The following is a 144,179-nucleotide window of genomic DNA, read 5'->3' on the forward strand; positions in this document are numbered from 1 at the left end:
TGTGATTCTGCATTTAGTAATTGGTTTATTGATTAAATGTCTAATGGTAGAATGATCTGTATGAATGAAAGTTTCATAACCAGTGATATAATGTCAAAACTTGTTAATGGCATGCACAATAGCTAAAAACTCCTTTTCTGTTACAGTATAATTTAACTCTTCAAGAGTCAATTTTTTTCTTGTGTAATAAATAACATAAGGGTTTAGATCTTTTTGTCCCAACATGGCTCCTAGAGTTATATCTGAAGCATCTATTGAAATATGAAAACGAAAAGACTAATTAGGTCCCCTTAAAATTGGTGCTTTAGTGTTTTTATGTTCAATGACTTAAATATTTTCTGGCAGTCAGAATTCCAAACAATTCACGACCTTTTGTAAGAAGTTTAAAAGTGGAGACACTGTTTTTGTGAAGTTTTCTATGTATCTTCTATAATATCCATTAAAACCAAGAAAACTTCTAACATCTCTTTGAAAAGTAGGAATTGAAATCTTAGAAATTACTTCTACCTTAGATGTATCCACCTTAATTCCATCACTTGAAATATGGTGGCCTAAAATAATTCCCTCATTAAACATCATAAAATATTTCTCATGACTTAATATAGGATTTTCTTCTTTACACCTAATGAGAACTTTTTCTAATTTTTTAAGAGCTTCTTCAAAAGTATTTCCATAGACAGTAAAATCATCCATGTAAAATTCCACACAATCCTGAATTAGATCAAAAAAATATACCCAAACCTACTCTTTGAAATGTTACAGCTACATTACATAACTGAAAAGGTAATACCCTATAGGCATATGCACCCCATGGATACGTAAAGGTTGTTTTGTCTTGATCTTCTAGTGCCAATTGGATTTGGTTATATCCACTGAAACCATCAAGAAATGAAAAGTATTTCTTCCCTGCTAAGGTATCTAGTACTTGATCTATAAAAGGTAGTGGAAAATGATCTTTCAAAGTAGCTTTATTCAATTCCCTATAATCAATGCACACTCTCCATTTTCCATTCTTCTTTGGAACAATCACTAAAGGTGAAGCCAATTGACTATCTGATATCGAATAAATGAAATTCACATGAAGTAATTTTTGTAATTCCTCCTTAACAATTTCTCTCATATTAGGGTTCATTCTTCTTTGAGGTTCTCTAACTGGTTTGGAATTTTCTTGAATATAAATATGATGCATACATGTTTTAGGATCAATTCCCTTCATATCAATATATTCCCATGCATAGGTAGAGGGTGTTTTTGTAGCATCTTTATCAACTTTCTTTTTGAAACTCTTCCAAGTTACTATTAATGCTTAATGTTTTAACTGGAAATATTTCTACTAAATAATTGCTAAACTTTTCCATAGAATACAAAGCCATTAGATGAGATGATAGATATTCAATATTACATTGTTCTTGAAAACTTTGATATTGTTCACAATATGAAGAAGAATCATTATTGTTCATTAAATTTATTAATTGATCTTCCTCATCTATTTGTGAAAAAATAAATATTGGTTGAATATCATCACAGCCTTCATTATCATCATCTATCCAAACTTCACTTTCTACTTCAGTTATTGTTTTTTCCAAGTAGATAAAATGTCATTTTTTTAGTAAAGATACCATCAGAAATATACATATCACCATATCTACAACTTATGAATGCATCAGTTGTAGCTAGCCAAGGTCTACCAAGGATCAATGGATGGCCTCCTAGATTATTCTTGGGAGTTAAAATCATAAAATCAATAGGATACTTCCATGAATCCAAAGAGACAAACACATCTTCTAATATACCATCCGGTTTGATAACATATCTATCTGCTAATTGTAATAATGTTGGGGTATATTGAAGATTGGGAAGCTTCAATTGATCCATAGTTTTTTTGCTCATAATATTGATGGTTGCTCCTAAATCAATCAGGGTGTTTGGAATTTCAATACCATTAATGTGAATTTTTACAATAGGGCTACCTAGATCTAGATATTTTTGAACTATTGGTTTCCCCATCATAATATTTGCAACCTTTCCTACAATTGAATTTTCTTGACATCTTTTCTTTTCTTCCCTGGTTTTTTAATGCACAACTCCTTAATTGTTTTTGAAAATATTGGTATTTCCTTTATAGCTTGAAGTAAAGGAATTTTGATGCAAATATTTTTCAATTCATCTAGCATATCATATTCTGGTAAAACAATTTTCCTTTCTATTCCCTTATCAATTTTGAGCCTCTCAAGAAAAGGTGGATCTTGTAGGGAAACAGAAGGTTGTTCTACTAGAGGAATTGTAGAAGTTGGGTTTATTTGGTTATCATATAAATGTGTAGGAACATCTTCCTTTGGAGGAGTTTTCTCTTGATCAAGAAGTGTTTCTTTTTCAAGAACTTTATCCTCTTTATATTTTTGGATGACAACTGGTGGTGACTTATTTTGCAAAACCCTACCATATCTAAGTTGAACATCATTTAGACCTAATCGAGCTATCATACAAGCTTGAAATTTTTGACCTTCTGCATTGTAGGGAGGTTGTTGATTTCTACTATTTGGGTTTGGGAGTGGTTGAGTAGGTAGTTGGTTGGATTTTTGAGGAAATGGAGTGATGGTAATGAAAGTGTTTGTTTTAGTGGTTGAGCTTGAAATTGAGGTTGAGGAGGTTGGTTTGGTTGAGGAGGGTAGTATTGAGGTGGATAAGGGGAATAAGGTTGTTGGAATTGAGGATATTGAGGATTTTTTCCATAAGAATTATGCCAACCTTGTGCCCAATATGGATTTTAGGGTTGGGGTGGCCAAGGTTTCCAAGGCATAGGTGCAGTCCAATTATTATGTGGTTGTGTATATTATTGGTATTGAGTATTAAAACCTTGTGGCATACATGTTTGTTGGGATTACCATGATCTTTTAGCAATAAAGCAAAGTGATTCAATTTATCTTGTTCTAGCTTCATCCTGAAAGACAGCTTTAAGGTCAGGTATTGAAGGACATTCCCTTGTATCATGATTTTCAGCACATATGACATAAATTTCTACACTATCAAGAGGACATTCTCTTAGAGCATGTTTTTTTCTACACCTAGGACAGAAGATAGATAATGAAACATTCTCAATTTTTTGCTTGTTTTGTATTTTGAGAGTATCTAGTTGTTCACTAAGATTCCCAAGAATATTTTAACTGAAATTATCAAGCAAATTGCCTAATTCTTCTCTACTCATTATTCCAGTTACATATTTACTAACTCTTGACATGGTTGGATCTCTTGGATTCTTACCAAATCTAGCCTTACCTCTCAAAATATGTTTGCACAACTCACATATTTCATTGAATGAAAGTTGGGAAACATATCCTTTGCCCATTAAGTTAAGGAGGTCAATCCACTCATCTCTTATAGCTTTTAGCAAAATGGATTTCAATGTTTCCTCATCTAAATCATGCATCCTATCCCTTTTAACATTGTAGGCAAATATTTCCACTAAGTCTTCAAGGATTTCATCCTCCTTTTGCATCATCTTAAAGAATTCATCCTTAAGGTTATGGGGCATACAATAATATTTATATTTTTCTAGGAACACCCTTTTCATTTCTTCCCATGTTTTGATACTATGTCTTCCTAGACCCATAAACCATTTAAGAGCTCCATCTTTTAGAGTGACTGGAAATAGTTTCAATTTTTTAGTATCAAGTAAGTAGTCATAGGATCTACATAATACTTCAAACTCAAAAATAAATGTTTTTGGATCCTCAATTATTAAGCCATGAAAATTAGGAAGAATAGAAGGTGAGATATTTTTCATTGTGGTTGTGGTATCCTCATCCAAGATGGGAAATCCATAAGGATCGGGTTCTCCTCTACCTCCTCGACCACCTCCTCCTCCACCTCCTCCTCTATTTCCTCCTCTGCCTCTTCCACCTCCATTCCTAAGTTCAGCATTTACATTGTGTACTTCTCCTTCCCCTTCCCCCGTCATTGTAGATGTTAGCTCTGCTACAAGCTTCAGCTTTTGAAGGTCAAATTCGGGCCTAGTGGTGGGTTTATGCTGAAAAGGAGCTTGCAGCAGTCATTCCCCTTCTTCTCCTTCGGTTTCTTCATACCCCATAGCCCCGCCTTCTCTATTTCTTTTTCTCTTGAAACCTCTTTGTTCTCCGTTCAAACACTCCATTTCACCTCTACATCGCTATGAAATCCTATGTTATTTCGGCCCTGAGCGCTAATTCTGAATCGCCATATGACTCGGCGCTTTCATATAACCCTCCACCTTGATCCCCATCATCGATCGCATCACGATCCAACGATCTCCGTTATTTTTATCGCACGCTAAACCCTGATCGTATCCCTGCCATTGATTACATTCACCACGAGATCTGACGATAGTCACTCCTCCCCGATGCCGCAACCTGCGCACTTGTTAATCCACGAGGAAAGTGGTTTTCCTCTGCCACATGTCGCACAAATATTGGATCGCTGGCCATTGTACGTATACCATCGAACCCAAATAGGCGGTGCGGGGAATACCACTTACCGCCTACCCGTACGTCTCCCGCGCGTTATCGCCCACCACCTCTGCCTCCCGATGACCATCGGATCCGCCACATCCAGATCCAACGACCCTATTCTTTCCATCCACATTTCCTCCTGATAACTTCCGCTGATAGATCTCTACCATCCGTGCACTGGATCCGATGGCTCACACCTTTCTTCCGCCTCGCCTCCCGATAATCCTCATCAAACGATCTCCACCGTTGATTTGTGTGATATGATGGTTGGGCTTCGTTCCTCCATTCAGTCTGCCTCCACCATTTTGTCCACGGCCATAGCCTGTTCTATGCTCCCAAAAAATGAAGGTGGCCGACTACCAGTCCCGATACTATCTGTATTAACTCTTCAACCACTGCAATTAAGGAACAACATGGCCAAAAAAGAGAAGGATGGCCTCGAGCTGATCAAACCATTAACCAGTTATGGAGCTCCTCTCAAACAATATTCCACTTGCTCAAGAAGGACAGCAGAGTATCAGAAAAGATCAGATTTGTCCATTAAAGCCAGCAGATCGTAGCAGAGGCCCATTTCAGAGAGTTAATGTGGTTGGTGGTCAGCTATGACCCTCCACGCATAGCATAGCAGAATATCTTTGTAAACATACTATATATATACCCAGAACATAGATGTAATCAGGGTTGATGGTTAATGGATGTTATCTTGATGTAAGGTTCAACTTCTGGAGATTGTAACTACTATGATACCTGCAACGTTTGGTCTTCATTTTCAGCTAATGCAAGCTTCTTTTTCTTTTAATTGCTCACTTTCCACTTCTTCTTTGTTCCAGGTTGTGCCTATTATGCATTTTCATGTGCTCTTGATGTTTATCATTAGAGGGGTTGTCATCCCACCTCTGTGTTAGAATCTAGTATGTATCATTGAATGTGTATGCAGGTTTCTATTTTTTTAATGCCAGAGAGCTGTCATCCTGTTTGTGCATTAGGAAATAGATTTACAGACCTTTAAACTTGTTGCAGTTGGCCATCACAGGGTCCTGTGCATCTGCTGGTGTGGTCAGTATTCTCCATCTTCACCTATTCCTTAATCTCTGAGTAATTGGTGGTCTAAGCCTTGTAGTCTGGGGGTGTTCACCCATGTCTGGGGTTAAGCATAGTAGAAGTGGTTATCTGGCTTGAATATGCATCATTCCTTCCATTCTTCCACCATTTTCCAATAACTTTGTTGAGTTTGTAATGTTCCCGAGCATCTCTGATATACAACCTAGGAGAGTTTCTTGGCGTGATAATAGTAGATTCCTCAAAGCTAATATAAGGTTCAAACATAGGATTGTCTAGCTCTTCCTATCGTTCTTCTACTAATGGTATTTCAGAATATGCTTCTTCCTCTTCTTCACTAGGTACTTCCAATTCTTATCCTAAGAGTTGTTCTCTTGTTTAAGAGAGAAATATAACTCCTACAGTAGGGAATGTAGGCTCTTAAACTCCAACTTCATTAGAAGAAGTTGGTGAGTCCCTAGGTTTGATTTCAGATCTATGCACCTCAGGAAGTCTATGTCTACCTATTATAGATGGAATGTGAGTATCAGTGGATGGTGTGGCACTATGTGGTCTAGTGGAGGTGAGTGGTGATGTTGGTATTGAACTTTTTCCTCTACTTCTAATTACAAATATACCCCTAGAATCTCGTTCTCTATTCATGCATTCTAAATGGTTTTTAACATGCTTTAATTATGCATCTATAAGATTGAATGCATCTAAAATGATATGCAAACCAAAAATAAAGTCCTATATACACTTCCCTGGTAACAGCGCCAAAATGTTGGGTAATTTAATTGGTGGTTAAATTACTTCATTAATTGTCAACCAAGGTTTGTGTACTTCTGAAGTACATGTGCACAATATATGCCAAGATTTATATTTTTTATTTTTAAAAGATGAAATAGAACTTAAATGTGAATGAGGCTAGATTAACTCAAAATATTCCTATGCACATGTTCTTTCCATCAAAATTACTCTTTTCAAAGCAAATCAAACTTTCAATGCAAAATCAATCAAATTGACTTGAAATTTAATCTATTGCAACAAGAATTAAAAGTTACTCTATTTGAACTGAATCAAAATTTACTCTACTACAACAAGAATTTAAGAATTATTCTAATTGAACTAAATTGAAAAGTCTATTCTAATGGCAGAATTGAAATTCTAATTCTACTTGCAAGAAATTGAAATATTTTAAATGCTTTTGCAAATTGAAATTATATTCTACTTAACAAAAGAGTAAATCTAAATCAAACTTCTTCAACAAAATAACAAGCTAAGATGTAACTCAGAAGGATTACTAATGTGTGTAGTTATACTTTAGAGTTGCTTTGTCCACTACTCATGAAATCACTGAAAACACTGAATGAAATAAACTATGAAAAGTAAATGATTTTTGTCTTTTTATGAGCACTCGACCTGTTTGAGTCTTTTTATGATGTTTGAGCACAATTTAGGTGACCTTTCAACTTGGAAATGTGGCAAACTATCATGAAAATGATGAAAACGAAAGCAAAAAGGGTTGTCAAAAAGAAGACAATTTTGGATTTCAACACAAAGTTCCATCAAACTCACCAAAGATCCAATTTAACATTGGTGTAGCAAACACATTAAGCTACAAATGCACATCATCAAAAAGCTCATTCATGATTGTGTCCTTGAAGTGATCTTTTGCTCAATAGATGATCAAGTTACAAACATTTCACAATCTCTCTTATAGAAATTATTTTTTCCAAACTTTGATCTATGTTAAGAGTTCAAAAGGTTATCATTAAGGTGGGATAGTCTCTAATGCCTCCTTCTTTCTCCTATTGTCTCACCTTTTCAAATCCTTCAATACTATCCCAAGTTGTTCTTAAAGGAGATGTTAGGGTATTTAAATACTTAGGAGTTGGTTAAGACTAACTTGGTATAATGTATCTGTAGGTAAAAGTGTGTATGTTTAGTATTCGTTATTATGCATTTGTAGTTATGTTATCTGATGCACGATATGGTTTAGACGTAGAGTGATCTAGTGGATTGTATTATCTTTGATATCAATGGCTATTGATCTATTGCTTACCACCTATTTCTTCCATGATATCTATTTAAAGAGCACATATGGTTATTTGTTGATGATAAATTGTAAGAACTCTCATATGTTCAAATTTTCTTTCACATTCAAGTGGACACATTGGCAAGGGTTGTGGCCTATTTCCCTCTTAAAGGGTTTTAATAATGTAAAAACACTATTGTTGTGATCTTTGATTTGGTGTGAGTGGTTTCTTAAGGTGTTCATAATATGTGGAACACAATGTTTCATGAACAACAACCACAATACATGTGTATAGGCGGCACCTAAGGTGGATGCCTCAACTTTATTTATATAGAGAACATTGCAATGTATATAGAAGAGTGTGACCAATTTCCCACAATTCATTTACAGACTACAATTATGCAAGGCACAATTACCTATAATCATTATCAATCCAGCCATTGAAGTAATTATAGGCCCACCTCTTTGTAGGTTTTTCATCTTCTTCTTCTCACTAAGCAAGTGTAATTTTCTCTACTATGCTAATGCTAATCTTACCATAAACCACATAGCTCTTCTACACTAGAATGAATGACCAATGCCTCTTATTCTATCTTTATCACCTTTAAGGCCTCCTCCTTTTATATGAGACTTTCTTTGTGCTTGTAAACCCCTTCACTATAAGTTAGACTCAATTTCCATCATTCAACTTTGCTTCCTTCAGTGCCTTGGCTTCAAACCATCTACGTCTAACTTGTTTTCCTAGTAGTGTATTCGAATATAACTCCACTAGCTAAAGGATTTTTAGCTCCTTGGGTCTACAAATCTAAATAATGTGCCCATGGATTATTATCCCATACAAAAGAAACAGGACATGGTTCACCACTCCATCCATTGGTTAGGTGGACAATGCTTGGCATTGCAACTTCCTATGATAACCTTCACATCCACCTATGTAGTGCACTTATTTCTATCCATAGGTGGAGGCCTTACATCCCCATTAAACTTGTTCTCATCTTGGAAAAATATAACCAACAGTTGTCTATGTGCCTTGAGTTTCTAGTTCTTGAACCATTGGTTCCTATCTTCATCATGCCATTGTGCCTCTTTCCTTCCCCAATTTTTCTCCTCTTCAAGTCTTCATTTCCAACAAACAAATTATTCATGTCTTTCATTCTTACTAGAGTATCATATGCATAAGTATATCATCCACTTCTAGCTCTAACATGTTTTAAATTAATGCGAGGTCTCAAAATGTTGAAAATATTTTGGGATTGACTTCATTAATCATATAAGGCTTCAATTAGCCAGTGTCGAAAATTGGATGGTGAGCTCTCATGTGGTCTGGGAACTCTAACCTATAAGGCACATTACTTGTCTTCTCGGGTGTCTTGAATGGTTCTTCAAAATGTCATAACAAAGCGCTAGACATGCCACTTGATTGCTTGGATTACTCCCTATCTAATATAAGTAAGACCAAGTTGCCAATTTGAAACTCTACCTCCCTCTCATTATGATTTGTGAAATGACATGGATATTCCACTTAACAATTCATCACAACAAATCTACTAAAATATATTAGAAAAGCTGAAATCTAAACTATGATGGTTTGTCTATCCTTAGATTTTAGATCTATTAATTATTTTTTATTGCATATGCATGCAATTTATAATTATGCAGTGCCCATTAGTGGCAAGTCAATTGGCATTCATTGCATTATGAAGTCTTATGTAAAGCATGAGATTCAAGGTTAAAATATCTAATGGGTCAAGCCAACTAGACTAAAAGGGACAGCCCTACGATGGTTTATGGATCTAGGGGGAAGACTATCACCACATGGGATGAGATGAAAAACTCTTTCGTGGAGAAGTATTAGGATTACTGTAAATCTCGGGATATTAAGGAAGAACTTTTTAAGTTCATGTAGAAAGAAGACGAGAACATGGAGGATTGTGTGCAATGTTTTAAGTACATGTTACAAAGATCAGGTCATTCTACCCTAGATAAGGACATTTTGAAAAGTATCCTTCTTTGGGCCTTTAGAGAAGACTCTGGAGCTGTTAAACATAGTAGGAAAGGGAGGCATATCAAAAGAGGACTTCGATACCATTTGTGAGCTGTGCATTTAGTGCTCGAGGGGGGTTGCAAGGAATAAACAAGGAATTCGGTTAACAAAACTATCTGGTGGAGGTGTCACAAAGGCAGAAATTGGAAATTCGCTGGATAATTTAAGGACTGATATCCTGAGTACCCTATCTACATAGATGGACACATTGCAAGTAAAACAAAAACATATGGAATTGGAAAGGACTATGGCTATATTTTGCCCGAAGTGCAAAATAGAGCATCCACAGAGAGAATGTCCATTGAACTCCATAGAGGAATGTGCAATCTGCGAGCTGAGTCATGCAACAAGTTCATGCCCCTCCTTGCCAGGATTGAAAGTGGTTTTTCAAGGGACAGGCGAAGAGGTGGACCAACTGTATTTTATGGGATCCAAAAATCCATGGCAACCTCGGCCACCAACTGTAAATCAAGGTATGTTTCTGGATCCATCTCAGTATTTCAATAATTTTAATATGGGTCCTCAGTCCATGCCTTATCCACCTATGTGGCCCCAATATCAGTTTCCACCCTAGCAGCAGTGGGCTCCTCAAACTAGTTCGAATTCTTCATGGGCTTCGAACTGGCATGGACCCTCTCCTCCTGGGAAGTTTCCCCAGTCAATACCACAACAAAAACTTCAGTTTCCCTCTAATGTGCCTCCTGGTAATCAGCCCGTTCATCCTCAACTTCCTATCCAACCCAATCTGAATCCTAACAATAAAGGGGCTCAGCAAGCTGACACCCTCAACCTACCTTCATACAACATCTCCACCGCAGAACTTTATGAGATGAATTTGAGATCCGAGCGGGTAGTAGATGCTCAACCCTCACCTGTTATTATTGAACAAGTTGGCAGTGAGGCTAAAGAACCAGAAACAGTTGAAGAGGAATTGAACCAAGTTAGTAAAAATCAGACATCTCCTCAACCGCTAATTACTCAAGAACACCGAGCTGACCCACCTTATCCGAAAATATTGGCCTTGAGTAAACAGATCCCTCAAGCTGAGTTTGACTTGTTAGGGGAGTTACAAAATTTGTTTGTTAAGATCCCCCTGTTACAAGCTATGAGGGACGTACCTATATATGCAAAAACTCTCAGAGAATATTGTGCTAAAAAGCCTAGAAAGAAATCAAGGGACCCACTCACCATTCATGTGATGGGAAAGCTATCAGATTTTATGATGGGAAAAGCTATGCCTGTGAAATATGGGGATCCCGAGAACCCAATTCTAACTGTGCAAATTAATGGAGTAGAAATTCCAAATGTGCTGGTAGATTTGGGTGTTGCCATAAATGTCATTATTGTTGAAGCTATGCATGCATTGGGTCTTCGAAACTTGAAACATACACCTACTATGTTAGAGTTGGCAGATCGATCTATAGTCAAGTCGGTAGGGAAGTTGGAGGACATTACAATCTCATTTGATTCATGGCATTACCCTGTGGATTTCCTAGTGCTGCAAACGCAATCCCCAGCTGGTGGTCATCCCTTGATTCTAGGAAGACCATGGTTGGCAACTGCAGACACTTACATTGGGTGTCATTCTGGGCATATGGTTATCTCAAATGGGCATGTTACTAAAAACCTTGTGTTATACCCTCTTACAGAACCTAGCCCATCAATGAAGCCAACTGGCCACAAGAAACCTCTACCAAGGGAAGAGTCTAAACTTGAAGATGAGGAATTAAGACCAGTCCTTACTATTGGACAGGCCCTTCAGCTGAAAACAGAAACAGAAGATGACACAATTACCACTTTCATTAGTGATCCTTGTTCTGTTTCAGATTCGAATCAACGAATTCTAGAATCTATCTTGAGTTGTGAAACACAGGAAAATATTGAAACAACAGATGGATTTGAGGAACTGCCCACAACTGTGTCCCATGACAGTATTTCTGTAGAGATAGAGCCAGGGAAGACCCTAAATATTAATCTAGATCTATCAGAATCCCAGACAAAACAGCTCCTAGATGTTCTCTGAAAACACAAAGAAGCCTTCGCCTAGGACTACACAGACATGAAAGGGATTCCTGCCAATCTATGTACCCATCATATATACATCAAAGAGGATTGTCGTCCTGTGAGACAACCCTAGAGGAGAATGAACCTCGCTCTGAAAAACATTGTCAAGGAAGAACTTCAAAAGTTGTTGGATGTAGGATTTATTTACCCCATTTCGGACAGCCAATGGGTTTCCCTGTTGGTGATTGTTCCCAAGAAAAATGGTAAATGGTGGATATGTGTGGATTACAAAGAATTAAATAAGGCAACACAGAAAGACCATTTTCCATTACCATTCATTGATCAAGTCTTGGATACTTTGGCTGGGAAGAAGTTCTTCTCCTTCCTGGATGGATTTAGTGGGTACAACCAAATCCAGATAGCTCCTGAGGATCAGGATAAAACCATTTTCACGTGCCCTTGGGAACTTTGACATACCGAGTCCTTCCATTTGGTCCCTGTAATGCATATGAAACATTCCAAAGGGAAATTTTAGGGATTTTCTCTAATCTGGTATATGACAGTGTTGAGATTTATATGGACGATTTTACTCCATACGGGACTCATTCGAAGAAGGGCTGGAAAATCTGGAAAAAGTTCTTGAAATATGTAAACAGGCGCATGTCTCTTTGAGTACAGTAAAATGCCACATGATGATGGAGGAAGGAATAGTCTTGGGACATTTACTTTCAGTTGTTGGAATTCGAATGGATCTAGCTAAGATAAAGGTAATATTTCACTTCCCAATACCCAAAACACCCACATAGGTACGTATCTTTATCGATTTTGTTGGTTATTATAGGTGCTTTATAGAAAATTTTGCTAAGATAGCACATCCACTTTTTCAATTGCTGACAAAAGATGCAGATTTTGTGTGGACAGATGATTGTGATGTAGCCTTTGTGAAAATCAAGGAACTTGTCTTTAGAGCTCCTATCCTTCGAGGACCGTACTGGACATTATTGTTTCATATTCATGCTGATGCCTTTCAGACAGCAGTTGGGGCAGTTTTGGGACAATAAATGAACAAGGTTCCATATGCAATTTACTATGTTAGTAAGAACTTGGCTCCTACCGAGTTAAACTACACAGTGACTAAAAAAGAATTCCTTATTGTCATCTACACCATCAACAAGTTCCGACATTATATTACCGGGTATCCCACCTTTGTACACACTAATCACGTAGAAATCAGGTATCTGATGAATAAACCCATTACTCCTGGTCGTATTACAAGATGGTTGTTGTTACTTCAAGAATTTGACATCACCATAGTAGATAAACTAGGAAAGGACAATGTGGTTGTTGATTTTTTGTCTAGACTAGATAATAATGTTGAAGGTACACCCATAGAAGATAGTTTTCCAGATGAGCATATTTTTGCAATTTTTGCTAACACTCCGTGGTATGCAGATATTGCTAACTATCTTGCTACAGGGAAAGTACCTCGTCATTTATCATATAGGGAACAGCGGAAAATTATTCATCATAGTACCTGATATTCATGGATGGTGGGGTACCTTTTTCACACAGGGGTTGATCAGAAAATTCGGCGTTGTGTGTCTGAGGGTGGAATTTATGAGATATTGAAGGTTGCCCATGATGGCCCTTGTGGGGGACATTTTGTAGATAAAAGAACAGGCCACAAGGTGTTGCAAATGGGATATTATTGGCCTTTTATCTTTCGGGATGCTTGAGATTATGTCTGAAGGTGTGACAGTTGTCAACATATGGGGCAGCCTAGAAAAATGGATGAGATGCCATTGCAACCCCTGGTAGTCCTAGAACCTTTTGAGAAGTGGGCAATTGATTTCGTTGTACCTTTTAACCCACCTTCTCATCAAAAGGTTCACATTCTGGTCCACATTGATTATGTGACTAAGTGGGTGGAAGCCAGAGATGTTGCGAAAGCAATAGAACAGGTGGTTGCAGATTTTATTTTTGAAGAGATTTTTGCTCGATATGGTACTCCAAGGAAGCTTGTTTTAGATGGAGGGGCACAGTTCACATACAACATGACAGCAAGGCTTATGCAGAAATATGGGATCAAACATAGGGTGACAACTCCTTACCACCCCCGGGTGAATGGGCAAGTAGAAAGTACAAACAAGGTATTGGAAAATATCTTGACAAAAATTGTAGCAAGCCATCATCAGGATTGGTCTCAGAAAATTCCAGAAGCTCTCTGGGCATACAGGACAACATGGTGAAATACAACCGGGTTTTCACCATTTGAGTTAGTCTATGGGAAATCCCCCTTGTTTCCGGTAGAATTTGAGATCAGCATGCTCAGAACATCTCTAGAAGTAGGATTAGATTTATCAGAGGCCTAGAAACACCAGTTGGAACAGCTCAATGAGCTAGATGAAATACGTTTAGTGGTTGTCCATAAAACTACTGCTATTCAACAGCAGAGAATGAAATGGCACGATAAATTTATCAAGAACAAGGTGTTTCATACAGGAGATTGGGCACTGCTCTATGACTCCCATTGCAAATATTTTAAAGGAAAGCTTTGCACTCGCTGGATGGGACCCTATGAATTGGATGTTGTGTTTGAAAATGGAACAATCAGATTGGTTATAATAGATGATACACTTACTTCTTTCTTAGTGAATGGACATCGTCTGAAATTATACCACCGTCCAACTTCTAAGGATGCCTTCATCAAACATCTCTCTGAAAAATCTGGTTTGATGGTTGTTGGTGCAGAGAATGCTCCCTTTGCCTATTGTTCTTCTTAAAAAATAAAAAATAAAAAAAATGATGAATAAATATAATATGTTGTTACTACTTACTTGTTTGTCTTTTGTAGGAATAACGATCAAAATCTGATAAGGAGGAGCTGACAAAAATTTTCCAAGTAATAGTTGATGTTGTTACTCTGCCAATGTTGTTACTCCATCGATGTCGTTACTCCACCGTTATTGTTACTCCGTTGGTGTTGTTACTCTATCGATGTTGTTACTCCATCGGTGTTGTTACTCCACCACGGTTGTTACTCCTGAAAAACTTTCTAAGTGCCAAATGTTGTTACTCCGCCGCTGTTGTTACTCTGCCGCTGTTGTTACTCCGCTAATGTTGTTACTCCGTCGGTGTTGTTACTTCACCACTGCTGTTACTCCTGAAAATTTTTCTAAGTGTTGGATGTTGTTACTCCACCACTGTTGTTACTCTGTCGATGTTGTTACTTTTCCGATGTTGTTACTTCGTCAATGTTGTTACTCCGTCGATGTTATTACTCCGTCATTGTTGTTACTCCACCGGTCCCTCTGTTGTTACTCTACCACCAAGTAGGTCGCCAGGTACATCTCTGTTGACTCTTGCGGATTCAATTAAAATATTCCATTGATGAGACAAATACATGTCGTGGACGGCCACATTTAAGTTGGGGGGATCCCATCATAAACAAACAACGGTGCATTTAAAACCATAATAATGACACATCATTACTAAATCTGGTGCGAACGGTAACCCAAAAATTCTATGATTTCGTAATAATTGCCTCGATGCATTGGAATTTGAATTACATACGCCCAATAACCAACCAAGTCTTTTCCAATACACCCGAATTAATCATTGTAATCATTTCACCGTATTACCATGATTTGCCATTATTCTTCGCGTTTTTCAAAAACTTACCGGTCACTTTCACCACTTTTTACCCCATGCTCCACCATGTTGTCACCATTGTTGTTAATGTGGTTGCTGCTACTCTCTCCCCAACAGCCAACTGCGTCCAAGTGCTGTTACTGTTTCCACAGCGATGGGTGGGTTGGCTATGCGTCATCGGAGGACACCACCTTGGTCCGCAACAATAGAGAAGTGTGGTAGATTTTCGTCAATGCAGGTTGGGATGTTTATTTTAACAGGTTGCAGGGATTCGACGAAGGGATTGCAATAGAATTTGCACTCAATTTGGGTGAAGAGAGCTCTCAGGTCAGAGGGATAGAAATCCATGTCACAGAGGAAGCTATCACAGAGGTTAGTGGATTGCCCCAGTAGGGACAGAGCTGGTTTTCACAGAGAACTTCCCTTCTGGAGTTCCTTGAAGCATTTCTGCAGGCTGGCGAGAGCATCGTCCAAAAAGGCCAGGGGTATGACCGGAACTCATTACTGCATCCATGGGGCGAGGTGGCAGGTTTTGTAATGAAATACATAACTTGCAAAGGGTGATACACCACTATATTTAAGTATCATTTTAGGGTGTTATCTTGCCTTCAATTTCCACAATCAAAGGTCTTCTCGTTGAACATGACGTTCGTTTTTCTGAAGAGCCTCCAATTGATGGCGCAATCCGCTCAGCATTCGCGACAAGTTGCAGCAGTAATTACTAACCACGGGCTGGTTCGGCTACTGGTTATACATGCACTATCCTGGTTTCAAATCCCATGGGCAACGTTCCAGGAATCGACAAAAGAAGAGATAGCAGTTGTTATAGCTGCTAGAGAAGAGGAACCAGAAGCAAGGGAGGAACAACCAACGGAGGATGAACATGTAGACCAAGAAGAGCCTGAATAGATGGAGATGGAAGAAGGAGAATTGAATCCATGCAAGGAGCTTGAAGTGAAAGAAATAGTCGAGGTTGTTACACAAGAACCAGCCTCGACTATGGAGCCGATGGAGGAAGAGGAACCAGAGCTAGGAAGGCCTGAGATGGAAGAAAATGTCAGTGCCACAGCCAAGGCTGTTCCACAAGAACCAACCTCGACTGTGGAGCCAATGGAAGAAGATAGACCAGGGGAGGAAAGACTCGAAGTAGAAGAAATTGTGAGTACCGCAGCCGAGGCTGTTCCACAAGAACCAGCCTCAATTGTGGAGCCAATGGAAGAAGACAGACCAGAGCAAGAGAGGCTCGAAACAGAAGAAACTGTGGAGCCGATGGAGGAAGGAATTATGGATACAATGGATGGGGTTGACACGGTGATACAAGAGTCCACCTTTATTAATGACGTGCCAGAGGGAACAGTGCCAGCACCATCTGCTCAGGAAGTGTTGGATACGGGTGGTGGTCCCACACAAGAACCACCACCAACCCATCCGGTCCCAGAAAATGTGGAAGGAATAAATCCTGAGGTTGACACTGCTCCACAAGAACCAGTGTCAACCATGGGACAGGAGGTAACACAGGAGGAAGCCTCAGGCTAGAGCGGAATTGTTGCAGATAAGGGGAAGGAGCTCGAGGTTACAAATGGAACTGGTATAGGCCAGGAAGAAAATATTTTTCAGTTTCCTTTTTGTGCCTCCATTCTGAGAGGAGCGAGAGTGTCTCATTCTCCCCGACGTTCAGAAAAGGAGGTTGTTGTCCCTCCCATTCTAAAGTTTGATGGGTCGGTTAAGGGTCTGACTACTGTTAGTCTGTTGGCTGCTGACTCTCAGCAAGGTCATTCCGAAGAATAGACGGAGGAAGAAGTGAATGCTTCTGAAACAGGGGAACCAGGTAGGGGAATCCTGGTCGAAACGTTGGTGGATACTCCTCTAATTGATCCACCACTTGTCGAACCAGCTCCCGAGCCAGTCGAGTTAATTGTTAAAAAGGAAGCACTTGCTCCCGAGGAAGGGGACCAAGCAAGGAGGTCCCGACAGATGAACCCGTGGATACTCTTCTGAGTAATCCACCACCTGATGAACCAGTTGCAAAGCCGGTTGAGTTGGTTGTCAAGCAAGAAGTGATCGAGAGAGAGGAACCAAGGGAGGAGAACCCGGCAAAAAGACCAGTAGATACTCCTCTGAGCAATCCACCACCTGCCAAACTAGCTACAGGGCCAGACGAAGTGGTTGTTAAGAAGGAGTGGATAGAACTGTGTGAGAAAAGGAGGTTGCCCCTTAAAAAGAAGTATCAGCTATAGTTCAAAGATACGATGCGGTTGAAAACAGAGGTTCGAAGGCTACGAAGACAGGTGCATCGACTTAAGAAACAGGTAAGGAAGTATAAACGGCGGGCTAAGAAGCCCAAGGCTACAGTGGTCGAGGCAGAGACACAGGTAGATGATGTGCCGACGACCTCTTCTACTACTCAAACGGATCCTATCGAGCACTTGTTCGATGGCTGTGAATTCTCCTTAACAGCCGAGATTCAAACTTGGAAATCCACCACGGCCTGCTATCAGAATGAGGTGAAAAGAGTCCAAGAGCAGTCGTCCAAGGCTATCTTTGAATATGTAGAGCGAGTGGACATATTACGGCTGAGGCATGCGAAGCAGTAGCTCAAAGTAGAATGGTTGGAAGGGAAAGTGTTGGAATTGAAGGCTAACAAAGAACAGATGTTCAGCCTGGCACAACAGGTAATGGCATGTTGCCCTCCTGCTTCTAGCTATGCCTTGTTCTTGCATGAGCAATTTCTTTTCTTCTATTTGGAAAGCATTAAGAAGGAGGTCAGTCATGAGATCGAGGACTCTGTACAGTTTCTCCATATATTGAGAATTCATGACTTAGTAACCTAGCATTTGATGTGTGAGCTCTATCTGCATGGATACTTCATGCGCCATGACAAATAATTTAAGCTGGTCCCATATGTGGGGGACATTCATTTAAGGGTTTTCACCTCCTATACTCTCAACCAGATAAACTGGTAGAAGGCTTCTAATACATTTGAGTCAAATCAAAACACAAAGCCTCTTATGATGAGAGGAGAGCATGAACGGTCTGTAACTATGTACAAGAAGCATACCACCTTTTTAGAGATCAAAGGAAATAGAGAACAGATGTTGAGGACACAAAAGTGGTGCATTGATCTCTATGTCAAACAAATAGTCACGTTTCAAGATGAGGCCCTTGATAGTTTTCAAAAAAGGTGGATGATGTCACCTAAATCTGTTCAGAACAGGGAACCTTTTGCAACACCAAATTTTGCATGGGCACTAAGTCAGCTGCCAAGGTATGTCACATGCGTTCAAACATACGGGGTCTCGTGGATGGGACTCCGGTTCAGGTTCCCCGTCATTTGGCTACCAGCAGGGCATTATACCTCAGCATATAATGTACCAAATGATTGGTGGAAGGAAGTTCTCCTCTCAGAAGGATACAAGGTCCCAGGAACAGATATGGCAGAAGAATATGATCTCACCCAGCTCCACGAGGATCACAGTCGTTCTAACACAGACCTACGAAAGTAGCGAGCTACATGAGGGCATGCAGAAGGCTAGTTGGGGGGGGATGTTGGGCACCAAATCTGCTTATATTTTCCTTACCTTTTCACCCATCCTTCCATCCTTTTTGCACCAATTGATATGAATTTATTGTGATAAACCCATGAGGTAACCCTTTGTTTCTTTGTCTCTTAGAATATTTAATTGATGAAGTAAAATCACGGGGTTTTTGCCTATGCGAACTACTAAAACTTGTTATTTCTGCAGATTCTGGTGAACAGTTATCGCCTTCACAGCATGTAGCAGCAGTCCCGCAATTCACAGCAGTTGTTCAGCAGCGCTGTGACAGCATAACCAACTCACAATTGTTTTCAAGCTTATTTTGGATCTTTTCTGTTCTCACTCTCTCAGCAATTAGTTGTTGTTCCAAATTGTTGTATATTTTGGGCATTAGTTGCCAGGTTTTGGGGAATATGTTATTACCCATGTATTGGTATAAAAGGGATTTTATTCCTGTGTGAAGGGTTAGTCGTGTAGAGATATGTATTGTAACAACTCTTTTACAGATTAATAAAATACAAGCAGTTTTGTTGTTCTTCCTTTAGCTGTAAATTAACGCAGCCCTGATTAAAGAACTAGGCCCACTCTTCTGATCAGGTGCTATGTATTTCTTTTATGTATGTTGTTTTATTTGTTGTGTGTTTATTCTTTATTGTTGTTACAGATCTCTATTGATTGTTGTGAATGTCTTTTAAGTTCTGCAATTTATTTCCAACTGTTGTTACAGCGATGTTTTGATTTCTTAGTCGTGAATCCTTGGTTGATGTAATATTGTAACCTTGCCCCTGCATATAATTTGCATGTTACCTTGAAAACTATACACACCCGGATTGATGAATTAATGTGGAAAAGGTTTGAATAGTTTATTCACACTCAGACACCAACACATGTGTCTTGGGAATTTTACTTAATATATGAAGCATGACAGCCAACGCGTTCTTCATGCATGGATTATTAATCTTTGTAAGACTATTCTATGATTGTTTATAATTCATGTTTGTTTTCACTTGTACTAGAGTAGTTGAACTATTTTGGTTATTTTAGTGCTTATCATATTGATAATGTGTTGTAATGGTTGAAATGATCGTCGCATTTTTGCGGACTATTAAATTGTATGTTAGATGGATCTTTCATGTTCATGTGTGTCTCTGCTAGGGTGGTATTATTACCTCTCTCTTAGAGTCTCACTTTATTTTCCCTCCGCAGTAGAAGAACCTTGACACACCTAAAACCAAACACTCACCAAGCACACTTACTTGCTTTTTGAAGACACATATGCATTCCTCTCTCTTGCTGGAAGTTAGATCCAAGGAAAACCTTTAAGAAAATGGCAACCGGGTCGTATTTCTATTGGGGCTCCTATCCCAAATTGTGTGAGGTATAATTGGGACCACATATCAGGGATACCCTTTGAATGTCTTCAAATAAATGTTAACATACAAAGAAGAGTCATCAGAAGAATTGATTGACATTGGGTTAAATAAGTGTTGTGAGTATATGTTGGCATATCAAAACTTAATTATGGAATTTGTTACCATCTATGTTGTTTTATTTCTCTGAGTTTATAGTTAATAGGAAAAAAAATTCCTTTATATAAATTGTATGATTTATAATGGAGTTTAAAACATGCAGGAAACAAAGTATGGAACTATGACAGCATAAGACTTGTTGCAACAAGGTATGAGACTTGGTTTTGAAAGAATGTGCACAGTTTATGAGTCACTTATTGCTATGGTACATTAATATTCATTTTACATTGATGTATATTATTTATTTCAATTTTCATTATTCTCACCAATGTAGATACACTTATAAGACTTTATTTCTATGTTTTCAAATGGAACAAGATCAAGAAGACAAAACCAAATGATGCAAAAAACAAAAACAAAAATCCTCCAAATAACCTAAGTCATGGAAGTAGTTCAAGCACTGACAATAGTTCCAACAAAGGATGATGACCTATTTGGATATCAATGTAACCTGTTGTATTTTTTGAGATAATTGTATGTGAAAATCAGACGTTTTGTTTAATGTAATGGACATAGTTTCCCAATTGAAAGACAAGGGGTTACCAATAACAATCCCATTTTGTATGATAAAGAGACTCTTATTTATATATAATAAAATACATTTTAATGTATTCTATTGTGTTATCCAATGTCCCTGTAAAATGTTACACCATTGACCAAGTATATGGATGATTAAATATTATAATGAAGAAATGTGAAATCTCATTAATCCAAACTTCATATACAAATGCAATAATCAAATTTTAATTTATATGATCATGATGCTGGTGGTGGTGGTGGTTAACGTCCACTGAGACCAAATTGGTCTATCGGACCTATAATTTTCTTAGTTTTTAATTGTCTGGCTCCTCGTCTTTCTTGGCGAGATTGGTGTTGCAGCTTTCTTTTTTTTCTCTACGGTCTTCCAACTTCCTTTATCTTGCATCTCCTTCATCTCTTTTGGTTCTTGGGACATTGGTGTCTTAGCTTCATGATCTATTGTGTTCGTCCTTTTGAAGATAGTCAGAGGAGTTTGGTCTAGGAGATCTGCTTTGCTGTTAAATGAAGATTTTTGTTGGGCGGGGCTTTCCCCCTGCTTGTCTTGAGAGTTGTTTCTTTCTTGCCCGATTTCTTGTGATTCAGAAGTTTCTCGAGAGTATTCTTCTTTGATGACAGTGTAGTGTTCTTTTTGTGCTCCTTCCCACCATGTAGATCTGCGTTGATTTTTTCTAGTAGAATTTTTCTGGGAGGAATTTGGGCAATTTTTGGCTAGATGGCCTGTCTCAAAGCAGGATCAACATCTGAAAAGGACACTTTCATAATCAAGTTTCTGGTTCCACACATAGTCTTTACTTTTTAGGTGTATTTCAGTTTGGAATCCGACGCTGAAGTCCATTTCCACACAAATGCGTGCATAGGTGGTTCTGACATATTCCTCTGTTTCTGGGCACCTACAGTAAAATTTCCCAATTGCATTTCCAATGGCTTTGAGCGAGGAGGAATTCCAGAGATGCAAGGGTAGGTTTGGCAATCTCACCCAAACTGGTGTTGAGGTTATGACTGTTGTTGAGGGATCGAATGATGGGTTCCATGGCTTCATGAATAGGCCTGAGTTTTCCCAAAACCAAGGGCCGGAATCTAGAATACATTGTCTACTTTCAAGGTTTTCAAAATCTACTATAAAGAAACCCCTAGCACAGGGGTAGATATTAATTGCATCAGAAATGACAAGCTTCCATACCTCCGAGATCCAACTGTGGAGAGCTGTCAGTCGCGGCCAAAAACCATTGAATCGGCAGATTAGGGCACTTTCAGAAAACTTCAAAGCCTCATCGAGTGAGGCCTGGTCCACCTAGACAGTGGGAGTTGGGGCTTCACTGACGATATGGGCAGGAGCTTGCCTCCTAGAGGAGGATGGATCTGAGCCAGCAGCTATTTTCGCGAAGCTGGGAGCCATCTGGAGAATGCTCTCCTGCTGAGTATAAAAATGTTTCTGAAGAATTTTACAAAAGGGAGCCACACACGCCGTTCAGATCTGTGTCTCAGATCTGCAAATCTGGAATATGCAATCCACTGGCCGAAGGTCCCGCCAAAAGGCCACAGAAGAAAGAAGAAAGAACCCTAGATCGCCGCAGTAATAAGTTGGCCGCAGAAGAAACAGAAGGGCTGCAGTCACGCTGGCCACAGAAGAGACCCTAGATCGCCGCAGTATTATATAGTATATAATAGGGTATTGCCGTGGTTGGCACTCTACCACTTAAGGCAAAGCACGCAGGCAGAAAAGCATGCTAGCTGTGACCGGTACAGAGCATCGATCTAGTTGATGGCTTTAAGCACACGAAGAAAAGTATGCTCACGGATATCGTATCAGATGAGTGGGTTTTACCAGAAGAAATACAAGACATCAAACCTGCTCTCTGACAGATAAGGGAAAAAACCCACTCATCTAAATACTATTATAAAATATATGTCAATTTTTCGATGAATAAGGGATTTAAAATTTTACAATAATTGCATTATCACAAGTCGATGTTTCCAATAAAAAAAAAATATCATACAAAAAATCAGTGTCCCCATAACATAAAAATGCATCGGTGCGTTATGTTATATAAAATCATCGTGAAGACATATTTTTGCATGACTAGTGCCTTTTCATAAAACAGCAATACCGAGACGTTTATTTCTTCAAGCATTGGTATTGTTTGCAATTAACACCCCATTGCATTGTAACTCTTAACGCACCAGTGCTTTCAGAGAACTAACACCCATGTCCTACAAAATATTATTTCCAGCCCCGATTCATTATGAAAACTAACAACACTTTTTTTATACAACTATCACACAAGTGCATTTATACAAACAATACGCATCACTGTTGGAAATTTAACCAAAACTATCGGCATTGCAATTATTTTGTGTGCCCCTGTGTCGTTCCTTTCAAGAACACCCCAATACTTTTTATATATATTAGCACTGATGCGCTATATATTATGCATTGATATTATTTACATTCAATGCCTCAATGATTTTAGTTATATATGCATTCTGATGCATTTATATATGTAGCACGCTAGTGTTACTTGTTTCATGAAGCGCACTGCAAAAAAAACATATGATAAAACCTTCGTCCACCCAGATATTTTTACTTGTAATGAAGTTCTGTTATAATCTCCACTAAAACATTCGCTATCACAAATGAATGTTTTAGTAGATTTTTCTTTGACAAATTTTGTCAATTTTATAACATTAAAAACCTCCATTATAACCTCCGATAGAAGGTATTTTCCTTGTAGTGAACCTAAGAATCCCTTCCTTGTAGGTAAGTCTTGTGGCCCATGGGTTGCTACAATGCACAATCCCTCAACTCCCAACTACTCTTCCCATATATAGAACAAAATTTACTTGAATAGAATGAGACCCCTTTTCCTCCTACTAGCCAAGTTATAACATAGTCTCATAGACTAGTAATTGTTAAGTTTGACTCATTCAACTCTTAAATAGAGTTACAATATCAACTCCTCCATAGCATTCTTCATCATGATCATGTGGCTAGCCCCTTTTCCATGAATAATGGGAGCTAATGCAGCATCCTCTTGAATCATGGTGGTCAAAACAGGAAGGGTAAATTCCAAGTGGAATAACTTTTGCATATAGACTCTGACTGAGGTGATTGTTGTGTCGTTGGAAAGATATTTATGTAGATAATAGTACTATGAATTGGCACATTTAAGTGGAAAATTTTTACCCCTAAAAAACATCATTTGATTCCTCAAACTACTTTCAAATTTTTTGAGACTCCAATTTACGAAATTAGGACCTGCCAACAAAAACGGTTTTGTGAGCTAATCCCTCCACTTTTTCCTCTTTATAAGCATCAAGATGAATGAAAAATAATATATTGATCCAATTCACATTACAAATCCCCAATTTGGGAGGTTTTTGGTTGCCAAAGCTTCTACTTAGTGAGGCGATGAATTTTTCCCCCACTTTCTCTCAGGTGTACCATTTAGCTTTTCCTAGAAGTCCTCCTTTCAACCTAATCTCCCAAAAGTCATATTCCCCTTGTATTGCAGTTAAATACCTCTTCTACAAAATTGTATCATCTTTCAACTCTACCTGCGCATTTTGTGCCCAATCATCTACAAAAGGTAGGACTTGTTCCTCTTCTTGATCTAACATGGAAGGCTCACAGAGTTTTAGATTCTATACATTCACCATTGAGTAAATGTGCATGTATGGGGGTACATTGAGTCTATAGGCATTGTCTCCCACCTTCTCCAGTATCTCAAAGGGACCATATCACAAAGCCTTGATTTTCTTACCAGGACCCTATAGCCTCTCCTTGTTCTGTAACCATGCTCTATCTCCCACCTTGAACAACTTTTTTGTTTTGTGTTGATCATTCTCGGCCTTGTATTTTTCATGTGACTTTTACAATGGCTCCAATACTTGTAGATAGATCTTCCTGATCTTCTCAACAATTTTTTTATCCCTTGAGGCATCCCCTGTAGGATCCCCCCTCACTCCTTTATGCTACCCATACATAATATCCAAAGGTGAAAGTGGCAAATATTAAAAACAAGTTTCAAATGGGGGCTTACAAGTATAAGTGTGGACTGCTCTATTATAAGAGTGGTGTATCTATACAATTTTTTCATCCCATGTCTTTAGATGCTTTTGATTGTAACCCCTCAAAAGTTGCATCAAATTCCTATTGAATACTCTTTCCCCATCTGTCTGTGGATGGAATGTTTTAAACTTCCTCAAATTCATGTCCATATTCTCCCACAACGTAGTCCAAAATGCAGTGATAAATATTTTGTTCCTATCTAAAATGATGCTCCTCGGTATCCCAAAGTGAACCCATACATGTTAAAATAGCAACTTCACTACTTTTGGCCCATTGATGGTCTTTTTGCAGGGCATTACAACACACATTTTGTTGAACCTATCAACTACCTTGAATAGGTAGTCATGTTCCTTCTTCATTTTTAGAAAACCTCCCACAAATTCCATGGAAATGTTTTTCCAGGGATGAGTGGGCATAGTTAGGGGATAATATCGACCTTGTTTCATGTCACTAGGATTATTGGTACAACAAAGCATGCATCCTCTTATGAGCCTAGCTATCTCTTCTTGCTACCTAGGCCAATACACATGCTTTTGTAAGTTGGCATCTATCTTTCCTACACCAAAGTGCCCTGTAACCTTGAGGGTGAAACTCTCTTATTAGTTGCTCGAACACATAACTTAAACAATTTGTAGAGTAACCCATCCTAGAAATGGTTTTTAGTTGTGTTATCACTATCGTAAACATGACTCTAACTCTGTAACTACTGAAACACCTCCTTGAAATCCTCATCTTCTAAATATGCCTCTTTGTATGCATCATGGGTGAATGGATCCATGTGCATAAGAGTTCCCAAGGCTATGATATTTGATGTGGGTGGCCTTGAAAGCATTTCAACCAACTTTTTGATCTGGATCTTTGTGGGAGGCTCCCAATATCTTTAAAAAAAAAATGAACTGCCATAAGAAAAGAGGAGAACACATAGTAAACAAAACCACAAAGATTTTTTTTAATTAAAATGAAGAATATTTGTAAAAGCTACATTTTGATGGACCATCTATCCTTTTACAAAATGTGACTTGTTACTTATAGCCTTTTTTTGTTACAATACCACATGTAAATTCCATGGGTGGGTAAATACCATGGGTGAATGAATACCATGGGTGGATGTCACTTACAATACCATGGGTAAATTTCATGGGTGGATAAATACCATGGGAGGATGAATACCATGGGTAGATGCCACTTACAATACCATGGATAAATACCATGGGTGAATGAATATCATAGGTGGATGCCACTTGAAATACCAAGGATATATTCCATGGGTGGATCAATACCATGGGTGGATGCCATTTTCCATTCGGATCATTCCTCCCTCCTTAAGAAGCAAATTGTCCCCATTGCATGAAGTTTCCTCCTAAGAGGCCTTTGTTGAATATGAAGGGTCACTGAAGAGAAGGGTTTTGTGTGGCTAACCCATAACCATGATGATTGAAGATCCGAGGATAGAGATATCATGTATTGTGTGTGACCAACTGTTATACTAACAGTGTGCGGCCTAGGAAATGGAATTCGATGAAGTGTGGGTTTGTGGATGACCCATAACCATGAAAAACAAAGATCCAAGGATAGAGATACCCTATAATGCTTGTGACCAACTGTGATATTAACAGTGTGCGGCCTAGCAAATGGACTTCGATGACAAGGATTTTTTGGGATTGACTGAGAACTGTGATTTTGATTGTTGATCGAGTAGAAAGTGCCTACATTGCCTGCGGTAGCAAGGCACGTCTCCAAAGAACCCAAGCCATTTGTTGCTATGTTGAAATTGATTAATGTGAAGCAAGTGCCTACTAAAGTGGGGTGGGAGGGCACGTCTCCAGAGGGGACCTGCTCTAAATTCTGCTCCAGATATAAAAACTCATGGATTCTAGGTGGGGTACAGAACCAGACCACACCAAAGATTTACCTAAACTATTAATTCGTTGCACACTTGTAACAAAAATGTCCATGGGTGTTGTATATTCTCCTATACAATGAGATGTTGTAAAGCTTTCTTTCACATTATAGACCTCTTGTTACAACTTTGTTGATAACTTATGTTATATGTGATGAACTCAAAGTCTGTTAAAGACCCATTTGAGTTATTGAAGAGATATTTACATTGATATAAGATACTTGAACTTTCATGACCTGTGGAGTGATAAAATGATTCAAGAAAATCATGGTACGCTTGGTCACGCAATGTTCCAGACATGTGTAACTTCAATTGCTCATAGCTCTCAAATCAGGAAACAAAATAGAATTCCATAAAAAACCCATTTGAGGTAACAAAAAATACTTTCAAATGAGATATTTTGAACCATTTAAAATTATATGTGGAGTTAATAGCACTTGAATGAAGTTTTCATTAAAACTTTGCAACTAAAATATGCTTCACATCCTCATGTAACATCCCCTAGTTAAAAGTTCATGTAATAAAAGTTAATAAAGGCAAAATAAGACCACGATTAAGGGACACTCATTCCAAGTTGAATGTTGGGAAAAAATTTCCTAGTGGGAATCACTGGATTTGTTTATGGATAAAGGAAATTGACAAAGGAAAATAATGGAAAAAGAAGAAAATAGAGGCCTCATTGATAAAAAGGCTTATGAGGATCATTTCATGGCTTTTGGTCAATTCAGTTTTGGAGCTCTCTCATTATTCTCTCTCTCTCACTCTTGGACCCTTAGAGTTTTCTTGGAGCTCTAGATTTGATGAAAGGAAGGGAAAATCAAGAAAAGGAAGGACAACGAAAGAAAAGGGAAGTAAAGATCAAGCAAGGAAGAGCAGGATCAAGCAGCTTCAATAGGAATACTTGCAAGTAACATATTGCATGTGTGATTTCCTAGCTGGTTTTGACATGCATGGCTTTGCTTGTTGGTATATGGTTCTCTTGTTGTCAGTGGCATGGTTTTTCCAGGTTATGACAGTGGTTTTCAGCCTTGCCTTTTTTTGGATAGCCATTGTGTGATGGGATTGTTTCCTCAGTTTTGAGCTTTGAAATTTCTGAAGGTTTCAGAATTTGGGGCGTAGGTGGTCTCAGGAAAGTTCTAGAAGGCCTAGGAATCCCTTGACTAGTTTTGGCGGGATACATGGTAAAGCCTAAGGGTGGAGTCTCGATTTAGGGCCTAGTGATCCAGTGTGGATTGCTTCAAATCTTGAGAGGTTGGTTTCTCTGTTTAGGGCCTAGTGATTTGGTGTGGATTGCGGTAAAGCCTGAGAGATAAGGAGATGGAAAATTCCTCAAGGACAGTGATGGATTTTGGAGGCATTCCAAGCTCGGTTTGGTTTTGTGATCTCGATGTCGGTTTTGGTGAGATCACGGTTTGGTGAGGATGGAGGTGGTTTAACCTCTAGATTCCCTTGGTTGATTTTGGATTGGTTTATCCATGAGATCCCATATTCATGCTTGGTGTTATGCTCCTATACCAATAGGTGTCATATTTCATGATTGACTGATGAAATGCCAAATATGTTCATCCTTTCCATGCTGCAAAGGTTCCATATTTTCAAAAAATCAAAAATTTTAAAAATTAAAAGAGGGTATGCCCTAAAAGAAAAATCAAAGGGCAAAAAGAACGAATTGGTCAAAAAGAAAGAAAATGAACCCCAAAGAAAAGACCAGGAAAGTGTGCTAGTCCAAAATGCCACTACTATCCTATTTTTTGTAAAGAAGTCCAAAATGTGCAATCAGTGACTTGTGTCACAGTTAATGGATGGCCAAACAGCTTAATCTTGGCCAGTCCTTGTTTAAATTTCTTGTATTAGAGATAGAGAATGAATTATGTCCAAACAGTTCAAGCTTGGCAGATCAGTAGTTAGGTAGAGAAGAAAGGGATCTCAACAGTCAAATCTGAGCCCCTGGAAGAAATAAGGGCAGACTTAGATAGAATTGCAGCTGAAAGAAAAGAAGAGGGTAAGGGTTTGCTAGTTCAAATGCACCCAATCAAAAAAGGAAGAAAAAATGTTAGGTGTATTAGGCTGGGTAGGCAATCTTGATGTTGCAGAAGCAGGTTTGTGAGCAATTTTGTCCTTTGAAAATGATTTAACTCATGGATCTCACAAGTGCCATGGCAAGGTGACTACTAAACAGGTGAAGCATGACTAATTTCCCTCCTCATTTCTCTAAGAAAATTTACTAATTTCTCCTCAAGGACATTGAGATCTACTTAGTGCTCCTAGTTCACTACATTTCATGGAAAAGACTAAGTAAGACTTTGTTTTTACTTAGGCAAAGGAAGCCACATTTCTTGTGTAAAAATCATTTTCTTCCATTATGCTAAGTTTTCCAAGTTCATGACTTGGATCCCCTTTTATTCCCTAAGCCTAAGTTCCACCCTTTTGACTTAGTGCTTTGTTTGAATATATTTCTCATCTTAACATGCTAACTCTATTATATAGCTCCTACATAATGTTTTCCCCGCCCCTATTATATAAAACTTATATAAAAACCCCAAAGTTTTTAATATTCCGCCCCGGGCTCATTTATAGCCACGTATTAACGTTTTAAGGGGGTCCAAGGTTTATCCAAAACCTTGTGGACAAACCTCCCGCACGCGCATATAAACATTGGGTTTCAGTTAACATTTGGTTAAATGAATAACCAACCCGCAGACCCAACCAAAGCTTAAATAAATTGCAAAACCCCGCAAAAACCTTATAAATTGTTGAATTATCGCGCGGGTCCCCACGCGGTACCCACCCGCCAACTCCGTCCACTCCCGACCGTCCGATCCGGGCTTTCCCATTGGACGACCCACAACGATATCGGAACCCCTCCGATGACCAAACATTAGCACCCGGGAAAATGGCGGTTTTGCCACCGTATAAGATCCACATGGTCCCCGCCCGGTGCTATCGTGATCCCTCCGCCCAAAACAACCTTTGTCCAAAAGCGGTGCGGGATAATACCATATATCGCCCCCGCTTCCCACCGCTGACGTTGTCACCCACGTCATCACCCACGTCGTCTGCCACCTCACCTCCGTATCATCCACCACATCACCGCCAAGTCAGCGTCCGTACCCCGCTACACGACAAAAATTACGTCATGCTGATGTCACCCGACTGAAGCACGCCAAAACCTACCAAAATCAAATTTTTGTCAAAAAGGCATAAAATGTCGTTTTTCATTCATTTCTATTTGTTTCTTCTGCGCGACCTCTGCATGTTGTTTCACGTCCAAAGCAGCATTTTGACTACACAGTCCGCCACCCAGCTAAATTGACTCCACAGCTCGGCCCCTCAGCTCATTCCGCAACCTGCATTTCGCACAAGGTGCCCATTAAAACAGGTATTTACCCAAATTCTTCTCCCAAACCCTGTTTTTACTAGTTTTCTCTGTAAATTCGCCAAAAAACACCCAAATTAGAATTAGAAACGTTGTGATGCCTTCAAACCCACCCACTATAAACTCTGTTTTCACCCATTTTACCAAAGAAATCCCTCAAACTCTGTCTCCCTCTGCAAATTCGCCCACTAAGCTAAATTCAAGCTCATTTCAGCCTACAATTCCCGCAAAAAGGACCCAAAAGTATCATTTTTACCTACTGTTGCTACATAAAGCCCAAATTTCAAATTGAAAATCACAGAAGATTGAATAATGGAGGCTCCAGTGGCCCTTAATATTGCCCCCCTCAATGCACCACACAAAGAATTGGAATGGTTGCCCCTTGCTGACAGAGATTTCCAGATTAATGACTTAATTGGTGACAAGCCTCACCTCCAAGCTTTTTGTGAAATTAGGAATAGCTACTGCAGCAATGCTGATGTCTATGGAATTTGGGAGTCCAACATGCCCATATACTACCTCCCCTCAGTAAATGTGCTCCCTGATATTATCCATTTATGTTGTGCCAATCATGACCCCACTCAAAGAGCAGTTATGGCTCCATCCGGGACTGTCTTATTTTACATTACCCTTGAATCCATAAATGAGATGCTACACTTTAAACCCACTCAGCCTCTGGCCCCTCTCTCCATGGGATTCTTGCTTGACCAAGGTGCCAAACCGCCCAATTCAGAGATAACCAGAATTGCTCAGTTATTCATGAGACCAGATTGCCAGCCCAGGCAGCCACCTCCTTTTAACCAGGTCTGGTTCAATGAAGCTGGAAAATTCATTACTGACATGATATCCTACATATTGAGATTTAAAACCAGTGAGTATATTGATGAGACCATTCTAGCTCTGATGTCTGTGTTTACTCCAGGACAGCCCCCTGCTATCAAATATGATTATGCCACCTTCATAGCTGATAATATCCATGAGCAATTCATGAGCCTAGACAGAGAAAGAGTGTTCAAATACACATCATACATATATCATCTACTACTATACAATCAACTAGATATTTTTCAAATTCCCCTTAGAAAATTAGATCTCAAAGGAGAGTGCAAGTATGTAATCTTCTGGACCTCAGTATTCCATGAAGTCCATAACTCTCCTTATACTTATTGTGAATTCATTGACCTATTCATACATCCAGCCTCTTCTTTATTGATGACAACTCCTCCTATCAGGCTCTCTGCTGAAATGCAGAAAAATTTACATCTCTCAAAAGGCTACAGTATAGGTGATTGGTACTTTTACCAGAATCACACTGAGATCCGGATATATGGCTATGAGTTGTGCCCCTATAAGCTGCCAAAATATGTGCCTATGAGACTATTTGCCCTGGAATACTTCAGGCAATTTATTAGCTCAAATTTGACTCATTTCTATGCTGCCAAGAAAAAGGCACAACTCAAAATAAGAAATCAATTGGGCCCGTTTGTCTTCAATAAAACGGAAGCCTGGGAAGAGGCTGACAAGATTTTAGGGGAGAAACTTAAGCTGAAACAAAGTTTTTATTGGGCACCATATGACCCCGAGCATTTCAGAAGTTATAGAAAAGTGAAAAACAAGCTAACAGCATATGTTCACCACAAAATCCCTGAAATTCAGCAATATGCTAACCAACAGGAATGGGTAGAAGGCACATTAGTTGAAGAAATTACTGAGGAAGAGAAATTGGAAAAAGCCATGAAAGAGCTTGAAAAAACGCTTGACCTAGACTCTTTTGGACAGGTATCCTTCAAGTTTCCTCAGCACACAGGAGGTGATACATCTTTTGCTAGGACTTCTCATCAGCCCACACAAAAGGCCAGTACAGGATCAGCAAAGGGCAAAGAGGTAATAGGTTCAGAGCAGGACATAATGACAAACCAGCCAGCTACATCAAAGGAACAAGGCCAAGGCCAGGTTCCTCCAGCTCAAACAAAAGCACCAGAAATCCCTGTACTACAAACTCCTCTAAATGAGGAGAGAGGCAAGAAGACACATCAATCAGCGGTCCTAAAGAGAAACCAAGAGAGAAAAGGCAGAGATTGAACCCCCTATCAGAGGAGGAATTCATTCAGAAGACCACAAACAGTCTAAGAGAAGAAAGTGTAGTCAGCCAGGATACATCTCTGGTCACAGAAACATCGGCCAGTTCACACATGCAGGAGATTGGAAGACAACATAGTGTGGAATTTTCTTCTGCTAGGCCACAAAGTAGGAAAGGCTCTAACATTAAGAGAACATTTACTGAAATAAAGGCAAAAAATGAGCCAATAAGAATTCAACTTTATAATCACTTGTTGAAGATGGCCCCCACAAATCAACAAAGGTTAATGTCGGCATATGACATTCAAGAAGGAAAGATGATCCTAAGTCATTTTAAGCCCAAAATGCAGCAACCACAGTCAGATGCTAATTACTTCAGGACCAATCTGGAAGTATTAGCCAAAGACATCCAGCCAATGGACCAGATTGAATTGCATAAGCAAACTGGAGAAATGGTATACTCCACATTTGATCCAGGTGGATGTTGGTGGCCACCCACCTATCCCATTTGGACCCCCACAACTGTCTCTTTCAGTCTTTTCAGTTTCCTAAATTGTAGTACAGTTTACTATTTTTAGCAGTTTTTGAGGTCCTGAACTTCCGGAGCCATTTTGAGGCCCTAAACGACGTTTTTTTGGGAATCTGGGACAACATGGACCCATGTTGCCTCCCAAAGTGGTATTACTCGGATAGATCTTTCTAACGAGCTATCCTACGCGTCAAACGGAGATCGTATGCCAAAGTTACGACCCAGGGAAATTGATGTACCAATTTACCCAAACGGGGCCCACAATTTGGCGTTTCATCTTCTAGGGTTAGGTTTCGGGATGTGAAGGGTTTTCCATTGTTTCTCAACAATAAATAGGCCTTCGAGCCTCATTGTAACACAGTTCGGAACAGTTCAGAGGCATGTAGCCGCCACATCTCTTCTCAAAGATATGCTACCATCGCCCTAGCTGGTTTATTTCCATTTCTATTTGTAAGCATATTTCAGTATTTTACAGTAATGAATGAAGTATTATTTCCGTTGCATCTTTGTGTATATGGTTATCTCTGTAATTTATTGCGTTCTTGTTTAAATCTGGATCAATGGTATCACAGCGGTCTGCTTTTTCTCTGTTTTTCTTTGCATGTGCCCAACGAGGTCGAGATATAAGGAGTTAGGGCTTGAACTAGTCGAACCTTTGCAAGACCAGCCTCGCAAATCCCGACGACCTCCCATGGCGGATGAGAAGAAAGACGAGGGGGCAGGAAATCCTATCAAAATCTTGCTCGAAGAAGCGCTCGAGCGGCAAAGGAACGCGATGATGGATAGCTTTGCGCAGATCCTTCAGTGGCTACCCAGAGGCGACGCATCGGCTTCCAACAGCGACTCTAGAAACGCCACACCATTTAAGGTACAAGTTAATTTTGAAATCCCCATCTTTGAGGGTCAAATAGACGCAGATGCCGTAGATAAATCGTTAAATCTGCTAGATGGGTATTTTTCTGTTCACGAATTTTCAAGTCAGGAAAAGATTGTTTTCGCTCTTCTCAAAGCAGCCCCCCACGTCAAGGACGGGTGGGAAACCTACTGCGAGCAGAAGGATGAAAGTACAGGCTCACTATTTTTAGTCGCACCCACTTGGAATGACTTCCGGGATGCCATCAAGGAGCAGTACTACCCTGTCGGAAGCTATGAGGACAAATACATCAAATGGACCACACTGCGGCAGGGACGAGACCAAGATGTGCCAGAGTTCACAAACATTTTTCATACCCTTCACACATAGTTAGGTATCAAAGATTCTGAGCTGCATCTAGTACTCAAATACTGTGGCTGCCTGCACAGATACATCCAGGAAGAGATGGTGTTTTTGAACATCCCCTCACTCGGCACAGCATACCGATACACTGTCAAAATCAAGCAAAAGTTCAAACAGAAGAAGCGAGACTTTGGATCTGCAAATCCGAAGCCCAAAGGACAAAGCCAAGGCGGGGTGACCCAAGACAACCCGTCGAAGCCGCAAGAAAAGAACAACACCACGAAGCCGAAGAAGGACACAGGGAAGTGGTGTGAGTTCCATAAGAGTCCCACTCATAACACAAGTGAGTGCCGGACCAAGCAGTCGCTGGTGGCTGAGTTGAAGGCTTCTGAATCAGATGCATGTTCTGACCCTGAGCTAGAACCCGACAAGGGGAATGGCAAAGGGAAGCAGATCATTGATGCGGATCCCAGCGCCACTATTGCCACCGCCAAGATCCAAAAATATGAGCCCGAAAATCCAGAGGAAGGGGAGTGTCTTTTCCACTCACAGATGTGGGTGAAGGGTTCGCCGCTGCAATTCATTGTCGATAGTGGCAGCCAAAAGAACCTCGTTTCAGCAGAGGTCGTGAAGCGGTTGGGCCTATCGACTACACCACACCCACAACCATACAGTATCGGGTGGCTTCACGAAGGACGAGATCTGAAAGTTCGCCAGCAGTGCCGCCTTCCCTACAGCATCAAACCCTTCACAGACGAAGTATTGTGTGATGTTACACCTCTGGATGTTTGTGATGTATTATTAGGCCAGCCATACTTGTGGAGGCGACATGCCGTGTATGAGTCCAGGCCTCGTGCTGTCATTATTTCTTTGAATAATTCATTATACAAGATACCGGAGGTAGCCCCACCTACCGCCACATCTTTGATCACCGCTAAGAAAGGCAGTAAGATCATCTCACAGATCAGGAAATTCAGCTGTCTGGTTCACTCCCGAAGTAAGGGGAAGATTGCCATCACATCCATGACCCCCGCAAAGGGTTCCTCCATGCAGCAGCAGCAGCAAAGGGATACAGTCATGACAGGACACAGGAACAACTTCTCCTCACCCACAGGGGTACCACACAAGTTTCAGGTGGGCGACAAAGTTTGGTTACATTTGCAGAGGGAGCGCCTTACCAGAACCCATCAGAAACTCAAACCACTCCGACATGGTCCTTACACCAGTACCAAGGCTACGGGAAACAATGCTTCGAAGCATAGCATTCCTCCATTCCTTTGCTTGCACCGAGTGTTCAATGTGGACCATTGTCGACCATGCTTTCCACCATTTCTGGACACATCAGTGATTGTAGAACAGCTCACCAGAGACCCAGCTCAGCAGAAGCTTCCTCATCTTAGCGAGGAACTCAACGCAATGGGGACCATTGCTTCCTAAGGGGGGAGGAATGATCCAGGTGGATGTTGGTGGCCACCCACCTATCCCATTTGGAACCCCACAACTGTCTCTTTCAGTCTTTTCAGTTTCCTAAATTGTAGTACATTTTACTATTTTTAGCAGTTTTTCGGGTCCTGAACTTCCGGAGCCGTTTTGAGGCCCTAAACGACGTTTTTTTGGGAATCTGGGGCAACATGGCTCCATGGACCCATGTTGCCTCCCAAAGTGGTAGTACTCGGATAGATATTTCTAACGAGCTATCGTACGCATCAAACGGAGATCGTATGCCAAAGTTACGACCCAGGGAAATTGATGTACCAATTTACCCAAACGGGGCCCACAATTTGGTGTTTCATCTTCTAGGGTTAGGTTTCGGGATGTGAAGGGTTTTCCATTGTTTCTCAACAATAAATAGGCCTTCGAGCCTCATTGTAACACAGTTCAGAACGGTTCAGAGGCATGTAGCCGCCACATCTATTCTCAGAGATATACTACCATCGCCCTAGCTGGTTTATTTCCATTTCTATTTGTAAGCATATTTCAGTATTTTACAGTAATGAAATGAAGTATTATTTCCGCTGCATCTTTGTGTATATGGTTATCTCTGTAATTTGTTGCGTTCCTGTTTAAATCCGGATCAACATTGGCAAATAAGGCATTATTGGCCCACAAATTGTAGAATTCTTTAAATAATACCTCTGCCCAATTGGAGTTGGAAAAAGCTTCCTCTTTAGCCAAGGATAACAAAATCAAGTCCTTGGAAGAGATTATCATAGAGCTGGGCCATGATCCCAAGGATGCCAAAGGCATCAAAGCATTAATAAAAAAGAAGGAAGAAGACATTGCAGCTCTCAGGAAGCAGCTCAAGCTGCCCATTACCATGCATCCCAAAACTACAAAGATTGTTGAACAAAAATCACAGGAAGATACGATGGACCTGCTAATGAAAATGAATGAGAGATTGGCAGAAACGGAGAAGGCATTGGAGAAAGCACTGCAAGGAAAGTAGGGAGAGTCAACCTCCCAGCCATCTCAAACAGCTCCAATAGTTACAACTGTTCCTTCTATAGTCACAACAACAGTCCTTCCTACTGTCCTGGCATCAACAACACCAAGTACTTCAACAAAAACAACAGCAGGCAGCAGCACTACGAGGATCTAAGACTCCAAGTATCAGAATTAAAGGATGCTAAAGAGAAATTGGCCAAGTTGGAAATAAGTTATGACAAATCTAGAATGATTGTGGCAGAAAAAACAAGGGAGGTAAAAGCATTAGAGAATAAAGTAAAGGCATTGGAAAAGGACCTCTTATTAGACAAACCTCTGGGAGAAATCAGGAGCATTTTGTGGGCCAACATTGGCCAATCCATCACTGATATATGGACATCAATACAGATAATTCATGAGCAAATTGATTTGGTGACAATAGCTCAAGAAGAAATTCAAAAGGCCAGGGATTCATTGGGACACATGCCCGAGTAGGCCAATAGGATAATACAGCGTTTGAACACCCACACCAAGGAACAACTGGCAGCACTGGATATCAAGGACAGGACCGGCACCATCCTAACAATTAAAAGAGTTCTGACCATGAGGAACTTCATACAAAATCTGGAGAGGAAGTCCCAGGACATGCAAATGGAGATAAATGTTTTCACACAGAAGTTTACAGCTTTGGAGGAAAAGGGTCTGCCCAGTTTATTAACTAATGACTATAGACTGATGACACATGCAGACTATGTACACAGGTTGAATACATATGTGGATAATCAAGTCTCAACTTCATCAAGTTCTACAGGAGAGAAGGCACTCCCATCTGGATAGAGCTTGTATGACAATTTAGAAAATTTGTTTTTTATTGAACATGAAGTGAGGCATCTTTTTACAGTCCAGCCCACTTTCTTCAGGTACACGGATGCTGATGAAACTCTAATAAAAATGCATAGACACCAATTACCAAAGCACCAGTGGTGGCAGAGTATGCTCGAAATTTTGTAGGTGGATTTCAAAGTTTTGTTTATTTTCCCAGAATGCAACAAATATTATAAAGTGGAGAAAAAAAGCCGATAAAAATCACACTGGGAAATGGTCTATTAAAGCGCTATTAAAAGCACCCAAGAAAGCAAAGCCAGCAGCGTGGAATTTCAGTAAAGTATTCGTCGGCCGACTCGCTAAGCAAATAATCAATGCATCTCACCAACTAAGCGGCCAGCGTAGCATCTCTTACTTCTGCATTCATTTCTCTCTGTTCCCAAGATCATTTACTTCTCCTATAGAGTAGGTAAAAGAAGTTATTGCAAGATATTATCTCCTTGAGATATTTTGTAAAGATTTTTGTACAAATACCTCCCCAAGCTAAGTATTAGGGGTTGGTGATACCATTCTGGAACTGTGTTGTAAATTTGAGAACTCTTCTGAATAAAAGGTTGCAGGAATGCTTCATTGCTGAACTCTCTGGTTGTGGATTTGATGGCAGAGGACTATGTTGCAGAATTCTTGAATTACTTCATGGATCAATAAGTCTTTTTAACTCATGTATTATTGTTTCTGTGTTTTATATATCATTTATGTATCATATTCTAAATTACAGGGAAAAGGAATAACCCAGAACTTGCTTAACTGTACTTTGTGTTCAATCTCTGTTACTTTTATGTTTTCTTCAGAATTAGCATAAGCAGGAATTCTTAACTGCTCCTGTTTCCTTGGTTCTTACGCCTTGAATATAACTAAGGAATTCTTAACTGCTCCTTGGTAATATTCATCCACTTTCCCTCTTTTAGCATGATGAAGGATTCTTAATTCCCTTCACCCTCTGACTCCATTTCACTTGATTCCAGCTTGAAGATTGTTCCATGGTTAATTACCTTGCTTTGTAGTACCGCCTTCTGTCAAAGAATCCACATCCAGCGGTTCGACCTCATAGACTTCATTAACCCAATGGACTGAACTTTTCATATTTTGCATCCCTTTTCTACTGAATGTCACCATCCAAAAAATCAAACAAACACTTGTACTTCATAACTAGCCTAATATACTCCAAAACAAAGCTAAATCATAAAGAGAGAGCCCTCTCTGGCTGCAGATGGGCTAGAATCTGCATCTAAAAGATTGGTTAGTGGTTACGTCGGCCTTATTCCCATTTCTTACAACTTTGGGGAACAACCTGAGTGTTAACATCATTGGCGACTCAACTGGGGAACTGAATGACTGTTTGTTACAGCTGTCTATTTTCTAAAGCTACAGATGGAGCCTGAAGTTAGCTAGGCAGCCTTTGAAACTGTTTTTGCTATGTAATTACAGGAGTAAATAAAAGTTGCTTCAGTCTATCTCCAGTCTAGTTTTAGGCTTTAAACAACTGTCTCAAAAATTTGATCAGTTTCCTTTTGTTTTCAAAAGATCTTCAGGAAAATTCAAGGCTCTCACAATTCATAATTTCCTAGAAAGATATTGTCAAAAGTAGTGTTCTTCAAATACTTCCAGAAAATACCAAAAACAGATTTAGAAGCTGGCTCCAAAGAAGAAAATCTGTTACACTAGATCAAATCCAGATCCGAATCCTCCAGCTATCTTTGAAAATCCTAACTTGATCTCTAAGAACCTTAGAAGCTGAGATAATCAAGAAAATTCTGTTGATTTAAACCTTGACACACCTCAGCAGAATTCTTTCCAAACTGAGCTTACTCCCGGAAAAGCAGCAGTCCTTTCTACCATTGCTGCAGCTTCTTCTAGTTCACCATTATCACTTCAAAACATCTTTTCCACCCCTCCATCCACTGCACTTATCTCAACTGTTATCCCTGTGCTTCCAGCTGTCCCATTTATACCTGTTAATATGGCAAATCGATATGCTCCCCTGCAATTGCCTGCAAATCCACGGGCTATGCCTGAAGATTATCAAAGAAAAATCACCTATTTTGATGGTACTGGTACCTACACAGCACAAAAACATACTAAGAAAATGATGGATTACTTTGAGAACTATGAAATTGATGATAATGATGTCAGAATGAAAATTTTTGTCCAAAGCTTAACCGGTGATGTAAGGACCTAGTTTAGGGCACTCCCTGTAAACACAATTGCTGATCCAGATTCCCTTTACCAAACTTTTTTGAACAGATGGGAAAATAAGAAGGACCCATTACATATCCTATCAGAATATGAAAGCTTGAAAAGGGGCCCACAAGAAACTGTCCAAGACTACTGTGCCAGATTCAATAATGTGTACAATGCTATTCCTCAGAACCTTAGACCTCCACCAGACTTGGCCTTGATCAAATTCCCTGATGGATTTGATTCTGACATGGCATATCAACTAAGGGAAAGAGCTCCTCCAAGCTTAGAGGACATGCAGAGCATAGCTGTCAATGTAGAGGCCAATCTGATCTCTAAACGAGCTCAAGCTAGAGCTGAAAGAAGTAATCCCTTCAAAAAAGAACCTTCTGCATTTGAGCAAAAACTAGATGCAATTATCAAAGGAATAGATAGACTAGGTGATAGAGTAGAAACAATTGAAAGTAAATCCTCTTGGGAGGGTCAACCAAGCAACACCGGAAGAAACCAAAACTTCAGGAAAAATCAGAATCCTAATGCTGGAAAGGCTAGTCCTGACCAAAACATCAGACCACCATTCCAAGAAAACTATGCTGAAGCTTCAACCTCTAGTGAGCCAACAGAGGATACTCAAATCAACCTACTGGGTCTAAACAGTGAACAGCAAATCTTTTTGACCCGAGATGACCAAGAGGCTCATACTTTCAACCAATTTCAAACCAAACCGGGAGAATCATTTGATTTTAGAGAAGGATATGATGCCGCTGTCTATGAGGTTCATAAACAATATAAACTGAGAAGCAGAATGGTAGATATTCCTGAAACCAACAAGCAGAAAGATACCAAGCAGCCTAAAAAAGCAAAGGATAAAACCTCCCCTATAGAACTCCCTGCTATAAAAGACCTCAACCCAAAAGAGCCCACGATTGAGGACATATCAGACTTACAGCCATTAAACAATCAACCATCCACCTCCTTTCCTCCAAAAGAAGATGCAAATAAATCTCCTGAAATTGATTTTAAAGCAGATTTAGTTCATAACAGCACTACTCATAGAGAAAAAACCATTGAAAACACAGCAGAAAAAGAAAATCTTGGTGCCTGGAATGCAAAAATTCAAGTGGAAAAACCTTTCAACCTAGAAACCGAAATAGGCAAGTTAAAAATAGCCATTCCACTATCTGAATTAGCTAAACATGAGGTCTATAGAGAAAAAATCAGCAGATCACTGCAAATTTCAGAACATAGAGATGCAGTAAATATCTTAGATGATCAGCCAGAATTAATTTTTGGCCCGCAAGCAAATGGCAAATCAGTAGATGGAGGAGTTCCTCCATTTTATGTAAGTCTAAACATTCATGGCAAAGTAATTCATAATGCAATGTTTGATTCGGGAGCTTCCCATAATCTAATGCCTAAGTCGGTGATGGAAAAATTGGACCTAGATATCACAAGGCCATATAAAGACTTGTTTTCATTTGATTCTAGCCAGGTCAGGTGTCTAGGCCTGATCAAAGATTTGTGCGTATCTCTAGTGCAATACGCTGCCAAGACAATTTTAATGGATGTAGTGGTAGCTGATATCCCACCAAAATATGGAATGCTTTTGTCCAGATCTTGGGGTGCAAAGCTCCAAGGATCTCTACAGTTGGACATGTCCTATGCTACCATCTCAGTCTTTGGCCAGCCAAAGAGATTGTACCGGGAAACTTTGATGAAATATGTGGTTAGCAGTCAAGAGAAACCCCAAAATTTCCCCATTTATTCCATGCATTCTGATATGGATTCTTTCATCATATACAATGCTGAAATTTGTCCCAAAACTGATGACAAGGGTCTGAAATCAGCACAAAAAAGAAGCATAAATGAAGAATCCATTGCTCAAGATCTATAAATTGCTGAAATAATTGATACAACAGACACACAAGGGAAACCATATGAGCTTGTAAATCCAAATCTACCCACTAAGAGACTTTCTAAAACTCCTGATGCTGGTTGTCATCAAGAAATCCTATGGTATTTAGAGTTTGATGGGTCAGTTAATAAACTAGGAGTAGGGGCAGGAATTTGGATACATAACATGCAAAATGATCATGCTGAAGGACATGCATACAGACTGAACTTTAGATGCACAAATAACATGGCTGAATATGAAGCCCTTCTGTTAGGACTCAAATTGGTCAAGAGCCTAGGGGTAGCTAGGATTTCAATTTTGGGAGATTCTGATCTGATTATTCAACAGATGAAAGGAAACTTTGTCACAAACAATCTCAAGTTGAGAGCTTATAGAGGGGCAGCGATTGAAATACTCAATACCTTTCTAGAATCACAGCTTACCAAAATTCCAAGAAATCACAATTTGCATGCTCATAGTTTGGCAACATTTGCCAGCACTTGTAAGCTGTCATTTGAGCCTAACCATCATTTTACTGCTAAAATTAAACACAGACCTGTTGTACCAGATAATGTAAAAAATTGGCAAGTGTTTGAAAATGACACTCAAATCAATAATTTCTTGACACTAAAAGAGGAATTTTCCAACACAAACATAGACACAAGCACCATTTGTGAAGATCAGCAAATAGACAAGATTAAAAAACATATTTCAGCTGAAACAGCAAATCAGATTTTGCATCCAACAATCTTTACCAGCAAAAATTTACAAGAGCTGAAGCAAATGGACTTTGATGAAATTGCTGAAGGAGAGTCTGGAGTAATTGAGTTAAAGGATAATTTTTTGCCCACGGGCTTGACTCCTCTGAAGGATATTTTTTACTCTAATGACATTCCAAGAAAGCCAAAAATGCAGCCATTAAATGCAGAAATTGAGGACTGCAACATAGGCACTAAACACAAGCCTAAAATGATAAAATTGTCAAAAGCATTGCCACCTGACCAAAAACTGAAATATATTGAGCTGTTTAAAGAATTTCAAGATGTTTTTGCATGGAGATATGAAGACCTTAAGTCCTATGATACTTCTGTGATCCAACATACAATACCCTTAAAAGAAAATCAAAAGCCTTTTAAACAAAAACTTAGAAGGGTTAATCCCGTCCTCCTTCCCTTATTGAAAAAGAAGTCAAGAGAATGTATGAAGCCAGAATAATTGCACCTATTAGATTCTCAGAATGGATCTCTAATTTAGTGCCAACTAGGAAGAAAACAGGAGAGATAAGACTATGTGTTGACTTAAGAAATCTGAATAAAGTTTCTCTCAAAGATCACTACCCCTTACCCAAGATTGATCACATTTTACAAAGGGTAGTGGGAGCTTCCAGAATTTCATTGTTAGATGGATTCTCAGGCATTAATCAGATCCTAGTTCACCCTGATGGTCAAGACAAGACTGCTTTTACAACTCCTTGGGGAACTTTCAAGTATGTGAAAATGCCTTTCGGTCTAAAGAATGCAGGGGCAACCTTTCAACGAGCCATGGACATAGCCTTTGCAAAAGAGATTCATGATTTTCCAGTCATATATCTTGATGATCTCACTTCTTTTTCCAAAACAGACCAAGAACATTTAGAACATTTGAGACAGGTGTTTTTAATATGCAGAAAATATGGCATATCATTGAACCCAAAGAAATCATTATTTGGCCTAGAAGAGGGCAAACTGTTAGGTCACATAATCTCAAGAGATGGCATTAGAATTGACCCAGATAGAATACAGGCCATTTTACAAGTCCCTCACCCAAGAAATATCAAAGAACTACAAGCTTTTTTAGGAAAAATCAATTTTCTAAGGAGATTCATACCCAACTTGGCTGAACTGATAAGATTGCTGAACAACATGTTGAAGAAGGATTCCAAAGTCAAGTGGACAATAGAAGCTAAGCAAGCCTTTGAAGAGATCAAAATAGCTTTAACTAAAACACCAGTCCTCACAAGCCCGAAATTTGATAGAGATTTTATCATCTTTTCCTTTGCATCTGATCATACTATTGTTGTTGTCCTATTACAGCATACTAGAGAAGAAGTGTATCAAAGATCTCAGATTCTACAAGAAAAACTTAAGAAGACATTTGACAAGAGGACAAAAGAAGAGGATTTTTTTCATTGGAGACAAAGTGCTGAAATGGGATTCCAGGAGACAAGATAAAGGAAAACATGGGAAGTTTGACTTCCTATGGAAAGGACCTTTTGCTATTCAGGCTGTACAAGGAAATAACACCTACTTTTTGAGAAGCCTGGATGGTACAGAAGCAGAAAATGGGCCAATCAATGGTCGGATGCTCAAGCATTATTTTGATCCACTTGGTTTATATATCAGGACTATGATTTGTACATAATAGTGTTTATTTTCTGCAGTTTATTACAACAATAAGATAGGGAATAAGATGCAGCAAATTTTGAGAAAAAGTTAAGGAATTGTGCCACCTTTTTGTATTACAGTTTGAGTTTATCAGAAGAATTGAAGAAGGAGACTTGGGAGCTCAAAATATGATGGCAAGCATTCAGAAAAACTATCAAAGACAGAGCTGTAATTGTTCAAATCAGCTTATAAGAAATGTATATATGTTGTAGAGGTACAGTTTTGTTTATTTACAGCAAAGAAAAAAATTCAGGTTGCAGCAAGAATTGAATATAAGGCCATCTGACCTGCTGTTCTTGGCTTTTCACCGGTAAAATCCATCCCCAAGTGGAGCCAGTGTTATGCTCCTATACCAATAGGTGTCATATTTCATGATTGACTGATGAAATGCCAAATATGTTCATCCTTTCCATGTTGCAAAGGTTCCATATTTTCAAAAAATCAAAAATTTAAAAAATGAAAAGAGGGTATGCCCTAAAAGAAAAATCAAAGGGCAAAAAGAATGAATTGGTCAAAAAGAAAGAAAATGAACCCCAAAGAAAAGACTAGGAAAGTGTGCTAGTCCAAAATGCCACTACTATCCTATTTTTTGCAAAGAAGTCCAAAATGTGCAATTAATGACTTCTGTCACAGTTGATGGATGGCCAAACAGCTTAATCTTGGCTAGTCCATGTTTAAATTTCTTGTTTTAGAGATAGAGAATGAATTCTGTCCAAACAGTTCAAGCTTGGCAGATAAGTAGTTAGGTAGAGAAGCAAGGGAGCTCAACAGTCAAATCTGAGCCCCTGGAAGAAATAAGGGCAGACTTAGATAGAATTGCAGCTGAAAGAAAGGAAGAGGGTAAGGTTTTGTTAGTTCAAATGCACCCAATCAAAAAAGGAAGAAAAAATGTTAGGTGTATTAGGCTGGGTAGGCAGTCTTGATGTTGCAGAAGCAGGTTTGTGAGCAATTTTGTCCTTTGAAAATGATTTATCTCATGGATCCCACAAGTGCCATGGCAAGGTGACTACCAAACAGGTGAAGCATGACTAATTTCCCTCCTCATTTCTCTAAGAAAATTTACTAATTTCCCCTCAAGGACATTGAGATCTACTCAGTGCTCCTAATTCACTTCATTTCATGGAAGAGACTAAGTAAGACTTTGTTTTTGCTTAGGCAAAGGAAGCCACATTTCTTGTGTAAAAATCCTTTTCTTCCATTATGCTAAGTTTTCCAAGTTCATGACTTGGATCCCCTTTTATTCCCTAAGCCTAAGTTCCACCTTTTTGACTTAGTGCTTTGTTTGAATATATTTCTCATCTTAACATGCTAACTCTATTATATAGCTCCTACATAATGTTTTCCTTGCCCCTATTATATAAAACTTATACAAAAACCCCAAAGTTTTTAATATTCCGCCCCGGGCTTATTTATAGCCATGTATTAACGTTTTTAAGGGGTCCAAGGTTTATCCGAAACCTTGTGGACAACCCTCCCCGCGCCCGCATATAAACATTGGGTTTCAGTTAACATTTGGTTAAATGAATAACCAACCTGCAGATCCAACCAAAGCTTAAATACATTCCAAAAACCTTATAAAACGATGAATTATCGCGCGGGTCCCCACACCGTACCCATCCGCCAACTCCGTCCACTCCTGACCGTCCGATCCGAACTTTCCCATCGGACGACCCACAACGATATCAGAACCCCTTCGATGACCGAACATTAGCACCCGGGAAAACGGCGGTTTTGCCACCGTACAGGATCCACGTGGCGCCCGCCCAGTGCTATCGCAACCCCTCCGCCCAAAACAACCTTTGTCCAAAAGCGGTGCGGGATAATACCATATACCGCCCCCGCTTCCCACCGCTGACGTTGTCACCCACGTCGTCTGCCACCTCACCTCCATATCATCTGCCACGTCACCGCCAAGTCAGCCTCCATACCCCGCTACACGACAAAAATTACGTCATGCTGACATCACCCGACCGAAGCGCGCCAAAACCCACCAAAATCAATTTTTTGTCAAAAAGGCGTAAAATGTCGTTTTTTGTTCATTTCTATTTGTTTCTTCTGCGTGACCTCTGCATGTTGTTTCACATCCAAAGTGGCATTTTGACTACACAGTCCGCCACCCAGCTAAATTGACTCCACAGCTCGGCCCCTCAGCTCGTTCTCCAACCTGCATTTCACACAGGGCACCCAGTAAAACGGGTATTTACCCAAATTCTTCTCCCAAACCCCGTTTTTTCTAGTTTTCTCTGTAAATTCGCCAAAAAACACCCAAATTAGAATTAGAAATGTTATGCTGCCTTCACAACCGCGCACTGTAAACTCTGTTTTTACCCATTTTACCAAAGAAATCCCTCAAACTATGTCTCCCTCTGCAAATTCACCCACTAAGCTAAATTCAAGCTCCTTTCGGCCTACAATTCTTGCAGAAAGGATCCAAAAGTATCATTTTTACCTACTGTTGCTGCATAACACCAAAATTTCAAATTGAAAATCACAGACGATTGAATAATGGAGGCTCCAGTGGCCCTTAATGTTGCCTCCCTCAATGCACCACACAAAGAATTGGAATGGTTGCCCCTTGCTGACAGAGATTTCCAAATTAATGACTTAATTGGTGACAAGCCTCACCTCCAAGCTTTTTGTGAAATTAGGAATAGCTACCACTGCAATGCTGATGTCTATGGAATTTGGGAGTCCAACATGCCCATATACTACCTCCCCTCAGTAAATGTGCTCCCTGATATTATCCATTTATGTTGTGCCAATTATGACCCCACTCAAAGAGCAGTTATGTCTCCATCTGGGACTGTCTTATTTTACATTACTCATGAATCCATAAATGAGATGCTACACTTTAAGCCCACTAAGCCTCTGGCCCCTCTCTCCATGGGATTCTTGCTTGACCAAGGTGCCAAACTGCCCAATTCAGAGATAACCAGAATTGCTCAGTTATTCATGAGACCAGATCGCCAGCCTAGGTAGCCACCTCCTTTTAACCAGGTCTGGTTCAATGAAGTTGGAAAATTCATTACTGACATGATATCCTACATATTGGGATTTAAAACTAGTGAGTATATTTATGAGACCATTCTAGCTCTGATGTCCATGTTTACTCCATGACAGCCCCCTGTTGTCAAATATGATTATGCCACCTTCATAGCTGATAAGATCCATGAGCAATTCATGAGCCTGGACAGAGAAAGAGTGTTCAAATACACATCATACATATATCATCTGCTGCTATACAATCAACCAGATAGTTTTCAAATTCCCCTTAGAAAATTGGATCTCAAAGGAGAGCGCAGGTCTGTAATCTTCTGGACCTCAGTATTCCATGAAGTCCATAACTCTCCTTATACTTATTGTGAATTCATTGACCTATTCATACATCCAGCCTCTTCTTTATTGATGACAACTCCTCCTGCCAGGCTCTCTGCTGAAATGCAGAAAATTTTACATCTCTCAAAAGGCTACAGTATAGGTGACTGGTACTTTTACCAGAATCACACTGAGATCCGGATATATGGCTGTGACTTGTGCCCCTATAAGCTGCCAAAATATGTGCCTATGAGACTGTTTGCTCTGGAATACTTTATGCAATTTGTTAGCTCATATTTGACTCATTTCTATGCTGCCAAGAAAAAGGCACAGCTTGAAATAAGAAATCAATTGGGCCCATTTGTCTTCAATAAAAGGGAAGTTTGGGAAGAGGCTGACAAGATTTTAGGGGAGCAACTTAAGCTGAAACAAAGTTTTTATTGGGCACCATATGACCCCGAGCATTTCATAAGTTATAGAAAAGTGAAAAACAAGCTAACAACATATGTTCACCACAAAATCCCTTAAATTCAGCAGTATGCTAACCAACAAGAATGGGTAGAAGGCACATTAGTTGAAGAAATTACTGAGGAAGAGAAATTGGAAAAAGCCATGAAAGAGCTTGAAAAAACGCTTGACCTGGACTCTTTTGGACAGGTATCCTTCAAGTTGCCTCGGCACACAGGAGGTGATACATCTTTTGTCGGGACTTCTCATCAGCCCACACAAAAGGACAGTACAGGATCAGCAAAGGGCAAAGAGGTAATAGGTTCAGAGCAGGACATAATGACAGACCAGCTAGCTACATCAAAGGAACAAGGCCAAGGGTAGGTTCCTCCAGCTCAAACAAAAGCACTAGAGAAGCAAGAAAAGGGACGGGCAAGAAGACACACCGATCATTGGTCCTGAAGAGCAACCAGGGGAGAAAAGGGAGAGATTGAACCCCCTATCAGAGGAGGAATTCATTCAGGAGACCACAAACAGTCTAAGAGAAGAAAGAGTAGTCAGCCAGGATACATCTCCGGTCACAGAAACATCGGCTAGTTCACACATGCAGGAGATTGGAAGACAACATAGTGTGGAATTTTCTTCTACCAGGCCACAAAGTAGGCAAGGCTCTGACATTAAGAGAACATTTACTGAAATAAAGGCAAAAAATGAGCCAATAAGAATTCAACTTTATAATCACTTGCTGAAGATGGCCCCCACAAATCAACAAAGGTTAATGTCGGCATATGACATTCAAGAAGGAAAGATGATCCTGAGTCATTTTAAGCCCAAAATGCAGCAACCGCAGTCAGCTGTTGATTACATCAGGACCAATCTGGAAGTATTAGCCAATGGACCAGATTGAATTGCATAAGCAAACTGGAGAAATGGTATACTCCACATTGGAAAATAAGGCATTATTGGCCCACAAATTGTAGAATTCTTTAAATAATACCTCTGCCCAATTGGAGTTGGAAAAAGCTTCCTCTTTAGCCAAGGATAACAGAATCAAGTCCTTGGAAGAGATTATCATAGAGCTGGGACATGATCCCAAGGATGCCAAAGGCATCAAAGCATTAATAAAAAATAAGGAAGAAGACATTGCAGCTCTCAAGAAGCAGCTCAAGCTGCCCATTACCATGCATCCCAAAACTACAAAGATTGTTGAACAAAAATCACAGGAAGATACGATGGACCTGCTAATGAAAAAGAATAAGGATTGGCAGAAACGGAGAAGGCATTGGAGAAAGAATTGCAAGGAAAGCAGGGAGAGTCTACCTCCCAGCCATCTCAAACAGCTCCAATAGTTACAACTGCTCCTTCTACAGTCACAATAGCAGTCCCTCCTACTGTCCCGGCATCAACAGCACCAAGTACTTCAACAACAACAGCAGCAGGCAACAGCACTACCATGACTACTGAGGAACTGATAAAGGCTATGGAGCATCTAAGACTCCAAGTATCAGAATTAAAGGATGCTAAAGAGAAGTTGGCCAAGTTGGAAATAGGTTATGACAAATCTAAAATGATTGTGGCAGAAAAAACAAGGGAGGTAAAAGCATTAGAGAATAAAGTAAAGGCATTGGAAAAGAACCTCTTATTAGACAAACCTTTGGGAGAAATCAGGAGCATTTTGTGGGCCAACATTGGCCAATCCATCACTGATATATGGACATCAATACAGATAATTCATGAGCAGATTGATTTGGTGACAATAGCTCAAGAAGAAATTCAAAAGGCCAGGGATTCATTGGGACACATGCCCAAGTAGGCCAATAGGCTAATACAGTTTTTGAACACCCACACCAAGGAACAACTGGCAGCACTGGATATCAGGGATAGGACCGGCACCATCCTAAAAATTAAAAGAGTTCTGACCATGAGGAACTTCATACAAAATCTGGAGAGGAAGTGCCATGACATGCAAATGGAGATAAATGCTTTCACACAGAAGTTTACAGCTTTGGAGGAAAAGGGTCTGCCCAGTTTATTAACTAATGACTATATACTGATGACACATGCAGACTATGTACACAGGTTGAATACATATGTGGATAATCAAGTCTCAGCTTCATCAAGTTCTGCAGGAGAGAAGGCACTCCCATCTGGACAAAGCCTGTATGACAATTTAGAAAATCTGTTTTTTATTGAACATGAAATGAGGCATCTTTTCACAGTCCAGCCCACTTTCTTCAGGTACATGGATGCTGATGAAACTCTAATAAAAATGTGTATACACCAATTACCAGAGCACCAGTAGTGGTAGAGTATGCTCGAAATTTTGTAGGCGGATTTCAAAGTTTTGTTTATTTTCCCAGAATGCAACAGATATTATAAAGTGGAGAAAAAGAGCAGATAAAAATCGCGCTAGGCAATGATCTATTAAAGCGCTACTAAAAGCGCCCAGGAAATCAAAGCCAGCAGCGTGGAATTTCAGTAAAGTATCCGTCAGCCGACTCGCTAAGCAAATAATCAATGCATCTCACCAACTAAGTGGCCAGCGCAGCATCTCTTACTTCTACATTCATTTCTCTCTGTTCCCAAGATCATTTACTTCTCCTATAGAGTAGGTAAAAGAAGTTATTGCAAGATATTATCTCCTTGAGATATTTTGTAAATATTTTTGTACAAATACCTCCCCAAGCTAAGTATTAGGGGTTGGTGATACCATTATGGAACTGCGCTGTAAATTTGAGAACTCTTCTGAATAAAAGGTTGCAGGAATACTTCGTTGCTAAACTCTCTGGTTGTGGATTTGATGGCAGAGGACTATGTTGCAAAATTCTCGAATTACTTCATGGATCAATAAGTCTTTTTTACTCATGTATTACTATTTCTGTGTCTTATATATCATTTATGTATCATATTCTAAATTACAGGGAAAAAGAATAACCCAAAACTTGCTTAACTGTATTATGTGTTCAGTCTCTGTTATTTTTATGTTTTCTTTAGAATTAGCATAAGCAGGAATTCTTAACTGCCCTTGTTTCCCTGGTTCTTACACCTTGAATATAACTAAGGAATTCTTAACTGCTCCTTGGTAATATTCATCCACTTTCCCTCTGTTAGCATGATGAAGGATTCTTAATTTCCCTTCACCCTCTGACTCCATTTCACCTGGTTCCAGCTTGAAGATTGTTCCATGGTTAATTACCTTGCTCTGTAGTACCCCCTTCTTTTCAAGAAGCCACATCCAGCGGTTCATCCTCATAGACTCCATTAACCCAATGGACTGAACTTTTCATATTTTGCATCCCTATTCTATTGAACGTCACCATCCAAAAAATCAAAAAAACACTTGTACTTCATAACTAACCTAATATACTCCAAAACAAAGCTAAATCATAAAGAGAAAGCCCTCTCTGGCTGTAGATGGGCTAGAATCTGCATCTAAAAGATTGGTTAGTGGTACCTCAGTCGTATTCCCCTTTCTTACAACTTTGGGAAACAACCTGAGTGTTAACATCTGGAATATGGACCTGGGGTGACTGGCTGAAAGAAATATTTGGTTCATCCATGTCTACGGTTAGGTCGTACAAGGAAGTCCCGAACCTGGTCGGCTTTGCCTAAGTTTTATAAAAGCTAAGTTCTCTTGATTTTGTACTTGTTAATATGTGGCTTTAATGTTTGTTATCTCATTGTTATTTACATGGTTTATTATTATTTATAAGCATGGTTATATGACTAGTTATTGTCATGGTTATTTCATGTATTTAGTTGTAAATGAAAGGATAATGGATGAAATACCTAATTAATGTCAAAACAGTTAAGGGAAGAGGATGGTGATCCTTCTTGTAAAGTCTCATATGAGTTATCAGTCATTTATGCTATGTCTTGTATTCATTTATTTTAGATTACATTTATTCCAAGTCTTTGACAGAATGTCAATCCCAATTGGGGATGGCCAAGCCTAGTCTTGGAGTCAGTTTCTGATTTGCAAGTCTTGTGGTCATCTAATTTATGGAGTTTGAAAGCTACATGGGTTTTTGAGCAATGACCTGGATTAAGGGCTTGAAAAGTGGTAAAAACCTTAGAGTCGCAGGCATGGGTATGAGGAGAAAATTCCCTAGACACCAACATACCCATGTTTTGTGTGCATCCGGAGGTTTTTAGACGCACTCTTGTCCATATCAAGGGATATTTTGTCACACTGTGTTATGAGTTATCAGTTTCCTAGAGTGTAAAATAGCAGTGAATTTTGAAGCCATTTCCTAAGCCACAGAATCTATCAAAGCTTAATTGGACCCTCTCCATTGGATGGTGCTCGGAACAAGCTTTCCAACGGTAGGCGGAAGTCCAAAAATGGACTCCTGGATTAGAAATTAGAGCAGAATGAAGTTGCCCCTTTGAAAGCTAGAAAACAAAGAGAAAATACCAAGGGAGGCTCATCACAATCACAATCGGAGTCTTGGAAAAGCAACAGCAGTGGAGAGTCGATCAAACGTGTGATCAGCGATCATTGATATTGGCGATCACAAAATTCAAAGGTCCAAGGTACAACATGTCGGCGATCAACAGGATTTCAAAGCGCAGTACAAAGTGTCAGTGAAATCAGCGATTGGAGGTCCTTAGCCCATAGTGTATCACATATCAGAGGTTCCACCCATTGATGGTCTAGAGAGAGATCTGTTACAACCGGCGATTGCAAGTACTGGAGGGAACGACCAAATATAGCGTCATGAAACCACCGAAGGCCGATGATACTAAAACCGCCAAGATTTGTTCCTTCAGTGTTAAAGTGCCGGGAGGGACGAAAATCATTTTACAAGGAAAATTAGTTGCAAAACCAGAGAAGGATGGGCCTTTTCTCTCTCCTCCAACAGGATGCATGGCAGCGCAGTATTGGTCCCTATAAATACACATGGCAGCTGACATCAGCATGATGTGGCAGTACAGAGGACACGTGGCACGCATATTTGGCATTTTCAGGGGTCCTTTGGGGGCATATTCGGGTGACACATGTCACCTCTCAAGAAGTGCTATGTGGCATTGATGATGTCATCAATCTCGTAGATCGGTGATTGCATAGGCCAAAGATCCTCCTCCGCAGAAGACTCTACTGGATGCGATATTTTATAAAATAGACTTAAAGGGTTGTCGGGTCTGTCTGTTTTCAAAGGCCGCATATTTAAACACCCCCCTCACAGATAATCTTCCATGCACTCCTTTATTCAAGATGTCCTAGGTACTAGTCTATAATCAACCCGTAGGTTGTCCTAGGAAGCTTTCTATGTCTCCCAAATCACTCGTGCTACAAGTGTTGTTAAAAGCTACAACATCTTTCTGGCACCATTTCAGGGGAACTTATTGAAGGATTTTTCCCCTAGGATATGACATTTTTTTACATTTCCTTTGTTAGGTGAGCAAGGGAAGTGTGGTTTGAAGATATCTCATCTTGGCGACTCCACTGTCTCAATTTTATGGTAAACATCCTGGCGACTCCACTATTCATTTCTCAATTTGATCATCCTGGCTTTCAAGCAACCTCATATTTGCCATGATGCTAGAGCAATTGAAATTTTTCCCTACCTTTGAACCTTAAATCTCTCATCTAGGAAGGTTTTCGAAATGGCCATTCTTGAATTCCTGGAGAACAAATTTGCCCCACTAGATATTTCTTCTATCACTAGTTATCCCAATCATGTCCCTTTGTTTCATGAATAGTATACCTATTTATCTAGATTCAATGGAAGCACAAATAGAAGGCTTGACTAGCACCTCAAAGAATTTCATGAATGCATGGAACAACAAGGTATTTTTCTTGAAGATGTACAAATGAATTTGTTCACGTATTCTTTAAATGAGGATGCTAGAGTTTCGTACAAAACAATACCTCATGGAAGCATATCTCCCTTAAAATGTTTTCATATAGCATTCAACCACTATTGCAAAGGACTATATCCACTAATTGCTCTATTTGAAGATTGTTGCATACATTTTAATGATGAAGACATTCTCGAGGTCGATGATCCTACTGCAGATGTTTATGGAGCTCCGCTCCAATAAAACATCTACTCGAATCAAGAAGCATCATCCAATCAGAAAGAAAGAGATGAAGGAAACATCATCGAGCTGCAAATAAACCCTCAAAGGTCTTATTCATACGACTTTGATGTTTCTCCTTCCAATGATGAATACAACTCGCTTAGAGAGTCAAGTGATGCTGAGCCACAACGCTCCCTGTTATGGGAATCTGCAAAAGAAGAAGAGGCCCACCAGGAGGTCAACAAAGAGCCTACGGTCCACGATGCACATCCTTCACCTAGAGAACATGATTAAGAACCTCCTCCGATTTATGATTCATATTATTCAAAGGAGGAGGAGACGGTCGTAGAGGTTAAAAGAGAGTTGTTTACCGGCAAGTGGGGAGCAAGCTTCCAGCAACAAAGTTTTCAAGAAAATCCTGAAGCTGAAGGACCAAGCAGAGCCTATGATTACCTATTGCCTGAGAATTATTAGTATGCACTCCATTCTATGACTCTTATAGTTCAGAAGCTGAAGATTCTATTGCAAATACCCTAGAAAGTTAGCCTGCTGACAAATGGGTAGAAAAATATCAGCGACAAGTTTTTCTTGAAAAATCGAAGGCCAAGAAGCTAAATAATGTTTGTGGTTGCCCTAATCAAGAAGACATTGATCAGCAGCTTGTTTGTTAAAAATGCGCAGCTACAAACTTTTCTTGTCAATTTTGTGACCTTGTAGTTGACTACATGATGACATTCTTACATCGGTGTCAGAGGTTATTTCTGAAGTATACATCAAGTCCTTTTTTGGAAGATTTTTTATGGTGTGTGCTTATTTTAATTTTTAAATTTCAATAGCATGAAGGTATTAGGTCCAACACCCAAATCCTGGCCTCGCTCCATTGGAGGGTTGAACTCACTTAGGTGAATTGAGCCTTGGATATAAGTAGGAAGGTATATAAATAAGCTCACTAGCTGAGAATTTACTTTACAGTTATTAGAATTTTTATCTCTACATTTTAGTTTGATGAGGAAACTACCACCAGCAAATATATTCCCATGGAGATTTTCTGGTAGTATTGGTTCATTATATTTCTGACTCCATGCCCAATGGTGAAGGATACTTGTCTGCAAGTTCTCAGCACCTTGCCAGCAAGGCATTTTCCCCAGTTGGAGCCAATACTGTCACTCATTGTGTTATGAGTTATCAGTTGCCCAGAGTGCAAAAGAGTAGTGAACTTTGAAGCCATCTCCCAAGCCATGAAAGCTCTCAAATCTTAATCTAACCCTCTCCAATGGATAGTGCTCGGAACAGTATTTCCAACGGTAGGCGGAAGTCCAAAAATGGACTCCTGGATCAGAAATTAGACAAGATTGAAGTTGCCCCTTTGAAAGCTAGGAAACAAAGAGAAAAGACCAAGGGAGGCTCGTCGCAATCACAATTAGAGTCTTGAAAAAGCAATAGCAGGGGAGAGTAGATCAAAGGTGCGATCAGCGATCGCCGATATCGGCGACTCAAAAGTCAAAGGTTCAAGGCGCGGCATATCCGCAATCAGCAGGATTTCAAAGCGCAGTATAATGGCTCAGTGAAATTAGTGATCAGCGATCGTCGATATCAAGAATCGAAATTGGCAATCGGAGGTCCTTAACCCATAATGTATCACATATCGGAGGTTTCACCCGTCAGTGGTCTAGAGCGAGATCAGTTCCAATCGGCGATTGCAAGTGCTGGAGTGAACGACCAAATACAACATCATGAAACCATCGAAGGCCGATAATACTAAAACTGCTGAGATTTGTGCCTTCAGTGTTAAAGCGTCGAGAGGACTGAAAAGCATTTTACAAAGGAAATCAGTTCCAAAACCAGAGAAGGGCGGGACTTTTCTCTCTCCTCCAACAAGACGCATGGCAGCTGACGTCAACATGACTAGGAAGTACAGAGGACACGTGGCATGCAGATTTGGTGTTTTTAGGGGTCTTATGGGGGCATATTCAGGTGACACGTGTCACCACTCAAGAAGTTCCACGTGCCACTAATGATGTCATCAATCCCGCAAATCAGCGATGACACAAGCCAAAGCTCCTCCTCCGTCGAAGACTCTCCTGAATGCGATATTTTATAAAATAGCCTTAAAGGGCTATCGTGTCTGTCCATTTTTAAAGATCGCATATTTAAACACCCCCCATCTCTAGACAGCCCAGATTGACTCCACCAGATCGACGGCTCCCAGGCCTCCCCCCCCCCCCCCCCCGCCATGTTTACCTTTATCAACGGGGGGGAGTCTGAAAAAAGTGGTTTCTCCACCGGGCCCCACCTCTACGTGTTCCTCTCATACAATTTCACACGCCCCCCACCCCCCCCCCTCCCACTTACCACTTACTGCTCATGCTCCCCTCCGAAAACCACTCATCCTAACACTCTATCCCACCAAAGGCCCTAGTACCCGACGACTAATAACCTAGTCACAGCCCCCCAAGAGAAATGTAAACATGGGCTAAACCAAAGGGGGCGAAGGAGCATCATAACCCGTCGTTCTATAGTGCCCTTAAGAGTAAAATTCTCGCTGTCATAAAGCCCTGATAGTATGGTACAGGGGTTTGAAGGCGGATGGGTCGGCATATGAAGTATTTAATGAAGACGTGGTGCAGTGGCACATCAGTATGGGGGGGGGCTCAGGTAGACTTAATGGCTCGACATGAAGCTCCACTCAGATACACAGCGAAGGACTGCCAAGACAAGCTTTGCTTCTACTCTGCAAATAAGCAACCATGGTGGATTGCTATCAGCTCCAGAGAAGGGAGAGGTCGGGCAGTTAAAGCAAAAGTGACAGTAACCAACCAAGCAGCTAGAAGGAAACATCGTGATAGTGACGTGGCCCGATCAGGGGCCTTCACAAGAACATCAAAGGAATATTTCCTCCATCATCTTTTGTTTTACTTTTCTTTTCATTATTTTGTAACTCCTGTATGTTTTCAAGGAATGGATCAAATCCCAATTGTAATCATTTTTGGCTGCGGAGCCTTGTACGCCAAGACAACCAATCTAATAGACAGCAGGATACTCTGGCGAAGATATTTTTGTAACTATAATTATAACTCCCCCTCTTCTTATAAATAGGGGGAAGAGACTCTTAGTATAGGTTTCAGAATTTTGCACCTATGCGACTAATTTCTACGATTCCACCTTTGGTTCTACTTGCATGTTCATCAAGGACTTGAGTGATATCTAGCTGAATGTAATTGACTGGTATTTGGACCCTTCAAGTATTAACGAAACTCCCTGGTGATTCCAAGCAGATCAATGTGCAATATGTTTTCCCTTCTGTAATCTCATTTCATATATGTTTTTCCTTCTCTGAAATAGAGTAATGAGACTATCGGTTTCTCCCTGATTCATGGATTTATCCGGGCTACTAAATAGAGTACAATACGTGTGTATATTATAGATTTACATGTGTTATTCAATAGCCTACATTATCTATAGTACTTACATATTTACTTGTGTTATTAGATTAACCCGCAGTACCTGTATGAGCACAGATTTACTCACATTGTTTGGTGATAGAGGAACCCATGTTATACCTGGTTTGAAACCTCAATAAGTACTCCATTGTTTCTACCTTTCCACCTCCTTTCTCTTCCATATTTCTGATGGAACATCGTAGCTTAGGATTTTGTGTTGTTTATGGCCCTATGTATCGAATTCCACCCTTCGGCCGGAAAATTGATGCTGAGGATTTTTTCCCATTTACAACCCTCTACATCAAATTCCCTCTTTCTTTTCTCCTCTTCACTTTACTACAACTTCAATATAAATTTGTATGTTGTTGTGTGTCGGCCACCAAAACCAGACATTTCTCTTTGGGGTTGGCCCGATTTACCCCCTTAACGTTTGGATCCATGTATCAGCTTGGGTTTACATGCATGACAAACTATTGAACCGAGCCCCCTTTATTCTCTTTTAATTACGTGACAATTGGAGTGCAGCTGAAAACCACTCACAAATAATATTCCATGCATTCCTCGATTCAAGATGTCCTATGCACTAGTCTACAATCAACCTAGAGGTTGTCTCTAGGAAGCTTTCTATGTATCCTGAAGCACTTGTGTTGCAGGTGCCGCTAAAAGCTACAACAGGAGCATCCAGGGGTTTAGTGGTCTAAAAGCTCAATGGGACACAGGGATTGGTAAGGGGAATGACTGGGATTCATTATGGGAGTCATGTAGTAGGTGCAGAAGGTCTGGTATGATGTGTTTTTGTCGATTCCACTTCCTTAAGGTCACTTAGGAGGTTGAATCATATCATAGTAACTTCTCGTCACATGTTTATCCCGGTTGGATGGTTACTTGGGTAGATGTGGGAGGAGGGAATTACACCTCATTCCAATGGATTCGTAACTTGAATCTGATACCACTAATCTAGATCTTTGGGGGAGGCTCCCAAGATTTAAAAAAAAATGAAATTCCTAAAGAAAAGAGAACACATAGTAAACAAAACCACAAAGATTTTTTTATTAATGGTGAACCATCTATCCTTTTACAAAATGTGACTTGTTACTTATGGCCTTTTTTTGTTACAATACCACAGGTAAATTCCATGGGTGGGTAAATACCATGAGTGAATGAATATCATGGGTGGATGTCACTTACAATATCATGGGTGGATAAATACCATGGGAGTGTGAATACCATGGGTATACGCCACTTACAATGTCATGGATAAATACCATGGGTGGCTGCGACTTACAATGCGATGGATAAATTCCAAGGGTGGATGAATACCATGGGTAAAGTCCATGGGTGGATTCCATTTTCCATTGGAATCACTTGTTCGTCTTGCCCTTCTTGTACTTAATCACTAAATAAAATTGTTGTAGAAACCCCATGCTCTTGTAATGTCTAGTATTTTGTAGCTTACTTTGGGCCTAAAGGTACTATAGTGGTTGGTGATCTATGTGTATTATTGTCTCCTTTCCCATCTGATAGTGTTTCCACTTATTTGTAGCATACATCAAGGAACATAGCTCCTTGTTGTAAGTAGGGTAGTTATGAACTGTCGCATGAAATACTTTAGAATTGTAGCACACATGCCTTCCTCCCTGCATCTAGATCACTCCCATAACATACCCACTTGTGTATTTCTCCACTTTGAAGGGTTTCTACAAGTTTGGTAATGCCAAAAATAGTGTTTAAATGGTCTTCTTCTTTAACTCCTCAAATTCCCTTTGTTAACCCTTTTCTCACTAAAAACGCTTGTCGCTCATTGTTACCTGCGTGGAGTTGTGCTGCTACTGCTAAAAATGAAGCTATGGATTTCCTTAGGGACTATGTTGCTCCATTAAAAATTCAAAACTCACAAAAATTAGTAGGCACCAACCACTTCATAATGTCTTCCATCTTGGTAAGATCTATCTTCAGCTCTCCTCCACCTATCACATATCCCAGATACACCAAAGAATGTTGTGCAAACCCACGCTTCTTGATAGTTTCCAACAGTGAGTGCTTCTATAATGTCTTTAGCACCTGCATCAAATGTGAGATGTGATCTTCCCATATAGAATTGTATACTTTTATCTCATCCAAATAGACAATAACAAATGAATATATAAAAGGGTGCAATATATCATTCATTAACCTCATAAACGTAGCTATTGAATTGCATAAACCAATTGACATGATTAACCACTCATACAAACCTTGCCTAGTTTTGAAGGCGGTCTTCTAGGTATCTTCTTCCATGACATAAAATTAGTGATATCCTGACTTTAAGTCCAGCTTGTTGAAGTATCTGGCTTGTTGCAACTGATCCAACAAATCATCTATATTAGGCACGGAGTACCTATTCTTGAGCATGATTTTGTTTATTTCCTTGTAATAAATACACATCTACCAAGTCCCATACTTCTTTTGCAGAATGAAGATAGGTGACCCACATGGTGAGGTACTTCATCAAATGACACCTTGTTCTAGTAGCTCCTAAATTTCTTCTTCACGTCACTTTCTTTTATAATGAACGGCCTATACAACCCAATGTTTGGCAATGAGGAGCTTGGAAACAACTAGATCTAGTTCTCCACTTCCATCTTAGGTGGTAGCCCATTAGGTTCCTAGAACACACTCTCATATGCCTATAACAACTCTTCCAGCTACTATTTATGTTCCTTAGTACACCCCTGTACAGATGATTTTTCTCTTACTAACTATTCTATAGATTGATTTGATCTTAAAACCAGTAAAACATTATTCTTTCTAGAACTGGTCAATTTCTTCGCTTGGTGCCCTTACCAGTGAAAAATTGGACTTTCCCTTGTGCATGTTGATGGTGAAGGATTTCCATCCTTGATGAGGTGGTATTGTTTGGCTTTATGGATGATTATTGCATCTTGCATGTACATATAGGGACTTCCAAACACCACTTCACATACATCAAGGGGAATTGCATCTAATTCTAATTCATCAATAAAATCAAAATTGGCATCAAATATGATATTTCATTGTTTTGTTACCTTCATTTATACATCCTTATTTACCCATCCCAATGGATATGGGATTAGATGATCATAAAATTCTAAACCCAATTTTTTGACCAACTTTGTTGCAATGATATTTGCATGTGATCCTAAGTTGAATAGAGCATCAACCTTTGTCTTCTTAACATGTATATTTATATGTAAGTGTATGGTTTTTTTGTTCTCTTATTGTTATTGAAGGCTACTCATATTCACCTGCTTTTGTACTAATGTACAAACAATCTTCTCATGCATATATGATTTGCTTTCCACTTGATTACTCAAATATGTGGCCATAAGATTTGTTTTCTTAGCATCTCTCTTTTTGTTCTTCGAGATGAGATATGGATTTAACTTCAAATGATTCTCCTTTGTATATATTATAATCATCGTAGGGGTTGTTGGGATCTTTGCATATGTGTGTTGTGGTTGCTAAATTCTTTTCTTTCCCCATTTCCACCTCTTATTCCCCTCAATGGAAGCTTCTTGGTGCTCTTTATACTTTGGCCCACTTCATTTCCCTTTCTTCTGGCCTATATTCTCCAGATATTATGCATGTACACAAGCCTTGTCCACCAATTTGGGTTTGAACGCTTTTGCAGATGGATGTGTATACCCCCCATATACTTGAGGAGTATGTTTGGGTTCTTTGCGGAGATACCCAATATTATTTCCATCTTTTTAAATTTTGTGATGTGCCCCTATACACTTTGCCCCTGTCTTCTTGAAGTAATTCCACCAGATCACCTAGTCCTCTACATACTTGATAGGATAAAATAGTTACTTCATGATGGTTTTGTTGAGCCTTGAAACTACATCTCTTCTACAAACTTTTCTATACTTTTTCCCCTCACCAGTGCCTCATAAACTATCAAAGATCATTACATATTGATTCTGAGAGTGCATTTAAGTGGTTTTCTAACTATGTTTTTGTGTTTTCTATTTGACTTAGATTTTGCTCATCAGCTGCGGAATGCAACCACTTTTCGCAGCTGACTTGAGATTCCGCAGTTGTTTTTGTTGATCTCTAGGTTACAAGTGTCAGCAATCAAAACAAGGCACGTGGGCAGTTCATAAATGATCTGGACATGGACTAGGTCCTATTGGTTTAGCCAGATTCGTAGAGGAAAGCCTTGGTCAAATGAGGAGTTCTACAGCAAACAGGTCTCTGTTTTCAACAAGTGAAGGGTCCAAGACCTTTCCTAGATCCATGGATTCATTTCGACAGTTGTAGACTGTCTCCACGATGCAAATCCAACAGCCACCTTTTGGTAGATTGAATGATCATGGCAACCAACACGCTAAGCTTACGGGTGTTGTCTTTTTACGTGTCTTCTACTGAAGGAGTTCCATAGGAAAAACAGTTATGTAATTTCCTTTATAAATAATGTGTTTGCAAACACATGTAGCTGGTTTTTGATGTAATCTTGTTGTTAGTTCATGTACTGTGACGTGACATTGGTCCTGCTATTGTAACGAGAGGATCCTTCCTCTGTTTTGCAATATAACAAGACTCTATTTTATATGACTATGTGAGTGTAATTTCAGACTGACAGTGTGTTAACCAAGGCCGTGCAGAGGGCCCCTGCTGGCTAAGGTTTCGTTCTTTATTTCTGTAAAGTTTTCATATGTTATTGTCTTATTTCCATTGTAGATATTTCGTAGTTTGTTCACCTGTGTATGTTTCATATTTTAGTTATGGTGTTAATGTTTCATTCATGTACATGATTTTCCAAGCATTGTATATTTTTGCTAACATTGATCAGTATGTTTCAGGATAGGCTAGGCTCGGGCATTTTCATACAATTTTTGCAATAAATAGTGACATGATATTGGCCTCTCTGTTGACTTTGTTTTTATTAGCTTTCAATTCCGGTTGTGCTTTGATTTCAGTCTTATTCATTTTTTGTTAATAGTTAGTTTAGATATCAAATTCTTCATGTCATTTAACACTATCTCGAGAGCCATGGCTTAACCCCAAAAAGCTACTTGGCGAGCTATCGGATTATGAGCGAGGTGATTTGATTTTACTTTCATTTCTGCAATTAGATATGAGGTTCTTCATGTTATTGACGTTATCTCCAGAACCATGGCTTAACCCCAAAAATCTACTTGGCGAGCTATCGGACTATAAGTGAAGTCACTTGATTTTATTTTCTTTTGCAAGTAGGTAATATATACATCAATTCCTCATGTTATTGACGTTATCTCCAAAGCCATGGCTTAACCCCAAAAAGCTATTTGGCGAGCTATCGGACTATAAGTGAAGTGAATTGGTTTTACTTTTATTAGTTTGCAGTTTTTGATTTGTTTGAGTGCAATAGCTTAACTTTTATTTCTGTATTTAGATGAGCGGCAGAGATAGTGATTCCATGATCAGTAGTTTATCATTTGTTTGATTTGAATAGCTGCACATTTACATTCTTGTTCAAAGTACTAATTTCATCACTAGTATGTTTTGAGATCCTCTGGAAGTCATCATAAAGGACATAATTGCCTTAAAATCTATCTCCATACTTGCCTTCTAAAGTATTCTTAAAACTTAGGAATAGAGTTTCCATTTGCATTAGGAGACAAACCAAGATAAAAACCCAAAAAAAATAAAATTGAAAAATTACAAAGTAAGAAAGAGGTTGTCTTGCACATATAGTGCACTACACTTCATCAGTTTACGACTCCCAAATTGATAATTAATGTAGAAATTTAGGACACACTAAATTGACTAAACAAGTTTTGAAATCCTCCCACTTATTCATTGGGGAATCTCACTCCAACCTCAAAGTCTTCGTGTGGCTTTCCCACCAGATCAAGGCATAACCCTTTAAGTTTAGTTGAGAAAATTAAATATTATATTCTTCCTCTATATGTTGCATACAAAATTAATTTATAATTGTCGTAAGTATTGACTTAAGTCTAAAGCATCAATACCTCCTTGATACAACTTGATGTCAACCTTCACTTGCATTTGAATAGGGATTATGAATGGTTCATGACACTTTACAAAGAAACAAAGGTTAGAGGATGCAGAGAGGAAGTTACAAGAAACAGAGAAGAAATTGAAAGGAGAGTAGGAGCTAAGAAGGAGAGAAAGGGAAGAGAAGCAGAAACAGGAACAAGAATAAAGGCAAGGCGCAATGAAAAGCATACTACGCCTATACAGGTGGAGGAGTTAGAGCAGCAAATAGAAGAAGAAGAGGGTGAGCAGGGGCAGGTTCGGTAACTTTCTCATTATATTGATCATATGGTGGAAGCAACAAACATGGAGTTGAACCAAGAGCCACAGGACCAAGACACTAACCTCATGTTGAAAACATCTGAGGTCGCACCCCAGTTTCTGCCACCTCCAGAATTAGAACCAGTCCCAAGCGAGCAAGGAGAGGTTGTCCTCCTTGATGATGATCCGGTGATGGATGTGTACGATCTATCATTTGATGAGTGACAATAAAGGATTAGTACAAGCACAAAGAGAGAAGCTCCTCGATGATCATGCATCGCCTGCACATATAGAGGAAAGGGTGATTGTTTTAGATGTTAGAAGACATCAAGCTAACTTTGCCGATGCTTCTAAATCTTATGCAAAAGCCATGAGTTCAATTGTCAAGTTCTTGTTAGCAGAGAATGATTGGATGAAAAGGACTTGCAAGAAGCTAGGTAGAGAACAGAGCAATCCATAAGATCCTTTATGGCAGGGATGAGAAAAGTGATACTTACTGAAGTATCGACTCTTGAGAGCACCATGCGAAACTATATGAAAAAATTGTCACCGTGCACAAGGCGGTTTTCCATCTATATGGTTTTCAACAGCAGTGCATGAAGACTCTTCAAACTCTCAAAGACTTACATGTTGTTATTACACATGTACATGAATGGACAATGAAGCACAAGGGAGCCCTTCTTTATTTGCATAAGATAATGAAGTTTCAGGTAGAGCTAGACAAAGCACGAATTCAGATGTTGATCCGGAACTATGAGCAGCTCCCTCCGCTCATCACTAGCATTGAGGCTTCCTATGCACTATTATTCAAGAGTCTAGATGTCATAGTGAGGACACATAGGATCCCTTCAATCGGATCACTCCCTCAATCCATGAAGAAGAACCAAGTCTTGTGGGAGGTCGATAGGTACATGGAGCAGTTGATGCGAGAGGCCACCAGCGATGACTTGCAATTGAGCACAATAAACATGTAGAAGTACATCAGTGGTCCAGCCACACTCAGGACAATGTTGCACATGCTCCAAGATGAGTTGGATAGAGATTCCAGAATTATATACTCGGAAGCCATGGAGGCAAGAGTCTATTTCCAGAAAGACATCACCAAACATTATGGGGACATAATAACGCAGTATGAAGCTTGGTATCAGTTCTTCACCGAAGACCATCAAGAGGATGTTGCAGATTTGGTCTTTCCCCAAGCTTCTGAGTGATCATGTTTGTCTTGTTAGGCTAACTCAAGCCTATTTTTTCCCACATGGGTATATGCAGAAATTGTATTATTATTTGTAAATATATTGTAAGTGAAATTCCAAGTGTCATTAGTGGAATGTGAATAGTCATTATGTAATGTAAAGATTTATTTGTAAAGAAGTTGAAGAGTCACGAGGGTGGTCAAAGAGTCAAATGGGAATGTCAAGGGTCACCCACCCTTTGTTATATATAGAACCTCATAACTCATAGCACAAGCTTTTGGGATCCCAGATTTTGGCTAGGCATTGCTTAGAGAAGGCTTGGAGAGTATTGTGATGAGCCTTGGCTTCTCCACATCGTAGAGCGAGTACATATCTTTGGAGGAGCAGGCAGTGTTGACCGTAATGTTCCACTATTGGGGCTAGTGGTTGTCAATGGTGTATGTATGGATGGAACTTTCACTTAATAATATAACTTAGCCAACACGTTTTCATGCATATGTTGTTGTTGTAGTTGGAATATTTTGGTTTCTTTAGCAATGTATGTTATTTAACTTACACATTTCTGTATGAACTATTTTGTATGCAATTGTATGAATTGTTGGTGTGTTGTTGTATTAACCCGTCACTTTGGATTATGAACTATTCCGCTTCCAGCCTGTGATTTTATTATGCTCGTGTGTTCCTTTCAGGTTGCGTACTATTACAGGCTTCTAAGGGACACTCTTCCTTTTCCCCTCTATGTGTTAGAACCCCATGCATCTCACTTGACTCGTTGCAAGGTCACACACTTGCTTTCGACAAAGTTATTATACTTACCTTTGCGCGCTACAGCAGTCAAGGCACTACTTTACTACCCACTGTTGGGATTCCTACTCCAAACGGTCTAAGGTCTAGCTGGGACTTCTTACCAGGGAGATCCCTTGACATGTTGTAGGGTCCAGCACTATCAACATTTATGGCACTAGAAGGAGGGTCAGATGACAAGTGGAGCTCTCAAAGTATGTTTTGAATCTCTACACATCATTCATGACTTACATTACAATCTCAACTCCAACATGTTTTTCTCATGCACATGATTTTGAAGCGCCAGAGGATGTCATCGATGACTTGTCACAAATCAAATACAACATGAAGGAGGAATAGGCATGTTAAGACATTGAGTTGCCTTATTAGGTTTCTGTGAGAGGAATGAAGTCACCTCGGACGACATTGCTTGTGGGTTGTTTGCTTACACGTTCGAAGGGAATGTTGAGAAATGGTGTCGTACATTGCTCGTAGCCTCTATTCATTATTTTAATCATATGATCAGAGAGTTATGCAGTGCTTTCTTCCATTATGACTGTAAATCACTTAATAAAAAAAATCTGGAATTACAAAAATCACCTGAGGAATCAATAGTGCAATTTTGGGATCACTTTTGTAATCTTGCTTTTCAAATCCCTAAAGATGAAATTGATTGGAAATTTCTCAAAGAAATATTTCAATATCTTCTTCACGTATTTGAAAATCCACATGAGTTAGAATCATTCAAACCCCTCCCAACATACCTCGGTGTTAGAGCTTCCAAATCTAAGTCAGACAAGGTTTTTTCACTAGTGACCCTTCATCCTCCTCTCAGCAAACAACTATAGCTCCCCAGGATAAGGTGGGAGGAGTTGCAAACCCATTTGTTGATCTGTCACCTCCTCCCACCCCACCTACTCTAGATATTTGCGCAGACTTGGACTGCAACCCTGATGGTTGTCACGTGATCTCAATTTTTTCATCCCATGTCTTTAGATGTTTTTTATTGTAACCACTCAAAAGTTGCACCAAATTCCTATCGAATACTCTTTCCCCATCTGTCTGTGGATGGAATGTTGTAAACCTCCTCAAATTCGTGTCCATATTCTCCCACAATGTAGTCCAAAATGCAATGATAAATATTTTGTTCCTATCTAAAATGATGCTTCTCGATATCCCAAAGTGAACCCATACATGTTCAAATAGAACTTCACTACTTTTTGCCCATTGATGGTCTTTTTGCAGGGCATTAGAACACACATTTTGTTGAACCTATCAACTACCTTGAATAGGTAGTCATGTTCCTTCTTCATTTTTAGAAAACCTCCCACAAATTCCATGGAAATGTTTTTCCAGGGATGAGTGGGCATAGTTAGGGGATAATATCGACCTTGTTTCATGTCACTAGGATTATTGGTACAACAAAGCATGCATCCTCTTTTGAGCCTAGCAACCTCTTCTTGCTACCTAGGCCAATACACATGCTTCTGTAAGTTGGCCTCTATCTTTCCTACACCAAAGTGCCCTGTAACCTTGAGGGTGAAACTCTCTAATTAGTTTCTCGAACACATAACTTAAGAAATTTGTAGAGTAACCCATCCTAGAAATGGTTTTTAGTTGTGTTATCACTATCGTAAACATGACTCTAACTCTGTAACTACTGAAACACCTCCTTGAAATCCTCATATTCTAAATATGCCTCTTTGTATGCATCATGGGTGAATGGATCCATGTGCATAAGAGTTCCCAAGGCTATGATCTTTGATGTGGGTGGCCTTGAAAGCATTTCAACCAACTTTTTGATCTGGATCTTTGGGGGAGGCTCCCAATATCTAAAAAAAAATTGAAATGCCAGAAGAAAAGAGGAGAACACATAGTAAACAAAAACACAAAGATTTTTTTTATTAAAATGAAGAATATTTGTAAAAGCTACATTTTGATGGACCATCTATCCTTTTACAAAATGTGAATTGTTACTTATAGCCTTTTTTTATTACAATACCACATGTAAATTCCATGGGTGGGTAAATACCATGGGTGAATGAATACCATGGGGGGATGTCATTTACAATACCATGGGTAAATTCCATGGGTGGATAAATAGCATGGGTAGATGCCACTTACAATACCATGCATAAATACCATGGGTGAATGAATATCATAGGTGGATGCCACTTGAATTACCATGGATATATTCCATGGGTGGATAAATACCATGGATGGATGAATACCATGGGTAAATTCTATGGGTGGATGCCATTTTCCATTCGGATCATTCCTCCCTCCTTAAGAAGCAAATTGTCCCCATTGCGTGAAGTTCCCTCCTAAGAAGCCTTTGTTGAATATGAAGGGTCACTGAAGAGAAGGGTTTTGTGTGGCTAACCCATAACCATGATGAATGAAGATTCGAGGATAGAGATACCCTGTATTGTGTGTGACCAACTGTTATACTAACAGTGTGCGGCCTAGAAAATGGAATTCGATGAAGTGTGGGTTTTCGGATGACCCAAAACCATGAATAACGAAGATCCAAGGATAGAGATACCATGTAATGTTTGTGACCAACTGTGATACTAACAGTGTGCGGCCTAGCAAATGGACTTCGATGACAAGGATTTTTTGGGGTTGACTAAGAACTGTGATGCTGACTGTTGATCAAGTAGAAAGTGCCTACATTGCATGGGGTAGCAAGGCAAGTCTCCGAAGAACCCAAGCCATTTGTTGCTATGCTAAAATTGATTAATGTGAAGCAAGTGCCTACTAAAGCGGGGTGGGAGGGTACGTCTCCAAAGGGAACCCGCTCTGAATTCTGCTCCAGATATAAAAACTCATGGATTCTAGGTGGGGTACAGAACCAAACCACACCAAAGATTTACCTGAACTATTAATGCGTTGCACACTTGTAACAGAAATGTCCATGGGTGTTGTATATTCTCCTATCCAATGAGATCTTGTAAAGGTTTCTTTCACATTATAGACCTCTTGCTACAACTTTGTTGATAACTTATGTTATATGTGATGAACTCAAAGTCTGTTAAAGACCCATTTGAGTTATTGAAGAGATATTTACATTGATATAAGATACTTGAACTTTCATGACCTGTGGAGTGATAAAATTATTCAAGAAAATCATGGTACGCTTGGTCACGCAACTTTCCAGACATGTGTAACTTCAATTGCTCATAGCTCTCAAATCGGGAAATGAAATAAAATTCCGTAAAAAACCCATTTGAGATAACAAAAAGTACTTTCAAATGAGATATTTTGAACCGTCTAAAATGTTATGTGGAGTTCATAGCACTTGAATGAAGTTTTCATTAAAACTTTGAAACTGAAATATGCTTCAAACCCTCATGTAACATCCCATGGTTAAAAGTTCATGTAATAAAAGTTAATAAAGGCAAAATAAGACCACGGTTAAGGGACACTTATTCCAAGTTGAATGTTGGGAAAAAATTTCCTAGTGGGCATCACTGGATGTGTTTATGGATAAAGAAAATTGACAAAGGCAATGGCTAAGGCATTAAAAAGGCAAAAAAGGTATTTTGGCATATTTATTTATGAAAATAAAGGAAAATAGGAGAAAAGGAAGGTGAAAGGTCACAGGTTGCATGTGAGGGGGAAATTGAAGGAAAATAATGGAAAATGAAGAAAATAGAGGCCTCATTGATAAAAAGGATTATGAGGATCAGTTCCTGACTTTTGGTCAATTCAGTTTTGGAGCTCTCTCATTATTCTCTCTCTCTCACTCTTGGACACTTAGAGTTTTCTTAGAGCTCTAGATTTGAAGAAAGGAAGGGAAAATCAAGAAAAGGAAGGACAAGGAAAGAAAAGAGAAGTAAAGATCAAGCAAGGAAGAGCAGGATCAAGCAGCTTCAATAGGAATACTTGCAGGTAACATATTGCATGTGTGATTTCCTAGTTGGTTTTGACATGCATGGCTTTGCATGTTGGTATATGATTCTCTTGTTGTCAGTGGCATGGTTTTTTCAGGTTATGACAGTGGTTTTCAGCCTTGCCTTGCCTTTTTTTGGATAGCCATTGTGTGATGGGATTGTTTTCTCAGTTTTGAGCTTTGAAATTTCTGAATGGTTTCAGAATCTGGGGCGTAGGTGGTCTCAAGAAAGTTCCAGAAGGCCTAGGAATCCCTTGACTAGTTTTGGCAGGATACATGGTAAGGCATAAGGGTGGAGTCTTGGTTTAGGGCCTAGTGATCCAGTGTGGATTACTTCAAATCTTGAGAGGTTGGTGTCTTTGTTTAGGGCCTACTGATCTGGTGTGGATTGCGGTAAAGATTGAGAGACAAGGAGATGGAAAATTCCTCAAGGATAGTGATGGATTTTGGAGGCATTCCAAGCTCAGTTTGGTTTGTGATCTCGATGTCGGTTTTGGTGAGATCACGGTTTGGTGAGGATGGAGGTGGTTTAACCTCTAGATTCCCTTGGTTGATTTTGGATTGGTTTATCCATGAGATCCCACATTCATGCTTGGAATATGGACCTGGGGTGACTAGCTGAAAGAAATATTTGGTTCAACCATGTCTATGGTCAGACGGTACAAGGAAGTCCCGAACCTGGTCGGCTTTGCCTAAGTTAATAAAAGCTAAGTTATCTTGATTTTGTACTTGTTAATATGTGGCTGTAATGGTTGTTATCTCATTGTTATTTACATGGTTTATTATTATTTATAAGTAGGGTTATATGACTAGTTATTGTCATGGTTATTTCATGTATTTACTTGTAAATGAAAGGATAATGGATGAAATACCTAATTAATGTCAAAACAGTTAAGGGAAGAGGGTGGTGATCCTTCTTGTAAAGTCTCATATGAGTTATCAATCATTTATGTTATGTCTTGTATTCATTTATTTTAGATTGCATTTATTCCAAGTCTTTGACAGAATGTCAATCCCGGTTGGGGATGGCCAGGCCTAGTCTTGGAGTTAGTTTCTGATTTGTAAGTCTTGTGGTCATTTAATTTATGGATTTTGAAAGCTATAAGGGTTTCTGGGCAATGACCTAGATTAAGGGCTTGAAAAGTGGCAAAAACCTTGGAGTCACAGGCATGGGTATGAGGAGAAAAGTCCCTAGACACTAGCATACCCATGTTGTGTGTGCATCCGGAGGTTTTCAGACGCACTCTTGTCCATATCAAGGGAAATTTTGTCACACAACGTTATGAGTTATCAGTTGCCTAGAGTGCAAAATAGCAGTGACGTTTGAAGCCATTTCCCAAGCCACATAATCTCTCAAAGCTTAATTAGACCCGCTCCATTGGATGGTGCTCGGAACAAGCTTTCCAACGGTAGGCGGAAATTCAAAAATGGACTCCTGGATTAGAAATTAGAGCAGAATGAAGTTTCCCCTTTGAAAGCCAGAAAACAAAGAGAAAATACCAAGGGAGGCTCATCACAATCGCAATCGAAGTCTTAGAAAAGCAACAGCAGTGGAGAGTCGATCAAACATGTGATCAGCAATCATTGATATTAGCGATCACAAAATTCAAAGGTCCAAGGTGCAGCATGTCAGCAATCAGCAGGATTTCAAAGCGCAGTACAAAGGGTCAGTGAAATCAGTGATCGGAGGTCCTTAGCCCATAGTGTATCACATATCAGAGGTTCCACCCATTGTTGGTCTAGAGAGAGATCCGTTACAATCGACGATCGCAAGTACTGGAGGGAACGACCAAATATAGCGTCATGAAACCACCGAAGGCCGATGATACTAAAACCGCCGAGATTTGTTCCTTGAGTGTTAAAGTGCCGGGAGGGACGAAAATCATTTTACAAGGAAAATCAGTTGCAAAACCAGAGAAGGGTGGCCTTTTCTCTCTCCTCCAACAGGACGCGTGGAAGCACAGTATTGGTCCCTATAAATACACATGGCAGTTGACATCTACATGACGTGGCAGTACAGAGGACACGAGGCACGCATATTTGGCATTTTCAGGGGTCCTTTGGGGGCATATTCGGGTGACACGTGTCACCACTCAGGAAGTGCTACGTGGCACTGATGACATCATCAATCTCGTAGATCGGTGATCGCACAGGCCAAAGATCCTCCTCCATAGAAAACTCTATTGGATGCGATATTTTATATAATAGACTTAAAGGGTTGTCGAGTATGTCCATTTTCAAAGGCCGCATATTTATTAAACACCCCCCTCACAGATAATCTTCCATTCACTCCTTTATTTAAGATGTTCTAGGTACTAGTCTATAATCAACCCATAGGCTATCTCTAGGAAGCTTTTTATGTCTCCCGAATCACTTGTGCTGCAAGTGTCGTTAAAAGCTACAACATCTTTCTGGCACCGTTTCAGGGGAACTTATTGAAGGACTTTTCCCCTAGGATATGAAAATTTTTTACATTTCCTTTGTTAGGTGAGCAAGGGAAGTGTGGGTTGAAGATCTCTCACCTTGGCGACTCCACTGTCTTAATTGTATGGTAAACATCCTGGCGACTCCTCTGTTCATTTCTCTATTTGATCATCCTAGCTTTCAGGCAACCTGATACTCGCCCTGATGTTAGAGAAATTGAAATTTTTCCCTACCTTTGAACCTGAAATCACTCATCTAGGAAGGTTTTCGAAATGGCCATTCCTGAATTCCTGGCGAACAAATTTGCCCCACTAGATATTTCTTCTATTGCTAGTTATCCCAATCATGTCCCTTTGTTTCATGAATAGTATACCTATCTATCTAGATTCAATGGAAGCACAAATAAAAGGCGTGACCAGCACCTCAAAGAATTTCATGAATGCATGGAACAACAGGGTATTTTTCTTGAAGATGTACAAATGAATTTGTTCATGTATTCTTTAAATGAGGATGCTAGAGTTTCGTACAAAACAATACCTCATGGAAGCATATCTTCCTTAAAATGTTTTCATATAGCATTCAATCACTATTTCAAAGGACTATATCCATTGAATGCTTTATTTGAAGATTGTTGCATATATTTTAATGATGAAGACATTCTCGAGGTCGATGACCCTGCTGAAGATGTTTGTGGAGCTCCGCTCCAATAAAACATCTACTCGAATCAAGAAGCATCATCCAATGAGAAAGAAAGAGATGAAGGAAACATCATCGAGCTGCAAATAAACCCTCAAAGGTCTGATTCATACGACTTTGATGTTTCTCCTTCCTATGATGAATACGACTCACTTGGAGAGTCAAGTGATGCTGAGCCACAACGCTCCCTGTTATGGGAATCTGCACAAGAAGAGGAGGCCCACTAGGAGGTCAGCAAAGAGCCTACGGTCCACGATGCACATCCTTCACCTGGAGAACATGATTAAGAACCTCCTCCGATTTATGATTCATATTATTCAGAGGAGGATGTGACGGTCGTAGAGGTTAAAAGGGAGTTGTTTATCGGCAAGTGGGGAGCAAGCTTCCAACAACAAATTTTTTAAGAAGAGCCCGAAGCTAAAGGACCAAGAAGATTCTATGATTACCTATTGCAGAAAGGTCCCTGCTGAGAATTATCAGTATGCACTCCATTCTATGACTCTTATAGTTCAGAAGCTGAAGATTCTATTGCAAATACCCTAGAAATTTGGCCCGCTGACAAATGGGTAGCAAAATATCAGCGACAAGTTTTTCTTGAAAAATCTAAGGCCGAGAAGCTAAATAATGTTTGTGGTTGCCTTGATCAAGAAGACATTGATCAGTAGCTTGTTTGTCAAAAAGACGCAGCTACAAACTTTTCTTGTTAGTTTTGTGACCCTGTAGTTGACTACATGATGACATTCTTACATCAGTGTCAGAGGTTATTTCTGAAGTATACATCAAGTCCTTTTTAGGAAGATTTTTTATGGTGTGTGCTTATTTTAATTTTTAAATTTCAATAGCATGAAGGTATTAGGTCCAACACATAAATCCTGGCCTCGCTCCATTGGAGGGTTGAACTCACTTAGGTGAATTGAGCCTTGTATATAAGTAGGAGGGTATATAAATAAGCTTACTAGCTAAGAATTTACTTTACAGTTGTTAGAATTTTTATCTCTGCATTTTAGTTTGATGAGGAAACTACCACCAGCAAATAAAGTCCCATGGAGATTTTCTGGTTGTATTGATTCATTATATTTCTAACTCCATGCCCAATGGTGAAGGATACTGGTCTGCAGGTTCTCAACACCTTGCCAGCAAGGCATTGTCCCTAGTTGGAGCCAATGTTGTCACTCACTGTGTTATGAGTTATCAGTTGCCCAGAGTGCAAAAGAGCAGTGAAGTTTGAAGCCATTTCCCAATCCATGGAAGCTCTCAAATCTTAATCTAACCCTCTCCATTGGATAGTGCTCGGAACAATATTTCCAACGATAGGCGGAAGTCCAAAAATGGACTCCTGGATCAGAAATTATAGCAGATTGAAGTTGCCCCTTTGAAAGTTAGAAAACAAAGAGAAAAGACCAAGGGAGGCTCATCGCAATCACAATTGGAGTCTTGAAAAAGCAACAGCAAGGGAGAGTCGATCAAACGTGTGATCAACGATCGCCAGTATCGGCAACTGAAAAAGTCAAAGGTTCAAGGCGCGGTATATCAGCAATCAACAAGATTTCAAAGAGTAGTACAAAGGTTCAGTGAAATTAGTGATCATTGATCATCGATATCAAGAATCGCAATTGGCAATCAGAGGTCCTTAACCCATAATGTATCACATATCGGAGGTTTAACCCGTCAGTGGTCTAGAGCGAGATCAGTTCCAATCGGCGATTGCAAGTGCTGGAGTGAACGACCAAATACAACATCATGAAACCACCGAAGGCCGATAATACTAAAACCGCCGAGATTTGTGCCTTCAGTGTAAAGCGTCAAGAGGGCCAAAAAGCATTTTACAAAGGAAATCAGTTCCAAAACCAGAGAAGGGCGGGCCTTTTCTCTCTCCTCCAACAGGACGGATGGCAGCATAGTATTGGTCCCTATAAAAATGCATGGCAACTGACGTCATCATGACTAGGAAGTATGGAGGACACGTGGCATGCAGATTTGGTGTTTTCAGGGGTCCTTTGGGGGCATATTCGGGTGACACGTGTCACCACTCAGTAAGTTCCACGTGGCACTTATGACGTCATCAATCTCGCAGTTCAGCGATCACACAAGCCAAAGCTCCTCCTCCGTCGAAGACTCTCCCGGATGCAATATTTTATAAAATAGACTTAAAGGGCTATCATGTCTGTCCATTTTTGAAGATCACATATTTAAACACCCCCCATCTCTGGACAGCCCAAATTGACTCCACCAAATCGACGGCTCCCAGGCCTTCCCCCCCCACCATGTTTCCCTTTATCAATGGGGGGGTTTGAAAAAGTGGTTTCCCCAACGGACCCCACCTCTAGTGTCCCTCTCATACAATTTCACACGCCCCCCCACCCCCCCCCCTCACTTACCACTTACCGCTCATGATCCCCTTCGAAAACCACTCATCCTAACACTCTATCCTGCCAAAGGCCCTAGTACCCGAGGACTAAGAACCTAGTCACAGCCCCCCCCCCGGTTATATGAGAAGAAATGTAGACATGGGCTAAACCAAAGGGGCCAAGGAGCATTAGAACCCGTCGTTCTACAGTGCCCTTAAGAGTAAAAGTCTCGCTGTCATAAAGCCTGATAGTATGGTACAGGGGTTTGAAGGCGGATGGGTCGGCATATGAAGTATTTAATGAAGACATTGTGTAGCGGCACATCAATATCAGGGGGGCTCAGGTAGACTTAATTGCTCGGCATGGAGCTAGACTCAGATACACAGTGAAGGACTGCCGGGACAAACTTTGCTTCTACTCTGCAAATAAGCAACCATGGTTGATTGCTATCAACTCCAGAGAAGGGAGAAGTCGGGCAGTTAAAGCAAAAGCGACAGTAACCGATCAAGCAGCTAGAAGGAAACATCGTAACAGTGACGTGCTCGATCAGGGGCCTTCACAGGAACATCAGAGGGATATTTCCTCCATCATTTTCCGTTTTACTTTTCTTTTCATTATTTTGTAACTCCTGTATGTTTTCAAGAAAGAGATCAAATCCCAATTGTAATCATTTTGGGCTGCGGAGCCTTGTACGCCAAGACAGCTAGTCTAACAGACAGCAAGAAACTCTGGTGAAGATATTTTTGTAACTGTATTTACAACTCCCCCTCTTCTTATAAATAGGGGGAAGAGACTCTTAGTACAGGTTTCAGAATTCTGCACCTATGCGACTAATTTCTACGATTCCACTTTTGGTTCTACTTTCATGTTCATGAGGACTTGAGTGATATGTGGGTGAATGTAATTGACTGGTCTTTGGACCCTTCAAGTATTAATGAAACTCCTTGGTGATTCCAAGCATATCAATGCGCAATATGTTTTCCCTTCTGTAATCTCATTTCATATATGTTTTTCCTTCTCTGAAATAGAGTAATGAGACTATCGGTTTCTCCCTGATTCATGGATTTATCTGGGCTACTAAATAGAGTACAATACGTGTGTATATTACAGATTTACATGTGTTATTCAATAGCCTACATTATCTGTAGTACTTACATATTTACTTGTGTTATTAGATTAACCCGTAGTACCTGTATGAGCACAAATTTACTCACATTGTTTGGTGATAGAGGTACCCATGTTATACCTGGTTTGAAACCTCAATAAGTACTCCATTGTTTCTATCTTTCCACCTCCTCTCTCTTCCATATTTCTAATGGAACATCGTAGCTAGGATTCTGTGTTGTTTAAGGCCCTATGTATCGAATTTCACCCTTCAGCTGGAAAATTGTTGCTTAGGATTTTTCCCTATTTATAGCCCTCTGCATCAAATTCCCTCTTTCCTTTCCTCCTCTTCACTTTACTACAACTTCAATATAAAGTTGTATTTTGTTGTGTGTCAGCCACCAGAACCAAACATTTCTCTTTAGGGTTGGCCCGATTTACCCCCTTAGCGTTTGGATCCATGTATATGCTTGGGTTTACCTGCATGAAAACTATTGAACCGAGCCCCCTTTATTCTCTTTTAATTACATGACAATTGGAGTGCAGCTGAAACCCACTCACAAATAATATTCCATGCATTCCTCTATTCAAGATGTCCTATGCAATAGTCTACAATCAACCTAGAGGTTGTCTCTAGGAAGCTTTCTATGTCTCTTGAAGCACTCATGTTGTAGGTGCCGCTAAAAGCTACAACAGGAGCATCCAGGGGTTTAGTGGTCTAAAAGCTCAATGGGACCCAGGGATTAGTAAGGGGAATGACTAGGATTCATTATGGGAGTCATGTAGTAGGTGCAGAAGGTTTGGTATGATGTGTTTTTGTCGATTCCACTTCCTTAAGGTCACTTAGGAGGTTGAATCATATCATAGTAACTTATCGTCACATGTTTATCCCGGTTGGACGATTACTTGGGTAGATGTGGGAGGAGGGCATTACACCTCATTCCGATGGATTCATAACTTGAATCTGATATCACTGATCCGGATCTTTGGGGGAGGCTCATGAAATTCCAAAAGAAAAGATGAGAACATATAGTAAACAAAACCACAAAGATTTTCTTTATTAATGGTGGACCATCTATCCTTTTACAAAATGTGACTTGTTACTTATGGCCTTTTTTTGTTACAATACCACAGGTAAATTCCATGGGTGGGTAAATACCATGGGTGAATGAATATCATGGGTGGATGTCACTTACAATACCGTGGGTGGATAAATACCATGGGAGTGTGAATACCATGGGTAGACGCCACTTACAATGTCATGGATAAATACCATGGGTGAATGAATACCATGGGTGGCTGCGACTTACAATGCGATGGATAAATTCCAAGGGTGGATGAATACCATGGTTAAAGTCCATGGGTGGATTCCATTTTCCATTGGAATCACTTGTTCGTCTTGCCCTTCTTGTACTTAATTACTAAATAAAATTGTTGTAGAAACCCCATGCTCTTGTAATGTCTACTATTTTGTAGCTTACTTTGGGCCTAAAGGTACTGTAGTGGTTGGTGATCTATGTGTATTATTGTCTCCTTTCCCATCAGATAGTGTTTCCACTTATTTGTAGCTTACATCAAGGAATAGAGCTCCTTGTTGTAAGTAGGGTAGTTATGAACTGTCACGTGAAATACTTTAGAATTGTAGCACACATGCCTTCCTCCTTGCATCGAGATCACTCCCATAACACACCCACTTGTGTATTTCTCGACTTTGAAGGGTTTCGACATGTTTGGTAAAGCCAAAACTAGTGTTTAAATGGTCTTCTTCTTTAACTCCTCAAATGACCTTTGCTAACCCTTTTCTCACTAAAAACACTTGTCGCTCATTGTTACCTACGTGGAGTTGTGCTGCTACTGCTAAAAATGCAGCTATGGATTTCCTTAGGGACTATGTTGCCCCAATAAAAATTCAAAACTCACAAAAAATAGTAGGCACCAACCACTTCATAATGTCTTCCATCTTCGTAAGATCTATCTTCAGCTCTCCTCCACCTATCACATATCCCAGATACACCAAAGAATGTTGTGCAAACCCACGCTTCTTGATCTTTTCCAACAGTGAGTGCTTCTATAATGTATTTAGCACCTGCATCAAATGTGAGATGTGATCTTCCCATATAGCATTGTATACTTTTATCTCATCCAAATAGACAATAACAAATGAATATATAAAAGGGTGCAATATATCATTCATTAACCTCATAAACGTAGCTAGTGAATTGCATAAACCAAATGACATGATTAACCACTCATACAAACCTTGCCTAGTTTTGAAGGCGGTCTTCTAGGTATCTTCTTCCATGACATAAAATTAGTGATATCCTGACTTTAAGTCCAGCTTGTTGAGGTATCTGGCTTGCTGCAACTGATCCAACAAATCATCTATATTAGGCACGAAGTACCTATTCTTGAGCATGATTTTGTTTATTTCCTTGTAATAAGTACACATCTACCAAGTCCCATACTTCTTTCGCAGAATGAAGATGGGTGACCCACATGGTGAGGTACTTCATCAAATGACACCTTGTTCTAGTAGCTCCTAAATTTCTTCTTCACATCACTTTCTTTTATAATGAACGGCCTATACAACCCAATGTTTGGCAATGAGGAGCTTGGAAACAACTAGATCTAGTTCTCCACTTCCATCTTAGGTGGTAGCCCTTTAGGTTCCTAAAACACACTCTCATATGCCTATAACAATTCTTCCAGCTACTATTTATGTTCCTTAGTACACCCCTCTAGAGATGATTTTTCTCTTACTAACTATTCTATAGATTGATTTGATCTTAAAACCAGTAAAACATTATTCTTTCTAGAACTGGTCAATTTCTTCGCTTGGTGCCCTTACCAGTGAAAAATTGGACTTTCCCTTGTGCATGTTGATGGTGAAGGATTTCCATCCTTGATGAGGTGGTATTGTTTGGCTTTATGGATGATGATTGCATCTTGCATGTACATATAGGGACTTCCAAACACCACTTCACATACATCAAGGGGAATTGCATCTAATTCTAATTCATCAATAAAATCAAAATTGGCATCAAATATGATTTTTCATTGTTTTGTTACCTTCATTTATACATCCTTATTTACCCATCCCAATGGATATGGGATTAGATGATCATAAACTTCCAAACCCAATTTTTTGACCAACTTTGTTGCAATGATATTTGCATGTGATCCTAAGTTGAATAGAGCATCAACCTTTGTTTTCTTAACATTTATATTTATATGGAAGTGTATGGTTTTTTTGTTCTCTTATTGTTATTGAAGGCTACTCATATTCACCTGCTTTTGTACTAATGTACAAACAATCTTCTCATGCATATATGATTTGCTTTCCACTTGATTACTCAAATATGTGGCCATAAGATTTGTCTTCTTAGCATCTCTCTTTTTGTTCTTTGAGATGAGATATGGATTTAACTTCAAATGCTTCTCCTTTTTATATATTATAATCATCGTAGGGGTTGTTGGGATCTTTGCATATGTGTGTTGTGGTTGCTAACTTCTTTTTTTGCCCCCTTTCCATTTCTTATTCCCTCAGTGGAAGCTTCTTGGTGCTCTTTATACTTTGGCCCACTTCATTTCCCTTTCTTCTAGCCTCTATTCTCCAGATATTATGCATGTACACAAGCCTTGTCCACCAATTTGGGTTTGAATGCTTTTGCAGATGGATGTGTATACCCCCCATATACTTGAGGAGTATGTTTGGGTTCTTTACGGAGATACCCAATATTATTTCCATCTTTCTAAATTTTGTGATGTGCCCCTATACACTTTGCCCCTGTCTTCTTGAAGTAATTCCACCAGATCACCTAGTCCTCAGCATACTTGATAGGATAAAATAGTTACTTCATGATGGTTTTGAAATCCTCCCACTTAGTCATTGGGGAATCTCACTCCAACCTCAAAGTCTTCGTGTGGCTTTCCCACCAGGTCAAGGCATAACCCTTTAAGTTTAGTTGAGAAAATTAAATATTATATTCTTCCTCTATATGATGCATACAAAATTAATTTATAATTGTTGTAAGTATTGACTTAAGTCTAAAGCATCAATACCACCTTGATACGACTTGATGTCAACCTTCACTTGCATTTTGAATAGGGATTATGAATGGTTCATGACACTTGAATTGGATTGATTGTTTTTTGGTTATTTCTTATATTCCCTCTCTAGTTCTTCATGATCTATTGATTTCCCCTCTATTCCAACCTCCATGTTAGAATATACATCTTTCCAAATAGCCTAATTTTATTGATTAGGGTTTTGTTGTAGTGGCGACAACCACCCTCCAAAATTTTGCCTACGCTTCGTTTTGGAGCCTTCCTCCTAAAATATCAACAACGTGTCTTACACTACCGAGGTACTTGTGCTTTCTTTTGAGTTTTATATTTCACTATAGAGCTTGTGTTTGCTTACTTGCTTTGTTTTCTAACCACAAACTGGCCCCCTAACTTGGTTGCAATCCAATTCTAGCATTGTCTTAATGATTTGTGCAATCCTAGAGGGAAACCAACCTTACTCTCAGGAAATGCGCAGTTCAACCCAGGTATGAGCTTTGGCTCAAGAATTGTGTAGACCCAACTGGTAGCTTGTCTTTAGCTTGGAAATTGTGTAGAGCATGAGAGGCATCCAAAGCCACTCAACCCAGGAATTGTGTAGAAGCATTCCCTTAGGTGTTGTCTGATGCATGTGCCGGTGAGTTGCCCGGTTCTCCCTAGAACTGCACAATTTCTCCATGCATGCATCGCAACCTTTCCTGGAAAAGCAAAAAAGTGAAAAAAAAACATCCCTAAAAAATAGGGATCCATTTTTAGCAGTTGGAGTTACACTTGACTTATTTTTAGAAACTACCGCCATGTGTCACTTTTTCCTAGATTTTTGGCCTTTGCGTCATAAACCCTAAATCGATCAAATCTATTTAATGGACATCAACAGAGCTCATTTTCACATTTGATCTTGGATATTTAGCATTCCCAAAGCATCTAAGAACCTTCGGAACAGTCGGTGCAACTTTTCCAGGTAAGTCTTGCTTTTCTTGTCTTTCGTTGTTTTTTCTGTCGCTTTTTCTTCCTTGGCTTGTGAGAGTGTTGTTTTGCCTATTTTATTAAATGAACATTGTCATTTTGAATTGTTTTGGATTGTAGAAGTGGTATTTTAAGTTTTTCATTGCCTTTCCTAAGCATCGGATGCATAACCCAGTTTTTGCACTAACAATCATCGTTGCAGCGACTCTCCCCACAAGCTTTGTTGTTCTTCTGTTTGACTGATTCCTGCATTTGTTTCGATTGCATGCATCACCATTCACTCATATTTGCACCGAGCTTCACTCATGCATTCAAATCTACTTGTATTCATGTTGCCCTTGGACAGATCTAGGCTGCCTTGGCCCAGATCTAGCTCTTCTTGGCATGCACTATGGATTTCTAGAACTCAAGGCTTGGCCTTGGCTCCAGGAATTGGGCAGAGGCTGCCAGTGACTGGCTCCAATTGTGCACTGCACAATTCCAGGAGCCAGTCTCACAGTCTTTCCCACTGGGATTGCGCAATGCGTAGTGCCAGCCAACATCAAAGTTAGAATGAATTGTTCATTTCACAGTTCCAGTCATCAGCAAGCCACATTGGACTGTGCATTGCATAGTTCCAGTCATCATCACCTATCACTAGCAGCTGGGACTCCAAAATGCGTAAATCCAGTTGACAATCCCTCTCCTATGAGACCAAGATTTGCCCAACAGTTGCCAAGTTTGTTGCATGATCTACGCTTGAAGTGATTTTTTATTTTAAGATAACATTTGCATGCCATGAGTGTCCTCTTTGCCTTCAGGTACATCAGTTTTTGAGCATCTTCTCAGCAGTATAGGTAGCATGGCCTCTAAGAGAGTTGGATCAAAGGATATTGTAGAGAGCAGCACTAGAGATGTAGTTGAACAAGTGTCAATGAACTTGCCAGTCTATGCAGACACATAATTGTTCATAGAGAAGGACATGAAGATAACATGGTAGGAAATCAAGGGCATATTTGCAAGTAGCTTCAAGGAAGATATGGAAAATCGACAAGTCTGTGTCAACATCCATAAGCCATCCTTATATAAGGTTGTATGTAGGTACCTCAACTTCCCATGTGCAGACATCATTCACTGGATTGTCTCACATATTAATCCCGAGATGATGAAATTGAGCAGTTCCAATGGAACACAACTTGCTACCTTTAGGACGGAAAACTATCATCAGATGTATCACTTACCATAGTCGGTGAACTAAATGGATGCACTCTTCTATACTCCCAACAGTAATGTTAACACTAGAAATATCATGAAGAGTTGGGTAAAATATCCATCAAAGTTCAAGTCAACACCCAATCAGGTCTACAAGACTAAATCACTCATAAAGGCCTACCAACTCTTGATCATCTTTGCATGTCGCTTGTATGGTCAAGAGAGTCGGGAGACCTTTTCGCAGAATTGGGTGGTGGTGTTGGATCAGTTGACAAATGAATGAATTCCATACAACTGGTTCGATATCTTGTCTCTTCATCTCAAAGTGCATGTGATTAATGCCCAAAATCTGCCTTAGGATGAGCAAGCGAGATTCTATATGTTCATGTACCTGCTTGATGCAATTTGTGCCCAACATCAGTTTCATGGACTGGGTTGGACATGGACACCATCAGAGGATGTTATGAACATTTGTTGCAAGTTGTTTTCTTAGTGCATCTACCAAGGAGTCATGACGAGGTTGTTTGACCATTCCATCACCCTTGTTTACAGTGATCTTTGAGCAAGATCCACCTTAAATGTCCCAAGAAGCGATGCAGGCATTGCTTAGCATTGCAGATTGGTATGCCTCACCTGGTGGCACCTTCATTAGGATGTTTGGCGGAGAGAAACCTTTGCATGTGCTACCAAGGTTTGCCACGGATAAGCTGGTCATGCAAGAGGTTACATATCACATCTCCACATGGTTATCAATAGGACTACACAGGAGGAAGAAGGCACCATGGCCTACTCTTTCTTTTCTGATTGGATTGTACAAGATCCAAAGCTTGAAGGATATGGATGTCGAGGTCAAGGACTTAGAGAAGTTTTAGTTCAGCACCGAGGATTTCAATCCATATGATCCCCACTTCATCTGCAAGAACCACTGTGTGAAATTGTATTATCCATGGATCAACGTGGCATGTCATTGGCCAGAGGAGGACCCTTGGAGGTATTGCTACAATTCCTCTAAGCTCAATGAACTGGTCAGAATGGATATACAATGGAAAGTAGCTCTGCAAGCAGCACCACCATAGGAAGCAACAACAACAACAGCAGTGAGCAACAAACTAGCGCAGGACAAAGGCAAGAGGAAGATTACCAAGAACCGAGAGGCTGAGAAAAGATACAAGTTCAGAGAAGATCATCTTACTGAGAAATTAGCTTTGGAAATAGAGGCAAAGAGGCGACAACGCGAAAGGAAAGTAGAATGGAGGAAGACAAAGAAACAAAGGTTAGAGGATGCAGAGAGGAAGTTATAGGAAACAGAGAAGAAACTGAAAGGAGAGTAGGAGCTAAGAAGGAGAGAAAGGGAAGAGAAGCAGAAACAGGAACAAGAAGAAAGGCAAGGTGCAGTGAAAAGCATACTACGCCTATACAAGTTGAGTCAAAGCAACCAATAGATGAAGAAGAGGGTGAGCAGGGGTAGGTTCGATAACTTTCTCATCATATTGATCAGATGGTGGAAGCAACAGACATGGAGTTGAACCAGGAGCCACAGGACCAAGACACTAACCTCATGTTGAAAACATCTGAGGTCGCACCCCAGTTTCTGCCACCTCCAGAATTAGAACCAGTCCCAAGTGACCAAGGAGAGGTTGTCCTCCTTGATGATGGTCCGGTGATGGATGTGTACGATCTATCATTTGATGAGTGACAGTAAAGGATTGTACAAGCACAAAGAGAGAAGCTCCTCGATGATCATGCATCACCTACACATATAGAGTAAAGGGTGATTGTGTTAGATGTTAGAAGACATCAAACTACGTTGGTCGATGCTTCTAAATCTTATGAAAAAGCCATGAGTTCAATTGTCAAGTTCTTGTTAGCAGAGAATGATCGGATGAAAAGGACTTGCAAGAAGCTAGGTAGAGAACAGAACAATCCACAAGATCCTCTATGCCAGGGATGATAAAAGTGATACTTACTGAAGTATCGACTCTTGAGAGCACCATGCAGAAACTATAAGAAAAAATTGTCACCGTGCATAAGGCGGTTTTCCATCTATATGGTTTTCAACAGCAGTGCATGAAGATTGTCCAAACTCTCAAAGACTTACATGTTGTTATTACACATGTACATGAATGGACAATGAATTACAAGGGAGCCCTTCTTTACTTGCATAAGATAATGAAGTTGCAGGTAGAGCTAGACAAAGCACGAATTCAAATGTTGATCCGGAACTATGAGCAGCTCCCTCCGCTCATCACTAGCATTGAGGCTTCCTATGCACAATTGTTCAAGAGTCTAGATGTCATAGTGAGGACACATAGGATCCCTTCAATCGGATCCCTCACTCAATCCATGAAGAAGAACCAAGTCCTACTGGAGGTCGACAGGTACATGGAGCAGTTGATGCGAGAGGCCACCAACGATGACTTGCAGTTGAGCACAAAAAACATGTAGAAGTACATCAGTGGTCCAGCCACACTCAGGACAATGTTTCGCATGCTCCAAGATGAGTTGGACAGAGGTTCCAGAATTATATACTCAGAAGCCATGGAGGCAAGAGTCTGTTTCCAGAAAGACATCACCAAACAGTATGGGGACACAATAGCGCAGTACGAAGCTTGGTATCAGTTCGTCACCGAAGTCCATTAAGAGGATGTTGCCGATTTGGCCTTTCCCCAAGCTTCTGAGTGATCGTGTTTGTCTTGTTAGGCTAACTCAAGCCTATTTTTTCCCACATGGTTATATGCAAAAATTGTATTATTATTTGCAAATATATTGTAAGTGAAATTCCAAGTGTCATTAGTAGAATGTGAATAGTCATTATGTAATGTAACGATTTATTTGTAAAGAAGTTGAAGAGTCACGAGGGTGGTCAAAGAGTCAAATGGGAATGTCAATGGTCAGCCCACCCTTTGTTATATATAGAACCTCATAACTCATAGCACAGGTCTTTGGGATCCCAGATTTTTGCTAGGCATTGCTTAGAGAAGGCTTGGAGAGTATTGTGATGAGCCTTGGCTTCTCCACATCGTAGAGCGAGTACATATCTTTGGAGGAGTAGGCAGTGTTGACTGTAATGTTCCACTATTGGGGCTAGTGGTTGTCAATGGTGTATGTATGGATGGAACTTTCACTTAATAATATAACTTAGCCAACATGTTTTCATGAATATGTTGTTGTTGTAGTTGGAATATTCTGGTTGCTTTAGCAATGTATGTTATTTAACTTACACATTTTTGTATGAACTATTTTGTATGCTATGAATCTTGTTGATGGTGTGTTGTTTTATTAACCCGTCACTTTGGATTATGGACTATTCTGCTTCCAGCCTGTGATGTCATTCTACTCGTGTGTTCCTTTCAGGTTGCGTACTATTACAGGCTTCTAAGGGACACTCTTCCTTTTCCCCTCTGTGTTTTAGAACCCCATGCATCTCACTTGACTTGTTGTAAGGTCACACACTTGCTTTCGACAAAGTTATTATACTTACCTTTGCGCGTTACAGCAGTCAAGGTACTACTTTACTACCCACTGTTGGGATTCCTACTCCAAACGGTCTGAGGTCTAGTTGGGACTTCTTACCAGGGAGATCCCTTGACATGTTGTAGGGTCCAGCGCCATCAACATTTATGGCACTAGAAGGAGGGCCAGATGACAAGTGGAGCTCTCAAATTATGTTTTGAAACTCTACACATTATTCATGACTTACATTACAATCTCAAGTCCAACATGTTTTTCTCATGCACATGATTTTGAAGCGCCAGAGGATGTCATCGATGACTTGTCACAAATCAAATACAACGTGAAGGAGAAATAGGCATGTTAAGACATGGAGTTGCCTTATTAGGTTTTTGTGAGAGGAATGAAGTCACCTCGGACGACATTACCTGTGGGTTGTTTGCTTACACGTTCGAAGGGCATGTTGAGCAATGTTGTCGTACATTGCCCATAACCTCTATTCATTATTTTAATCATATGATCAGAGAGTTATGCAGTGCTTTCTTCCATTATGACCATAAATCACTTAATTAAAAAAAAAAATATGGAATTACAGAAATCACCTGAGGAAGCAATAGTGCAATTTGGGATCACTTTTGTAATCTTGCTTTTCAAATCCCTGAAGATGAAATAGATTGGAAACAAAGAAATATTTCAATATCTTCTTCACGTATTTGAAAATCCACATGAGTTAGAATCATTCAAACCCCTCCCAGCATACCTCGGTGTTAGAGCTTCCAAATCTAAGTCAGACAAGGTTGTTGTCACTAGTGACCCTTCTTCCTCCTCTCATCAAACAACTATAGCTCCCCACGACGAGGTGGGAGAAGTTGCGAACCCATCTGTTGATCTATCACCTCCTCCCACCCCACCTGCTCTAGATATTTGTTCAGACTTGGATTGCAACCCTGATGGTTGTCACGTGATCTCATTTTCTCAACCTCTGTCCTTTGGTTCCTATGATCCTCCAGATTTTACTATGTTATGTTCATCCGTTCCATACTCCACATCTTTTGTTCACGATGATCTAGTTGTCGACAAAGTTGGTGTTAACCAGCTATTGGGCCTCCAAAATATCTTCAAAATTTCATATAGATTCACCTCCATTACTATCTCATTTCATCACCTTGTCATCACATAACCTTACATTTCCATTACCATATAGGTTCATATTTGTATTTTCCAAAGTTATTAATTTCAAGTATTTAAAGTGAATTTATGATTAAAAGTTAGAAAAATAACATATATTTGATCATACCTAAAAGTGGCTTGAATTTGATGACATGTGTAGATCATTTGTAAGCTTCCAAGGCACCCTTATGTGGCCTCCCAAGATCAAATTCGAATTTCAACTCAACAGGTGGACCATATTCCATGGAGAAATATTGTGGAGATCTTCATGAGTCATGGGATTTGTATCTAGTATTTAGGGATAAGTTGAGACAAGTATGGATCTAGTAGATATGTAAGGGATCTACATTTATTGAGTAGATATCCCTAATTCATGTATAAATAGGAGGAGCATCCTTCAAAGGAAGCTAACAGTTGTTAGTTATTCATTGGCATTAGATTTATCATTCAGCATGAATAATATCATTTTCTTTCAATTATGAGTTATGAGTGTTGTGTGATACTTAAGAGGTGGTAGTTGTTCATGTGTGCTCATTGAGGAATGGAAGGATCCCTGTCAACCACAATCTGCATACACCTGTAACATAGTTTTCTTTTCCTTATTTCCTTTCCCACAAGTGTGTTTTTACTTCCATGCAAGTGTGATTTCATTTTCTAGATTATCATATTTGACTTGCTTTCCAGTTATTTTATATTTGCTTCTTATAATTGTTCATAGATTAGTTTAATGCAGTTTTCTTTGATTATAGTTGTAATATGCATTTCCATTCCCTATTTCCATTATAAACAAACCTCCTACAACAGTCTCATCTGAGGTCCCATATATTTTGGTTTGCTTCTAAGTTTATGAAACCCTTGGGTTGACAATTAAATAATAGGGATTTAACAGACAATTAAAACACCCTACATTTTGGCGTTGTTGTCAGGGAAGCATACTTAGATGTAACTAGTTAGGAATATTGTTTAGAAAACATTTTCATTAAGGTTATTTTAATTTAGATGAAAATTAGAAAAGATAAAACATTCATAAAACAAAACCCCCATTCACTAAAAAAAAAAACAAACAAAAAAAACCCATCCATATCATGAATTCCTAGTTTTGTAGGTATAAGAAATTAATGGAGAGGGTGAAGATGAGGAAGATCCTTTTGGATTTCCCATTCAAAAAACTGATATCAATGTTCATATGAAGAACATCTCTCCATCTTTACTTCCTATCTTCAATGGTATGAGATCAGAAGACCAAGAAACTTTTCTATTTGAATTTGAAATAATTTGTAGATCTTATGGCTACTTATTACACATTCAAAAGTTGAATTTGTTTTCGGCAACATTGAAGGATAGAGCTCTTAAATGGTTTATGATTTTAGGAACAAATTCTATAAGGACATGGGATGATATGAAAAGAGTACTTTTGGAAAAATACAAAGATTATTGTATAAACCATCACCTTAGAAATCAAGTCTTTAAGATGAACCAAAAAGAGGATGAAAGCTTAGAATATTTAGTGGAGAGATTTACATATCATGTGAAAAGAGCTCAATTGCATAATTTAGGATCAAACACATTAAAAATTCTCCTACTAAATGCTATAAGGGATGAATGGATTGATCTTCTTAACTTGGTGGGAAAAGGAGATGTTTCACAATTGTCATTTTAAGAGATTTGTGAATTGTGTAACAACATATCAAGAGGAAAAGCAAAGTATGCAAGACCCCCTCAGGATCCTGTTATGGAAAGAATAGGTAAGTCGACATCAATATTGGTAAGTCAAATTGAACTTAACAATTTGCTAGACATTTTTGGTAATTTAAAAGAACAAATTGATATGCTAAGAATGGAAAACAAGCAAATAATTGAGAATGTTGCTTCATTTATTTTTTTCCCTAAATGAAAAAAGAAACATGCTTTGCATGAATGTCCACTTGATAACATTAAAATGTATGAAATTTGTGCAAGATCACATATTACTAAAGATTGTCCATCATTACCGGGGTTAAAGACAGTTTACCAATGAGCAAATCAAACGTTGGAACAATCTTGTTATGGGGCTCCAAAAAGATCATGGCAACCTCATCAACCTGGTATGATGCAAGATCTTACTTCTAAATTTCAAGGTTATGCACAACAATCTCAATGTAATTGGAAAACACCCTTGCCTTGGAAACCTTCGTCGTCTCAATCCCAACCTCAAAACCAATCTTGGAAACAAGGTTGGAAAGGGTCTTACAAAAGAAATCCACCGTATCCTCAATCTTTTCGTCACTATCCTCAATTCCAAGCTCAATATTATTCATACTATTCACCTCCACCACGACATCCATTTCACACTCAATTGACCTCAATTCAACCATTACCATCTACACAAGTACCCCAAAGATCCATTTCCAATCAACTACCTGCACAACCATTTGGAATCCCCAACAATAAAACACCTCAATCCACTCATAATCTTGAGGTACTACAAAATAAAGCACCAATTTCCATTGAAGAACAACAATCAGAAGAGGAAAAATATTCAGGTAACTTCCAAGGATAATGGATGCATGTTAAAGAAGAGAAGTTGTTGAAACGTGAGTTTCATGCAGGTCTATCACCCGATTCTATGAATGAATATCACATCTCTGAAGAGATGTGAAGACTTGCATGGCATGATATTAGAAAACCAAGGAAGACAAGATTACATTGAATCTTGTTTTAAGACAGTTATCGAATCTCAGGATTCCATTCTTCAGTATCTTCTGACATTATTCAAATCAAGGCAGTTGGTCTCTCAAATACCGGTACATATAAAAGAGTATATTTTAAACATGAATATGAGTTTACTAATGATTTTGTTACGCAAATGGATGCACTGGAAATTCTCTTATACTTAAGAGAATGTTTTATTTCTTTTTCAATAGAATAGGACTAACAAATAAAAACATTTTTTTGTGATTTTTAGGATAAATTTGCAATTTTGTGGTGCAGTAAGAACCACCCATTTACTAACCCTTGGCAGGGAAATTGCAGTAAAATAAACGGTTGTGAACAAAGGGCATATGCGAAGATTGAAGAGCGATAATTTCAAGTGTGAGATCGATTCTTTTCATTTTATTTTCTGCATCCAAATTTTAAAAAAGGAATCGATTAAGGAAATCTCGAGTATGCTCTCCTCATGTGCTTTGTGTGACCTAGAGGACAGAAAAAGAATTTTCATGTTAGTATATCTTTTTCTTTAAAATAAAAAATAAAAATAAAAAACTTTATTTTAAATAAATTGTTTCTTTTTAAATTTATATATATATATATATATATATATATATATATATATATATATATACACATACACATATAGAAATGGAACACATGTAAAAAAAAAAAAAATGTTTCTTTTTAAATTTCTATGAATATATTTAAAAAACAAATAAACAAATAAATAAAAATACAAAACAAAACATTTAAAAATAAAAAATAAAAAATAAAAAAATTGTTTCTTTAAAATGGAATTTAAATTTTAAATGAAACATATATATAAAAATAAAAATAAAAGATCTAAACAAATAAAAAAAAATATATATATATATAAAATAAAATAAAATTAGTTGACCATTATCAACAGTGGTATTGGAATGCATGAAGCTCTTTAAAATAAAAATAAATAAATAAATAAAAACAAAAACAAATTCGTTTCATTATCGAAAGATTAAATTTATTCTATAGAATCTCGTGAGCTTTAGATCTTGCCAGATCTGGCATGAAAGAGTTTATGGAAGCTCTTGCAATTGGTGTTGAGCATGACTGGTCAATTGGTTGTGCATTTCTACTTAGCGTATTTGGTCGCTGAGAAGGTGGTTGTCACCACCAAACACAATAGGATGAGCGCTGATATGAATCGCTGGACATCGACCTCGAAACAAGCCTGCAAATAAAACATTTATTATTCACTCAAACTCTGAGCTCACTGGATCGTTTGGGGTATAATAAGAAAAATATGCAACGCATGCCACAGCCCATGGAGCTTGCCTGGACAATCAACGCGTTCTAGAAAAGGCAAAGAAATTACATGCAGGAGATGCATCAACCTCAAGATATCAAGGTCAAAAGATCGAGTCCCTTTGGAAAAATCGTAATTTCCAGAGAAGAATGTGATAAGAACACTGTAGATTGCATAAAGAACTCGATTTCTAAGAAGGCAGAGAAGGATTCAATTTCAAATTATGAGCATTTAATTGTTGGAGATAGAGAGAGGGTTTAATTGATTTTGTTGCAGCTTAGGTATCGTTAAAAAAAAATGATTTCCTCATTCATATTAAAAAAAAAAAAAAAAAACAAAACAAAATCAAAAACAAAACAAAAACAAAAAAACAAAACAAAACAAAAAACAACGCCAGTGTGCAAATTTTATATACCTAGTTTCCCAATTTTTACACAGTAAGCAATTTTATAAGAAATTTTGCAAACACATAAGTGTTTTCATGGAATTTTAATGGGCAATTTTGCAAAAAGATTTTTTTTTTAGAGGAGAATCCGACAAAAAGCTAGAAGACCCAGTATTCCCTTTGTATAGAGATTCTTAAATTGGGTTTTAAAAACAGGTATTTTGTAGTTGTTAAAATTAAACCTTATTACTCATGTTTTAGAAGCAGAAGATAGAGCCACGACTATTGCTAAAAAAAATTGGTGTTTCAACAAGGAATTAAAATTTTATAAAAATATGCTTTGGACAAGTGTATAAAAAACATTGAATTCATGTATACTTCTCAGTTTGGCAAGACCATTTTGTTTCTATAGCATGGATGAGGTTCTAGCTATCTTGCTAATTTCTTTGAAATGGTTGTTTCAAGATTTCTTCCATGAATCTATGCATTGTTTGGATGTTTATTGGAATCCTTTACAAAGAGCCTAATTCTGACACCTCTTTTTGTTCTTGGAATTGTCGTGATTCAATGATGTAATAAGATTGTTGAAAAATTGCTCAAAGTGTTTTGCATAGATGTTGACCTAATTTTATCTTTCAGTATGTTCAGCCATGGAAGGTTTTACAGAAATACCATGACAATTTTCACTATTTCACCCAAATTTCAAATTAGCATAACTTTCTCATACGACATTGGATTTCAATGATTCAAGCGTCAATGAGAAAGATATCATCAAAGTTTGAAATATTAAAGAATGAAGAAATTGCAAAAAAGGACACAACAGGTAACTTGAGGCACTAATTTCGAGACAGGTAGAAATTCTTTTGGTTTTCCTTCGTGGATTTGTTCTATTAGTATAAATTCTTAGTTTTTTTTGTGTAAATGTCAGAAATAGAGAGATTGATCACCTATCTCTTATGATCAACTTATATTTCATTGCAAAAAAAGTACTAAGTTTTTTCAAGTTCCATGAAGATAAACAAATAACCATAAGCAAACAGTGCCTTTTAAAGAACACACTTCATAAATACATCCTCAAAGATACATCAGAGATCAGACTTCAAGCATGAGGACATGCTTTTGGGTAAGCCAAGGGGGATAATTTCATCATATCCATCACATCATTGAAAAGCCTCTCAGAGACCACATTTCTTTCACAAGAAAATGATCAAAGTAGCAACAAAGATGAAATGAGCACATGATGTCAGATTAGGTTCATCACTTGAAAGCTTTCAAATGCTTCATTGCATTCCCACTTATTCAGTCAATAAATTTTTCATTCCATTTTCCTTTTCATGTTTTCAAATAAAACCTTGATCCACTATTCATTTTCCTTCATAGTCATTATACTTTCCTGCCTCTCTTTCATTAACCTGTAACCATCAATAAAAAAAAATTTAGCTCCTCTACAAAGCTAATTCATTACACTTGCTTTCCATTTTTCAAATAAACCTTGATCCATTGCAAAAAAAAAAAAAAATCATAGTCCTTCAAAATCATTGTTTCATGCTCGTGTTAGATGATGAAGGATTCCTTAAGGCCTCCCTTCTAACAAGTCTTGGCCTATCGACATCAACACATTATCTAGGTTCAAGGCTAGAGTCCGTTGTAGTACCTTGAGGCTTGTATGCCTTAATGACAGGCTCTCTCGCCAGGAATCATGGGAATACACCAATGTCCCTTGATCATTGGATCTTGCAAGTGGCTCAACATCAACTCATCTATTCACCCTTCGCAAGATGTACTTAAGTACCTTGACACTCATTAACATTAATGGTGAGTTGCCTCCCATTAGTTAATGACATTCATCAATGGTCTGTAATCCAATGACTTCTCTTCATGATCGACATCAACACATTTATTCACATGACTAGAATTGTACTATCAGTTTTGTAATGATTGAAGACTACAGCATTTCAGCAGTTTGCAGCAGATCAATTTGTCATAACAACAATAAAGATTCAAACCTTGTCATTAACAAAGAGAACATAGAAGCAGATCCAAATTCCTTTGTTTACATACTCCATGATCCGACAGCATCAACAGCCACACTCTTCAACATCCACAACTCGTGTACATTGAGGGTAAGTGAAGGTATGTGGTTTTCTAATTATTAGTCATGCAATTCCTTAAAATGCTAAAAATTGTAACTTTGGAAAGTTCCTCACTTCCTTTTTCACATTGTCATATCTCTAGTTGGAGGGGGAATTCATGTTCATATGTCATATTCACATTTCACAATATATATCACATGCATATTCCATTATCACCTTTCATATGTCATATATGTCCTTTATACACATTTCATCCTAACCAACATACTTTTCCAAACAACTACTATTGCATTATGATTCAAAATGTTACATGTTTTGCAAATGATGATCATAGAATGAATGGTTGATTAAATGTTTTCAAAGTCTTTTGATGCAACACAAAAATAACAAAAGTATTGTTACACAAGAACCAATACTAATAAAAGTTGGTTGCCACACAAGAACCAACCAAAGTAATATGTTGCAATCAAATATTCTTCAAAAGGACACTTTGCAAAAGGAACAAGATTATCAAATGATTATGCGAAGATGAAAGAAGAATTAACATCAACCAAAGTTAATATAAAAGCAAGACAATTCAAAAGATCAAATCATGATTAAAGTAAATCAATGCAATAGATTGCATGATGACATGCAATAACTCCAGTTGGGGGGTATATTGGGCCTCCAAAATATCTTCAAAATGTCATACACATTCAACTCCATTCTTATTTTATTGCCTCATTTCATCACCTTGACATCACATAACCTTACATTTCCATTACCATATGGCTTCATATTTGCATTTTCCAAAGTTATTAACTTCAAGTATTTAAAGTGAATTTATGATTAAAAGTTAGAAAAATAACATGTATTTGCTTATACCTAAAAGTGGCTTGAGTTTGATGACATGTGTAGATCATTTTGAAGCTTCAAAGGCACCCTTATGTGGCCTCCCAAGATCAAATTCTAATTTCAACTCAAGAGGTGGACCATATTCCAAGGTGAAATATCATGGAGATCTTTATGAGTCGTGGGATTTGTATCTAGTATTTAGGGATAAGTTGAGACAAGTATGGATCTAGTAGATATGTAAGGGATCTACATTTATTGAGTAGATATCCCTAATTCATGTATAAATAGGAGAACCATCCTTCAAAGGAAGCTAACAGTTTTTAGTTATTCATTAGCATTAGATTTATCATTTAGCATGAATAATATCATTTTATTTCAATTATAAGTTATGAGTGTTGTGTAATACTTAAGAGGTGGTAGTTGTTCATGTGTGCTTATTGAGGAATGGAAGGATCCCCATCAACCACAATCTGCATACACCTGTAACATTGTTTTATTTTTGTTATTTCCTTTCCTGCAAGCGTGTTTTTACTTCCATGCAAGTGTGATTTCATTTTCTAGATTATCATAGTTTACTTGCTTTCCAGTTATTTTATATTTGCTTCTTATAATTGTTCATAGATTAGTTTAATGCAGTTTGCTTTGATTCTAGTTGTAATATGCATTTCCATTCTTTATTTCCATTCTAAACAAACCTCCTACAACAGTCTCATCTGAGGTCTCATATATTTTGGTTTGCTTCTAAGTTTACGAAACCCTCGGATTGACAATTAAATAATAGGGATTTAACAGACAATTAAAACACCCTACACCAGCCAACCTACATTGTCATTTTTTATGAGTATGTGTGGGAATCTGAAGAAGAACCTGTGGTGAAGGATGGCCTCCTTCCGTAAGTACCTCATCCGCTCTATCCTGACATCATCTGTGATTCTGCCATTTCTGATTTTTCTTGTGAAAATTCATACCCAGATGTTTCTACTTCCGATCATTCACAGGACACATAGGATGTCAGTCCGTCATTTGATTGCAGAGAGGACAAATCTTTATTTCCAAATCCACCCAATATTTCATCTTTCATTTCTATAAATTAATAGGGTGAAAAAATATGTTTCTCATCAACCCCTCTATATGATTCGTCAGATCATGAGGATGTCAATGCACATCTCGAATTTTCTTATCGTGGTTGTCGTGATCTTTTTACTCATTCATTTGATCACGATGTTGATTCACTTATTGTTGATCTTTCTAAGCCACCGGCCTTTGATGATCTATCTACTGATGAAGTGGAAACCCCTCAATTTATCGAGGCACTTTAGCCCGAGATGATGGTTATGTCAGGTTCTCGTAGCCCTGCGGTCAGTTCCACTTCTAATCAGAAATCTGTTGAATAACCCCAAGCTCCTCATCAATCTCTTGTGCACATTGAAAATCACCCTGGTATATATATTTCACATCCTCCACCAGAATCTCATGATCCATCTCTCATGCATTGGAGGAGTCATACGTAGCAAGTCATGCTGCGAAATGAAAGTTTTCTTCTTTCTGTATATTTGCTTGTGTGTCAAGGTCGAACGAGTGTACATGCTTGTTACCTACACACAATGTGATGCAACACCATGTTACATCTACATAGTGTTTTTCATGTGCTTTTACTCTTTTCTTTTCTATGGACGTATTCAAACTTTGAGCGTGTTGGTTTTCGTTGCTTTATCTTTCTTGCTTGCTGGTTTGTCGAAATATCTTTCTTGCCAACCATGCCTTCACTTACATGGGCCAACCAATGTGTCGGTGGCTGCATTGGAAATATCACTTCATGTGAGAAGGCCCATGTGTTGGTTAGCTTAGGAGTAGTAGTGTTTACTTTCCTATTTTCTTTTGCTTTCATGTCTTGCTTACTTGTTTTTTTTTTTCCTTTCATGTTACTGCTTTCCTTTGCTTGTTTGTTTATTTATGCACCCGTAGGTTTAGCTTCCCATGAAATTGTGTTTGGCTTCTTGAGACAAGTTGGATGAAATACAAGAGGACTTGTACAACTGTCAACATTTGGTTATCTGTTTATTCCCTCTCTTTGTGAAGATCTTGCATTTCTTTCAGTTGATGATACCTTGATGGAAAATATGTTCCTTTCAAAGTGAGTGTTGGTGAAAACATAACGCTTGCACTTTTAACTAGTACCACCTACCCTTATCAGTTTTCTATTTTCGGTTAACCCTTGTCAACTCAGTCAAGTAGAGTAAGGTGAGGGGGAAAACCTTAACAAGTATGTTAGAGGTACATATAACATCCTTCTCTGAAGGGACAACCTCTTCTGCTCTAAATAAGTCAGGATCCCTCTTCCGCCACATGAAAATAAATAAGTGCTTATGCACAACTCTTTGTTTTGTAAGCTTAGAAGTACCTTTCATTCATTCATCTATAAACAGGAAAGTTACAAATATACGGGTCGTTCGGTGGCCTCAACCTACCCAGTGGGAAACCAGGTCTGTTGGCCACCGAATCGCATTATAAGCCATCCAAAACATAAATAGTTCGAGTCTTTTTAGCCAAGCCTTAAAAGGTTGATAGTCTGGAAACAAACTAATAAATATCAGGCTAAAAGCATAAATGTTACCCGACATAAAAAACAAAAAATAAGCCAAAATTAACAATCATAGCTTCAACCCATTAGTCATCCAACGATTCCACCAAACCAGGTCTTTAGCACTTGATCTTGGTAATTCAGATTGCGGTAGACATGGGATATGTCACCCAATGCAGCCTAGAAGGGCATTCTAATTCTGCAAATGACATTGGATAAGTTGGAGCTCGTTTTGAATGTCTTGTAGACTCGGTTTGGCCTCACTGTGTGTCGTTGTGTTGGTGGTCGCGGCCATTGCTTTGGCCATTATGCACTTCATTAACCAGTAAATATGAATGGATTGTCTGAACAGGGTGAGACAGTCACGCATGTACTCAGGGTCCATGATTAGTTCCCTCAACGTGTGAATTCAACTCTGCCTCCCAGTTCGCAATCAATTGTTTCACCTTCGCCAGGGTCCTTTCGTAGTAAGCCTTGATCGCAGCCTTAAAATTCCTAGAATTTTTTTTTCGCCCCATCTGCAGTGTAGTCCCCTGCCGCGCGGTCCCCCTCTTGCGCCATCCCCTATCGCGAACTCACCTACCATGCAGTATCCCATTGCTCGGTCCTCTGTGGCTCAATCCAACCGGAAAATGGATCTACATCTTTTCCTTTATCTTCCTGGTGTCTTCTGCCTCTTCCGCCTCGACCCAAGGCTCCACCACAAGGTTCAGACTTCCCCATATCTGCCAAGTTCATGTCACCTTTCTACCCTTCTCCCACTTTCTTATGCTCATTACCCAACTCACTGTACAGAAGTAAAGACAGTGTAGGCGAACCTGGAATATAATTTGTACAGACAACCACCCAAAAAACAAGCATTAACTTAATTAATTGTTGGAAAAAACAAATGCAATGTCAGAAAACATTGCGTCCCTTCATAATTTCACCACCCGAGCCAACAAGCACACATAATTAATAACCCTTCGGAGGTGGGAGGTATCACCAGAATAAGAACGGTGTCCCCCATACCCCCTTGAGCCCTGAATCTGTAGACTTGGCCTTGATCATTTTCCAAAGCCCTTGCTCTCCACAGGGCTTGCCCCGATAATTCAGGCTTAAATCAGGAAACTCAATTACCAACATGCAAAGAAAACATCATGATAAAAAACTAGAAACCAGTAAACATGCCCATGCGAGAAAGAAGATTGCTAAAAAAATATAGAAATCAACATCACATAATCGAGAAGGCCTATATTTCCAGTCACAGAAACTACTAATTTAACCAATGTTTCCTTTCCCCTCCAGGCGCAAAGTTTATCCCAAGTAGTCGCCCCCCACCCAGGATACAGAGATAACATTATAACATACCAGACTTTATGATGATGATGGTGATGGTTAACATCCACTGAGACCAAATTGGTCTATCGGACCTATAATTTTCTTAATTTTTAATTGTCTAGCTCCTCGTCTTTATTGGCGATATTGATGCTATAGCTTTCTTTTTTTTCTCTACGGTCTTCCAACTTCCTATATCTTGCATCTCCTTCATCTCTTCTGGTTCTTGGGACATTGGTGTCTTAGCTTCGTGATCTATTGTGTTCGTCCTCTTGAAGATAGACGGAGAAGAAGTTTCGTCTAGGAGATCTGCTTTGCTGTTAAATGAAGATTTATTTTGTGCGGTATTCGAATCCTCATAACTATTGATGCTTGAGGGGTTGTCAAGTTCACTTTTTTGTTGTTGGGCAGGGCTTTCTCCCTGCTTGTCTTGAGAGTTGTTTCTTTCTTGTGATTCAGAGTTTTCTCTAGAGTATTCTTCTTTGATGACAGTGTAGTGTTCTTTTTGTGCTCCTTCCCACCATGTAGATCTGTGGTGGTTTTTTCTAGCAGAATTTTTCTGGGAGGCTTTTGGGCAATTTTTGGCTAGATGGCTCGTCTCAAAGCAGGATCAACATCTGAAGAGGACACTTTCATAATCGAGTTTCTGGTTCCACACATAGTCTTTACTTGTTAGGTTTATTTCAGCTGGGAATCTGGCGCTGAAGTCCATTTCCACACAGATGCATGCATAGGTGATATGCCAACCTCAAGCAAAGACAAGGAGTAGCTCAGTATTCCTCTTATGTTCCGGGCGCCGCGAACTTTTCACCAACAAACTTAGGCTTTTTAAGAAGTTGAGGACCCGAGTTTATATCTTAGATAAGAGGTCTTAACTCCACCTTCACTCCAACTTTATGTAGGCGCCAAGGATTACCAACTTTCATGTCATGGATTTGCCAAGATTTGTGACATTACATATTATCACATTGAATACGTGTGTGAGGGCATGGGGGATACCACCCACCATCCCAAAAGATTAAAAGCTTTATCATGTCAATCAAGCCCAAGCAGGCCTCCAGCTGTCTCACACCACGATCAGGGATTTTGATTAGGATCCAGGTCCTGTTTTAGAATCAGAGTCAATTTGTCCATTCCTGCTTCCCCATTCACCCTTATCCAAGGCTTATCTATATTCACTCTCGTGTGAAGGCAACCCTAGTTTACTAAGAAATCCGCAGATTTATTGCCATTGTGGCGGACATACGAGGGGATGATATACTTGAAATCTTGAATAAGTTCACTGATATGCTAGATCAAGTGAGCAGTCCTCCAGTTTTTACTAATCTTTCCTTCTAGGGCCCCTGGTTAAGATTTTTTATAGTATCAATGACTAGAGAAGAGTCGCCTTCCATCACCACTTTTCTCATCCCTTCCCTTGTGGCTATTATCAAGCCATGTTTAATAGTATTGAATTCAGCTTCATTGTTACTTGCAGTGCCACAATTTGAATCATATATTCGAACAACCTAGCCCTGCGAGTCCCTGATGAACCCTCCAAAGCCCGCATCCCTAGGGTTACCTTTGGATGCCCCATCAAAGTTTAGCTTGAGAAAACCCTCTTGGGGGCAGCCTATGCACAACTATTTGAAAATAAAAAATGAAAAAAATAAAATAAATTTGATAGAAGAGAAATGCTTCCTTCGTAGGGAGGTGAAAGCAAGTAACTCCGCCGGGGTACTGTCTTGGCTCACTGGCAGCGGAGCAATGCATGTGTTCCTGAAGTGACTCCATCGAGGTACTGTCCAGGCCTTCTAGTAGTGGAGCAACACCAGAGATGAAACTTAAACTCTGATAGTCTATAATACTTGTGCATCAATATACCCCTCATCCCCAATCGAAACAACTTAGTTAACTCGGTTTGGTATGTGTGCTGACCAATCAAGAGAATGGCAAGGATTATATCTTTAAAACAAGCTAGTGAAGGAACCACGACGATAAAAGAATCATAAAATAGTTCTGGAGTAGTTAGACTCGCTTTACACGAGACAAGGTTCGTACAAAGAGCTAGATTTCTATCAATGTGTCACCAATGTTGTAGCGGCTACAACCACCCTCCAAAATTTTTCCTATGCTTCATTTTGGAACCTCCTTACTAAAATCTATGCAACTTGTCTTACACTACCCATATACTTGTGCTTTCATTTGAGTTTTATCTTTCATTTTACAGCTTGTGTTTTCTTACTTGCTTTTTTGTCTAACCACAAGCTGACCCCTTGACTTGGTTGCAATCTGATTCTAGCATTGCCTTGATGATCTGCACAATCCTAGAGGGAAACTAGCCTTGCTCTCAGGAAATGTGTTGTTCAACCCAGCATTGAGTTCACCTCTAAAATTGCGTAGACCCAGTTGGTAGCTTGCCTTCAGCTGGGAAATTGTGCAGAGCGTGTGAGGCAACCAGAGCCACTAAGCCCGGAAATTGCGCAGAAGCATTCCCTCAGTTCTTGTCTGATGCATGTGTCGGTGATTTGCCCAGTTCTCCCCATGATTGTGAAATTTCTCTATGCATGCATGGCAACCATTCCTAAAAAGAAAAAAAGCAGAAAAAAAGACCTAAAAAATAGGGATCCAGTTTTAGCAGTTGGAGTTACAATTGAGTTATTTTTAGAAACTATTGCAGTGTGTCACTTTTTCCTAGATTTTTGGCCTTTACGTCATAAATCCTCAATTGATCAAATATATTTAATGGACGTTGCTAGATCTCACTTGCACATTTAATCTTGGAGCTCTCACATTCTTGAGGTATCTAGGAATCTTCGGCACAGTTAACGTAGTTTTTTGGATAAGTCTTGCTTTTCTTGTCTTTTGTTGCTTTTTCTGTCACTTTTGTTTCCTTGGCTTGTGAGAGTGTTGTTTTGCCCATTTTATTGAATGGTCACTAGCATTTTGATTTTTTTTAACTTTCAGAAGTAATTTTTTAAGTTTTTCATTGCCTTTCCTAAGCATCACAAGTATAACCCATTTTTTGTACTAACAATCGTCGTTCTGACGACTCTCCCCACAAGCTTTGTTGTTCTTTTGTTTGACTAATTTTTTCATTTGTTTTGATTGCATGCATCACCATTCACTCAAATATGCACCAACCTTCACTCATACATTTAGATCTACCAGTTTTCATGTTGCCCATGGGAAGATCTAGGTGCCTTGGAACAAATTTATCTCTTCCCAGAATGCACTGCGCATTTCTGGAACTCAAGGCTTTGCCTTAGCTCCAGAAATTTCACAGAGGCTGCCAGTGACTAGCTCCAATTGCACACTGCATAGTTCTAGGAGCCAATCCGAGAGTCTTGCCCACTGGGATTGCACAATGCGTAGTCCCGGCCTTGATCAAAGCCAAACTGAATTGCACATTGTGCAATTCCAGTCATCAGGAAGCCACACTGGACTACACATTATGCAATTCCAATCATCATCACCTCTCACTGTCAGCTGGGACTGCGCAATGCACAAATCCAACTGATATTCCCTCACCTGTGAGACCCAAATTTGCGCAATCTTTCCCAGCATCTGCCAGTTTGTTGCATGGTCTTCCCTTAAAGTGCTTTTTTTATTTTAAGCTAACATTTACATGCCATGAGTGTCCTCTTTGTCTTTAGGTACATCAGTTGTTGAGTAGCTTCTTAGCAGTACATGTAGCATGGCCTCCAAAGAGTTGGATCAAAGGATACTGTAGAGAGGAACAATGGAGATGTAGTTGAACAACTGTCAATGAACTTTCCAGTCTATGCAAACCCATAGTTGTTCATAGAGAAGGACATGAAGATAACATGGCAAGAAATCAAGGACATATTTGTATGCAACTTCAAGGAAGATTTGGAAGATCGACGGGTTTATGTCAACATCCACAAGTCAGGCTTATATAAGGTTGCATGCAGTACCCCACCTTCCCATGTGCAGACATCATTGACTGGATTATCTCACATACCGATCCCAAGACGATGACATTGAGCAATGCCAGTGGAACACAACTTGCTACGTTTAGGATAGAAAAATATCATTAGATGTATCACTTACCACAAACGATGAACCGCATGGATGCACTCTTCTTGATCTGAAATCTTGGGAAAACTTGTTAATGCTATGCAAGCTCCCTCATCAGTTAATAATATGTTTAGGATCATCTCATTTACCCAATTATGCAAGAGGTTTATGTGTCAAGTTTTATGTCTTTTATGTGAGTGATTTATGAGTTAATTAGTTGATTAAAAACAGATCTACAACAAATGAATTTGCATACAAAATACATAGAAAAATCGTACACACAATTGATAAAGGAAATCACCCCATCCTCTAGGGCTACATCTCCTTGGACCTCCTTCAATGGCTAGGCCCTCTTGGGATTATTTGATAAAATGTCTGATTACAAGATTCTGCTCAACTCCAATGGATTTTCAAACTATACAATTGGGTTCAAAGGACCCAAAAACCCCAAAAGTGACTATTATATCTCTGAAAACTAACTCTCATTGATCTGGACATGACCTCCTTCCCTGGTGGCCCTAGGCTTCCCTAAACTTCCTTGTGGAAAAATCACATGTAGAAGTCTTCTATTTCCTCTAAAAACTATTCCATTGTCTTCATAAGTTCGAAATAATCTGAAAATGACTATTGGTTTTCAAATATAGGTCGAAATCCCATCAAATTATGGTCTTTTTAATTTTTCCCTAGGAATCTCCTCCAAATTTGGAAAAACAGTTAATCCCGCTAAATGTGGGGGCAGTTCCGGATTTGGCGGAATCCCACAAAATCTCTGCCAACTGTAAAGCACGTTTAATTATTGTTTAAGTGCAGTTAATTAGTGGTTAAATTCATTTTTGACATTTGACCAGTGGGAGGGAAACTTGGTGGCCTCCTGGCTTGCCACATGGCACCCTCTCATTGGTCCACCACAAAACAACCAGATTCTGCCATATCACCCAACTGGAAACCAACCACAAGGTGACACTTGGAATGCCCTCATTGGGCATTGAACACCTTTGACCTTCAGTCACTTGCCCAGTCACCTGCCACATCAGTAGTACAGACTATTGATTGGGCAGTACCTACAATTTTTTTCATTGTTTGGTGAAACAGTCAGCAGGCTCTAACTTCCTCATACGAACTCCATTTTCAGTGAAATGAGTTCTGTTAAGATTGTATCACCGAGACGGTTGCGGTCGTTCAGGAATCAATCAATTTTGAGAACTTTGATTTTTGAGCTAATTTTTGCCCCTAATCCAGATTTCGATCACTCATTCCCATTGACGGCCTTTTGGACCCACAAAAGTTGGTTACCTGATGAGAGTTGAAAACTCTTCTGCTTGCTAAGTTATATCAACTGATTCTACTTGAAAGTCTCCATGACAACCACTTGGGTACACTGACATGCCTTGCATTGCAAATGACTATCTCCCTCAAACAATGTTCTTCTTTTGTTGTTGACCCAATCCAACACTTGTTGACTGATTATATACCCTGTTGTACCAAAGTGATCCCTCAATGCTTGGAAAACTGGCTGATAGCCTTCCCACTGAGAATCATGTTCCTCCTTTGCAACACATGCATTTGATGCAAGCTTCTTCTTGGAAACCACTTTTCCAAGTTAAGCCCATCTGAGTGAACTACAACAATGAGTTTGAATATAAGTAACAAAAAGAAAATAAATGACAATTCTTTTACCTCCATGGTTCCAAATTCCATATCTGGAAGAATGCATTCGCCATCTCTTTTGCTTCTTGGCGTCAACACAAAACAACGGTCTTCCATGGCTGCAAAATTTTTGGCATCTTGTCCACTGTCGCTTCTTGTCTCTACCATCCTCCAGTTCAACATGCTGCTCATGTCATGATTTGATAATGAAGGCTAAGCATGAGCATCTTGCTCAAGCATGTACCTTCCAAAATACTGCAACATCTTGTCACAAATACACCATTAAACGGAAAAAAAAAAGAAAAAAAAAAAAACACATTATGCAAGGAATGAAATCGACGACCTCTTCTTTACTCCTTCAAAGAAACAATTTTCACATCATGTAACATCGCCATGTACTCTTGCATCTTGCTATACAAACCATTTTAGTGTGTTAGTCGATGGTTTACTAAACAAGTCGACAAAACATCATCTTCAAGCAACTGACTTGACTTGAAAGCCAAACATAAGCATGTATAGCAACTTGATGATTATTTGCATAAACAACAAGAATTTCACATCTCATGCAATAATCCGTCAACATCTCCCTTTCATCTTTGGAGGTAAAATCAACTCTTCCAAGTCGATATGACATACATGTGACAACAATCGACACAAGTCGACAGTCATGCATGTGCAAATGATCAACATTCTCAAATTGACAACATACATGTAACAAAGCAATCGACCAACACATGTCAATCACTCATGCATGTTCAAGCACAATGAAAATTCTCAAGTTGTCAATCATACATGTTAACAAAGTAATCGACCAATAAAAGTCAATCACTCATGCATGTTTCTAGTTTCATTGTTCACACACACACAAACTTTCATGTATGTGTACAATTCTTAAACTCTCTCACAAGTACAAACACAAGTACAATAAGCCCAAAAATATGTGTGGGTACATAAAGAGTTGAATTGACAAATTCGCTGCAAATGAAGTGAGTAACATACACCACTTTCACACACCTTCTTGGCGAAATTATGCAACAACAAGAATGACAAAATTCGCTGCAAATGGAGTGAGTAACATACTCAACTTTCACACACCTTCATGGCGAGAATATGAAACATCAAGAATTCTTTCAAAATAAATGAATTCACATACAAATTTGTAACCACAAATTGCCTTCTTTGTTGCATTAAAGTGAGTCAAACATAACTCCACTTTCAACATCTTGCATCATATAAGTTGCAACATACTTTCAACAGAAAAGTAATGCATTCATAAGGCAAAGAAATGCATCTATCAACAAAAGAAATGCAATCCTTATTTGGATAATAAATTAATCCACCTCTTACCAAACCATTTCAATGGTGATTCTTGCAATTGCACATCATCTTGTGAATCATCTTGACCCACATCAATTATGGAATAATATTTTCCATCTTTGTCAAAATATCTCTCCACCATCTTCAAATGTCGTGGATGAGTTGTTGGATACAAAGTCCAACATTTGTCTATGATATGACCTTGCTTATGGTAATGAGTGCAAAACAATTGCATCTTCTTTGCAACATAGTTTCCATTGTCCAATAGACCTTTGGTTTTCTATTGCTTTTTATTTGAAAGTTTCTTGTATGCGGCCATTTTCTTCCAACATCTTGAAACATTATGGTTATTCAAACCACAAAAATTACATGTAAATTCTCTCCATTTCTTATGTGAATATTTACCATGTTTATCATAATCAAAAGAAACTTGATTAAAGGCAGATTTATACCTTGCACTTTCACCTTTGTCACCTTCTTGAGGAGGTGAATTTGATGAGGTAGTGGCTCTCTTTGGATTACCAACAATGGTGTGAATAACCTTAGAGCTTTCAACATCCTCTTATTCATTGAAACCATTGTTTGCATCCTTATGAGCATTTTCTTGCAAAGTGGGTATAAAACATTTGCATTCCTTTTGAACAAAGACTTTATAAGCTTAAGGTAATGAACATGTAATGAAATTCCCTCTTGGAACCTCTTCATGAGCCTCCTTGTCTTTGGAGCATTCTCCATCATCTTGTCCATAACCAAGACCCAAATACCTAGGCCTTTCCTCAAAAACAATTGGCTTAACTATGTCTTGTGCATGTTTGCCTAACCCTTTACCTTCATGGCCCATTTCATCAATAATTTGGACCCTATTGCTCTAGTATGCCTTTCAAAAGCACCAAAACATTCCTTTTGAGAGGAAATTGAAGATAAATTGTTAGGATATTCCGACACATAGGAAATAGTTAAGTACAACTTGGTCTAGTATAGAGTTATGTAAAGTGTGTTTCTTTACTATGTACATTTGTAACTTACAATCTGATGGTCACGATATGTAGTGATCCGACGGTTCATTCTCTCCTCGATATTACCGACACTTGATCCGTGGCTTAACACCCGATTGGTCCATGATCTCTATTTAAAGAGCATGGAGGGTCATTTGTATGGTAACCGTCCATGAGAGAAGCTTATGTAAATTTTCAACCTTTTACTAATAAATTTCCTGAAGTGGCCGCATTGGCTCAGGCCGTCGACTATTTCCCTCTTTGAGGGTTTTAACCACATCAAAATTACTGGTGTATTGATCTGTGATCTATTTTTGAGCGGTTTCCTTTGGTGTTACGTCTGAGGAACTTACCCTGTAAATTCCTACATGGTATCAGAGCTATTTGAGGGCCGCATCCGTTAGTGATCCAAATCTGAAGCCGGTAGAACTGCATCTGACTGGCGTTTCCTAGATCTACTATTTATGACTGCTTTCGGGCCGAGAGGATTGCTCTGTTGTGTTAGGAGCATCTGTTCTAGTGAGGAACCCCTTTCGTTTCACGCGAAAAGGTTTCTGGTAGCCCTAGCTACGTCATTTTTAAGATCTGGAGGTATACAATGTTTATTGCAGTTTACAGTTATTTTCTCTCTATTTATTTCGGTTTCGGTTTATTTAGCTTTTTGTTTTTTTTATTACCGGATCTACACCTTTCATTTCTGCGTATGCTCTTTGGCCCGTGACTCTGTGCGATCTGGGAAAATCAGAAACAGAAAGGAAGGATTTTTCTCATGCATATGCTCTTTTCCGCCGCGACTTAGTGTGATCTCGGAAAACCAGAAACATTGAGGAAAATATTTAGTTTCCAGCTAAAGCTAACTTCGAGCCGTAAGGTTTGTTTTTTTTTGTATGTCCATGTTGGGTTTTTGTGTTTTTTTTTTGTAGGGAAAAAGAGCTTTCTCAAGTAAGCACGCAACCGAAAGCTTCAGCGACTAAAAAAAAACAAAAACCCCCTTTCTCTTTTCCAAAAATTACTAAACTTTTAGTTTAGCTCACTTGGTCCAAAGCTAATTTGAGAGTAGAGGTCTTGAGTTCAAGTCTTCTTTTTGTTGAGCTAATTAGATTAAGTTTGGAAAGGGGGTGGATTTTTTTTAACATTATCATTCATTTCCGCACATTCTCGCACTTCGTCGGCATCTTCATCAAATTTTCTTCAAAAAGCCATAACTTCTTCATCCGGAAGCCATTTTCAGAGCCACTTTTTTTGAACCAGCCTAATTTTTCAAGATCTTTCCATTGGAACACTTAGTTTCAGCATCTATAGCTTCAGTTTCTGTTAAAATGGAAAGTCCATGCCAAGTTATTCTTGACAGCACCAACTACTTCCAATGGTGGTCCTACATTGTGGATTTACTTAGAAGTAAAGGTCTCTACAGAATAGCCTCAGGCCAAGAAACCAAACCGAAAGATGAAGATAAGGCAACTAAATGGGAAAATAGGCAAGATCAAGCACGAGGGTTGATAGGGATGTCTATTTCTCCAGATCTTAGATTCCATATTGCAGAACTTGATACTCCTGATGAAGCAATGAAACAAATTACTAAAGTTTTTGGAATTAAAAATGAACTTAAAGCCCATCAACTCGAAAATGAGTTGCTTACATTGGACCCCAATAATTTTTCTTGCATTGAAGATTTTTTGTCCAAGTTCAAGACCCTTAGACTTCTCTTGGAAGGTGTTAAGGTTAAGAAAGAAGATAGTAACCTTATCTATTCCATTCTTACTAAGTTGGGACCAGCCTACTCTGTGTTTGTTTCCAACTTCCATTCCATAAGAGAAGCCTTCATTTCTCAAGGACAAGCCTACAAGTCCCCTTCCTTTGATTCCTTTTGTGATTCTTTAATAAGAGAACAAGAAAAACTCTTACACCTTGGTCTTCTTAATCTTGGAAACTCTTCTAAGAAAGCGTTAGCTGCCCAGCAGCAACCAAATTCAAAGAATCCTAAGAAGTCGTATCCTAAAAGGAATGGTCCTAAACCAAACAAGGGTCCTAAGCAATTTCAGCCTCAAAATGAAAAATCATTTCAACAAAATGATAAGACAAATAAAAACAAAGGGAAGAAGACTGAAAGACATTGAAACTTTTGTAATCGAGATGGCCACTTAGAATCCAAATGCTTTAAGAAGATGGAAGCCTTGGAAGCAGCAATGAAGAAGCATAACATCCATTTGGAGCACTCTTCAACTTCAACTTCATCTTCAGGAATAGCACTTTCTGCATGTGGTTTTCAAGCATCTCGGTCTGGCTATGCACTAAATGTATCTTCTTCTTCTCATTCTCATGAGTGGCTCATTGATCCTGGAGCTTCTTATCACATGGCCAAAAACAAAGCCATGTTTTCTTCTTTAAATGATTGTAACACCAAAAATATATATGTTGGTGATGATAGATCTCTTAGTGTTGTAGGGAATGGAACTGTTCATATAGACAATGGTCAATTTAATGATGTATTATGTGTTCCAACCTTATCCTGCAACCTTCTATCTGTATATCAGATAACTCATTCAAGTGAAGGTAAAATCGTTGAATTTTCACCTCACGATGTTGTAATTAAGGACCTAAGAGATCCTAGACAGATTTTAGCTACTGGCATTGCTGATGATTCTACAAGGTTGTATAAGTTTCACAAATTTGGGTCATCAAATCTTCCCACAGTATTTGTTGCTTATAGCGATGAAGTGAGCAAACTTTGGCATGAGCGATTTGGTCACTTAAACTATCGCTCCCTTCAGAATCTATGCAAAGAAAATATGGTGACAGGTCTTCCAATGGTATCTTGCAGAGATGGTGTTTGTTCCGGATGTGTACTCGGAAAACATCATCGGGATAGTTTTGAAAAATGTGCCTCTTGGCACGCCTCATCCCCTTTACAGCTTGTGCATAGTGATTTATTGGGTCCACTTCCAGTTGTTTCATTCTCTGGCTACAAGTATTTCTTAACTTTCATTGATGATTTCTCCATACGCACTTGGGTATACTTCTTAAAACTCAAGAGTGAAGTATTTAACATGTTCTTGGCCTTTAAGGCCTTTGTTGAAAAACAATCTGGACATCAAATTCTTAAGCTAAGATCTAATAATGGCGGAGAATATGTTAACAACAAATTCATCAACTTTTGCACTGAGAATGGAATTCAAATGCAACATACTATCCCATATACTCCACAACAAAATGGTGTAGCTGAAAGGAAGAATCGCACCTTAAAAGAAATGGCTAATTGTATGCTTCAATCTAAAGGACTTGGTCTTAATTTTTGGGCAGAAGCAATTAACTGCGCAAATTACATAATAAATTGCACTCCTACTAAGGTTTTAAAGAATATCACTCCAGAAGAAGCATGGAGCTCAATTAAACCAAATGTAAGTCACTTTCGTGTTTTTGGAAGTGAAGCATGGGCCCATATTCCAGATGAGAAACATAAAGCTTTAGAACCTAAGAGTGAAAAATGTATTTTTGTTGGATATTCTGAAGATGTCAAATGATATAGATTTATTCCACTTAAGTCCAAAATTGTTATCATTAGAAGAGATGTAAAGTTTGCTGAAAATATATTGGCCTAAGATCCTAGTTCGGCGGATGTGCCATCTCTCCCTATCTCTTCTACTTTTGAAAATATTTCTTCTTCAGATGATGAAAGCGAGGATGAAAATCCTCCCCACCTTCTCAGGATCCTCCTTCATCTCCTCAGCTTCCAAAATGGGTCTGTGCTACTCGGGATGCAGCAAGTGAACTTGCCGGTGATCCTACAGATCAGCGACGTACACGTTCTCAGTTCGATAGAGCCTCTTCTTTACTGGCTCAAGCTTCAGCGAATTATGATCCTGACACTTTTGCAGAAGCTTCAGGCCATCCAGATTGGGAAGCAGCTATGAATGAAGAATATCATTCATTATTGGCAAATGATACATGGGATCTTGTTCCTCTACCAAAGCGACGAAAACTTGTTAGATGCAAATGGGTTTACAGAACCAAGTATGGACCAGATGGGAAAGTTGATAAACATAAAGCTCATCTTGTTGATAAGGGCTTTTCACAAGTTGAATGCATTGACTGCACTGAAACCTTCTCCCCTGTTGCCAAAATGAACTCTATTCACCTTGTTCTTTCCCTTGCTGCCTCTTTCAAATGGGAAGTCCATCAGATGGATGTTAAATCTGCCTTCTTGCATGGGGACTTGCATGAAGAAATCTATATGGACAACCTATTGGCTTTATACAAACAGACTCCAGCCTTGTATGTCAGCTTAAGAAATCCCTAAGAAATCCCTTTATGGTCTCAAGCAAGCTCCTCGAGCTTAGTATGCCAAAATGGATAACTTTCTTTTAGAAAATGGCTTTTCTAGGTGTCATTCTGACAATACTGTCTACACCAAGAAAGTGGGCAAGTCTCTTATCATTCTTGTTCTTTATGTTGATGATCTTATCCTAACTGGTAGTGATCCCAACCTTATAAACCATGTGAAGTCTAGCCTTAAAAGGAAGTTTGAAATGACAGACTTAGGACACTTACATTATTTTCTTGGTCTTCAAGTCTTGCAATCCAAGGAAGGTATTTCCCTTTCCCAGTCCAAGTATGCCTGTGATATTCTACGCCATTTTCACATGGAAGACTGTAAGCCAACCCCTTCTCCCTTTTAGTCTCGAGTCAAACTTTCAGTCACTTGTACTTCTCCTGAAGTTGATGCTACCTTATACCGTCAACTTGCAGGAAAACTTTTGTATCTCACCCATACTCGTCCTGACCTTTCCTTTGCTGTTGGCCTTGTTGCTCGGTTTATGCAAAACCCACATGAAAGTCATTGGAAAGCAGCTAAAAGAATACTTCGTTATGTTTGAGGTACAGTTCAGTTTGGGATTCATTACAGTGCCGAAGCAGCTCCTCTATTGGTTGGTTTCACTGATTCCAATTGGGCTGGTGACCCTGATGATCGAAAGTCTACTGCAGGTTATGTGTTCACTCTTGGTTCAGGACCTATTACATGGGCTTGCAAGAAACAAGGTGCCATTTCTCTTTCTTCAGCAGAAGCAGAGTATTGTGGTGCCGTAGAAGCTAGTAAGGAAGCCTTGTGGCTTCGTCAGATCCTGTCAGAGTTTGGCTTTCAGCAACAACATCCGACTACACTTTGGTGTGATAATCAAAGTGCCATTCAACTATGCAAAGATCCAGTCCAACATCAGCGCAACAAACACATTGAACTGCACATGCACTTCATCAGAAAGCTCATTCACGACCATCTTCTTGAAGTGCAATATTGTTCAACAGATGATCAAGTTGCAGACATCTTTACAAAGGCTCTCACAGAGGCGAAGTTCACTAAACTTCGATTTATGGTTGGAGTTCAGGAAGTTGTCACTAAGGGGGGATAGGCTCTAGTGCCTACTTCCTTCTCCTATTGTGTCATATTTGTAAATCCTTCAATCCTATCCCAATTTTTTCTTAAGGGGGGATGTTAGGATATTCTGACACATAGGAAATAGTTAAGTATAACTTGGTCTAGTATAGAGTTAGGTAAAGTGTGTTTCTTTACTATGTACATTTGTAACTTACAATCCGACGGTCACGATATGTAGTGATCTGACGGTTCATTCTCTCCTCGGTATTACCGACACTTGATCTGTGGCTTAACACCCGATTGGTCCATGATCTCTATTTAAAGAGCATGGAGGGTCATTTGTAGGGTAACCGTCCATGAGAGAAGCTTATGTAAATTTTCATTCTTTTATTAATAAATTGCCTGAAGTGGCCGTGTTGGCTCAGGCCATGGACTGTTTCCCTCTTTAGGGTTTTAACCACGTCAAAATTACTGGTGTATTGATCTGTGATCTGTTTGTGAGCGGTGTCCTTTGGTGTTCTGTCTGAGGAACTTACCTTGTAAATTCCTACATAAACTTGATTTTCATACCTCTTGTTCATGCACATACTTGGCTAGGGTTTCCTTGGCATCATAGAGTAAGATCTCCATCTCATGCATCTTTTCAAGAAGCTCTTGCCTCTCCTCCTTCATGGCCATAAACTACTCTTGAAGTATAGTGTTCTCCTTCCAATATGCAATCATCTCTTGCACCATATCCCTCATGATGAAAAACTCTTGTAACATATCTTCATCAAAGAATCTTGCTAAGGAAGAGAGATTAGAAACATCACTTGTTAAAGCTGCCATCACAAATGTAATGAATTAAAGAGCTTGAGGAAAATTCAAAAAATTTCACAAAATTCTTTATTGTGATTTTATAACCAATCTCTCAATCTTGAGCTTCTCCTTGCTTCAGCTTGTACACACAAACTTGCACACAATTAAATGATCCTGGCACAATTTCAAAACCAATAGCTAATTCTCTAGCTAACCTTGGCAAACCATATTAGGGTTCAAATGAGATAACAAGTGCTCTGATACCAACCTGATCTGAAATCTTGGGCAAACTTGTTAATGCTATGCAAGCTCCCTCATCAGTTAATAATATGTTTAGGATCGTCTCATTTACCCAATTATGCAAGAGGTTTATGTGTTAAGTTTTATGTCTTTTATGTGAGTGATTTATGAGTTAATTATCTGATTAAAAACACATGTACAGCAAATGAAATTTCAGAAAAAATACACAGCAAAATCATATACATAGCTAATAAAGTGGTTCACCCCATCCTCTTGGGCTACATCTCCTTGGACCTCCTTCAATGGCTAGGCCCTCATGGAATTATTTGTTAAAATGTATGATTACATGATTCTTCTCAACTCCAATGGATTTTCATATTGTACCATTGCATTCAGAGGACCCAAAAACCCAAAAAATGACTATTAGATCTCTGAAAACTGACTCTGGCTAATCTGGACATGACCTCCTTCCCTGGTGGCCCTAGGCTTCTCTGAACTTCCCTATGGAAAATAAACATGTAAAAGTCTTATATTGCCTCTGAAACATGTTCCATTATCTTCTGAAGGTCGAAATCATCTGAAAATGACTATTCTTTTAAAAAAATTGGTCGAAATCCCATCAAAAAATGGTATTTTTAATTTTTCCCTAGGAATCTCCTCCAAATCTGGAAAACTACAGTTAATCCCGCTAAATTTGGGGGCAGTTCCAGATTTGGTGGAATCCACCAAAATCTCTGCCAACTGTAAAGCATGTCTAATTAGTGCTTAAGTTCATTTAGTTAGTGCTTAAATACATTGTTGACCTTTGACCAGTGGGAGGGACACATGGCAGCCTTCGGGCTTGCCACGGGCACCCTCTCACTAGTCCACCACAAACCAATCAAATTCTGTCATATCAACCAACTAGAAACCAACCACAAGGTGACACTTGGCATGCCCCATTGGGTGTTGACCACCTTTGACCTGCTCAGTCACTTGCCACATCAGCAGTATGGACTACTCACTCGGTAGTACCTGTAATTTTTTTGTTGTTTAGTGAAACGGTCAGGGGGGTCTAACTTCCTTATACGAACTCTGTTTTGAGTGAAATAAGTTGCATTGGGATCGTATCTCCGAGACGGAAGTGGTCATTTAGGAATCAATTAATTTTGATCACTTTGATTTTTGAGCTAATTTTTACCCTCAATCCAAATTACGATCACTTTTATACTCCCAACAATGATGTGAACACTAGAGACATCATGAAGCGTTGGGTAAAAGAGCCATCGAATTTCAGGTCGACACCCAATCAGATCTACAAGACTAAATCACTCAGAAAGGCCTACCAACTCTTGATTATCTTTGCATGCCGCTTGTATGGTCAAGAGAACACGAAGATCTTTTCGCAGAATTGGGTGGTTGTGTTGGATCAGTTGGCAAATGAAGGAAGGCCATTCAACTGGTTGGATATATTAGCTCTTTAGTTGAAAGTGCATGTCACTAATGCCCAGAATTCGCCTAAGGACGAGCAAGCGAGATTTTGTATGTTCGTGTACTTTCTTGATGTAATCTGTGCCCAACATCAGTTTCCTAACCTGGGTTGGACATGGACACCATCAGAGGATGATCTGAACATTTATTGCAAGTTTCTTTCTAAGTGCAGCTATCAAGGAGTCATGGTGAGGTTGTTTGACCATTTCATCACCCTGGTTTACAAGATGATCTTTGAGTAGGATCCACCTTGCATGTCCCAAGAAGCGATGCAGGCATTGCTTAACATTGCAGATTGGTATGCCTCACCTAGTGGCACCTTCATTAGGATGTTTGGCGGAGAGAAGCCTCTGCATGTGCTACCAAGGTTTTCCATGGATAATTTGGTCATGCAAGAGGTTTCATATCACATCTCCACAGGGTTATCAGCAAGACTGCACAAGAGGAAGAAGGCACCATGGCCTGCTCTTCCTTTGCAGATTGGATTGTATGAGATCCGGAGCTTGAAGGATGCAGATGTCGAGGTCAAGGACTTAGAGAAGTTTGAGTTCAGCACCAAGGATTTCAATCTGTATGATCCCCACTGCATATGCAAGAACCACTATGCGAAGGTGTATTATCCATGGATCCACAGGGCATGTCATTGGCCAGAGGAAGACCCTTGGAGGTATTGCTACAACTCCTCTAAGCTTAATGAACCGGTCAACATGGCTATAGAATGAAAAGCAGCTCTGCACGCAGCAGCAACACGGGAAGCAACAACAACAATAACAATGAGCAGTAAATTGGCGCATGACAAAGGCAAGAGGAAGATTGCTGAGAACCCAGAGGCTGAGCAAAGCTACAAGTTCAGAGAAGATTCTCTTGTTGAGAAAGTATAATTGGAAATAGAGGTGAAGAGGTGACAATGTGAAAGGAGAGTAGAAAGAAGCAAGAGAGAGAAGCAAATGATGGAGGATGCAAAGAGGAAGTTGCAGGAAACAGAGAAGCAGTTAAAAGAAGAGCAGGAGCTAAGAAGGAGAGAAAGGGAGGAGAAGCATAAACAGGAACAAGAAGAAACGAAAGGTGTAATGACAGAGCAGATTGTGCCTATAAAGGTTGAGGAGTCAGAGTAGCCAGCAAATGAAGAAGAGGGTGAGCAGTTGTAGGTTCGGGAACTATCTCAGCATATTGAGCAGATGGTGGAAGCAACAGACATGGAGTTGGAACAAGAGCCACGTGACCAAGACACCGACCTCATGCCGAAAACATCTAAGGTCGCACCTCAGTCTCCGCCACCTATAGAATCAAAATCAGTCCCAAGCGAGCAAGGAGAGGTTGTCCTCCTTGATGATGATCTAGTGATGTATGTGTACGATCCGTGATTTGATGAGTCACAGCAAAGGATTGTACATGCATGAAGAAAGCAACTCTCGGATGATCACGTGTCACCTGCACATATAGAGGAAAGGGTGATTGTGTCAGATGTTAGAAGACATTAAACTGCCTTGGTTGATGCTTCTAAGGCTTATGAAGACGCCATGAGTTCAACTATCAAGTTCTTGTTAGCAGAGAATGATCGAATGGCAAAGGACTCGGAAGAGACTAGGCAAAGAATAGAAAAGTCCGCAGGATCCACTATGGCAGAGATGAGAAAAGCGATACTTGCTGAACTATCGACTCTTGAGACCACCATGTGGAAATTGTATGGTAGATTTGTCACTGTGCACAAGGCAGTTGTCCATCTATATGGTTTTCAATAGCAGTGCATGAAGATTGTCCAAAATTTCAAAGACATTCACACTATTACACATGTACAGGAATGGACAATAAGGTACAAGTTAGCCCCACTTTACTTGCATAATACAATGAAGCCGCAGGCATAGCTAGACAAGGCATGGATTCAGATGTTGATCTAGAACTATGAGCAGCTCCCTTCGCTCATCACTAGCATTTAGGTTTCCTATATGCACAATTGTTCAAGAGTCTGGATATCATAGTGAGGACACACAGGATCCCTTCAATCGGATCCTCACTCAAGCCATGTAGAAGAACCAAGTCCTGTTGGACGTCGACAGGTACATGGAGCAGTTGATGCAAGAGTCCACTAGCAATGACTTGTAGTTGAGTGTAGAAAACATGAAAAAGTATGTTGATGGTCCAAGAACACTCAGGACAATGCTCCAGATGCTCCAAGATAATTTGGACAGAGGTTCCAGAACCATATACCCGGAATCCATGGAGGCAAGAGTCCATTTCCAGAAAGACATCACCAAACAGTACGGGGACACAATAACGCAGTAGCAAGCTTAGTATTAGTTCGTCACCGAAGACCATCAAGAGGATGTTGTTGATTTGGTCTTTCCCCAAGCTTCCGAGTGATGGCGTTTGTCTTGTTAGGTTGATTCAAGCCTATTTTGTCCCACATAGGCGTATGTTAAAATTGTATTATTATTTGTAAATATATTGTAAGTGAAATTCCAAGTGTCATTAGTGGAATGTGAACAATCGCTATGTAATGAAAAGAGTTATTTGTAAAGGAGTTGAAGACTCATGAGGGTAGTCAAAGAGTCAAAGGGGAATGTCAAGGGTCACCCCACCCTTTATTATATATGGAACCTCATAACTCATAGTACATACTTTTGGGAGCCAAGATTTTGGCTAGGCATTGCTTAGAAAAGGCTTGGAGTGTATTGTGACGAGCCTTAGCTTCTCCACAGCGTAGAGCTAGTACATATCTTGAAGGAGCAAGCGGTGTTGATTGTAATGTTCCACTATTAGGGCCAGTGGTTGTCAATGGTGTATGTATGAATGGAACTTTCACTTAATAATATAACTGAGCCAACAGGTTTTCATGCATATGTTGTTGTTGTAGTTGGAATATTCCGGTTGCTTTAGCAATGTATGTTATTTAACTTACACATCTATGTATGAACTATTTTGTATGCAATTGTATGAATCTTACTGAAGGTGTGTCGTTGTATTAACCCATCACTTTGGATTGTGGACTATTTCGCTTCCATCCTTTGATGTCATTTCGCTCATGTGTTCCTTTTAGGCTACGTACTATTTGTTAGAAAATTATATATTATAGAGCAATGGAACACATAAAATATTGCAGAAATATAAATGAATAAAACAAGAGAGACACAGATATACGTGGTTCACCCAGTTTGGGCTACGTCCACGGAGAAACAGCCTATCCTTCCTTTTATATTATCCAGCAAACTGAAGAGATACAACCTACAGCGGATCCGCTATAATTCCCTCTTTGCTCTCAATTTCCTCTCTCTTCCTCACTCAGAATACAGATCTACATAGACGCAATACAATTCCCTCATATATAGCGAGGGGTTGCCTTCTAGGGCAAAAAAACCTAAATTAAACATAACTTCTACCATCAGATCTCTGCCTAATGAACGACCCAGATTGACTACGAAATTACAACATTTTACAAGGCAATTTTACATCGATTTTTAGCTTCGGGGGCACTGTTGAAATGTGGCAACAAGAATATTCCAATTTTAATTTGTCCTTGATTTAAAATTAAGAATTAAAATTCGAATTTAGTCTCACTAGCTATTTGAAAAATAAATAATTAATTCATCTTGATTTAATTAGTTGGAGAAATTCAAGTTAGAAGTCTTTGTGAAGTCATGCAACATTTATCCCTTGAATTAAGGAGATTATCCCTTAATTAAGGAGACAAGATTGAGTTATATTTGAGTTGTAACTAGTTAGCTCAGTTAACTAAGTTAAGTCCAATTAAATTAGTTCCAAACTGTTCGAGGAACTAATTGTGAGTTCAGTCATTTAATGCATGCATTGATCCAACTAGTGTACTCCAGATAACTGAAGATTCTCTTATCAGTAACTCATGCATGTCTATTCAGAGTAAGACCTAGCTGAGATTAAAGACAGAGACAGTGTACTATCAGTTGCATGAGTTTTCCTATAAACAAAACTCATCCATGCAGAAGGAATTCATTCCTTGAGATTTGCGATGTTTTACAAGGTGTAAGATCAGTGTTACACTTGGTAACAGCTGGATCACCCAGGGGAAATAACGCAAGGAAATAGGAGCTTGGAGGGCATAGGAGAAGGCATATGAGTAGTCTATTTTGTCTATGAGCATCAGTGAGGGATTGTACTGAGAGTTGGCTAGCTGTGAGAGCTAAAGCTTTATGAAATCCTGATATATTTCCACTTGTATGATAATACATATAGCAGGGTTTTTAGCTGAGGCTTTCCCCAGAGCATTCTTTTGTGTTTCATGTGCATTGATATTTCTTCTGGTTATATGTGTTCTTCTTGATCTTGCTCAAATCTATTAAGCTTCCGCAAGTTTGATTGTAGAAGTAGATTAAAGTATTTTGCTTTAGTTATATTACATTATCAGGTTAATCTACAGTCAGAATTTCTACATGGTATCGGAGCCAAGGTTATCAGAGCTGTGAACAGTATACGGAGAAGACAATTTGAAGTTTGAAGTTCGGGATTGCAGGTGCAAATCGAATTCATCTCATACTTCAGGTTGGTCAATGGCGTTCTATGGCTTGAGACTCGAGTATGCGTTGGAAGGAAGCTTGAATTACATAGCATGGAAGGATAGAATGGAAGTGGTATTAGAAGACAATGGCTTGAAGGATTTCATTGATCAAGAAATCCCCAAGCCAGCTGCAACTATTGCACAAGGGATGGCTGAATGGAAGAAGTGTGTGGCAAAGGTGAGACGGATCATCCTAGAGGGAGTTTGAGACCATATTGTCTCAAGTCTCCATGGGAAGGATACTTCGTTTTCAATGTGGAAGACATTGAAGGACCTCTATCAGAACAGTAACGACCAGAGGAAACTAGCGCTCAAGGATAAGCTTTGGAAAATCAAGATGGAGAAGGGCGATACTATTTCTACATATCTGAACAAGCTCACCACCTACATAGATGGGCTTGGTAGTGTGGGAATAACTATTGTCGATGATGATATAGTGAGCCTCGCTCTCCTCGGCCTTCCAAAGAGCTGGAATAGCTACCAGGACTTTGTGAATGGAAGCGAGTAACTGTCGGATTGGGAACGGCTGTGGTCGGATCTAATGTAGGAGGAGATCAGGAGGAGTACATGAGATGGTTTTTCATCCAAGAATGATAATCAAGAAAATCTGGCCTTAGCAAGTAAGGCAAGGAAAGGGAAGGGGAAGGCTTCCCATTCCAAATCGAATTATTCTCATCGAGGAAGAAGGTTGACAAGTCTAAAGTGAGATGCTTTAATTTTCATGAGATGGGACATTATGCAACTAATTTCCCATCGAAGAAGTCCAAGAAGGGATCCTCAAAAGGATCGAAAGGTGAGGCATTAACTTCTCAGTTCGAAATGGACTTTACCGTCATTGCATGCATGGTGTCATCAATGGTGGGTTGTGTTTGGTATCTTGACAGTGGAGCCTCATTCCACATGACCAGCAATAAAAGTTTATTTAGTACCTTGGAGGAGAAAGACCTCAAGATGCGCATAGAGATGGGTGACGATGGAAAGTACAGTGTTTCAGGAGTGGGCACGGTTGCTTTTCATAGGGAGCATGGAGCTCCTCTCACCTTGACAAATGTAAAATATGTGCCTGGACTGAAGAATAACTTGGTATCGGTCGCGTTGTTGGAGGACAAAGGCTACGATGTTGTCTTCAGTAAAGGAAAGGTGTTCCTAAGACACATAGCCATGGGTTAGACCAAGAGGATTGGGATTCGAGTGAAGAATCTCTATAAACTAGAGGTGGATGATTGTGCAGCATTGAGTTCGAAAGCAGAATTGGTGCAAAGCCAAGACATTGGTGAGTTATGGCACAGGTGGTTGGGCCATTTGCATCATGGGGCCTTGAAGATAATGCAGCAGATATCTACAGGACTTCCCAAAGGTAAACTTGAGCAAGTTGACACATGCAAAGGTTGTACCTTGGGAAAGTACGCCAAGTCTTCCTTTCATGATCGAGACAGTCGAGTAGAAACGATCTTAGAGCAAGTTCATACTGATTTGTGTTTACCATTCTCAACGGCATCCACAACAAAGCAAAGGTATTATGTGATTTTTATTGATGATTATTCTCGTAAATGTTGGATTTATTTCATGCATAAGAAGAACCAAACCTTCTCAAATTTTTCTGAGTTCAAAGATTTGGTCGAGAAAGAATCAGGGAAGAAGATCAAGGCCTTGAGAAGCGAAAATGGTGGAGAATATGTCTCTCAAGAGTTTAAGGACTTCTGTGCAGCGGGAGGAATTAAACGAGAGTTGACAACACCTCATAACCCACAGCAGAATGGGGTGGCTGATAAGAAGAACAAAATGATTGTAGGGGCATTACAGGCGATGCTGCATGACCAAGGCCTACCACTTCATTTGTGGGTTGAGGCATGCAACACAGCGGTCTATTTGCATAATAGAAGCCCACATCGCATATTTGGGATGAAGACACCATAGGAAGCTTTCTCCAGTAAAAGACCAGATGTGGGTCACTTCAGGATCTTTGGGTCATCGGTATATTGCCATGTGACAAAGGATGCACAGAAGAAGATTGAGCCGACAACCGAGTTGGGGATACTTGTGGGGTACACTGATACACCCCACAACTATCGGGTGTATTTGCCTACCAGTCGAAGGACAATGGTTCGCAAAGATCTCAAGTTTGATGAGTAGAAGGCCATGTGAGTTTCCCTTGAGAGGGAGCACCAATTAGAGGTTGTGGAGGAACTATTGATTCCTAAGGAGGAGGAGCCTCAAACTGATCAGGAGCAACCGCATGCAGAGGATCCAAGAGTGGAGACATCCACTCAAGCAGAGTCTTCCAGAGATGGATGGAAGCGCACAAGAGAAGCTGACAGATTGTTGTCGGATGCGAGAGAGAATGTGGGAGAACCATCTTCTTAGCGCAGACAAAGGAGGTCACCTGAGAGGTACACTAGATACATGGCCCTTGTTGGGGAATGTGTTGAGACCGAGCCATCTTCCTTTGAGGAAGCAGTGTAGCAACCGATTTTGGTTGATGCTATGGTGGAGGAGTATGACTCCATAGTTCGTAACAGTGTTTGGGATGTGGTTCCAAGACCGGAGAACAAGTCAATTGTGAGTTCTCGTTGGCTTTACAAGGTAAAGCAAGCTGCTGATGGTAGTGTGGAGAAACATAAGGCAAGATTTGTTGCCCGTGGTTTCTCACAGGTCGAGGGGATTGACTATGATGAGTCTTTTGCTCCTGTAGCAAAGTACTCATCTACCAAATCGATGTTGGCACTATCAACATAGATGGGTTGGAAGATCCATCAGATGGATGTGAAGACTGCATTCCTCAATGGCAAGATTGAGGAAGAGGTGTACATAGAGCAGCCAGAAGGTTTTGAGACCTTCGATCGTGAGTCACATGTGTGCCGACTCAAGAGAGCTTTGTATGGGTTGAAGCAAGCACCTTGTCCTTGGTACACCAGGATCGAAAACTACTTCACCGGGTTGGGCTTCACAAAGAGTGAAGCAGATGCAAACCTGTACCACATCATGGTGAAAGGTAAGCAGTTGATCATTGTACTTTATGTTGATGATCTCATATTGAAAAGTGATGATCAGTTGATCATGTCTTGCAAGGAGGACCTTGCAAGAGAATTCGAGATGAAAGACATGGGTCTCATGCATTACTTCCTTGGCATGGAAGTGTGACAAAAGGATGGGGAGTTGTTTGTGTCTCACGGCAAGTATGCCAACAAGATACTCAGGAGATTCCACATGGAGAAGTGCAAGCCCTTGCAAACTCCTCTAGCAAGTAACTGGAGGAAGGAGGATGCTACTTCAGGAGAAGTAGTAGAGGCTACTGTGTACAGACAGCTTGTGGGTTCACTGATGTACTTAGTGAACACATGCCCAGATTTGTGCTATGTTGTGAACCAGCTGAGTCAAGCTATGGTTCAGCCTACCAAGATGTTTTAGAAGGCAACAAAGAATGTATTGAGATACCTAAGAGGCACATCTCAGTATGGATTATGGTACATATGGACAGAGGGAGTGAAGCTACAAGGCTTCATTGATGCAGATTGGGCAAGGAGTTCATCAGATCAGAAGAGCACATCAGGAGGAATTTTCAACCTTGGGTCAGCTGCAGTTTCTTGGTACAGCAGGAAACAGAGTTCGGTTGCACTCAGCTCGGTAGAGGCTGAATACGTGGCTGCAAGTCAGGCAGCATGTGAGGCCATCTGGATGCGGAAAGTTCTAGTTGGTTTGTTTGATTAAAGGATGGATCCAACTGTGATCTACTGTGATAATCAGAGTTGTAGCAAACTCTCTGAGAATCCAGTATTTCATGATAGGTCCAAGCACATTGACATCCGGTATCATCATCTCGGACACTGTGTAGTGAAGATGATCTTGTTGTTGCAGTATATTTCGACCAAGGAGCAAGATGCTGACATTTTGACAAAGGCATTGTCAAAGTGTAAATTCGAGTTCCATATAGACAGGATCGGGGTGGAAGATAATCCCTTTCTTGTTGAGAGGGAGTGTTGAAATGTGGCAACAATAATATTAAAATTTTAATTTGTCCTTGAATTAAAATTTGAATTTAGTCTCACCAACTGCTTGAAAAATAATTAATTAATTCATCTTGAGTTAATTAGTTGGAGAAATTCACGTTAGAAGTATTTGTGAAGTCATGCAACAGTTATCCCTTAAATTAAGGAGATTATCCCTTAATTAAGGAGATAATATTGAGTTATATTTGAGTTGTAATTAGTTAGTTCAGTTAACTGAGTTAAGTCCAGTAAAATTAGTTCCAAACTGTTTGAGGAACTAATTGTGAGTTCAGTTAGTTAATGCATGCATGCATCCAACTAGTGTACTCCAGATAACTGAAGATTATCTCATCAATAACTCATGCGTGTCTATTCAAAGAAAGACCCAACTGAGATTAAAGACAGGGACAGTGTACTATTAGTTGCATGAGTTTTCCTATAAACAAAACTCATCCATGCAGAAGGAATTCATTCCTTGAGATTTGCGCAGTTTTACAGGGTGTAAGATCAATGTGAGTGATCAGTGTTACACTTGATAATAGCTGGATCACCCAGGGGAAACAGTGCAAGGAAATAGGAGCTTGGAGGGCAAAGGAGAAGGCATATGAGCAGTCTATTTTGTCTGTGAGAATCAGTGAGGGATTGTACTGAGAGCTGGCTAGCTGTGAGAGCTAAAGCTTTGTGTAATCCTGATATATTTCCACTTGTATGATAATACAAATAGCGGGGTTTTTAGCTAAGGCTTTCCCCAGAGTATTCTTCTGGTTATATGTGTTATGCTTGATCTTGCTCAAATCTACTAAGCTTCCGCAAGTTTGATTGTAGAAGTAGATTAAAGTATTTTGCTTTAGTTATACTACATTATCAAGTTAATCTACAGTTAGAATTTCTACAAGCACTGTCCCCAATCCCCCCGCCAGGGGGGGGCTCGCAAAGGTCACAGCTACCCCCTTGGACCCCCCTGCAGCGAAGATTTTACGAGCGGCGTTGCCTCCCCATTATGAACTAGGGTCCAATGCTATGATACCTTTGAATACATAATATAATCAAGCTCAACACCCAACACTATTATAGGCTTCTAAGGGACACACTTCCTTTTCCCCTCTGTGTGTTATAACCCCCATGCATCTCACTTGACTCATTGAAAGGTCACACACTTCCTTCAGACAAAATTATCCTACTTACCTTTGTGTATATCGCGGTCAAGGCACTACTTTACTACCCATTGTTGGTACTCCTACTCCGAACACTTTGAGGTCTAGTTGGGAGTTCTTACGGAGGAGATCCCTTGACATGTTGGTGGGTTGACCACCGTCAACGGATTTCCATGAGGAGGATCACGTTACAATTTCTATTTGTGACTTATGCCTCCAGCCACACAAAACTCTCATTTCTAGGATCTTGAGGGTTATTGACAAATTCATTGGTCATGGCTAGGGTTTTATGAATTTCAACTTAACATACCTCGATCACCTATAACTCCCCACATTATACCCAAAGAAGCTTACTGTGATACCAACATGATCTGTAATCTATCGTGGATATTCCACTAGACAATTCGTCACAAAATATCTACTAAAATATACTAGAAAATATGAAATTTATAGTACAAGGGTTTATTTCTCCTTAGTTTTCTAGATTTATTAATTATTGTTTATTATGTTGGATGTGTATTATATTCTTTGCATGACTAGCTTTAGGTGTTGTTACGTTTAGTCGAGTGTAGCAGGGTGGTCGTGGGGGGGGTTGCATATGGGTTGTGGCCTTGGTGCACAAGGTTTCGGGCATCACACCATTTTATTTATTTATTTTCTTTTTTTTATGTAGACAGGAGGATTTGGGCGAACCTAAGGAGGGGGTGGGCCCAAGGATGGTAACCATGGTTTTAAGCATGGTTTTGGGCATGATGGTTTTCCCATGGTATTTTGTAGATTCAGTCAAGGGAATTATGGTGATGTTCGAATCTAGGGTTAATGGATTGGGGGTTTATGAATGCTTGACATGTATATAATGTATTGTAACATTGAAAGGAATATAATGAAAAACCAATCTAGTTTTCCCAGTTTTGGGCTATAGGAGAAAAATCTTTGTGTCTATTTTATGTTCTTGACATTACATATTTTTATGTTTTTTAAATAATTTGTTTTCAAGTAAAATATGTAAAGTGTTAAAAACCTTCATATTAAATATGACTGCAAATTATAATTATGCATAAAATAAAGAACAATGAAATAAAACTCACAAACCACAAATTAACACAAGTTATAACCTGGGAAACCCATTCGAGAGAAAATGTAGTTGGAAGGTGAGGCTACTCTACTCTCTTTCTTTCAGTGGAAAATGGATGAAAGTATAAAAAATTGATATTTGCGGCTCGTGAGCTGCTACAATGGGAAAACTCTCTATGTTTGCTCTCTCCCCGCACACTCTTGACTACTCTGCTCATCTACGGAACAAAATGCACTAAAATATAATGGAACCCCTTTTCCTCCTAGTGGCCTGCTTAAGTCACTACAAGGAAAATACCTTTTAGCAGAGGTAATAATGCAGGCTTTTAGTGTTATAAAATTGGAAAAAAAATGTCAAAAAAAATACACTAAAACATCCATTTGTGGGAACGAATGTTTTTGCGGAGCTTATAATGGAACTTCATCACAACTGAAAAAATTTGGGCAGCGGGAGGGCTTTTTTTTCGGTGTGCTTTATGGAGCTTCATCACAACTGAAAAAATGAGGTTTTAAAGGATTTATTATTATTATTATTTTATTTTATTTTCAATGGCTTTATGGAACAAGCAACCCCGGTGCACTACTTATATAAATGCACCGGGCTTCATCCACATCGAGGAATTTAAGTGAAAGAGCAGTGGAACCTGAAATGTATACCACCACGATGCTTACAACGAAAAAATCCCTGGTTTGTTCAATTCAAAGAGCATCGTACCTTGAATCGTATACCATGTCAGTGCTTATATAAGAAAAAGCCCCAGTCATTCTTTGATGAAGGAACAACTCCAGGGCATTCAAAAAATAATTGCAGTATCAAAGATTTCTCTTAAACACCATCCACACGTCTTGTTTAAACAAACGTAACGTGTGTTTGTTATATAAAGGGTTTGGTGTTGTTAATTTTAATAGTGCACTAGGAATGGAAATAATATTTTGTAGAACTGGGGGAGTGTTAGTTCTATGAAAGAACTAATGCGTTAAGAGTTACAATGCACGGGGGCATTAATTGTTGGAAATAATACTGAGAGGGGGGGGGGTGAATCAGTATTATCAGATCAATAAAACTTTTTCAATTTCATACTCAGAAACATATACGCTACTTCAGTTAAGTGAACCAGCGTGTACACGCTACTGTGTCTAAAGCAACCAGCGTATAACCAGAAATCTTATGATTCAGTTAGCTTATCTTCAGTAAATGCATCAGGACATTATTAACCATATTAATAGTAAACAGGTGCAGTATAACAGAACAGATCATCACACAAAAACCACACACATGAACACCATGATATAAGGTGGAAACCCAATGTGGGTGAAAACCACCTGCTGCAAGTCGTCTCTATCTTTCTTTAATAAGAAACTTCAGTTTACAATCTTTTGTACTGGTGCAGCCTTATACCAGTACGCAGGCTACAACCTGCAGAAGGCTACAACCTTCTCTTGTTTTCAGACTCTCCTGGAAGGGAGCTCCAACCCACTTTGCTCTTGTACTAGCTAAGATACTAGTACGTAGGTGCTGGCCTACAATCTTCTTTCCTTCAGGTACCACTTTTTATACATTTTCAGACTGGATATTCCTGAAGCACAACATTACAATCTGAAGACCACAATTCATCCAATTTTCATAACAGATCATTGAAGCACAAAACAACCAATACTAGCATCATCAATCTTTGAATCACTGAACCATTGAAACCCTGTCAACACCCAGTCACCAGAACACAGAGCAGACTACAGAACTCTGCAATAACATTCAGACCCAACTGCAACCCCAAACATTAAGCTTCAAAAGATATACGCTACTTCAATGGAACCAACCCGCGTATACACGCGCTTTTACCAAAAACAACCTGCGTACAGATCTAAAAATAATTTCTCATAACTTGCAGCTGTACCAGACATCAGTCATACTCAGAACATAATATTGCGTCAGTATGCAGATCTAAAAATACGCATAATCAACCATATAACGATAGTTCATTTCAAACCATTTGATCCCGATCTATCCTTAGATCTAGTCTTTCATCAACCGGTGTAATCTCTCCTTAGCTTAGATCAAGCAACCCAGAACCTGCATACTAGATCTCTTTCTTTATCAGATATTCAAGACTTTTTCGATACATTTGCCTAATGATCTTCTTCTCCTTTTATAGTCTTAGGCCTTGCTCAATACCATGGGCCAAAACCATAGTAATCCAATACCATCAACTTCAAAACTAGGGATCAACACGTCTGTCGAGATACCTTGGTCAAAAACATAGGCTCAAGTACCGAGGACTAACTACCACGGACCAAAAGAAAGCTTCTCGACATGTACGCTCTTTTCTGTTCATGAAACTGCGTGTATACGTGACTTCGTATATAGCGAGCCTGCGTATACGCGACTTCGTATATAGCGTACCAGCGTGTATACGCAACTTGGGCTTAATGAACCTGCGTATATGAAATTTCTCTTCATTCTTGTAGTCTGGACTGAGATTTGTCATCAAAGAGAGTTGCCATCAAGGACAACACCTGTGCCAAAATGCCAACAATCTCCCCCTTTAGACTTGATGGCAACCCCAAGATCCTTAGTATCATTCTCCCCCTTTGTCATCAAGGGCAAAGGGCTGTGCTCCCCCTGAGTACATGCTGATATCTCTACTCTGCTGTGCTGAACATGCTCCCCCTGACTGTAGGCAAGATCTGCAAAAGATGCTCTTCAAAAAAGAACCAAGACTTATACATCATAAAGGACCTTCCTATCACCAAAAGACTCAATACATACATCCATACTCCCAACCAAGAGGGGATACATCAGAAATTTACATATAACAACCAATTACATTACATCATTCATCCCAGGCATAGTGGGGAAACCAACATAGGCCGTTACATGACCTTGACACCATAAAAGAGCTATCACAAAAGAGATACATGACATAGAGATGAAAAAATCTAGACCAAGACTTATGAAAGTCACCAGCAGCATCTGATAATCATCTTTTAGATCAGCAACCAAGATTTCCTTCTGTGCTCCTTCTCCTGAAACCAACAACAGTTGTGAACTAGAACCAAAAGCATCTAAATGCCAACAATGCTTTATTAGACTTTAAGCTGCTCCCCCTGAAACTGTGCCTGAAGGACTCTGGCATACCCATCTCAAACCTTCTCCAACCAGAGTCTGTCCTTGCTGTTCAGAACTCCATATACGCGACTTCACCTGCATAAATCAGCATATGTACGCGGATATCCCTTATACAACACGCGTACACCAACTTTTCTTTAGAACAGACAAGCTTCAGCAGCAGGATGAAGCATCAACTACTCCCAGCTTTTGTCTGAGATATTCAAAAGTCTCCCTGGGCAATGGTTTTGTGAGAATATCAGCAACTTGTTCTTTAGAAGAAACATACTCCAACTTGACCTTTTGTTCAAGCACTTGTTCCCGGAGGAAGTGATACTTGATTGGTATGTGCTTGGTCTTTGAATGCATGACTGGATTCTTTGAAATGTTGATTGCACTTGTATTATCACATAAGATAGAGACGGGTGGAGTGCAAGTGATTTGAAAATCCTGCAAGGTCTGTATCATCCAAAGAAGTTGTGTGCAACAAGACGCCGCAGCCACATATTCTGCTTCAGCTGTAGATAAAGCAATCGAACTCTGTTTCTTGTTGAACCAAGATACTAATCTGGAACCCATGAAGAATGCACCACCACTTGTGCTTTTCCTGTCATCCACACTTCCGGCCCAATCTGCATTTGTGTAAGCATGAAGAGTGAGATCTGTATCTCTAGGATACCATAAGCCATAGTTTTGAGTCCCTTGAAGATACTTGAAGATTCTTTTGACTGCCTGAAGATGAGTTTCCTTTGGGTTGGCTTGAAATCTTCCAACAATTCCTACTGCATGCATAATATCTAGTCGGGTACCTGTCAAATAAAGCAAACTCCCAATCATGGATCTATAAGTTGGTTGATGAACTGCTGCTGATTCATCATTTGCATTGAGGCTGCATCTTATAACCATGGGGGTACATACTGGCTTTGAATCTTCCATGCCATACTTCTTCAAGATCTACTTGAGGTACTTGGTTTGAGACAAGAAAATACCTCCTTCATTTTGTTGGATTTGCAATCCAAGAAAGTATGTCAATTCTCCAAGTAATGACATTTCGAATTCTTTCTGCATAACCTAGGCAAAGTTTTGACTCATAGCCTCTTCATTGCTGCCAAAGATAATATCATCTACATACACAACAAGTATTAGCAATTTGTTATTTTCAACTTTCATATAGAGATTGCTATCTGCTGATCCTTTTGAAAAACCTTGTTGGTGAAGATATTTGTCCAAACGATAGTACCAAGCCCTTGGAGCTTGTTTGAGACCATAGAGAGCCTTTTTCAATCTGCATACAATGTTTGGATCATTCCCAAGAATGAAACCATCTGGCTGCTCAATATATACTTCTTCTTCTAAGTCTCCATTCAGAAAGGCTGATTTCACGTCCATTTGAAATACCTTGAAGTTTTGAAAGCTTGAGAGAGCAAGGAACATTCGGATGGCCTCAAGTCTTGCAACAGGAGCAAAGGTCTCTTCAAAATCTATTCCTTCTTGCTGCGCATACCCTTTACAAACAAGTCTGGCCTTGTTTCTAATTACTTCTCCATTTTCATTCAATTTATTTTTGAAGACCCATTTTGTCCCTATGACATTCTTATCTTTTGGTCTAGGAACCAATTCCCAAGTGTTGTTCTTTTCGATCTGCTCAAGTTCTTCATCCATTGCTTTGACCCAACATTCATCTTTGCATGCCTCTTTCACATTTTGTGGTTCAGTGGAAGAGAGTAATGCCAAATAGCTTGAAGCTTCTGCAATTGTTCTTCTTGTTTGTACTCCTGCTTCTTTCTGCCCCACAATCTGAGATTCTGGATGATTCTTCTGAACATATCTGGATGGAGTCTTTTCTTCTATTCTTGTCTGCTCCTCTGGTTCTTCTTCTTCATCATTCTGTCTTTGAGGGTAGCCTTCATCTTCTTTGATGTCTTCATGATGAACTTGCCTAGGAATGTATCCCTTCTCATTAACCACAACATCAATGTTGTCAACAATTCTGCCAAGTCTTTTATTGTAGCACTTGTATGCTTTGCTATGTGGAGAATAACCAAGAAGAATGCCTTCATCTGCTCTTGGTTCAAGTTTGCCAAGTTGCTCATCAGTATTCTTAATATAACATTTGCTCCCAAAGATTTTGAAGTGCTTCACCGAAGGAGTCTTACCACACCAGAGCTCATGAGGGGTTTGAGTGCTGTTTACTCGGACATTTGTTTTGTTGAGAATAATAACCGCAGCATGTGCAGCTTCACCCCAGAAAGTTGCGGGAGTACCTGATTCATCAAGCATAGCACGAGCCATTTGCTGGACTGTTCTGTTCATTCTTTCCACAACTCCATTTTGCTGAGGAGTTCTAGCTGTAGAGAATTCTCTTCTTATCCCATGTTCTTCACAGAAATCGAAAAATTCATTCGAGGTAAACTCCCCACCTCTGTCAGATCTGAGGCACTTAATTTTGTGTCCTGATTCATTTTCAGCGAAGGCTTTGAAGGATTTGAATTTTTCGAATGCTTCATCTTTGTGCTTCATAAGTCCTAACCAGACAAACCTGGAGAAATCGTCAATGAATAATATCAAATATTCTTCTCCTCGAGGTGTCCTTTTTCTGAATGGACCACATGTATCTGTATGTACTAGCTCAAGAGGCATGCTAGCTGATCCTTCCTTTTCAGGAAAATTAGTTCTGGTTTGCTTTCCAAACTGACATGATTTGCATATGGTGTTATCTGGAATTTTGATATCTGGAAGATCACGAACTGCCTGATATTTGCATGCTTTCCTTATTTGTGGAAAGCTTAGATGCCCCAACCTCCGATGCCATAGCCAGTGTTCATCATCCTTGCTCAAATAGCATTGTTGTTGTCTTTCTTCAAATATGTATAGATTATTTGGAGTCCTTCTACCTTTGATCATTGTTTCACCTGTATCAAGATCACGAACACAACATCCATTTGATCTAAATATTACCTTTGTTCCTTGATCGCACATCTGACTGACACTCAGAAGATTATGCTTCAATCCATCAACATACAAAACATTTCCAGCTTTGACCTTCTCTTTCAACGGAGCAACGCCTTTTCCTTTTATGGCTGCAGAGATATCGTTTCCAAAAGAAACTTTCTTTCCCTTTTCTAATGCGGTATATGATTCAAGTTTTTCTTTGTCCCCTGTCATATGCTTCGAACATCCGCTGTCAATGTACCATAAACTTTCTTGACCTTCTGCATAAAAGGCTATCCCACATCTTTCTGGTTGCGGTTCCTTTATTCTCCATGTTCTGACATTTGAGGTTTGTTCCTTCTGAGTTGTCTTCCAGAACCTGCTCCTGCATTCAGAGTCTTCATGACCAAAGTTATTACAAATAGAGCATTCAACTTCATTTTCAAGAACCGAAAAGTTGTTATAAGTCCTTTTCATGGTTCCAGTCATACTTCTTTGCTTTTGAGCTTCTCTAGTCATGATTGTCTTGTAGGCAACACATTGAGCTGCTTTGTGACCGAAGTTATGGCAAGAAAAACATTGGCCATTAAAGAAATTTCTGCGATAATCAGATCTATCATCCAACCGATTGTAGCTTCTATTGACATCCATTCTTGGAGCAAATTAGGAAGATTTTACCTGTGGCTGATTGTAGCTTCTGTTTGTCCTTAAGGCAGCTTGTCCCCGAATTTCTTGATAGTCTTTATTTGTTCTTGAGGAAAACTGTCCCTGATTCCCCTGATGACTTTTATTTGGCCTTTGCTCGCTCCTCCTTGCTGCATCAAGATAACTTTTAGAGGTAGAAGCTTGAGATGTTTCTCCATTATATCCCAGACCTGTCTTGATCGGAGGAGAACGCTGCACATTGATAATCTCATCCAAGGTTTCAGATCCTTTAACAAATTTAAGATTAATTGCTTTTGTTTTCTCAATCTCCTTTCTAAGACAAACTATCTCACATTCCAATTCTTCAAGATGTTTTTCCTTTTCAGCCAGTTGACATTGTAGAGAATCAATAATAGCACTTTTATCTTCTAAGCAAACTTTGAGATTATTCATTTCTTCACAAAAGCCTTCTACATCTATAGCATCCATGTAGTCATCATCTTCAAAAGCCATTAAAAGTTTATATCTATTACCTTGTTCATCTTCGTCACTATTTGAAAGACCATCACTATCTTCATGAGTGTAATAGCTTTTCTTCTTTTCATTCTGTTTCTTGTTCCATTTAACAGGTTCCTTTCCCTTGTCATTCTTATCTTTGTGAGGACATTTGGCAGCATAATGACCTACTCTTCCACAAGCAAAGCATTTAAAAGGTAACTTACCTCTGAACCTTCCAGAACCCCTTTGAAGATTTCTGACAAAATTTGATTCTTCTTCTTCATCTTCTGGCACGTGACTTGCTTCATAATAATCTTCTCTGCCTGAAGCCTTGAAAGCAACTTCTCTTCTGTCTGATGGACCTCCCTTTCTCATTTCATAAGCAGTTAGAATTCCGTGAAGCTGAGACATAGTAAGAGTTCGTAGATTTTCCTTTTCTTCTATTGCAGACACTTTAGATTCAAATTTGGGGGACAATGATCTTAGAACCTTTTCAACCACAATAGCCTCTTTTATTTCTTCACCCAAGTTTTTCATGCAATTAACAATCTCATCTACCCTAAGGAAATAGTTAGCCACACTTTCATCATTATACATTCTGAGGGTCTCATACTTAATCCTGAGAGTTTGAAGTTTAGCACGCTTTACCTGTTCGTCTCCTTCATAGCTCGTGACAATTTTGTCCCATATTTCTTTTGCGGATTTATAGTGCATTACCTTCATGAATTCTGATTGGGATATACATCCCAATAGAGTACTGACTGCTTTCGCATTTGTTTCATATTTCTTTTTCTCGGCTGAATCTGTAGGAGTAGCTGAAGGAAAAGTGTAGCCTGTCTCTACGATGTCCCAAACTTCTGTACCAAGAGATTGAAGATAGGCAGTAACTCTTACCTTCCAATAATTGAAGTTTGTCCCATCAAAAACCGGTGGCCTGATTGATGCTTCTCTCTCGTAGTTGCTCATGATGAACGATCTACCTTCAAGCGATCAAGCTTCTCTGAAGGACCGGCTCTGATACCAATTGTTGGAAATAATACTGAGAGGGGGGGGGGGTGAATCAGTATTATCAGATCAATAAAACTTTTTCAATTTCATACTCAGAAACATATACGCTACTTCAGTTAAGTGAACCAGCGTGTACACGCTACTGTGTCTAAAGCAACCAGCGTATAACCAGAAATCTTATGATTCAGTTAGCTTATCTTCAGTAAATGCATCAGGACATTATTAACCATATTAATAGTAAACAGGTGCAGTATAACAGAACAGATCATCACACAAAAACCACACACATGAACACCATGATATAAGGTGGAAACCCAATGTGGGTGAAAACCACCTGCTGCAAGTCGTCTCTATCTTTCTTTAATAAGAAACTTCAGTTTACAATCTTTTGTACTGGTGCAGCCTTATACCAGTACGCAGGCTACAACCTGCAGAAGACTACAACCTTCTCTTGTTTTCAGACTCTCCTGGAAGGGAGCTCCAACCCACTTTGCTCTTGTACTAGCTAAGATACTAGTATGTAGGTGTTGGCCTACAATCTTCTTTCCTTCAGGTACCACTTTTCATACATTTTCAGACTGGATATTCCTAAAGCACAACATTACAATCTGAAGACCACAATTCATCCAATTTTCATAACAGATCATTGAAGCACAAAACAACCAATACTAGCATCATCAATCTTTGAATCACTGAACCATTGAAACCCTGTCAACACCCAGTCACCAGAACACAGAGCAGACTACAGAACTCTGCAATAACAGTGAGACCCAACTGCAACCCCAAACATTAAGCTTCAAAAGATATACGCTACTTCAGTGGAACCAACCCGCGTATACACGCGCTTTTACCAAAAACAACCTGCGTACAGATCTAAAAATAATTTCTCATAACTTGCAGCTGTACCAGACATCAGTCATACTCAGAACATAATATTGCGTCAGTATGCAGATCTAAAAATACGCATAATCAACCATATAACGATAGTTCATTTCAAACCATTTGATCCCGATCTATCCTTAGATCTAGTCTTCCATCAACCGGTGTGATCTCTCCTTAGCTTAGATCAAGCAACCCAGAACCTGCATACTAGATCTCTTTCTTTATCAGATATTCAAGACTTTTTCGATACATTTGCCTAATGATCTTCTTCTCCTTTTATAGTCTTAGGCCTTGCTCAATACCATGGGCCAAAACCATAGTAATCCAATACCATCAACTTCAAAACTAGGGATCAACACGTCTGTCGAGATACCTTGGTCAAAAACATAGGCTCAAGTACCGAGGACTAACTACCACGGACCAAAAGAAAGCTTCTCGACATGTACGCTCTTTTCTGTTCATGAAACTGCGTGTATACGCGACTTCGTATATAGCGAGCCTGCGTATACGCGACTTCGTATATAGCGTACTAGCGTGTATACGCAACTTGGGCTTAATGAACCTGCGTATATGAAATTTCTCTTCATTCTTGTAGTCTGGACTGAGATCTGTCATCAAAGAGAGTTGCCATCAAGGACAACACCTGTGCCAAAATGCCAACATTAATTAAAAACAATACTTATGCTTGAAGACCTGAAAACCCCGACGATGTCGTTTTTTGAAAAGGCACCGGTTATTCTAAAATATGACGTCATGGTGCATTTATTTAAAGCAAAGCACCGATGCGTTATTATGTTATGGACGCACCGGTGTTTTTGTATGAGATTTTCTCTTTTTTGGAGACATCGACCTGTGATAGTGCAATTATTGTAATTTTTTAAATTCGTTATTCATTGAGAAATCGACATATATCTTATAACAATATTCATAAAAATTAATATTTAATTAGTGCATTTGTCATATGATGTTTGGATTAATTTGTTATATTATCATATTTTGCTCTCTACATTCTAATATTTAATCATCCATATATTTAATCAGTGGTGTAACATTTCACAATGACATTGAATAACACAATAGAATAAATTAAAAGGTATTTTATTATATATCAATAAGAGGCTCTTTGTCATACAAAATGGGATTGTTATTGGCAACCCCTTGTCTTTCAATTGGGACACTATGTCCATGATTACATTAAACAAAATGTATGATTTTCACAAATAATTATTTCAAAAAATACAACAGGTTACATTGATATCCAAATAGATCATCATTCTTCACTGGAACTGTTGTCAGTGCTCGAGCTTATTTCATTACTTGGGTTATTTGGAGGAATGTTTTGTTGATTGCATCGATTTTTTCCATTTTCTTGATCTTGTTCCATTTGCAAACATAAAAATAAAGTGTAATGAGTGTATATACATTGGTGAGAATAATGAAAATTGAAATAAATAACATACATCAATGAAAAAAAAAAAAACAATGTACCATAGCAAGAAGTGACTCGCGAAATATACACATTCTTTCAAAACCAAATCTCATGTCTTCTTTCAACAACTCTTCTGTTGGCATAGTTCCATAGTTTGTTTCCTGCAAGTTTTATACCCCATAATAAATCATATATTTAATATAAAAGATTTTTTTGTTCTATTAATTATAAACTCAAAGAAGTAAAACAACATAGATACTTACAAATTCCACAATTAATTTTTGATATGCCAACATATACTCACAATCGTTATTTAACCCAATGTCAATCAATTCTTCTGATGACTTTTCTTTGTATGTTAGCACCTATTTGAAGACATTCAAGGATGGTTGATGTAAAACAACCTAAAATATACAAAAATGAAACCTTGAGTTGTTATAAGGAAATATTAACAATTACTCACAAACTTTGAAATCAACCCTTTTCTTCCTTGTCATCCTGTTTTATGTGTTGAATGAGCTCTATCTTATTTTCTTTTCTGCAAGAGAATATTTGAAAATTAATATTTAATGCTAAATTATGTTTTAATATGTACAAAGTCAATCATGATTACATACATTTAAAGCGCATTGGTGTTGAGATGGCTCCTCATGTGATGCAATTATGTCCATTTCTTTAACCATCTCCTTATACCCTTTTTTATACATTCATACTAGCATGTTTTGTATTGTTGAAAATCTAGTTTTGAATTTGCCTTGGTCAAACTAGATTAAAATTGGAATTTCTATTTCAGTAGAATACTTGGAGGTAGTTAATTGAGGTGACATGGCTCTTGTCACTAAGTGTACTCAGTAAATTCAAGTTGGAGACATTTAAGTTCAGTTCTACATGATTAATTACTAATTTGTAGCAATCTATTTCAGTTAATTTTAGTTGTTGTCAGTTTAACTAGTTCTAACTGCCAGAAGAACTAGTGGAGGTCAAGTTGTGGATGTGTAACTTCAACCACACTTAGTGATCAATCAGCCCAAAATATTGTTACATGCATAGAATTCAAGTTACCCAGTTGAGATGGAGATTCCAAGGCAGTGTATTATCAGTTGTAGCATATTCCCATGTGTATAGGTGGTGCATGCAGTCAGAGATTGACCTAAGGCTATTGCGCAATCCTTTGTTGTGAAATTCTTAAAAAAATAGGTGCCATGTCCCAAGGGAATAACGTAACAAAATAGGAGCTTGGGAAGTCTTGAAATTGGCTAAGTGTTGGACCAAGTTCAGTCAGCCGAGCAAAGGGATAAACTATACTATTGTAGGGTGTGCTTAGGCTTGAGCAAGCATTATATTTCTTCTATATTCTCTTATTGTTGCAATACAAATAGGAAGGGGTTTTGAGCAGTTCCTTTCCCCTAGATAAATCTGTGTATGTGTGATGTTTCCTCTTGCATGCCAATGATTCTTGTTTTAGATGGTGATTTAACTTCCACGAATTAGTAAAGTAGCTTCAAGTCTTATGATTTAGAAAATTTCATGAGCAGTATTGAATCTACAGATTAATTTCTACATGGTATCAAAGCCGGAATAGTTATAGAGAAGAGATTTTGAAGTTTTCATTGCAGGAGATTTGAAATTGAAGATCAGTGTTGCAAGTTTTCTTCGCTACTGAGAAGATGAATTTCAATGGACTCAGGCTCAAGTATGGCTTGGAAGGCACCTCAATCTTTGTTGCATGGAAGGATCGGATGGAGGCAGTATTGGATGATAATGGGCTACTATAATACATCAAGATAGATGTAGCAAAACCCAAGCATCTGATGCTCAAAATCTTGCTCAGTGGAAAAAGGATATGGCCAAAGCAAGGAAAATCATATTAGAGGGAGTTTGAGATCATATTGTTTCGAATCTCCATGGAAAATGGACTTCATTGGTGATGTGGAAAGCACTGACCAAATTGTTCGAGAACAATAGTGACCATAGGAAGTTGGCACTCAAGGACAAGCTTCGAAGTATCAAGATGCAAAAGAACAACACAATTTTGCAGTACCTAAGCAGGTTTACACAGTCTCATGATGAACTTGGCATGGTCTGTGTGACTGCCCATGAAGAAGACTTGGTAGCTCTAGCCCTTTTGGGCCTTCCCAAGAGCTAGCATAGCTATCAAGATTCAGTAAATGGTAAAGAGAAACTACCAAGTTAGGAGCGGTTATGGTTTGATCTATTGCAGGAAGAAATAATGCAAAACACCAAAGACGTGACCTTATCCAAGGGCAAGCATGAGGAGAACTATGCCTTGGATGTAAAGGCAAAGAAAGGGAAGGGGAATAAATCCCAATCCAAAGAAGATTCGATTCAAGGGGCAAGAAGAAAGACTTGTCTATAATTAAGTGTTGTCACTGTCATGAATTCAGGCACTATGCAACAAAGTGTCCACACAAGAAAGAAAAAAAGAAGACCACAAGAGGAGAAATCGGTGAAGCTTTGGCTTCACATTTCAAACTTGATTTTACCCTCATTGCATGCATGGCAAGCATAGTGATGGGTAGTGTGTGGTATCTCCACAACGGTGCCTCATTCCACATAAGAGGAAACAAATAAATTTTCAGTGACTTGGAGGAGAAGGATCTCCACATGCACATTGAGATGGGAGATGATGGAAGGTATAGCGGGACTAATATTGGCATAGTTACTTTTCAGAGGGATTTTGACTCCTTTCTCAGGCTCAAGGATGTGATGTTTGTACCGGGTCTGAAGAAGAAACAATGTCTTCGTATTTGTGTTGGAAGATCATGGCTACGATGTGATATTCAACAAAGGGAAGGCTTTCCTTAGACATATCACCACAGGAAAAGTGAAGCAGATCAAGATTCAAGTGAATAATCTCTACAAATTAGATGTGCAAGCCTGTGCAACATTGAGCACAAAATCAGACAAGGTGTTGAGCTTAGATGTTAGTGAATTATGGCATAAAATACTTGTCCATTTTCATCATGGCGCTTTGAAGATACAGTAGCAGATTTCTACATGCCTCCCCAGAGGAGCACTAGAGAAGCGGGATACACGCAAAGGGTGTATGTTATGGAAGTATAAAAAATCCACCTTCAATGATCGGGACAATAGGGCACATGCAATCCTTGAAAGTATCAACTTTGATGCCTATGGACCTTTCTCGACATCCTCCACTTCCAAGCACAGGTATTATGTTATATTTTTAGATTATTTCTCATGGAAGTGTTGGATCCACTTCATGCAGAAGAAAGATCAGACATTCTCCAAATTTGTTGAGTTTCAAGCACTTGTTGAGAAAGAAACTAACAGGAAAGTGAAGGCTCTCAGGAGCGTTAACGGTGGTGAATACGTGTCGAATGAGTTTAAAAAAAGTTGTGCAAAGCAAGCCATTTGACAGGAGTTAACAACACAAAATGGGGTGGTTAAGAGAAAGAAAAAAAGTATTGTGGGAGCAACAAGGGCGATGTTGCATGACCAAAGCCTACTACTGCACTTGTGGGCTGAAGCATGCAACGCAACAGTCTATCTACAGAGCATGAGTCCTCACAGGAATCTTGGCATGGGTACACCAAAGGAAGCATTTTCAGGGAAGAAACCAAATGTGTCACACTTTAGGATCTTTGGATCATTAGTTTATTGTCATGTTTCCAAGCAAGCAAGGAAAAAGCTAGAGCCGACAACAGAGTTGGGCATATTTGTGGGGTACACAGACACACCTCACAACTATTGTGTGTACTTTCCATCCCTCAAGATGACAATGGTCACATGGGACGTGAATTTTGATGAGGATAAGGCAATGAGGTGTTCTCTTGAGAGGGAGCTTTAGTTGCATCCTAATCTGGACCTTTTAGCTCCAAAGGAAAAGCCTCGAAAAGGGTTGGAGTATCCACAAGTAGAGCAGCAAAGAGTGGAGACATCCACTCGAGCAGAGACATCCAGATAAGGAAGGAAGCGAACCAGAGAAGTTGACAGATTATTGTAGGATTCTAGAGAGAATGTGGGAGCACCCATATCGCAGTGCAGATAGAGGAGGTGACTAGATCGGTACACTAGCTACATGGATCTAATGAGTGAGCTGGTAGAGACAGGGCCATACTCATTCGAGGAAGTTTTAGAGAAACCACTATGGGTTGATGTTATGGTAGAGGAATATGATTCCATTGTCAGAAAGAGTGTTTGGGAAGTGGTCCCAAGACCAGTAGACAAATTAGTGGTTGGTTCGAGATGGATTTACAAGGTAAAGCATGCAACAAATGGTAGCATAGAGAAACACAAGGCAAAATTTGTGGCCAAGGGGTTTTCTCATGTGGAGGGAATTGACTATGAGGAGACCTTTGCTCCATTAGAAACATACTCATCATTCAGGTCATTTCTAGCACTATCAACTCAGATGGGGTAGAAGATCTACCATATGGATGTGAAGACAATATTCCTTAATGGATTTATTGAGGAGTGGGTGTATAATGAGCATCTATATGGGTTTGAGACCTTTGACAAGGAGTCACATATGTGCAGACTCAAGCGAGCATTGTATGGACTCAAACAAGCACCATGTGTTTGGTATACCAGGATCAAAAGTTATCTCACCGATTTGGGCTTCACCAAAAGTGAAGAAGATGCAAACCTTTATCACATTGTGGTAGAAGGTAAATTATTGATTATTATTTTGTATGTCAATGACTTGATCCTTACTGGTGATGAGTAGTTGATCAGATCTTGCAAGGAGGACGTTGCAAGAGAGTTCGAGATGAAGGACATGGGCAACATGCACTACTTCCTTGGTTTGGAAGTATGGCAAGGAGATGGGGAATTATTTATCTCTCAGGGAAAGTATGTCAACGAGATATTTCATATATTCCGCATGGAAAGGTGCAAACCCATGGAGACTCCTCTAGCAGGAAACTGGAGGAAAGAGGATGCTACCTCGGGTGAATTAATGGAAGCTACCATCTACAGGAAACTTGTCGATTCACTTATGTATTTGGTTAACACACGACCGTACATGTGTTATGCCCTTAACCAACTTAGTCAAGCAATGGTTAATCCAACGAAACTTTATTAGAACGTATCAAAGCATCTGTTGAGATAACTCAAAGGCACTAATCAATTTGGTGTTTGGTACAAACGAACAAAGGGAGTGAAGTTGCAAGGCTTCACAAATGCAGATTGTCGAGGGATTCCATCAGACAGGAAGAGCACATCAGGAGGAATTTTCAGTGTTGGGTCTGCAACGGTTTCTTGGTATAGTAGGAAGCAGAGAACTGTGGCACTCATCTCAGATGAAGCAAAGTACATGGCTGCAAGTCAAGCGGCATGTGAGGCTATCTGGATGAGAAAGATTATTGAAAGATTATTGTTGGGTTATTTGGTCTGAAGATGGATCCTACAGTGATTTATTATGATAATCAAAGTTGTATCAAACTCTTTGAGAATCCAATATTTCATGATCGATCCAAGCATGTAGACATCCAATATCACCATCTACAAGATTGTGTGCAGAGGTAGATTATTTTGTTGCAGTACATTCCTACAGAGGAACTAGATGCATATATTTTGACAAAGGATTTTTTAAGTGGCAAATTTGAGTTCCATAGAAGTTAGATTGGGGTATCTGATAATCTCTTTCTTGTTGAGAGGCAGCGTTGAAAATGTAGCAAGAAAATCTAGTTTTGACTTTGCCTTGTTCAAACTAGATTAAAATTTGAATTTCTATTTCAACAATTTACTTGGAGATAGTTAGCTGAGGTGACATGGCTCTTGTCACTCAATCAACTTAGTAAATTCAACTTGGAGGCACTTGAGTTTAGTTCTACATGATTGATAGCTAATTTCTAGCAATCTATTTCAGTTAATTTGAGTTATTGTCAATTTAACTAGTTCTAATTATCAAAAAACTAGTGTAGGTCAAGTTGTGGATGTGTAACTTCAACCACACTCAGTGATCAACTAGTTAACTGATTAATCAACCCAAAATAATTGTTGCATGCAGAGAATTTGAGTTGCTTAGTTGAGATGGAGATTCCAAGGTAGTGTACTATCAGTTGTAGCATATTCCCATGTGCAAGTGGTGCATGCAGTGGTAGATTGTCGTAAGGCTGTTGCACAATTCCTTGGTGTGAAATTCCTAAAAAATATGGGAAATTTCCCAAGGGAACAATGCAAGGAAATAGGATCTTGGGAAAGCTTGAAATTGGCCAAGTGTTGGACCAAGTTCAGTCAGTGAGGCAGAGGGATAAACATACTATTGCAGGGTGTACTCAAGCTTGAGCAAGCATTGTATTTCTTCTCTATTCTCTAATTAATACAATACAATTACTAAGGGGTTTTGAGCAATTTCTTTCCCTTAGATAAATCTTTGTGTATGTGAGATGTTTCTTTTTCAAGGTCAATGATTCCTGTTTTAGATGGTGAATTAACTTCCAAAGTTTAATAGAGTAGCTTCAAATATTGTGATTTAAGAAATTTCGTGAGCGGTATTGAATCTACACATATATCATTGCGTTGATCATTTGAGATTTTCATAATCTTCCTGAAAAATAAGAAGTAATAAACTATTTTTATAATGATATATGAAAACCTAATACAACAAAATAGATATTAATGGTTTGTAGTAATATATACATATAATTCTAGAAAATTATTTTATACAATTAGGAATATTACCTTTTGAATGATTTTTTGTTGTTGTTGTATGTTTTTGTTATTGCAAGTCTGACATGTCTCATTGACCATTACTCTGGAAATGCTTCTTGTAGTTTAGATATAATTTTGTTCTTAGAATCATTGCATTGATTTTTGTATTGTAAGTGGAAAGTACATCTATACGTTCGTTCCACTAGATCCCTCATAGTTCTGTAAAAAAAAATCCCCCATTTCATTAACCTCCAACATCACTCCAGATGAGCTAAGGACCAATTCATCATCATTTACATGTTCCATAATTTTACTTTTCTTAGAACAACATCGATCTTTTCCTTCGTTTTTGCTCACTAAAGAACGTTAAACATATATGAATGAATAGATTGTTTAAAACATGTTATATAATATTCTTAATTATATTATTAATGAAAATTCAAAAAAAAATCATATTGAATAATATTTTTTCATTCACCTTATTTATCATTCTACAATTTTTATATTAGGATTTTACACTCTTCTGCACTTAAATTAGCAATAACAACCGTGTTCATTTTGTGGCCCTGCATGACACACACTAACTAATACCTATTAGTTAAACTTACACATAGCTCAAACATATTAATTTTGTAAAGAATTTACAAAGCACTTGCCTTCTCTGAATTTTTTGATGTGTTGTCATTATGTCGATCAATATTTTGTTACTTGAGACCTTCTCAGACATTTTTTTAAATCAATATACAACTTGTATTATTCAATACAGAAGCCATTAGATATATTTCACAAATAAATAAAAAAAAATCATCCAAAAAAAGTTATGGTAATCGGTGTGTTTATCTAAATAAATGCATCGATGCTTTTAGAAGATTAAATGCACCAGGTTTTTAATTGTTCATCACCATCATGGAAAATTAATTTTTAAAAATAATTTTAAATTAGGACGGTGCAATTTGTAAGGCTAAACACACCTCATCGATTTAACAATGTTATTAGGAACAGGCGCATTAGTGTATTATATTACACCAGGAGCAACGATGAACATACTGGACATAATCAAAAGTGTTATAATATACTGGTGTGTTGAAGTACACAAGTATCCCCGATGCATTATGTTATATAGGGCGCACCGCAAAACATATAGTTGTTTCTTAAAAATTGGAGAGGGTTGACGATGCGATTTGTAAAGCTCAACGCACTGTAATGATTTAACGGTGGTATTAGGAACATGAGCATCGATGTGTTATATTACATAGGGAGCAACTATGAACATACTATATAGAATCAAAAGTGTTATAATTTACCAGTGCATTGTATTATCCAGGTCACAAGATATAGTCGTTTAAAAAAAACGGAGAGGGCTGACAATGTTTGGATCTAATTCAATAAGTGATTCCCCTACTTTATATGTCAAATGCCCAAATATAATAAGTACACAAACCATTTAAATCTAACTTGCCTAAATTGAAAAACCCTAATTGTGAAGTGGTAGAGAAAGTTAAACGTTAACGTGAAATTTTGCAGGAAGAAGTAAGAGTTTAAGGTAAGTATTGACTCTTTTTTTTTTTTTCTCTGAATTTTAATTAAATTTAGATACGAACAGAGATCGTAAAAAAAATTACCAATAAAATCTCTAGTAATTTTTTTTTAATTGTGAATAAATCTAACAAAAATTGTAAAATATTTTAATAGTAAAATTTAAGATTCTTCCTATCCATGGTTTTGAGTGAATCACCATACCTTTCAACTTATGATCTTTCAGCGGAACCAAAATATTTTGCAGCTTTGATATGATCTTCTCTTGCAAATGATCTCTCTTTAATTAAGCCCTAACAAAAATTGTAATTTTTTTAATTAGAAAAATAAACAATAAAATTTAAAACTTACTATGCAGATTTTTGAGTGAATCAACACACTTTTTAGCTTTTGATCTTCTAAATAATTTTGTTGCTTCAAATTATTTTGTTGTTGCTGCACAACGTTCTTGGTATATTTCTCTTGCAAATCGCTCCCTTGAAATTTTGGGTAAAATAATGAAATGGTGAATAACTTTTTACTATTTAAAAGACTTTATGCAATTAGACTTCGAAAAATCAAATGTCGCTCATTTAAAAAATAATAATAATAATAAATAAATAAATAAAAATAAAAAATCCGTACTTCTTTTTATTCAATTTCTCCCCACATTGGTGCATTCTATAGTCAAGTGCACCAGTGCGTTTATATAAAAAGCGCACCAACATTTTCGGGGTGCCATATTTTTTCAACGCACCAACATGATTCAATTTTTTTCATTTTTGAAATGTCAAAACGGTGCGATTGTTTTTATTTTTAACACAATGGTGCAGTCTATATTTAAAAGCACATCAAGACAGTTGAATTCATTTTTATTTTCTAAATTCGGGAAACAATTGCGTACCAATGTTGTTTTTTATTTAAATGTACAGGTGCATTTTTATGTGAAAGAGCATTGGTATGATAACATATTAAAAAAAAAAAAACAACAACAACAACAACTGAATGTCGAAAACCGGTGCAAGTATTATTGAAACGCCTTGGTGCTTTTATTATTTAAATGGATCGGTGCAATTTATTCTGATTAGCGCATCGATAGGGTTTAAAATTTATTTGGAATTTTATTTTCAC

This window comes from Pinus tabuliformis, chromosome J (assembly GCF_031772625.1).
Source record: "Pinus tabuliformis cultivar Carrire ecotype Pingquan chromosome J, CPIR1, whole genome shotgun sequence".
Classification (NCBI taxonomy): domain Eukaryota; kingdom Viridiplantae; phylum Streptophyta; class Pinopsida; order Pinales; family Pinaceae; genus Pinus; species Pinus tabuliformis.